The sequence below is a fragment of the Thalia democratica genome, chromosome 4 (assembly GCF_965202585.1).
Source record: "Thalia democratica chromosome 4, ktThaDemo2.hap1.1, whole genome shotgun sequence".
Lineage (NCBI taxonomy): Eukaryota > Metazoa > Chordata > Thaliacea > Salpida > Salpidae > Thalia > Thalia democratica.
Window position 1 is genome coordinate 30,965,963 of NC_139168.1, and position 144,179 is coordinate 31,110,141.

The following is a 144,179-nucleotide window of genomic DNA, read 5'->3' on the forward strand; positions in this document are numbered from 1 at the left end:
TGTTATCAAATAGCAAATTTGTTTTGTTGTGACTGTCTCAAAATTAAAGCAAAATAAAAATCGAATTTTAGACTTTGATAATTTAAAATCTTAAAGATTCCTTTTTTACAGTGCTTCAAAATCTCGTGGTACCTTGCTTGCGATATGCAATTTTATCTACTTGCACCGTTTCTTCTTTATCTTTTATATAAGTCAGTTCAACTAAAACTTAGCTTTAAACAAATATTTTCTGTATCTAAAATAGCTTCTTTCAGAAAAAAGTACATAGGAATTGCTGTATCAGGTACAATTTTGTGCGGTAGTATTGCTACTACTTGGTACTTGTCTCAATCTTCAGAGCAACAAGCAATGGTTGTGACTCAGGCGATTTTCTATAGCATGTAAGTTTAGTATATTTAGAATGTTTTTGTTTTACAGTTTTTTTACACTTAATACTTTCAACCTAATTTTTCCAGAATACAAAGAATAATTGCAATTTTTGTTGATTTCTCTGAATCTGGGTATACAACGTACAAAGAAAAGTTCTCAACAGACACTTACTTTAGTCCTTGGTGTAGAATATGCGTGTATATAGTGGGGCTTTTTGCCGGATATATTTTGCATGTCTACAAAGGAAAAGTAAAAATGCCAAAGGTAAATTTATTATTTACAATACTAAACACTTTAACTTCCAAACTAAACCTCATTTTGACGAGTCAGATTTTTCTGTTAGAATGTTAAAAACATGTTTCTGCAACTAGGTCCCTAATAAAACAATACGCAATAAAAGACCTATCGTATTATGGCTATTTAAACATGTTACATGAGTAAATATTCTTATTATCAGTTCAAAGGGCAAATATGATCAATATTAAAAGGCTAAAGAAAATTTTTAGCCTGTACAAACGTTTTATGCCTTTTCTTTAAAAAACATCAGAAAAATTTTTAATGTAGAATGTAAAATAAAAGTATTTCTAAAATATTATTTATTTTTTTTGTCAATACTTGTGTCTTACAATTACTATTCACTATAGTTATTAAAACAAAACGTTTAAAAGCACTAAAAACATTTAAAATTGAGACTGACTCAAAATGAACACTTAACAATTTTATAATTTTTACTTACTTTTAAGTAAATTACAACTTTTTTATACAGTTCTTAAGAATAACTAAAAAGCCTCGAATTTTGTTAAAAGTTCTTCTATTTATCAATAACTTTAAGTAAACCATAATAAGAAGTTTCATATAAATTCAACTTAATTTAGGGTTGCATATGATAACTTAAAACACTAAAGTTTATAAAGATATTTTCTTTATATCTTTTTACTACACAAAGCATATGTCTAATTTATTGCCGTTTCAATTAAACAAATTTAACATTTTTTTTAAAAGGTTGTTGCGTATGTTGGTTGGCTGACAGCAACAGGAGTTGCCTTGAGTTTGATATACGGACTGTATGGAGTGACAAGTGAACAAGAAATGACAACCGTGCAAGTAGCTGCATTTTACAATGCTGTAAGTAGACCACTGTGGGGAGTTTGTGTTGCTTGGGTCATCATTGCGTGTACTTCCGGTTATGGAGGTATAAAAACATAAAATTACTCCTTAATAATAGAACTAAAATATTTAGAAGGTATATGTGCTAAAATTTATTAGTTTTAGATATCGTTTAAAGCATCAACTATTCATTTTGTTTACAATGATTGTTTTGTTTACAATTTGCGCCGATTAAGTTCGGTTATAAAAAACAAATGCTCAATGAATCAACTTGCAGCTCGTTTGATATATTCAAAAACAAAATATTTAGACTTCAAAGGGATTTATTTACTTTACATTTCAGGTCCCGTTACGGTTTTCTTGAACTGGTCACTTTTTGTGCCTCTGAGCAGACTAGGATATTCAACATACTTGATTCATATTTATGTTATATACTGGCGTATAAGAGTTATTGAAAGAATGCTTCATTACTCTACTGATTCGCTTATCTACACTTTCATTGGTTTGCTTTCTTTAATATATGTTTATAAATAAACCTTATAATGCGCTAATGAAACTGTTTATAGTCTTTATATATTTAAGTATTCTTCAAATCATTTTTCTTACCTTTTTGTTAGTTTTTTAACTTTTTTTGATATAAAAATATATAATTAAAAACTTAGAAAAAATTTTTTGTGATAAACTTTTAAGAAATGACCAAGTGTTGGTTTAATATATAGTATTTTTAACCTTTTTATGTGAATAAAGATTTAAGAGTTTTTTTTTTATATTGAGTAAACTTTTAAAACTTATGTGTTTCTTATAAATAAGAGGTCAACCAAATTTTATGCATTCCATATAAAAGCAAATATACATATTTTTTAAATGAAGCAAGTTGAGGTATAAAATAAATAGTTGATTTTTGTATAAAATTTAACAGCTGAAAAAAAAATCACCAGCTTAAAATATACAGCAATTGTTTACATTACCAAAAATATATAAACTTTACAATGAAACAAAACTTATAAACATTTGTTTTTAATTAATATTCTAAAAACTATCATTCTGCTAATATGTTTTCTATCTGTACTAGTTTAACTTGACTAAAATTTTAGTGTGCCAAGTTGCTGTCATACTTTAAGACTTGTTAAAACTTTTTTAATTTTTGTAATAATGAAGTAGAGTGATGCAGTTTAGTATCAAAATTAGGAGCATTTTTGATCAACAACAATGTATTTGAATTAATTTGTTTTTAAAGGGGACGTTTTTATATCATTTGGATTCGCATTTCTTATCGCATTGATGATAGAATGGCCTTGTCAGGAAGTACTCAGGAAAATATTACCAAGTAAAAAACCACCTAAAATAAAAACTGAGAAAGAAAAAATTGAAGACTTCAGTTTGTCGTCTTTATCAAGTTACTCGGAAAAGAATGGTAAAATGTACATTGAAAGTTTGAACACAAAAGAAGGAAAGTACAACGAAGCTTTTGAAACTAAAAATGAAGTGTATTCTACTAAAATTTAAAAAACATTGTTTAATTTGATCAGTACTTATAAATTATAAAAAAAAAATTAAGCTTGCAATTTTTGCTAAGATAAACACTTTTAGTTCGAGCTACTACCAGAGTTCAATAAAATGATATAAACAGTGTATAATAAATAAAAGCAATAAATTTTTGTTTTAGTTGATTTCTGAAGTAAAGTTAAGTGTTTAAGTTAATTTTTTTCTATTACATCTGTTCTAAAAAAAACAATTAGTTATTTAAATTAAATGTGTAAAAGTTAATTTTATATGCTTTTTATGAAATTTATATTTATTTGAGCTAAAGTTTTTAAGTTGACCGGTTTATAAAGAACCCTATGTAAAAAATTTAAAACTATTGTAAGCTCTTTTAGATAATAGCTTTTAGTTTTACTTTTTTAATGAAAAAGCATAATGAATTAAATACCATAGAAAGAAATAAAAACAACTACGTAAAGAGTTTAATGAAGATATAAAATGAAATTTTTTATCTAATAATAAAGCTGTTAAAAGTATTTTAGATTTAATTCAAGTTTGAAAGTTTGAATTAGTTATTAAAATATTTTCTGCAATAAACTTGCATAATTCTAAGTTAAAAACTTTAAACCGATTTATTAAATAAATGTACTAAATAAAAGGTACAAACCGTAATTTAAGTTTGTTTTGTTTCTAAATTTTTGAAACTAATTGAATAATTTTCAGATCTTTCTTCCATGTTTTAACATTACAATAAGTAGAGATGTTTTTTAGCACAATGTTTAGTTTAAAGATTAAAATGTTTTGTATAGGCTGTAAGAAGTTCAAGAAAATTATAAACGTATATAAAGTTAAAATCAGGTAAATCCTAAAAAGTTAAAATAATAGTATATAATTTTACGGTTATAATTTTTGACAAGAAGACTTTCATTCTCACTAAAAGAAAAGTAAAAAAAATCAACTAACTATTTCAAGACTTTACATTGACCAATCTTTATTATGAAAAAGCAAAGTAGATAATTTGTAAAACAAAAGCAAATAATAAAAGCACTCTAGTAGTAACTTATAAATAAATAAACTAAAAGTAAAAGTTAAGACAGCTTTTTAGATCATCAATGTTACTATATATTAAAACAAACATCTTGGTTAAACAAAAGAAAACCTTTATTCGAGATTTTTACAACATATTTTTACAAAAGAAGTTATCAATAGTTATCAAGTTTTAAACTGTTTTTATATTAAAAGCTTTTTATCTAACACTTACTTAATAAATGTTTTCTGTTATGCTTGTTCTTAATTTTGAAAGTATCATTAATAATCTTGACATTTTTTTTTAAATTGTACTATTTAAAACAAATTTATATAACTCGTCAAAATTTTGTGAAACTAAGTTATAACATAGTATCGGTAAAGAAAATATTATTACATTTTAAAACAGATTTCTAAAAATATAAGTTAAAGAATTTGAAATTTAAAATTTGTTTCTATAGCCTTTTACAAAGTGTGGATTTGGTTTTAACCATCAGTTTTAACGCGCGGTTGTGTTCTTCCAAAGCTGTAACTGGTGCTGATGTACATTACAAAAAATTGAAGGCAACGTGCGAAAAATTTCAACGCTTGCTGTGCAAAGCAAGTGTTACAGAAGAAGAACTTTAACTAAAAATAAACGTCAAATAAAAATTAATGATATGTTTACTAAAAAAAAGTTTGAGATTTGTGTTAAGCGTAAGCTCTATATTTATTAAGTATCACTGCTACTAATTGCTAAGAAATTTCATTAGATTTCTTTTTTAGATGTTTAGTCATATAAAGGGCAAGAGTGCTGTATTATTTATTTGTGTTTAAAACTCTCATTATTTCAGTATACATTCATTAATTAACAAAGTTATAAATCTCTCAGAATTTTAATTTAATCTTTTATTGTTAACAAAATTTCTGATATATTGCGGTATAACTAAATTTTCATCAATCATTCATAGAACATAAATTTACAAAGTCTAAAAATTTAGGATGGTGAGTTAGCATTTAAAAACATATTTTAAATAAAATGTATACAATAAACCTAAATTGTGCAATATTGAAAAAAATCAAAATATTTATTTTTTGAATTTTTTTAGAATTCTAAAATGCGTAACAAAACGAGAGTGCGTAAAGATGCGAGAGGTTACTGTACTTAAACTTGTTTAAGTTGAAATTAGAGGTTGGCAAACTGCAGGGTACTGTACAAAGTTTCAATTTCAGTTAAATCTAATTGAATTATCTAAAACATAATTTTTCATCATCTTAGTTTTATTAGCCTGACTTTCAAATACATTTTTGTTAGTATTAACTTCAATTTAAACTAGGTCATCTGAGTACACATTTTAAAAATCATGAGTTGTTTGTAAGTGTCAGGATTAAGCAAACAAAAACAAAGTAGTTAATGTAGCTTATTTAAATAAAAACAATATGATTGATAAGAACAAAGTAAGTTTTTAAAGCTTATGTTTTACGACTTATCTGGTTAAAAACTAACATTAATTAAAACAAAACTAAAACTCGGATTTTTTTTTTTAATCTAAGTTTAATAAGTATGTAAAGGGTTAAAATAAAACTTTAAAATGAACTTTTTATATTTAGTAATAAAGCTGTTAAAAGTATTTTAGTTGTAATTCAACTTTGAAAGTTTAAATTAGTTGTCTTCATTTTCTTTAATAAATTTACACAATTTTAAGTTTAACCTTTTAAACAATAATATATTTTAATTATACTTTTATAGCGCATACAAATAAAGTTTCACACTTAAATGATGAACTAATTTGTCTGTTTTTGTCAATTTGTTATTCGAAATTTATATTAATTTTTAAGACATTTGGAAACTAATAAGATTGTTTAATTTAACTGTTTAACTTTAAATCCATTGAAAATTCACTTAAATTACCGCTGCTAAAATGTTAGCAGATAGTTTATACTCTATATATTATTCCACCTGTCATATCAGTTGATGAAAAGAGTTTTAACAATTAAGTTTAGTTATAAGTATTAGAAAATGTCATAAAAAACATTTGACCCAGCCTCTCAGTTACTTATCAAAGTTTGTTTTGGCAGCATATGACAACTTTATAAAAATAAAGTTTAGATAGAATATGATAATTCAATTGTACAACTGTTTAAAGCAAGAATTGTGCTAATCTTGAACGCAGCCTTCTTCTGTTTGATACTCGATTAAGCGAACGCAGACTAAGAATACGTGCAGAGTATTAACAATGCTTTGTATGGATGGCAGAATTGTGTTAACCTGTGTCTAAAAGCTTAAACCAAAACGAGGCGAGTTTTATCGCGTATCTCGATGTGACTGCGCAGCAGCGGACAGAAATTTTGTAGAAACAGCAAATGTTTTACAATTACAAAAGAATATTCTAACTTGCCCATAAGAAATTTTACAGCAACCGCGTAGTTTATTTGGAAACAAAATGAATTGACGTCTGTTCAGCTAAGGATAATAGATGTCTTGAAGCGGCTGCGTTCTTCACAATGATATCGGATGTAGACTCTGTAATGCAAACTGTGCTTCAAGTAACGAAGTTGTAAAAATCAGGTGTAAAAAAACTAAAAGTATATTATAAAGAGTAAAACGCAATCGTCCTCACAATAACTTTCGATGATTTCAAATCGATATTAACGCACCAGCATCAAATCGAGCTACCGGTATCCGGTGTCCGGTTTCACGAACGTTGTTCTTGAACAATTTAAAACAACAAAGTATACAGTTACATACTCAACGGGATTGAGAATTTATTTATTCTTTGTATAGTTTGTATTGAGAAAAAAAAATAAGCTGTACAAAGCTACAACTATTCTAAGATGTCGAGTATCGCGCACAAGAACATCATATATTCGAATAAAATTACAACTCCCGTCTTATAAAAAAAAAAACAGAAATAACACAAGCACATTTTATTCTGTATTATTTCTGCCAGAATATGAAAACTCCAAACCGGTCTCATAAATTTGAATTTTGTTGTAGAAAATTTTCTCAAAATACAATTTTACTCATTTTTTAGAAGTTATTGAATATAAACTAACTTGTCTTACAGCCTAAGCATCAGCATTTTATGGTAGTTTTTAATAATATTAAATTGATTAAAACTCAAAAAGTGCTATGAAGTATTTCAACATAAATGTTTTTTTTAAATATTGGGACAGTTATTGTTTAAGTTTTATTCTGCACTTAGACCAACTAAAATAAAAATCTTTGGGTTAGTTAAATTTAATAAACTTAAAGTTTTGTAGTGATTTTTAAATCAAAATCACACTTTCAACAGTTTAGAATAAAAATTAAATAAATTGAGTAACCTATAATACTACTATCTAGACATAAACTATAAAGCTCACTACATTTAAAACAAAAACAGAACGTATTAAGATAGTTTACTCTTAATTGTCAACGATACTTTTTTTAAGGATTAATAAAATCAAAAGGAAATTATAAAACGAGTTACAAAGTATTTTTATTGCATAAGTTCACCTTCCAACGTTTTCTTTTCAGTGAACAAAACTACTATCTAAATCAAAACGTAAAATAAATTTCTAACTGTTTAAATAGCACACAGCTTTCTAATTTCTTGAATTCCTTTTTTTTTAACTTTTTTAAAAAAACGATTAAAAAGTATTTTTTTAAACTTTGAACTCTCAATTTCATATTATTTAATTTAGTTATTAAGTAATTTTATAATGTTTATTATACGATAAAGCTGTTGAAACTAGACCATCTGAGTACACACACTGTTTAATTAAGGTCTGTTTGTTAAAAGCAAACAAAGATTTAGCATTTATAATGATAAAACTTTTAAAACAGATTGCAGTAAAACAGTTACATAGTTTGATGTAAAGCACAATGCTTAGTCGTTTTTTACCAGTTTTTATTTTGAAATTATTGTTGATAGAACTAGTAAATTGTCAGAGATTGCAAAGATTAAACTCACCGCAATTAAGAAAGCTTACAAAGAATGCAGTTAATGACACAGACGAACTTAAGGAGGCAAAGATAAGGCTTGCTGATAAAATTTCGACCTTGTTGGATTCTGTTCATTCATCGAAAACTTTTGTTAAAGATCCATTATTAAAGTAATCTTTTTGTTCACTTATAAAGAATATTATTATAGTAGTTTGAAGGTAAAAATTGTTCGACTTTTTATAATGTCCTATATAAAATAAATACTTTACTTAAAGTAAAATTTTTTAAGCTAGCTAGAATAGAACAGCACAAAACATTATTGGAACATTTTGAATTATATACTAAAAACAGAGCAGTTGAAAATTACGATCGTAGTGGTATTTCAATAGAAGATAAAATATGTCTTTACCATATTCAAACTTGGCTAAATTCACGAGAGGTGTATGCTTTACAAAGTAATAAGTTTAAAGTTTTGTTTAAAGATTTTTTTATTATGTTATCGACTTACTATCATAAAGTTGTTTTAAGTTATAGAAACATATACAAATACTTTCATTTACAAGTCAACGTTGTTCAAAACTATGTTTTTTTTGTTTAAAAGACTTTATAAAAACTAACATCATATTGTATACGTATTGAAAAAACTGCCTAACATGATTGCTACAGTTTCTTACATTTCGATTTTAAAGCACTTAGTTTTGACGAATAAAGTACAAAAAACTATTTTGTTTGTAACTGCTTAAGGTAATATTTCATTTATAACGACTCTAGTTTCATCCTAATAGATTCGAAAATAGAGATTTTAGTCAAAGTATTACGCAAATTGATTTAGAAAATTTAGGTTAAACATTTAGTTTTTATTTGTTTTAAAGTGAGAGATTCATGGGCTTCAAGACAAGGAGGGATGCTTGAAGGAAATGTAAGATTGACCGGACATTATTACGAATGTATCAATTCCATCAGTGCTAATTTCAGTGGAAAGTATTGCACTAATTATTACGGCTTTAAATATGTCGTTAGTTATTTTTGCTTTGTATACTACAAAAGAGGATATCAAAAAAAAGAAATTATTAGACATTTTTTACAATTATAAGTAAAATTGCTTTGCTTTTTTTTTCTATCCTATGTTAAACTGTACAAACAAATACTATCTAACCTTAATTAAAAAAACATATTTTATAATTATTAAAAAAAATTAAAGTAAAAGTCACAATTTTCATGAAAATACTTTGTAAGCCATAGATTATTTTAAAAACCCCTGGGTTATTAACTTAACCAAGTGTTAGAACTAAATTCTGATAATTTGTAAATATTACAATATTATGTTTGACAATACTTTTTAGATGTAAATTTGATGTTCTTAATTACTTATGTTATTTATAATCTTTTAATTTATTTATAAAAACAGTTTTACATCATTTATATTATGAGGAAAGTTTTAAATTTCTAAATATTTTTAATCCACTAACCACGATAAACGTACAAATTTTGATTTAAATACAAAAAAAAATAATTTCTAATTTTTTATAAAGTTCTACATAAAGCAAAATCAAATTACAGCCAATTCCCTATGGAATTCCAGTCGATATAACTTTTGCATCTTGTTTTCCAAGTTCATGTGATGCTTCTATTGTGAAAAATCTAACAGCAGAAGTCACTTCTGATGAAATATTTTCACCTGTAATTGAGACGGTGTGTCCTGATAAATATGAAGAATACACAAGCTTCGATATCGCATTTTTGTAAGTTGTTTTATATTAATGAAAGATAAAAAAATAAAAGTAGTTAAGTAAGATTAAAATAAATTTTGGTCACTCTATTTTTTAAACTAAATAAACAATTAATACTAAAATTTAGTATTTATTTACTAAATTTTTATATATTTAACTTTTATTTTTTATCATTTATTACTAAAGCGTTTAGAACCTTTTTTTTTTGCAGAGTTTGGTCTGGACTCTTTGTTGGACTAGCTATAATTGGAACCTGTTATGATCTTTATATAAGGAACAAAAACAAAAAGTCTCGTTAGTTTAGTTTTTGAAAGCTTGACTAACTATTTAAATTAGCGAGATAATTTATTACTAGTGATCTACCGAATCCAAAATTTTGGATTTGGCCGGATCCGAATCTGAATCTTATTTTCAAATTATCATTAGGCCAAATCCGGATCCGAATCTCAGTTTTGAATCCGGCCGAATCCGAGTATTTAAATAATTGGAATCCTAAAAATTTAAGCTGCTTCTAATGTAAATACAAAACAAGCTTATAAATAATCATTACGTATTATATTATTACTTATATAAATAATTATAAGCATTTATATATCATACATAATATTATATATAGTTTTATAAATAGTTACAGTTATAAATAATTATAAATATTATAACTTATATAATTACCTTGAAAGAATAAACTCTTAAAAGAATAAATTCATTTTTCTTCTCTAGAAGCTAAGATCTCTTTATTTGTTTTCTTAAAACCAAAAAATTTAATATTATTACTTATATCGTAAAAAAAAGTTTAAACAATACGTCTAACGTGTTAATAAAAAAATATATTTTATTTTAGAATAATTTATTTAAAAACCGAACAAAAAAACAAATGTGTTTCTAAAAAAAAATCAAGAAATTAATTTCAATACTTTAATGATCTATGCATTTAATCCATGCAAGCAACATGAACAATTAACTTGTGTTTTTTTATGCAAAATAAATTAATTATCAACTATATAAATGCATAAAGCAGGAAAAAAATCACAAACAAATTTAAAATATTTTACGTTTAACTTAAGAGTTAGTTTTTTATTGGGGCCATAGACTAATTAGAACATAGACTTTTGAAAGTGTTCATATTTATAAAACAAAGTGTAATTGAAAATAACATGGAGCCGTAATAATTTGAAATAAAATACCAACTATAGTAAAGCATACAGTTGTAATAAAAAAATATTAATTTCCACTTAGGATTACACTTTTTCTATAATAATAAAGAAATATAAACAAATATAAAACAAACTACAATTGCAAAAAATGTCTCTGTTATACTACAAAAGACTATTCTTCGTTTTTCAAGTTGTACAGGAGAAATGAAAGTTTTTTGCCAGTCTTTGGAAGTAAGCGATTACGCTTTTGCTCATAGAAATTACTAGCTTAAGAACATAACCTTTCAGAATACACAGAAGATGATGGTGCAGCAAGATATTTCCTTGCAAAGCTGGCAGGATAAGGGTATTTTGTCTTGTTCAAATTCCACCAGTTTAAGACTTTATCTTCTTTAGTTTCTGAAATCAAATTTTCTGTAGCAAAAACGAAACTTTATTTCTGCTTCATTTTCTTTATCAATAGAATCCTGATACTCATTCCCTGTGCAGCTGTGTTTGGTTCTGTTTTATACAAAGAATAGAAAGTTGAAAACTTCTTCGGATCAAAACTTACAGAGGGTTGTGGTTTTGGTTTCTCTAGCGGCAATTAGGATAATTGACACTTTGATCAGTCTCTAAACATGCTTTTAATATCATTTTTGAGGTAAGAAGTAAAAGAAGAAAGTCGATATCATTGATCAATAGTTGTTGTGACTAACAGTAATTTGTTGTCATTCAGGCTTAAGATGTTGCTATTGGTATAAAACCTCTCCTATATTTTTGGCAAACATTTGACACTTTTTCTAAATTTTTAAAAAGTTAAAAAACTTTGTCAGTGATCTTGCATGTTTGATCACGCTTGGGAGCAACGCATTGTTTTAACTACACTCCGTTGTTACAAAAAAAAAAAGGTTTCGAGCAGTAGAATAATGTGATTAATTAGTTGCATTTCTTAGCTGTAATAATCAAATCTTGATCGTTTTGTAGTTAGCCACATAGTACCGGACACTTCATTTTAGCATTTTCAGTCTATGTAGCACAAGATAAGTTGAGTTCCACCTTGTATTCACATCTTGAACAAGAAGCAAGACTTTTGTTTTGTTTGTGCGTGGTCAAAATCTATCTGGATTTTTTAGCAATTCGCGGTTTGAAAGAAAGGCTGAAATGGCAAATTAATTTTCTTACCTTTGCTAACAGCAGTTTTATACGATCGTCCTCAAACAAATGACTAGCTGAAGCGTATGGATAATACAGGGTACTAACGAGGTTTTTTACTATATTACTGCCTTTTTTATGTTTCTTACATTGTCTCTTTAAAAAGCGTGAACACAATCCAAGGCAGTATTCAGTTACTAAGCATATATCCTGAATGTAGTTACAAATATTTTGGCTAGTTTGCTTACCCTCCATTTCCCGGCAATGCAAAACACGTTGATTAAGCTCAAATTTTTTATTAAACCAATGCGCGATAAAAGAAGTATATGATATTATGATGTATTGTTAAGATATAGTTCATTATTATCATTCAAGAGAATGATATAACTTCAATTAATTTAAGATTTTACTTTCAAAACAATTTATCAATCAAAAAAGTTAAATATCAAATAAAATTTAAAATAAATTTAAATTAATTAAGACTTTATTATTAACAGATTTGTTTTTTTTATAAAGTTGTTTTGAAAATTGAATATTAAACTGTTTGAAGTTATAACATATATGTCATAAACTAAAATTACCAATTAAATAAATAATAATATATCAACATAAAAGCATATAGCAAAAAGTATGCAAGCATTTGCTTTAATGTTACATATTAAAGTTGCATTTTTTTCTTTGTATAAATGATTGGCCTTTGAATGAAAAATTAACAAAAAAAAAACAATCTTATTATAACTGAGATTTTTATTCCAAATTACAGGCTTTCCAAAAAAGACAAAAAGACATGATTTTTTTTAATTAGGAAAAAATTAAAATATATAAATCTTCTTACTCTATGTCACACGTCATTTAAGACATAATTAAATAAATAATCAATAACATCTAAATGGACACTGAAAACGACATTAAACAAACAAAAGATATTTTAAATAATTACATGGTCTTTGTAAACTAGACTTCCTTACTTTACACTTCATAAATTTATCAAAAACATATATGTCATAAGTTTTCAAGATAACCTTAATAGAGATGTTAAGAAAAAATCCTGGTTCTGCCCGAGCTATGCGGACAAGATTTCACTGAACTGAGCTGACCTGCGGAAAACCTTACTAAAACTAAATAAAATAAATTACCTACAAGTATATTTATTTCTTATATTCTCGTAGGAAAAAAGCCAAAATATTTTTTGAACCGAAATAAGCTCACGAACAAACAAACAAAAAGATAAAACATGTGATGAAACATAAGTAGGAGCGGTTATCCAAAAAGCTGAGATTAAATGCCTTAAATATGCACTTAATTTATTTGACATTCTAACTAAAATATTTTATCATAGTTTTTATATTGTGTGCAGAAGTCTAAATCAAAGTTGAGAAGGCTTTTATAAGTGTGAAAAGGCACTGTTTTATTCACTCAAGCGTGAAGTCAATAATTAGTTTTACACTTCATTTAAATTTTGACAAACAATTGAGTACAATTCAAAAAATTTGAAGTTGTCTACCGGATCTAAAATTTCGGATTCGGCCGTATCTGAGTCTAAAAATTAGATTTGGTAGATCACTATTTATTACTGTTTTTAAAGCTAATTTTGTTGTTTTTCTTTTTAAGCTTGGACTAAAGATAAGAACTTTTTTTTGTTTAATGTTTTTAGCTTCGTTTTATTTTTTTGAAATAAACTTTTTCTTTTATTAATAATCCAGAGAGCTACTTGTTGTGTTTTTCTGTTATCACAAACGGTGAAAAGATACTAAACACAAAACAAGCGCCGGGAAATATAGCAGCAATTAATGGAATTAGAACAATTAGTACCACATGGGTCATCCTTGGTCACACTGTTTCTCTCATTGAAAACTACGCAGGTTAAATAATCTATGAAATCTATGCTAATTCTTATGGTAAAACTTTTGCATCTGAAAAAATATCAGTATAAACAGAAAAACTAAAATTAAAGGTTATTTAAAGTTTCAGTTTCAGTTGTGTAAACAAGAATACTTAATTTTATTTACCTTGATTTCAGATAATGTAGCGACAATATTTCGTACTTATAGAGAAACTTTTGGTTTGATGTGTATTTTGAACGGAACATTCTCAGTTGACACGTTTTTTTGCATAGGAGGGTTACTAACTTCTTACTTGACCCTAAAGCATCTTGCAAAGACCAATGGAGAATCATTTAATATTCCTCTTATGTATTTACACCGATATTTAAGGTATATAGAAAAGGTTTAATAGATTTTTGTTTACAGATAAGGTTTTCCTTACGAACTTCTTTCAAACTAAAACTTTAAATTTAAAAGGATTGTGGTTGAAAATTTTAAATAGAATAGTAAAACAATAGCTATTTTTAAACAATGAATTTTAGGTAATTCTTAATAAAATAATCTTTTTTGGTTGTTTCATTATCTACACACTTCAAACTTTATTTGTAGACTCACGCCTGCTTTGGCCTACGTTTTAATTTTTTCATTTGGAATTTATAAACACATTGGAGACGGACCGATATGGTACGAGTCCACTGCATATTTTACCAAAGGATGCACTGAAACTTGGTGGACAAATTTGCTGTACATCAACAACATGTACCCTATAAACAACACTGTAATGTTTTTATGTTAACAGTAAAACAAAAAATATAAGTAAAATGGTGTTTTTAAATTAATATCTTTTATTTTTCAGTTCAGTATATTTAAAACATTTTATTCTTTAGCATTGCCGTGGACAATTAAAAACACTTACAGTTTAATCTCAAATAATTAAACGTTTAAAAAAATCTAGTCTTTTGTTGTGTTAACGGAATAACAAATACTACTTGTTTATTTAAGTAACTAATAAACACTTTGTTTTGTACTAAAACACTTCCGTTTGTAGTTTATGTTTGCAAATACTTATCCGTGTGTTTTGTTTTCGTTGCAAATTTAAGTTAAAACTTTAATTAAAAATTACTGTTTGAGTTCCATCTGCAGCATTTTACTTTTTGTGTTGCTTACCGACTTTAATTGTCAATTTAACAATTTAACAACTGTTATTTTTTAGTGTTTTGCACATACCTGGTACCTTGCTTGCGATATGCAGTTTTACCTGCTGGCACCGCTTCTTGTCTATCTTCTCTACAAGTTAGTTTGATAAAACTAAAATTAGCCTGAACAAATATTTTCTGTAACTAGAATAAATCCTTTTAGAAAAAAGTACGTAGGAATTGCTGTATCTGGTACAATTTTGTGCGGGAGCATTGCTACTACTTGGTACTTGTCTCAGTCTTCGGAGCAACAAGCGAGTGTTGTTAGTTTGGCGTATTTCCAAGGCGTGTAGGTTTTCATTTCGTATTTAGTTTAAGTTTTATGACTTTATGCAAAAAATTTATATTTTTGCAGAATACTCAGGGTAATTGCGATATTCGTTAACCTTGCCGATTCTGGGTACAGAAGCTATGAAGAAAAGTTTTCAAACGACATTTATACTAGTCCTTGGTGTAGAGTATGCGTTTATATAGTGGGACTTTTTGCCGGGTATATTTTGCATGTCAATAAAGGAAAAGTAAAAATGTCTAAGGTTGTTTGTTACTTCTATTAAGGCTAACTTGTTACTAACACTTTTTACAAAAGAAACAAATTTTAGTTTATGCCTTACAAAAAATTCATAAATAGTGTAGTTTCTAGTTAGATTTTTCTACAAAGGCAAATAACTTATTTATATTAAAGAGAAATGTTGATTAAAACAAACAATTAACATTTGACAGCGTGAAAGTTTAAGAGAAATAACTTTAAATCAAAAATGATTTTTCTAAAATAAATATAACTTTTTATTATACTGATTATCAATAAAAAACTAAAATTTCTTGAAGCTCATTATTGCTTACTTAAAACTAGAATAAACCGCTATAAGTTTTTTAGGTAGTTACAGCAAAATTATGTTTTATGTAAAGTAAGTAGGACATCAAGCATTTATTATACAAAACAAGTTTACACAAAAGCATTTGTATTTAGTGCAGTTGAAATTTTATTAATACTTAGAATAGCCTAAGGTTTAACAGTTTTTGATTTCTTTTTTCCTATCAAAGTTTACCTTTATAAATAGATTATTACTTTTTAACTCTGGTGTTATATTTACTTTATTAAAAATAGTACTTGATTCATACTATAAAGAAATAAGTAAAAATCTTAAAACTTAACTGTTTTTATTATTTTGTTCTAATTTAAAACATACGTAAACTTAATATCTTTTTACCCATACTAGAAAATTTTTAAAGGTTGTTGTGTATGTTGGTTGGCTGACAGCAACAGGAGTTGCATTGAGTTTGATATACGGACTGTATGGAGTGACAAGTGAACAAGAAATGACAACCGTCCAAGTAGCTGCATTTTACAATGCTGTAAGTAGACCACTTTGGGGAGTTTGTGTTGCTTGGGTCATCATTGCGTGTACTTCCGGTTATGGAGGTATTTTGTGATTATAATTTTAAAATCACACAACATAGTCTTTCAAGTCTATAGCAAAGTTTATTACTTTTAAAACTTTAATAATCAAATATGCTAAAGACTGTAATTTAAAGCTTAGTATAAAAGATTAGTTTATAAGCCATTCAAGAGCTTGATTACTTTTATCTTAGGGTCGTTTTAACAAAAAAGGTATATTTTTATATACTCTTTATGTTTATGTCTTAACTACGTGGTCTCTAAGTGCTTATAAACTGACTGTTTTACTTACGAGTAGCTTACAGTACTAAAGTAACTTATTACTAAGTTATGTTTAAGTTATAAATTAAACTCACTTAAATCAACGTAAAGTACTTTTTTATTAATATATCAATAACAAAATGCCTGAAAGAAAGCTGTTTAAATTATTACATAAACAAATTATATAATAAATATTAGCAACCGTAAAGTTCTATACTAACAGCTTTGACGAATTGTGCTAGCGATTTTATATTGATTGTCGAAATTAGAAGTTTAGCTTAGCTTGTTGAAACGTCGTGCAGTACATTTAACAACTAACGCGTATTTGAAAGACAAACGCCGGTATGTACGCATCGGAATTTAATTAACTTCTTCGAATAAACAATGTTGTTTTGGGAATTGGGAAAATTTTTTTGAGAAAGCTTATCATTAATTTTATTGTTACAAAAAGTTCCATATTTATTCACACGCTTTAAAAATATAAAATAAAATGTTGATTTCAGTACATCGTGTAAGTGTTAGTTTAAACTACACTGTTTTGTATTTTTATTTGCTTTTTAAAATGTTCACAAAAATGTTCAACTTCAGGTCCGGTAACAGTCTTTTTGAACTGGTCATTCTTTGTACCACTGAGCAGACTTGGATACTCAACATACTTGATTCACATTTACGTTCTTGAGTGGCAAACCAGCATAATTGAAAGAATGTTTCATTACTCTACCGATTTGCTTGTCTATAACTTCGTTGGTTAGCGATGCCTCATACGAATACAGAATGAGTTATACACATGCTTAAAAACAATAAAAACTAAGAAACCGTAGGCTTAAGTAATGGTAGAAATCAAAAAATAAATAAAGTATTCTAAGATTTACACAACTAAATGATGTAACTATAATTTGTTTATCAGTCTACTAAAATTACAATTTTTTTTTTTTTGAGTTTTACATCTTTTTAAGGAACTTTTATTCATCTTTAATAGACTAGTTAGTTTAATTTTACAACTTTACCGTTAAGAGTTTTTAAGTTTAAGTTTTTTTAACCTATATTTAAAAACGAACTATTCATAAATTAAAAAATTTAGGACAGTTACAGACCTCAAACACACAATAAAACAATGCTTATTTTTACGCCAATTTTTAATCTGAAGCTAAAAATATATTTCCAGACTGATAAATTGTACATATTGTATAATCTCTGTTGAAAACGGTTTTGTGTAATTTAAGAGACTTTGAATAAGTTCAAAACACTAAGAGTGAATATATTCTTTCACTATCATTATTTTCTTTAAAGATAGTTAAAATACTAAGGCGTAGCTTACAATCAGACATCAACCTTTTGATGAGTTAATGTACAGTAAATATGTCTTAAGAATCTTTCTAAATTAAAAAAAAAGTATTTAGAGATTATTTTTTTTTACTTTTTTGAAATACACTATGTACTTTGTTACGCAAATGCTTTCTTTTAAAACAAATGTTTTTCTTTTTAAGGCGGAAAAGTAAAGTTTGATTAAAAAATATAAATGTTATAATTTAAAACAAATACTGAATTATTCAAAAATTGTCTGATATTGTAAACTTTCAAAGGTACCGTTGTTATATCATTTGGACTCGGATTTTTGATCGCATTGATGATAGAGTGGCCGTGTCAAGAGGTACTCAGGAAAACATTGCCAGGTAAAAAACCGCCTAAAATAAAAAATGAGAAAGAAAAAGTTGAAGACTTCAGTTTGTCGTCTTTATCAAGTTACTCGGAAAAGAATGAGAAAATGTACATTGAAAGTTTGAACACAAAAGAAGGAAAATACAACGAAGCTTTTGAAACTAAAAATGAAGTGTATTCTACAAAAATTTAAACTTGTTTTGAAACGACTAGTATAAAAGGTTTCGAAATAAAACTTCATTTAATTAAACTTTTAGATTTATTAAGTATTTTAATTTTTCAAATACTATAAATTTAAGCAATAAACTCAAAAAAAAAGTTTCTATTATTTTACTTTCGAAAAACTTTTTTTTAATTTTTTTAAATAAGTTTTCGTCTTTTTTTATTTTTACTACAGAATTGATGATATACTGACAATTTCCATCCGCGATAATTTCCCACCCGCGCACAATTTCCAATTTTTTTTTAATTCGTTTTATTTCAAATATTTTTGTTTTACTTTTACTTATTATTTATTAATTTTTTACTATCACTGTTACCCTAACCCTTGGTCGGTAAGCGTGGTTCTTCGATTTGACCAGGTGGGATTTGATCGAGGGTTGGAAATAAGCGGTTCTCAGAATTAATATAACGTATTAATAGGCAGTCCAGAATTACAAAATTAACCTTAAATGTTACATTTGTCGATAGTGTTTATAGTAAAATATCAATATAATTATGTGATTAAAATACAGTTATTTAAGACTGAGGAGTATGTAAACTAAATGTAATTTATTTCATCAGTACTCTTACGACGTAAATAGTGTCACTACTGTTAAATTCGAAAAGTTAGTTGTTTAAATAAATAATTCTCAGAACTTCATTACATTGTTTTAAATAAAAATGGTTTTTGGTTGTTGGTTGATGAGAAAATTTCTGTTATAATATTACGGTTTGTAGTTAAGAGTTATAACTGTTGAATTTATATGGAATAGATAAAACATTACATATCTATACTACAGATAAAAGGTGTTTAAGTTTAACGGTTGTGACTTAAATAATCAAACCGAAAACAAAACCTAAAAATGAAGGAATCTTAAAATATTTATTTTATCAACGTAAAAATGCTAAGATGTTTAATTTTTAGAAAAAAGTTTCACTACTTTGTCAAAAGTTCTGTCACGTGGTTGCTGACTTCCGCGCAATAAAGTAGTCAAGTTTAAGCTTGTACACTACTAAAAAAATATTTTTAAATTTTAATAAATAGAACATTAAACTATGGACACATGAAATTGGTTTATTTTGTTCTGTTTTAAACTTACTTTTTGATTTATTAAGTTGAACTTTAAAAAATTGAAACTAAACTTATAAAAAGCATGTGTTTTTAGTATTTATATTTTATTTTTATACTTTAAGAAAAAAAAGTTGCTAATGCTGAAAATTAAATTTAGCTGAAATGGTTGTTTATCAATACTTGATATTTTTTAAATTTTGTTAAGTTTTCTAAAAGTTTTAAAATGTACCTGAACTACTTAAAAATAGATTTAACATATTTTTGCAAGATATCTAATTATAAAAAAATAAATATTTTCGAACTTTATTTTAACATCTACGAGCTACATCAGGGTTTCCCAAACTAATTTACGAAATCGCCCCCTTTTGAGAAGTTTGAAAAAAAAATCGCCCCCCAGTATTTTAAAAACTAAAGTAATTTTATTCTCGACTACGCACTTTTTAGCCAAAAAAGTTGTGTTCGAAATGTAATTTAGTCTGGTACTTCTTATGCATGCACTTTTGGGCTGCTGTAAAAGTAGTTTCAGGGCTTGGGAAAATAATTTACAGTTGTTTTTTTAATAAGCCCAGTAAAGTGTATTAAAATTCTTAATTAATAAATAGCCTATGTATTCTGTTATTAATTCTCTTTAAATATTTATTGTTTTGAAACTAATGAATCCTTAGATTAGTGGTAGACAACTTTTGTAGTCAGCAAGTCATATTTACTAAAAAACCTTTCTAGTTTTGAATTGCTAAAAAATGTACTTGCGGGCTGCGTAATTTAAAAATTAACATACAAGAAAATTAAAAAACTCGAGCAAAATAGTAATAAAATGATTAGTATTATTGTAATATAGGAAGTACTACTGTAAACTAAAAACCAGAATAAAGCGTTTTTCAAAATATTAATTATCAAAAAACTAAATTTTATATGTGTTGCATAAGTAGTTTTCAGTTCAAGTTATTTAGCGGGCCGAAATTTGACTGTATCTCGACCGTAAGTTACCAATTTAAAATCTTAACTGAAACCTGACATTATAATAATCTTTCATATAACGAATTCCGGAAATTTAGAAGTTATTTAATTATTTAAGCCGCACAATATACTTAAACTAATTTATAAATAAGGATATTTAAAAATTTCTATACATGAGATTAATAAAACTACAAAAGAATAAATAGTTTATCCGACACATTATGGAACAAATATTAAAACATCATTGCTGATCTAGTTTGAGGAAGATTGACCGACTGGTCGATTGTCTCACATGAAAACTGGTTTCATTAATAGCTTCTGTTAATGCAGTAAAATTATTAATTTTAATACTAAGAAATATTATAGGCAAGTTAGTTGTAAAGTTTAATTGTAATCTTTTTTAACTTTATGTTTTATGGTAGAATAACGTTAAATAGTGTTTTATTTGAAATAACCTTTGAAAAATTAAACCTTAAGTCTAACAATTTTATTTTCTAACTAAAGAAAACTAACTAAAAAACTAACTAAAGGTTTTACAGTTATTTCTGTGATAGGAAATAATTAATTAAAAAAACTTTTTATTAGGTTAAAAATTTGTTTTGTAACTGTATCAGTCTTTTTGATGGCTTATTTAATTCATTTCAGAAATGAATTTTTAGTCTAGCTATCAGCCTCTAATAATTTAACAGAGGAAAATAGTGAAAAATTTAAAGCTAGGATTAAACTGTTAAAATAAAAAACACATATTAACTTTCAAAATATTATAAACTAAGATAAAACAAAAAGTAGTTGTACTAATTGTTTTAATCTCATTAAAATATACATTTTTTTAGAATAATAACTCAGCTTAGAAAGTAAAACTAACTTTGAAATCTTTTAAGCTAAAAATTGAAGTCATTTCAAATAGAGAACTCAAATCTATACTCTTTTAAAGCCAAAATAATCTTTTTTGAAAAAAAAAAACTTTAATGGTTATCTTTTTTTTTATGCAGATTCAACAAATAATAAAAAAAAGTCTGTCAAATAAATATCTTTCAACTAAATGTTTAAATCACTATTTTATTAATTTTTTTTGTGTGATGTAAAACGACAAATATAAACTACAAAGTTAACCAGGTCAAAACAAAACTAGTACTAACTTTAAAATCATAAACCACTTAATTAATACAGTAGACTTCCGCTTGAGTTCACACTTTGAACAAAACCAAAAACTGCGAACTCAAGAAAACATGATAATTTTTTATACAAGTGGAAGATTTCAATATATTATAATGCATAATGTTATGAATAAACATAAAAACAACTAAAACATAAAATAAGCATTTATTTAAAAGAATAGATCTGTATAAGCTATAAAATATTATAAATATTTTTGTTTTATTAATAATTAGTTAGTAATAGACTTTATTTAAGTCAAATTTAAAAAATACTTTTTTTTGGTAAAAATTGCGAACTCAAGAGGAAGTCTACCATCATTTATATTCATTAGGCATTAAGCAAACCTGTTGTAGAATAAATAACGTAATAGATTTTTATTAAAAAAAAGCATACTTAAATACAATACAAATCAGGTTAAATAAGAAATATCCCAAAAAATCACAAATTACAAATATCTAGATAAGAACTTTTGCTAAAGATGTTGATAACTGAACTGTAAGGTTTCTCAACAACCTGCAAGGAAAAGCTATAAACAACAATCTAACTTCCTCCCAAATGATGGAAAACTTTTGCCTTAGTTTTTATTAAGTCAAAAAGCTTTTTTATCGTTCTTTCGAAAAATTTACTTTAAGTTCAAGGTCAGTTTGTAAGTCTGAGAAGGTTTCCTATAAGTAAACGTTTACTTCAAAAAGATCTGCTTTGAAGGGATCCATAATCGACTTCGTGACATTTAATCAAAAAATGTAATTAAACCGTTTATCAATGTCACCTTTAAACTGTTTCAGATGAGATGAAAGCACTTTTACATCACCTTCACTTATTTAAAGTTTTCAGTTTTCCAAACTTGCAAACTGATTATTTTTGAAATTTTTTCCGTACAGTTCAAGTTGGTTTCTAAAACTGGTTATCTTACTTATGACTTTCACAAGGTTCAAGTTTTTACCTTGTAAATTTTTGTTCAGATGGTAGAACTTACCATATAAGTCTGACATATAAGTATTTTTATTTCTTTTATTTTTCTTTTAACATGATTGTCTGCCAATACCTTATCCTTTTAAGAAAATAATCAATAACTGAATTAAAAACAGCCAAAAACCTTTCTAGACAGTTTCCTTTTTATAACCATCTCACTTCTTTAAGAATTCTCAAACATAAATAAGAAATATGTGAATACATGTTAATCAAAAGTTACTTTTTTTAAATTTAGTAGTGCAAGCTCAAAAACAAAACTTACAAAATGTATCTTAGTTTATTACAACTTTTTTATTCTATTGCAAAATTGACTTTAATTTAGTTTTTTTTTTTTGTCTAACTAAGTGACTTATCAAGAAACAATTGGAAATATCATAGGGTAATAGTTTATAATCGATAACATGGATTTTTACAAAGCAGTTATGATCACAAATGGCATATATGTCAGGTTATGAAATGGTGAGAGGATTTCCATTCGTCTATGACCTATGTAATTGTTAAATGAGAAAAGATATGAATGAAAATATGTAAATTACTTGAAAAGAGGAGTCCTAAACTTTTTGATTTTTCTCTAAATTTCACGTAAACGAAATGGACTTATTTTGTTTAAGTTTTACCTCAGGGTCAAATATTTGATAGCAGGCTAAAATAAGTAAAAAACCAAGCTAAAAAGTGAAAACTAAATGTCTGCAAAAAATTTATAATCGCCCCCTTTTCGCCCCCTTACTAGTTTTCGCCCACCCTTTCGCCCCTTTACTATTTATCGCCCCCCAACATACCAAAATCGCCCCCAGGGGGGCGATATCGCCCACTTTGGGAAACCCTGAGCTACATATTTATGTAACTTTTGCTAATCAAAAATTTGAGTGTAAGTTATACTATTCTAAAGTAATACTATTAAAGTTATTAAATAGGCAGTTTTAATATTGTAAAAAATAATTAGCGCAATTAAAAGTGTTTAATCTGAAACCAAGTTATTTCAAACTTAATCTAAAAGAGATACACCCTTATTTAAAACACAGTATGTTAAATTATAGCTTTTTTAACATTTTTTTATAACTTGTGGCTTATTTTAAGCATGAGCTAATTTAGTTTCTTCTTTTAGACTTTGACAACAAGCTTTATAACAACACTTTACTGAACATGAAGTAGTGAAAAACCTATGGAATAATATTGACAACTAAAACTAAAGCGCTTGTTTTATAGTTATGAGATATTTTCAATAGTATATATATCAAACTACAGTTGACTAACATTGGGTTGCTAAAAGTTTTTGAGAAATTTCTTCCAGGTTTTTGAAAGTACAAGTTTCTGATATAAAATTAACTGTCTTGAATAGTATAACAACATTGAAAAGATACTGTGAAGCTCAGGGTTTCCACAGATCAAGCTCAGAAAAATTTCCTGACTTTTTACTTAAACTTTCCTGACTTTCTTAATCAAGCTCTTGACTTAAGCCTATTGTAAAAAAACATAACCAAACACTATAAGTATATAAAGCTTTTAACCTTTTTTTTATAAACGTTTAAACAAACAGTCTTTTTTTTTGATAAATTCAATCATCTAACTTCCATTTCATTCATTGAACCACCAATGTATGACTTATGTAGTTGCAATAAACAGCTCTATCAGCAAAATAGTTGTATTTTCTAACTTATAAAAACAACTTGTTTGAAATAAGAATCTATATTTTGGCATTTCCTAACATAATTGGATCTAAATAAACAAAAAGACATATAAGTAACGTTAACAATTAAAACCTTAAAACAATAACGAACTTTTACAACTAAAACCTTAAAACTATTACGAATTTTTAAAGTTGAAATCTTAAATCAATAAAAAAAATTAATCAAACAAAGTTAAGTTATTTAAAAATTCTTAAAAAAAATCATTTTTATTTAACTACTCAAATGTAAAATTGTTTTTACTGTTCAAGTTAAATTATTAAATAAAAATTACCTTTTTAATAGAAAATACTTATTAAAAAAATGATTGTAAAAATATTTTAGCGTATTACATTTTACTTTCTTTAAAGAAGTTGTAACCTATAATTCAAGTATTCACACTTTTGTTATTAGTGTTGTTTATCTTCTTTTAAAAGTTAATTTAAAGTTATATATATTTTATAGTTCTTATGTTACTAAACAAGATTCATAATACATTATAAAACACAAAATTTAGTTAATTTTCGTTTAGTTTTAATTTCTCACATTTCGTTTAACTGAAAGGTTCCTTTGTACATCAGGTCCTTAGACCAAACTTTTTGAGCGCTACTTTTATCGTTTATTAAACAATAGATAAACACAGTTTTTTTTTACGATACATTTCATTCAATGTAATTTATTCTCTCCGTTTTTCTATTAGCACTTCAACCTCTTCATCTAATGAAGACATGGTTTTCTTTATCTGGTCTGCATTCTGCTTAATTTTCTTGGCAGTTAGAATCATTTGCCTCATTTTTTTAAAATCTTTCTTATCTGCTGCTCCTACACTTAGCGAAGGGAATCTTTTCTCTAAATATAACCACTGTTTGTGGGCTTCATTTCTTTTCGCACTCTTTTTGTTTATTTATATAGGCATTTAAAATTAATTAATTTTGTAAAATTTTAGGAAAATTTTACAACTTTAGTCTGACTTTAAAGGAATTTTTATTAAATTTTACCATTTGAAGGCTTCGGAAACAAGGAATTTTACAAATTTGAACTAAAAAGATCTAAGTTTTTTTTTTGACAAATTTCCTGCCTTTGCTTCAAAACCCCCATTTTTTCCTGACTTTTATCATTTTTTAAAGTTTTTCCTGACCTTGTGGCAACCCTGGAAGCTACTTAAATGTATTAAAAAAATAATGACAACAAATTTTTTTATCTATATGACAGATTTTTTATGTCAAGTAAAAATTTCATTACTCTACATTTAAAATTCCATATTTTTCAAGGTTTTATAATGATTTTTTTTTAGTTCCGGGTTTTTCCGGACATTTTTTGAATAATTTTTAAATTCCAACTTTTTAAGCCTAAATTGCAAATTTTCAATCCCAATTCTAGCAATCCTGTGACTATATGTGTTATTTTGCTCTTTTTGATCAGAATAATATAAGTTTAGTGGTTGTTTGAATCATTAGAAAATAACTTGATAAGAAAGCTTATAAAAATATTTCTTTTATATTTATCAAAACATACATATCCAATATATACAACGTAAACACTTATTAATGGAATACAAATATTGCTTCTTACATTCTACTTTAATTATTTCAAAGATAAAACCTAGTAGTCCAATTATCTATCACAATTAACTACTACAACTAAACTATTGCACGTATTAATACAAACAAATAATAAAACGCTTATGTAAAAGAAAAAAAAAACTTCATCTTGTTAGATTTTAAACTCTTTAAAGTGTTTTTAAGTAGTTTGAAAGTAAATAAAATTTAATAAGTGTTAATAGCTTTTTTTTTTACTTAACTGTACAGAATACTAAAATAATAAACAAAAATACAGGTTAAAAAAAGTGCGAGATTAGTTTATAAAACCGAATTTATGTCACTAAAAAATTAATCTTAACACATTTTTTATGAATGATAACAGAGAGTTATAAATTAGCAAAAATAAAAACACAACAAATTAAAGATAAGTATAATTGCACATTATTTAAAGGGGTAGGAGGCTAATATGCACGAAGGGTCAAATATGCACAAAGACGCTTTTCCACGGCGTCAATTTTGCACGAGGGGTCATTTTTGCACAAAGACACTTTTGCACGAAGGGTCAATTTTGCACGAGTTGAAAATATTTTAAATTTTTTTTACTATCACTGTTACCCCTAACCTTTACCCTCGGTTGGTAACTTTTTATCAATTTACCTTTTTATTTTTTTAAATCTTGTTTTTTTTTACTCTCGTGCAAAAGTGACCATCCATGCAAAAATGTCCCTTCGTGCATATTTGACCCGTTTCCTACTTAAAGAGTTTACAGTACTAAATAAAAAAGTTAAACACGAACATTTAAATACAAACATAGCTACAACAAAGTGTTAAAGCTTAACTATATCTTAAAGAAACCTAAGAATAGTTTATTTATTCATAGATAAAATAAGTTATAACTTATACTGATAAAAAAATACAAAAACTTTGATCTACACTTATTTATGTAAATTATTGTACATAAAGCCATAAAGTCCAATTTTTTTTACAAAACTTAATATTGTTCTTTATTTTAAAATTAAATTTTATGAATGAGGATCTGGACCGCCAGCAAAAATGAAGAATCCGGCTTGCGATTTATTTTTAGCTTAAAATCAAACAAATTGAGCTATTTTAATCAAATATTTTGAAATTAATGTGACTTATAGTACACATTTATACCTTTTAAGTGATAAATAAATTACATTTTTGTTTGAAACAGATTTTTAATTAATCTAGTAAAATTTTTGAAAACAACCTGGCCCGCAAACAAATTTTTAAACAATTTCAACCCATAGGAGACTTTTTTCGGTTAATTTTGCACAGAGACTAAATAAGTTACCTATCCCTACAATAAAACCAAAAAAAAATTATTAATTTTTGAGATATATTAAGTTTCATACAAAAAAACTAGATCAAAACGTATTAAGAAGTATTTTTTAGCAAACTATCTCAGAACCTTAAAAATTTTACCAAAATTCTGTCAGCTTCATTTTTTAGCAATTAATCTTAATTTTTGATATTTTTTTTTTGCATTACATGCAAGAAAATTCACTTAATAAATGACGGAAAATAAATATTTAATCTATTTAGAAAAGAAGATATTTCTTCTTAAAAGTAAATAATCATAAACTTTTACAATAATCTATTTTTTGTTGAATTAAAATTAGACTGAGAAAGTTTGAGAAATTGTAGAAGAAAATAGATACTTAATGAAACGTTTTTCACCTTTGTTTGGTCCTTACATTAGAAACCTATTAAACTCTAAAACTGAATATTTACTGTACTACCTCAAGGACTATGATGGCTTGAAAAACGTTAAAAAGCAAATGCTGGCTGAATTAAATATCTTTGTAATGCGATAAAGTCGTAAAAAAGAGTCCCTTACCCCTCATAAGACCTTAATTTATTGACCACTTAAACGCAAATAACGGCTGAAATTAACTTGGTCTAAGAAATACTATAAACACTTTGCAAAAACTTAAACCTGATACAAATAAAGCAACTGACTCAAAAACTAACAAAATTCAAAATCTGCAAAAAACATCACAGCAAGTAAGGAACGAGGGCCTTCCTGCTTTCGGGGTAGTTCTTGAACCTTCGCGCGTACCAGCAGTGCGAGCTGCTTGCCAGCATGACGTGCGCGAACACGTTGTACACGACCAGCACCCACCACCGGGGGCACATCGCGAAAAGGCCAGAGTACACCAGGACTTCCCCAAAGTAGTGAGGGCACGAGACGAGATCGAACATGAAGAAGTTGGCGGGCATGCCGTGGTCGTCGGACTTCAGTCCACCTTGACGGAAAACGTACAAGTTATTTGGTACTAATATTAATATCAAAAACAGTTTTAATAAGATTAAAATAACGATTTTTTTTTATCTCTACTTTTTACAAACTTACAGTGTTTTAACAGTTTTATTTTAGTCCTGCTGAGTAAATTATCAACAAAGCAACTAACTAGTATAACAACGATTGTGTTGATTTTAAAAGAAGAAACTATAAAAACTATACTATTTTTTAGATATTTTTATTTCAACTCAGTTTAAAACAGTGATTAAAGGAGTTATTAATATTTTCGTAAGAAATCTAGATGAACACTTAATTTTATAATAAGTTTTGAAAAAACTAAAACTATCAAGAAAAAATTCAAAACAAAATAAACTTCAAAAATAACTTAAAATTAATTCAGTTCATTATTATTAAAACAAAATACTTGTGCTTAATTATTAAAAAGAACTTATTGTTTAACTTAAGTAACAAAGTTTGGAACAATATTAATCAAGTTTTTTAATAAAAATTTACCTTTAACACGCATGTGGGCAAACGCTTTCAGAGTTTTGTGTTCCAAGTAGCAGCCTAGCAGGAAAATACTGAAACCAATCAAGCTTTTCAAGTTGATCACGTGACTTACACTGTCCAACCGAAATGCTCCATTTCCACACTTCAACACTGTTATTGGCTGTTAAGTTTTTTCTTAATATGAGGAAAGTATAACAGTTATGTTTAAGTTTAAGCTGAACTGAACAGAAAAAGTATTCGATGTCCTATTTAATCTATCAAAAATTTGTAATTGTAAGTATTATTGAAAACAAAAAAATACTATAAAAGCATTATACAACATCAATAAAAAGTTTTAAAGCAATACAGCTATATGTTTTCCAAAAGTATACTAATTGATATAAACATTAAAATAAATAACATCAAAGAACAAAATCTGTAAACATTATTTTTACAAACAAATATATGATGATAGTATAATATTAATTCCATACTATTTAATAATTCAATTACTAAATTAATACTATATATGTTAATAGCCATTGTCACTTATTAATTTTTTTTGTTGTGATCATCGTGTAATCGTGAATCAATTGTAAAGAAGCAAACTCAAGTCAAAATTAAATTTATTTGTAAGTATATGACTTTGTTATGTAAAAACTGGCAATAATTTTACAAAAACAGATATTAATTTTTAATAACTTTTTAATTAAAAAATTATAATAAAAGCTAAACTATTTAATCAAGTTCCTAGTTAGTTAGTAAATTATCAAATTGATTTTAACTTTACATAATTTTTGATAATTTTATTAAAAGTAAATAAATGCTAGTTTTGTATTAAAATTTTCATTTTTTAAATGTAAAACAAACCTAAAATATATTTAAATTAGTTGGCATTTACTATGTTATTCAACCTTCTACTTTTTATCTATTAAGTAATTGATTTAAACTTAGTTCCTTTTTACGCACAATTACAGTATAAAGATAACTACTACTCAAAAGAAAAGTTATTACATAAAAATTTTGTGAAAAAAAACTTTTCATAATAAAACTGTTTTACTTCAATAAAACACAGTAATTTCAAAACTGGATTTTATCTACTAAACTGATAAAATTTTATTTGTTATTACAAAAGCAACTAAATTCTAAAAACCAAATTAAAAGTTGAGTCAGTGACTAAAAATTATTGTAAAACTTGGAAAAGAAAAAAAAACATTTAAACTTGAATTTTATAGCCATTATAAACAAAAATTTAAACTATTGCTGCCAAACATCTTTAATGGCATTGTTAATATTTGATAAACATAAATCATTTCGTTGTACAACTTACTATACAAACAAAAAAAAAACATATATAGTCTTTTATGTGAACTTTTACTGGTGTTGATAAAAAGCATCAGCTTTTCAATTTATCATTTTAAACAATAAACTTTTTAATTTTTATCAGCTAATTATACTGCTAATAAATGCATAGTACTTATTATAAAAACAAATTCATATAAAAAAAAATTTGAAAACTCTTAGACTAAACACGTTAAATATGTGAAATAATAATATATAGTTCTTTATTGAGTATTTGCAAAAAGTTTATAATTAAAACAAAAATTACAACATATTGCATATGTAAAAAATAAGTTTTTAGATCATTAGATATTTATATGTTCCTTTAGACTGCTGTAAAGTTTATAAAAGTTAACAACAATGATATCACGTATTACACTTATTTTCAGTAAAACTACTCTTAACAACAAACTATATTTATTTTAACTTTTAGCTTTATACTATTTTGAGTAAAGCATACAGGACTTCATACATAAAAACTAATTCATATTTACTATCAAAAAACTCTGTGAAAATTTTCATATTAACAAAACTTTTTCAATGTAACGCGTGACTTAGTTTAAATGTAGGCAGACTTGACACAAGGATAATATATAATGTAAAGCGACCCGCTATCAGCCGAAATCCGCTGTACGAAACAATAGTAATGTACAGAATAAACAGCAGCAAAACCAATTACAAGCTCAAACTTATATGCAACAGATAAATATATACATAACTAACAACTAATAGGTAGTAGAGAACGCCCCACACATACTGATGCAAGGAAATAGTAGCTTTTTTTGAGAACACACTGACAAACAAACATTCGTATAATCTTCTGCAAGTATGTAACAAGTATAATATGAACGTTACTGCTAAAGTGGAATCTGATAAATTTCAACTATCTTATTGTTGGTTACTTATAAATGTAAAATATCTAGACATATAATGTTTACAAGAATATTACTAAAGTAACTGTAAACACTAACCACTAAAACTAGGAACGACAAGATTTAAAAAACTATAAAAAACCTTGTCTATAAAATTTTTAAACACTTTTTTTATGTTTGTAGTCATTTTATCGATTGTCAACTTTTTAACCAATATACTAATAAAAACAATGAAATTTTCAATTAAAACTAAATTTATGTATTTAAAACTTAAATTAAAGTATATTTATCAAAAAACATCTTAAAATAACAACCAGTGACATTGTCTTCCACCTCCACCGAGCAGGACTGACAATTGATAGTTTCAGTCAGCTTGCATATCAGCCAGTGCAATTTGTTGCCTGTGACATCATAACCACCATTTTTTGACGTCATCACGTATACCAGGTAGCTATTCCAAATGACTCCGCACAAGTAAAAGTGCTTGAAATAGCTGAAAAGTTTATTTTGATATATTATTAATTATTTAATGTTATTAGGTTGAAACATAAAAACTGCTGAAATTATTTTTATAAATATACTTATGACTTCTTCAAATGAGATACAAAAATGCTTAGATAATATTCAAAAGACTGGCTAAATCTAAAAACATATTGTGAAAGACTTTATTTTAATTTTTTTCAAATGCCTGTCACTCGATAGTAGAAAAAATACTGAATGTCACGTTATCTATAACGTATAGTTCAATATTTTGTACAAAGGTTGTTTAGTTTATGAACCATGTTTGTTTTGCATAAAAAGTTGCTAGACTTTTGTGATAATCAAGCAACAAAAAGAAAATGACGAAAACTTTAAGCAAAAAATCAACAAAGAACATCAAAAATATGTGAGTTAAAAGTTTAACTTTATAAATTTAAATTTTATACACAACAAAAGATGGAATTATCTAAATTTTGAAAACTAATAAAAAACTACTTAGTGCTACTTTTAAAAAGTACATTTAAAAAACATTACCTCTTGGGCAAATCAAATTTGCTGTTAAAAGTCTTCGATTTACCGTGATTGACCAAAAAATCCACTATATCAGAAGGCAAGGTGTTCCTAAGAGGTCCGTACCTTACTATGTATGACGCACACAAGAATGCAGAAAGCGCTATCCAGAATATGTTGATGTAACTGCACGTTATTTGAATGTAGGACAGTAACAAGCATACTGTTTCTATCATGTTTTAGTTAATTTTATCTGTAAAAAGTTATTCAGGCATTTTTAAGTATGCAAGTGCTTTAAGTAAAAGATAAAAATGAAAATTCAAAAGGTGCAGTATAAAGACATAGAAATAGCTTGAGTTAAGTGTTAGAAAATATTGTGCGTAAGTTGAAAAATGCTTTTAGTATTATAAAAATAATCATTTTATTATTAAATAATATGAAAAAGGTGTAACACGAAATGTAAAAGATGTATCAGTTAACCTTGGAATAAAATATAAGTGCTTTTTAAATATAAGTTGTATTTAAAGTATAAACATAAAACTTGAAATAAATTGTGCAACTAAGTATTTCACGACAATTGATAGTAAAAATAATTGATAGTAAAATGCAAAAAAGCTCAATCGTGTTATGCTGATAATAGAATTTTTTACGTAATAAAAAAATTGTACATAGTGGTTAATTTTGAAGATAAAAGATAACAAAATTAATTGAATCAGAAATATATAAAAGATAAAACTTACAACTGCTTAAGCAAACCGCAAATACCTAGCTTAATTTTAGTACTAAGAATTTTGTATAGATAAACTAAATGAACTTCAAATTGCTTGTTAATGTTGTACATGTTAAACTAACTATAAAAACTGTTTACTTTAAATAAAAGATACGAATACATAATACTTGAAAATACTTTATAGATAGAGACTTGACAATTAATTTTGTCTTTGGTTAGGAAAAGAATGGAAAAGAAAGCTTAAATAAGAAAGAAAATATCAACCAATTAACGTTAAAATAATTTTATGTTTTCATAGAGTATGTTTTTGTTTTATACCTTTATCTATATTCAACTAAAGTGCTGTCTAATTAGATGTATTAAAATTGTAATTCAACCAAATGGTTTTTAAATGAAGTAAAACTAAAAATTATACTACAAGTGAGATATAGCTATTACAATTAACATCGATTTTTCTACATAAAAAACCTACTGAAGAAATAAAGTTCAAAAAATTGAGATTTTAAATATCAAAAAAACTTTAAACTTCACTAAACAATATGAATAAAAAAGCACCAGGTGAACTTACAAGTTGAACATAATTAATGTAAGTATGTTTGATACAAAACATTTTTCTGCATATTTTTATATGTTATTTCATGTACTTGTACATAAAAAAGAGCATTTAATTAACAATTTAAATAGTTTAATGGTGTAAACAAGTTAACTTTAGTCAAATAAGTTAATAGCACCTATAACATATTTTACTTTTTTTTAGTCTAAGATTTAGAAATGCTTCATAAAAGTATAAAAAAGTATTAGCTCTTAGTAGTAAAACAAACAAAACTAATCACATAAACTGATTTCAAAGATACAAATAAGCAAATTGATTTTTAAAATACAAATTCATAAAAAAAAGTTGTCAAAATGAAGCTTTTAATCGGTCCAATTATTTTACTGGGAATACAATTATAAAACATGATTTAGTTTTATGCAATTATACCCTGAGCAATAGAAAACTAGTATTAAATGTATTATTTTTATACCAAAACAGTGGATACATATGAGAACATGTGCAAAATTATACATAGTTAAAGAGAGATAAAACACTAGCACTACTGAAGGAATTTTTGGTCTGAAAATATTTTATAACCTTGCTGTTCACAAAACATTGATGTACAAAAATACAGCTTACAATTCAGATCTTATCATTAATTTAACATGTTACTTTTTAAAACTACAGCAAATACTTATTGGTAAAAAAGGTTTCAATGATTTAAAAACTTATCAACGCTTCTTTCAATAAGCAAAAACTGATTAGACGAGAACTTGATTGAACTAGTACAAATCTCTTAAAAATAAATATACAGCAGTAGTTATAAAAAATCAAATCAAAAAGCAATATAACTTACAAGGCAGCATGATAGTTTTTTTTTATTTTTTTTTTATTACATACAAAAAATATTATACTTCAAAAAAAAAACAACATAGCTATTTTAAACTCAATTACTGCGCGAAGTGTTTTAAAAACATCGTCAGCAATGAGTAAAATAATAACTGAAAGAACCGGACTACTTGAGAAACTTAGACACAACAATATACTGCAAGTTCTTCAGAGTCACCCAACGAGAACACTGCTCTCTCCGAACCTCTTCATGCAAAGGTTCACGACCCCCATCAGCGTGCCCACGTTTTCCTCCAGCACGACCCTCATCCGGTCCGGCGCCTTCAGCCTGCCGTTTTCCACCCTCAGCGCCCCCGACAAGCCGCAACCGGCCTTCCGCGAGTCCCTGATGACGCGCATGGCGTTCCTGGGGAACTGGCAGTTGTGGAAGTACGGCAGGTAGGCGCGGGCGGGGGCGGCGAAGGCGGTGTCGGTGTGCGCGTGCAGCAGGGTGTCCCTGAAGCTCTTGTGCTTGGCCGGGAGGGGCAGCGAGGCGAGGTGGCCGAGGAGGAGGTACTCCATGTCGTCGAGCTGGTCCTCGTTGAACCTGGTGAGTGGTGGGTGTGAAACAAAAATATACTTTTTATTTTAAATTCAGTTAAATTTTTTCAGAATTTTGTTTTAGTTTTTATTTTATTTCAAGTTCGGCCTATTGTCTTCCTGCATGTTGTTGTAAAAAAAAATTACAGAATTTATTCAACTGATGATCTCGTTTGAGTAGTTTCAAGCGAGTAAAACATTTTTTTGTTAATAAAATTAAAAATTTATAATTGAAATAAAAATATATATTAAAAACGATTGCACAACGCATCAGGTTACAGGTGAGTTTAAAACATTAGTGAGCTAAAAAATCATGATGAAAACGATTTTATAGTGCATTTGTATTTCATCACACTATTATATGTTTGTTTTTTTAAACTCTGTTGAAGAGAACTAAATAACGTTTAACTAACAAGTTAAATTAAAACTTTTTGTAGGTTACCTGTTGTTTTACAGCACAGTTTATTTAACAAAAAAGATTTTAAAAAGTTATTAAGTTTTTGTTCAGAATAAATAAATATATTTTACTGATTTAAAACTATTTTTTAAACTTTTACTCATATAATAATGATACAAGTGCAAACTAAGTATTCTCTTTATTATCAGGTTTCAGTGTGAAAAAACTTCGAAAATAGTAAAACTGCACTATACAATCTTAATTTATTTTAGCGCAACAAATGAAGCAACTTCTTATAGTCAACACAAATAATTATATAAAATTTGTTCAGTAAATTCAAAATAATTTGTAATGAAATTTTATACTAAAATAAGTTAAAATATAAACACAACAATATGGAACCATTAAAATTATCAATTCAAGTCTAGCAACTAGTAAACATTTTTCCAACGTAAGGCTAAGAGTATTTTTTTAAACACGTCATAAAAAATACCAAACCTGGTAACGGAATTGGTGATTTCTTCGAGCCTCGGCACTTTCAAGTAGTGTCGATCCGAAGTGTAATGCTCCATCGAGAACCCGATGGCGCCACCAAGCGACCCGTCCACGGGGTTCTTCAACGGCTTGAACTTGTCGAACACGTTGCCTCCCATGTCGACCGGGAAGTTGGCTGCTAACAACTCGCTCCTGTTTGCAAATACAACATGGTAAATACAACGTTGAAATTAATCAAAATTAGTAAAAACATTTAACGTTACAAAATATAAATAGAGAAAAAACAAACCCTTTTGTTGAAGAACTAAAAAACTAGTATAAAAAACTATTAAAACAAGTATACTAATAGAATAAAAAATCTAAAAAAAAAGTTATATAAGTAAGACAGATTGGTAAAACTTTAAAAAGTATAAAACGAACGCCACGAACCTGCTCAGCACTCTCTCCACCAGGGGCGTCGTTTTGTAGAAGCCCAAAACCCTGTCCAGCTGGTGGCAGGCGATCTGGGAAGCGGTGAACTCCAAGGGGCCGTTCTTTGCGGAGAAAAACGCGGGAAAGACCTGCTGGTCGCCAACGGTCACCGACATCTCCCCGCCGACGGGATGGGTGCCGTGGGCGAGCCGGAAGTGGACCGAGTCGCGCACCCTGCTGGTCAGCAGAAGGTTCTCGCCGGCAGTGCTCGTCCAGTTCGCCTGACCCAGCACTCGCATCAGCTTCTGAGACTTTTTCCGCCTCGCCTCCCGCTGCTGGCCGACGGCGTCCGAGAAGCACTCGTCCACTTCCTCCTTCGACTTTTGGAACTCCATGTTGTTCTCGCTCTTCACGTCTTTTCTGATGTAGAGGTTGATGCCCGGGTGGTCGGTGGGTTTCGCCGAATCGGACTTTAGAATGGCGATGAGCCACCCCTGCTTTCTCAAGTGGGGTATCGTTATGAAAGCCCTGCACTTCTGATCGGCGAGACAGAAGTCAGCCGCTTCTTCCGCCGTCTGGAACGACTTTATGCAGCCCCATTCCGCCTTGCTTTCAGTGCAAAAATAGTCGTGTTTGCCTTGAATTATAATCAAAATCAATCATGAGTAAAAAATAATAATTTAAGACAACAAAAGCTTACCTGGAAAGTCCTTGTTTTCAACCATGCTGAACTGATCCAAGCTGGACGATATTGACACTGCTCCATCCGGCTTGAAGAACTCTGCGTTTTCGTTGGCGTCCTTTATGACGTCATAGTTGTCGTCTTGCGCTTCAATCTCGTGTATGACCAGCCCCTTCATCAGGTCGTTGTAGTTCGAGTCGAACAGCACCTCGCTGTTGTCAATGACGTCAGCATTGCCCATGACGTCATCTTTGGAGTTGTGATGCTGATACTCGCTGCTTTTGACCAGCTTGCCGACCAGGTCCAAAGCTCCTTCCACGTTCACGGACAGCGTGCTCAGGCCCTTGACCAGCTGGTTGTACCACGCTTGCGCCTCGTCGTTCATACTGTCCGGCTTCAGCAGGAGGTCGAAGAGGCTGCCCACCGACAGCTGAAACAAGTTCTTCATCGAGTTCAACCCGACGCACTTGCCGCTGACGCACGAAACGCCGGCAGATATCGAGTTGACCCTGCAGTCTTCTTGCGACGAACAATGAGGCTCTTCGCATTCGAAGTCGTCTCCCAGCTCCACTATCTTGACGTTGCCGAAGTGGTCCAGCTGAAAGTTCGAGGGCTTCCAGTCCCGCACCAGCACGCTTCCCAGCTTCGACTCCGACAAGAACTTGGCCAGGGTCAACAGCTGCTGGGTGAGGCTCAGTCTAATGCTCCACGGCAGCTTTTTGGCCTCCTGCAGGTCGAAGCTGGCGCCGTGCTCGCGCATGACCACCACCCCGGAAGACTTCATCCCGTCGAGCTTTTTGAGGGAGGCGGGTGATTTCGCCACGCAGACGCCCAGCACTTTGGCCACGTTCACGTGGGACAGGTGGATTTTGAGCAGCGCCCGCTTGATGAGCTTGACGTTTTTGAGGAGGAAGCATCTGCGGTTGAATTTGTTTTGTTACTTGACAAAAGTGAAAAACTGAAAAATAAAACTTTAGGACACCAAAGGAAAGTTTTAAATTTCAAAATTTTAAAAGTTTTGAAAAATATATAAAATATGGCAAAACTATTGTACAGGGTTGTCACTCGTTTTTTCAAAGTTTTTTCCAAGTTTTTAAAAGTACACATTTATTGGTCGATTTTTAGTTTAAAGTTTAGTTTAAGGTAAGAAACTGTTTTAAATAGTATAAAAACATTGAAAAGATACTGTAAAGCTACTTTACATGTGTTTTTTAATTTTAAAACAATTTGATGAAGACAAAAAAAATTTATGTATTGGATAGATTTTTTGTGTCAAATCGAAACTTTACTACTTAACATGTTATAATTGCTATAAGTTCCAGGTTTCTCCAGGTTTTTTCAGTGATTTTTGTTCAAAATTCCAGATTTTTTAGCCCAAATTATCAAATTACAGGTTTTTTCAGATTTTCAGGTTTTTTGGCAACCCTGTAATAAAATAGTATAAGTAGACCAGATAAAGATGGTACAGAAGTAATCCTAAATTTTGATGAGCGACTTTAGTTTTTTTAATAATTATACACATTTTATAAAATAATTTGAAAACCCAGTTTAAAAATGTGAATAGAAAAATTAAATTTGTACAAAAAAAATCAACTTACATAATTAATAAAGTTATATTAAAACCTACAGTTGAAATAAAATACAAAATTGTTACTATCCAAAGCTTAAAATAACTAATGCCTTAAAATAACTAATATTTAAAACCTATAATTTAGTTAAATTCAAAGTTTTTTAACATCTAAGTTATTGACTAATCTAAAGTATTACTAGTATCACTTTGTATCTAAAGTGAAACTACCAATATGTAGGCAAAAATACATACTAAAAAATTACAAGTTTTTTACATATGTCAGTTAGATCAACTAGTATCAACTTCAGTGAATAAAGAAAAAAAGAACATTGTAAAGATAGCAAAAGTTATTTAGATGAGTTAGATATTAAAAAAACAATTATCTCAAAATTATGTTTACATATATTTTTTTCGTGGTGGCAGACGTACAGGAGAGATATTCAAACACAAATCGTGATTTGTTTTACAATGTTCGCCAAATGAAGTTGAGCCAGACTTTGATCGACCTCACTATGTTTTGCTTAAAGAGTGTAGTAAAACAAAACCGAAAGCTATTTTGTACGGAAACGAACGGAGTTCAGATATATTAACTATTTTTCAACTGCTAATACTACACTAAACCAATTAAATGTTACAAGTGACAACAACTCCAAAAACGACTAGGAGTCAGTAACACGAAGGGAAACTTTTGCACAGAAGGACACTTTTACACGAAGAAAATTTTGCATTTTTGTACAAAGGGTCACTTTTACACGGGTTAATTTTTTTTTACCACTTTATATTTTTAACTTCCCCTGTTATCCTTAACCCTTACCAGTAACTTTTTTTTCTTACTTTTGTTTTTTTTAACTATCACTATTACTCTTAACCCTTGCTTACCCTGGTCGGTTACTTTTATTTTTCTTCTTCCTATTATTTTTTTTATACCTTATTTTTCACTGATAACCTAACCCTTTCCCTTGTTTGGTAATTTTTATTTTTTTTTTTATTACATTTTATATATGTTTTACTCCCATGCAAAATTGAACCTTTGTGCAAAAGTGTCTCCGTGCATACTTTACCCATCCCCTTAAAAAAAAAACTTTTTAAAAGTATAACTCATCATTATAGTGAGGAAAATACCTTTTCGACTGAATCAAAAACAACCACAGTCAGTAAACTAAAAAAAAGTGTTTGAAAGTATGAAAAAAACTTATTTTTTAAGAAATTTATTCGTAATTCAAACTCAAAACTAGAGTTTATATACATAAGTTATAATATAAATAAACTAGATAAGTTTAATGCTAAAATCTATGTAACACCTACTACTAAAACAGGGTGTGTATCAACGAAAAATCTTATTACCCTTGGTATTATTAAGTCTTTTGTGTTTAACAAACTGATTAGATAAGAAGGCTGAGTGAGCATAACTGGGACAACTTGGAAGCTCTGAAACTGTTGAAAAAATAGTATTTTTGTATTTTAAATTAGGTTGTCAAGATGCTTATAAAACAGAGAAGTGACGTTGGTTTAAACCAGTGGTCGTCACTGTGAGCACCTGTACACTGTGAGTGTACATAGAAGTTGTTTTACTGTGCAAGAAAAAATTAGTAAGGTAAAAAATATTTTTTAACTGAATTTCTTTTTTTATACAAGACAAAGCTAATTGTAACATAAATTAGCACGTTATTTATATACTTAAACAGTCATTTAATAAACAGATCAAAACTAATGACTCATTATTATAAGTAAAATGCTTATAAGTAAAAGTTTACATCTTTTACAGCTTAGTGTTGCCAGAGTTTATTTTTCAGCAACTTACTTAGCACAGCTTTTGAAAAGATTAAAAATCACTAGTTTAGACCACCAACCAAGAGGACAAAATAAATTGTCTAAAATACACTTAAAGGATGAAAAACTTTTATGCTTACTGAGGCTGGCTGAGATGGAAATAAAACTATATCTATATGTAATGGTGACATACAAACAACTGCGAACACTGCCATCATTATTTGGTAATTACAAGATTCTAGCAGATGAAACAAAAGTTTGAAAATATTTTTCACATACTTATAGTAGTAATGAATATTATGTGACAAAGGTGGAGAAAAAAAACGACGAAAAAACAGGTTTCTTATACATTGTACATATGATTATTAGTTTTTTAACAAAGGTGGTGCTATTGTAGACGGAAACGGGTCTAAATTGCACGAAGACAAAATTGCACGAGGGGACTAAATTTAATTAAAACAAAATTGCATGAAGACAAATTTGCACGAGGGCACAAAACTGCACGCAGACAATTTTTCACCAAGGGTCAATTTTGCATGAGTTACATTTTTCCACGAGAGTAAAAAATACAGAAAAACAGTAATATTAAAATAAACAGAAAAAAAACACCAAAAATTAATTAAACAAAAAATAAAAATAAAAGTTACTGACTGAGGGTAAGGGTTAGGGGTAACAGTGATAGTAAAATTAAAAACAAAAAAATTACTAATAAAAATTATATATAAAAAAATATTAAGTAAAAAAAAACTACCGACCGAGGGTTAGGAGTAACAGTTAAAGTAAAAAAAAAACATTAAAAATTAAAAGTTAAAAAATTAGAATTAAACAATTTAAAAATAAAAACAAACAAAAAAACTTACCGACCAAGGGTAAGGGTTAGGGGGAAACAGTAAATGTAAAAAAAAATAATAATAATAAAATTAACATAAATTTAAAAAACAAATAAAATTAAATTTAACCCGTGCAAAATTGTCTGCTCGTGCAAAAGTGACCCTTCGTGCAAATATACCTTCATGCAATTTTCTGCACTCGTGCAATTTTGTCCCCTTGTGCAATTTTGTACGCTCGTGCAATTTAAACAGCTACCCGTCGTAGACATAGCTAATTAACAATCATCAGTAAGTCTAATGAAAAAGCAACCCTTCAGACACAACATATAAAAAAAATACAAATACCTCTAACACTTATTTTATAAACACAATTCAAATACCTCTATAAAAACCACAAAAAAACAGAACTAGACTTTATTTAAAGTAAACGATTATTAAGTGAATTGCAGGCAACATAAATAGAAAAAAAACTATAGTACTTTTATACAGATAAGTAATTAAAGTACATTTAAATTTATTACATTTAATTTTTAAAGTTTTTTTTTAATTATACATAACAAAACATTTTAATACTTCAAGCTCAAAGTTCTACAACTTAAGTTTTGTGTATTGGTGTTGAGATTAAAAAAAAACATATATATATATATTTACACACTAGCCAAAAACTGTTTTTTTTTTTCAGCCACAAATAAATATTACGTTGAACATTTAAACATCTAACTTGCTTTAAAATACTTTAGATTGTAATACCATTTTTTATTTGAAAGTTTGTTCATGGTAAATACTTTATTCATTTAATTAACTTTTGTTTGCTGAGGACTAAACATAGAAAGAAAAATTAATTAAAACTAATAATTTAAATAAAAAATGTGTATTTTTTCATATCTTTTATATATTTAGGATGTATAAAAAGTAAAAAACAACTGGTTTTTTGGTGGATTAGTTATATGATCATTTACAAATTACATGAGCATACTTGAAAAGATATATAACAATAATAAAATTTTAACGTGTCTATCAGCTAAGGATCTTTTATAGGATAACATTTAAGAAACATTATTACTTCAAAAACAAATTAAATGATAACCTCTGTTTAGTCGATTGGTCGTAGGATGATTTAGATGAGCCGCAGCTTGCACCTATCAACTCGTCAATGTCAACCATGGAAGTTTCAAAGTTAACGTCTGGACCGTGCTTGTAGTTGGACAGCCGGCCGTGGTACAGGTAGCTGTTGTCGGTTCTTTTGATGATCGAAGGCGAAGGACTTGCCTGATGAAGTGTTACAAGTGTTTGTATATGTGATGAGAAAAATATGTTAGACATTTACTTTAAACTTGATTACTAAACCCAATATTTATATTTACTTAAAAGTACTTCTTTAACTTATTAATATATATATCAAATGTCCATTGTCACTTATTAGTTTGTTTACTTGTGATCATTGAAAAAGCATGAAACAATTTTAAAGTAATAAACTCTAAGTAAAAACTAAGCTTTTGATTAAATTGTACTTGTTTATATATACTAAAAGATTACCTACACTTTTAAACGTTTTTACTATTAAAAGATCAAAAAAAAACAATAAATAAAAACATCAAGATAATTGAAGGTGATAGCACAAGTTAAAAACAAACAAAATATGTGAAGTAAAACTTGATCTAGAACAAGTGATAAACAGTGGTTATCAAAACATAATGAAAAATAAGTATGTGACATATAAAGACAATTCGTAACAAACTTTAAAAAAGTTTATATTTCTGATCAAAAAACAAACAGGTAACATAACAAACCTTTTCAAAGTCATTGCAGGTAAGCAGTCCCTCCACGTAGCTGAGCATGTTGAGAGTGACGACGATTTCGTTGAAAATGTAAGTGAAATCGGCGCCGGTGTTGTCTGCAGAAGTCAACAAGTCGTTCTCCAACGAAGCAAGCAGCTTGGACACCATGAAGGTGGACGCGCTCGCACCCGGGTCGTTTCTCAACGATTTTGCCAGCTCCTCGTTTTTGCTTTTCAACTTCAAATGGGCGTCGGGGCTTGTTTGGGCGCTCTTTGGTGAGACTTGGAGCTTTTGGGCGCTTCTGCTCCTGAAAATGAGGTAGAAGAGGAGCAGCAAGGAAGCTGATAAAAGCAAGCCTTTTTTATTCATGGAATTTTTCAAGTCTGAAAGACAACACAAATGTATTTATAATACAGTATAGCTTTATTAAAAAAGGGCCATGAACACAATGCGCATAGTTACCATTCCTTGAACAAAAAAAAAGTGTTTGACTTAAACTTATTCAGAGTTTTTTATTTGAGTTGTAGTAGCCCAAATAGAGAGACTTAAATTGAAAATTAAGCAACAGTAACATGTAATCAACAAAAAAAATAAACAATTAAACTTTAAATATTTAGCATATACAAGTCACTTATTGTAATTAGTTAAAAAAAGATTTGCCTAAATCTGCTTTGGTTTTAATTAATAGCAAAATTCTAATAAGTTTTAGCTGATCTAAATAAGCATGAGTTTTTAAACCCTACACTAGCTTGAGTTAAACAAACTTTGACGCAATTATATTTAAGCCAGTGTGCAGTGCAAATTATACATTTTGTAATAAAAAGGTATGATTAAAAACTTAAAAATTTTGTCTTGTTTTTTTTTATATAGTTATTAACAAGTTTTTACAGGTAATGATACTGTAAAGACAACTAAAACATAAAGTTTATAAATTCTTTATAAATAAAAATGTCCAAGGTTATCTAGTGTGAGCAAACTTTTTATCATATTGAAAACCTATTGAACAATAAACACTTACACTATGTTTTTAAATTACAAAGAGCATGACAGTAAAAATATTCTTTTACACTTTGTTTTTATAAAGCATCTTTTTTATACTTAAGTAGACCTAGCCACAAGGGAGAAAGTGGTCCAATGAATAAAATCACTTTTAAAAATTATCAAAAATGAAACATTAGTACATTTTTTAATATAAACCCATTTCAATTCATCAATATTTCATTTTCATAAAACTAGCCAAGTTTCTCAAAAAAATGACTAAGTTTCCTTTTGTTTCCTTTTGTTATAATATAGCAATTTCCACAAACAATAACATACAAGTCCCAAAAAAAATTTTGACCTAATCAAAATAGCCTTGATTATAGATTTGTTTTAAAGTATTTTAAAGATGTCTTGTATTTTCATTTAGCCAAGGGTCATTTTTTTGGTCTTTTAATTTTATTAGAAAATCAAGATGAAAATCTGTAAAATAAAATTAAAACTATCTTAAATTGTATAAAAGATTCTTTTGATATCTTCTACATATAATTATTGAGCTAGAATAGATAAACTAAAGAATATTCCAAAAATTTTTTTTAACTTCAATAGTTATTTTTGATAGTTTTGTTTTTAACAGTTCCAAGTTCTTATTGTAACATGTTTATTAAGAACTGCAGACAATACAATTGCAACTACTAACAGGGTTGTCTCCAGTCTTCAAGGCTAGAAATCTAGTTTACTAACTAGCAGGCGCACCAGTGCGCTAGCAAGTGGTAATTGATTTTTTTAAGGACTTAAAAATTAAACAGAGCTTTACATTATTGAGTTGAAATAGTTATATTGATTTGAAACAGCTTTTTTGCTTTAAGTATTTAAGAAATTAGATGAGTTTAAATGTAGCCAGTTTTTTTAACTCTCTGCTCAACAATTACACAAAATAATTCTTAACTTAATGTTAAAATTAATTGCAGCAACTACACAAAAGTACCTGAAATACTATATAAAATATCTATTATTTTCACCTTTTTTATCTGATATTGTATACTTCCTATTGCATAACAACTTTGGTTAAAAAGTTAAGTTGGTTTAAAATTTTTATTTTGTTTTTTTAATTGCTTTATTATCAAAAACTATAAGGTTTTTATGGCACTTTTGAAGAATACTGAAGGTCAAATAGCTCACAATCCCTAAACAAACATTTTTTTTCAGCTGGAACAAATAAAATAGAAAAACTACAAAATAATTTCATGAATTTTGAATTCAAGAGCCATATTTTTTTAAGTTTTTTTTAATAATAAATTTTTAACAGTATTTATGATTTTTTTTCTGATAAAAAACCAATCTTTAAAATAAAAATTTGAAAAATTTAGTTTTTAAAAAAAAAATCTAATTTTTTGATAACTATTATTAGAAAATTTTTTAAATGGTTAAAAAGATTAGTTATTAATAAGTATTCCAAGTACGTATGTTTATTTTTTGGAAGTAACTTTTTGTTCAATGTTTAAAACAATTTCTAGTAACTTTTGAACTAAAAAAGCACAAACTCATGCATTTGAACTTGTGTAAATTTTAAAATGCTAAAAAAGAATCAATACCAGTATTAAAAACAATAAACTAATTCTATTCAATTCTGTAAAACAACTAGTTTGTTTTCTATTCAGCAAAATTATTAGTGCTTTGTGACCCCATTTTCAGCCCACTGTGCTTTGTCAGTCTACTAAGTGTTCAAAAATACATCAAATAAATTTAAGTCAATCTGCATTACCTTTAACATTTAATTGATTTTATTTTACAATATAAAGCAATTATATTAATAAATACTTTATATTAATTATGCTATTGTAAAATAAAAATAAAATTAAATACTTAATTTTTATTAATTTAAATTAAATAAACTTTTTTTTTTATACATATAGTTTGTCTAAAACAAACTTTTTTTTAGAATAAACATATAAAGCTTAAAACATTGATTTTTAGCCTAAAATTATGATTTTAAGACATCAAATATAATATAATTTCAGCTTGATATTGTTTTTTTAATTGCTTTAAAAGATTTTGATTTTTATGATCATGTACATACACATTTTTCTTGTTACCCTCTCTACAAGAGCAACCACAAAAAATGCAACAAATATATCAAAATTGAATTAGAGAAGAGAGTTATTAATGTCAGTATACATAAAATAATTAATCATGACATAAAACTGTAAGAGCACCATGTATTATAAAATAGTGTCTTTAAATTTATAGTATATGTGTACCTAGACCTTAAACTAAAAAGTTAGGGACAAGACCTTAAACGGTATCCAAGTAGTGTACGACTCGCTAAGCTAAAGGTTTTTTCGTATACTAGGTCATTGGACTTAATATTTTTGAGTGCTTTTTTTGTCTTTCAATAAAACAATAATTTTATTGCCATTATTGCATTGTAAATGTGCTTTTTTTTTATTAGTTTTTCATGAATGCATATCATATGGAGATGCTAGTGTAATAAATACCCTAAGCAAAAATTGTTTTGTAAAATATGACTAAGTAGAATCCAGAAGCTAGATCAAACTTTCAAACTAAAAGTAACTTATCCAAGCAGTTGTTTTAGGGCTTTGATTTTCCAAGCTATCATCCAAGACTTAAAATACAGTTTTTTTTTTTTTTAAATGTATTTTTTAATTAGCTGTCTATCTTTTTCGCTAGGTCTTAATTATTTTTAAGCAATGGCGTGTTTTTATCATTTTCCTCGGTCTTGTGCGACCCCTGCTTAACAGAAATTGTAAAATATAAGAAGTATAATAAACCATAAAAAGTTTAAGTTTTAGATAGTTATAAGAGACAATAGAATGGTAGAAATAAAATGTCAGATCTATCGATTAAGCACCTAGAAACTCTGGGGTTAATATAAACTTTAAGTATAGTTCTTTAAAACTTTGATGGAATATGTAAAATTTGTAGAAACATATCTAATTAATTTGATAATTTTATAAGTAATTAAAGTAAGTTGTTTTTTAAAAATTAAACATATAATTATGACAGTAAAAAATATAGTTTTTTTCATGTGGTTGTATTGTAGTATTAAAGCCTCAAGCACAGTTTTTAGAAATAGTTTACTTTTATTATCTAAGTTTTTTATACAAATAAAAACCCTTTTTTAAGCAAGTTAAGTTTTGTTTGAATGTTTAATACATACAAAAAAATTAGACTTAATTTTTAATTGAAACATTATTATGTCCTAATGTTATTGATCCAAGTTTTTGTCCCTTAGGCCCTAAGGCTCAGGGTATAACAACATCCGTAAATGATAGACTAGGCAGAAGGGGAAAGAGTGTTGCTGTAATTTTTCAATCTTTTTAAATTAAAGTTAAAACTAACATTTTATTCCTCTAATGGTTTTTAATCTGTATTTTTCTATTTGATTCTTAAAGGACTAATATCGAGATTTTTATGTGTCTACTTCCTTTTAAATTCTTTTTAATCTTTAAAACTGTTTCAAACGTGATCGACTTAGTCAGACACTTATTCCAAAATGTTATCTTTTTACAAAGTTACAAAAAGTTAAAATCGATCTTATTTCTAAAACAGAAGTATACTGACTGTTAATATACTGATAATTATACTAATTTATTTGTCTAGTTTTTAAAAGCTAAGCAAATGATTTTTTTCTCTTAGAAGGATAAAAAATTGTTTAGCAGCTTCGTATTGTTACGTCACTATAAACTAACTTGTTTTATGAACTCTTCTGAAAACATGTATTAAGTATCAAATTTTTTTTGACCAGTTGCTACATGTTAACTTTTTTTATTACTATTTCTAACAAGCTTAATATAATATATGTTTAGTTATTTTCACCGACACTTTGAATACTTTTTAGCAAGTATTATTGAGCTGATATGATTAAAATTTAAAGAGTATCTTCAAAAGATATATTTTATTGAACGACAAAAAAGCGCTCAAACAATTGGTCCTAGGATGAGGTGCACGAAAAAACCTTTCGGTTATCGAGCCGTGCACCGCTCGGATACCTTTTAACGTCTTGTCCAGGACAACGTCTTTTTTGTCGTAAACAGTTACTTGTTTAGCTTTGGTATGCGTTCAGGTCAACTCTAAACAAAATGTTCAAAAATGCAAAATTTCAGTTGGTTTAAACAAAAACAAGACAATTTAGCTATAGCAGAAGTAGTTAAAAATATATGATAATAAGTCGATGTTTTTGTTCAGTTCTTATAACTCTAATTTATTTCAGTATCTTTATCTATATATTATCTCAAATTATATACTTAAGCAGCTTAAGTATATAATTTGTGATAATAAGTTAAGCTAATTTAGCTTTGTATTAGTCTTACTTAAAAAAAAACTTTAACATTTTTAACTTTGATAAGAATTTGAAAAACTAGAAAATTTAAATTGAAATCGTACTTCATTACTACATCACTAAACTATGAGTTTTTATTTTATATATGTATTATTAGTAAAAATACTTAGGTTTAAATTTATGTAGAATTACTTTATATAAGACTATATCGAACAGATTAACTTACTAAGTTCATTTTTATATGTTTCTATATTTTATTTACTAAATAAAATTTTAAAGTTATGCTACATTATACTTTCAGAAACTCTGTACTTTTAAATACAAGTTTTGTTCCTTAAATACCTTTTACTAAAAAGAGACAGAAAAACAGTTTACAGGAGATTTGAAATTTACACTAGATAATGAAATAAATCACATAGAATTAGTATTTGTCGAATGAATTGAACAATAGAGTAATTATCGTAAGTATAAGTAAGTTGAAATACTCAAACCCGCCAAGGCCTTTTTATTTTTTCATCTGATCCGCAAAATAAAAACTTTGTTTACCACTAGATTAGATCCTACTAAATAAATTTAACTATATACTAAATAACCTAGATCATATTTATTTTCGCATAACACTAGAACAGAACTTATTAATTTCAGTGAAAAGTTTGAACTGTTCTGTTTCGAATTTCAACGTAAAATAGCAACTGTATTTTCAGTTAGTTATTCATTAATTAACCGTAGTTATTTTCAAATTTCTTTAAAAAATATGAAATAAAAAAATCAGTTACACCAGTTGAAACGAATAAGCTTGGTCAGGTCTGAACAGTAACTAAGGTGAAGTTTGAACGATATATAATTACTATATATATGTACGATACTGATATATACGACATATATCAAAAGGTCGTACAAGGTTGGTTAGTACTTTATATCATTATAAACTTTGTGAAACTTTGTCATGTTATTCTTATAACCTTGATGAAGTACAAGCAACAAGTTTAAACTCATTATTTCAAATATTTGAATAATAAGAGAGCTTCAAAAACGCTGTTTTAGTTCTTTTTGACGTTAACACTTACAATTTTTATTTCTTTAAACAAAAACCATCTTAAACGATTCGATTTACGATATTTTTATTTAGATTAAAGAATTCAACGAAATAATATGTTTTTAAATGAGACTTAAATAACTTTATTATTTTAATCAAAAAAGTCTTTAAATTTAAACGATACACTTCGTGATCTTTTTTCTTTTGGTGCTTCTTTCTTTAATTCATCTGTTAATGATATTGCATATATATAATTATTACCATTTTATTTTAGTTTAATTTTGTTCTGTAATACTTTTTCAACTGCTACAAACCTTCAGCTGCTAAAATAGAGATTCCAATTTCTACTCTTTTTTTTATCGGATTTCTTCTCCGTATTGGTATTTTTGGGAATACTCTCAGTATCTCTTCAGCCATCTGCATATAATTTAATAAAATATTGAAATTAAATTTAAGTTAAAGCCTTTTCTTATTTACTTAAAATATTACATTTTTTAACCTCAATGACATGAAATTCACAACTTTTCCCGTCTATTTGTTGCTCATGCTGAATGTAACCGTCTTCCCAATTATTCAACCATTCGATGCTTCCATAAGCTTGTTTAAAAACAGCGCTAAAAGTATATAAAGTTAATTTTACGTGTTTTTTGATAAGGTCAAAAAGTACTAAAACATGCGTTTTTTGAAGCTCTCTAATTATTCAATTATTAGAAACAATGATTTTAAATTTTTTGCTTGTACTTCATAAAGGTTATAAGAATAACATGACAAAGTTTCATAAATTTCATAATAAAATATAGTACTAATCAACCTTGTATAAGCTTACGTGTTTTTGATAAATATCATACATATCGAGTATTTATATATTGTTCAAACTTCATCTTAGTTAAACAGTAACCTTACAACATAATAAAAACATTGTAATATTTACTTTCCTCTGACTGTTTATGGTAGAAAATAAAAAAAATTAAAAGCAAGATAAATCATGTGAATTACTCAAATTACTAATGGTGAAAAGTTTTACTAATGGTCTACTAGACTTATTTTTATTTTAAGTTATAGACTTAATCATCAATAAGACAATTTATTAATTTAATATGTCCACGTTTTTATATCAAGTCGCTCTTTGGTAGCAAATTTTCTTTCTTAAGCTTGTAGTTGCATAAACTTTTAGTTTGTTGTCTTAAATGTATGTTTAATATGTTGTTTTATTATTTACTCTATTATATTTTATTATCCTAATCTGTTTGTTCCCTTAACGTATTTTAGTTTTTTTGTTATAATAAGTTTAATTTTTGTCTTAAGTAAATATCTTTCTTAAAATGTAAAAAAAAGCTAAAGTACACTTACATTAATTATATTCTAAGTTCCACTGTTCATAAACTAAAAATCAAAATACTATAAAGTGTGACGTAACTATTTAAAAAATCTTGTTACTTAACAAAGTTAAATTTTGTTACAAACGATGATAATTGCAAAGCGTTTGATGTTTTTCCTTATTTACTGCTTCTTTAAATTAAAACATGCAAAATAGTATTTGCCTTAAATTTTTATATAATACAAAATAGTTTTGATAAAACCATCAGTATTTTTTATTTATTATGATAAAGAAAGTAAGTTTACGTATATTATTTTTATTAAACACAAGGCGATTTCATTTAAACATATATCATTTTAATTGGTAAGCTTTTTAACAAACAGTTGTTTGAAGCAAAGCTTCTTCAAAAAACTTTTTCATTTTGGCTACTAATCTGGGAATTCTACTTCCCAGCATTCTTATATACCCAATGAGTTCCTTAAGGGCCCATGGAGCGCACATTTATACCTTCTTATTTTGGTACCTTAGAAAAACTAAGACCATTTTGACTAAAGGTATCAGCTCTTTTTTCAAGTTGGGCAGTTCCTTTAAGCTCCGTGTTCTTTATAAGATCGATATCTTTGTTTGCCACATTGAATGTGACGCTCTTTTTTGTTGCTAGTTTTGGTGGCTGGATCATTTTGACTTGATTCTTTGCAGTGATTTTTGAGCTTTACAGGTGGCAATTTTTTTTTGGTTTGATCAACAAACCAGCGTCATTTACTCTAAATGTGTTTAAGCGGTAATCTTTAACAAGTTTATTGTCATGTGAGTTTAGAACTGCACCTCTTTCATTTTCATTCGGTATTTTCCTTCGGCTTAACGATTATAATGCTTCAGCAAATTCTGTTTCATCATTGACTGTTTCAACATCTATGGCATTTTCTATCCCTGAGTCTTTTGAACTTTCAAGCTGGATTTGAACTATCTCCTTCTGCTGAAAACATGCTTAAAAACTTTATTTATTAAAAAATTAAAGTAGTTTTTTGTAACTTTGTTATGCTTAAAAAGTGTTGAAATATTTTTAAAAAATGTATAGAGTAAAGTCTTCTAGTTGAATAATACTTTATTAGTAATTGAAGATCTCGTCTAAATTTTTAAACGATTGAAGTATTGTTTTGGTAATAGAATTTAGAAGTTTGAAGTCACATAAAAAAGTCTTTTCATTAAATTACACAAAGTTTATGATTTATACATTTTTGCAAAAGTTGAAATACTTTCTCATTAATCTCATTAAGTTTCTTGGAGTTACTTCACACGCAGTCCTAATATTTACCATGATAAGTGAAATAAAAGATCTTGCAATGAATTTCAAAGCAATAAAAGCATAACTGAATAGTTTTGTAAAAGTAGCTTTTATCAATTGGAAAGCTGTTTCCATCAGTTTTTTCAAGCTGTTGGAAACTTTGTACCACGCTTTTCTTTAAAGCTTTTAACCATTTATACCAAATCATTAACAAATCTTCGAGCAACTGCATATGTCACAGAAACAAACAAACTGAAAAATTGACTTTATTAAGTTTTTATTTTGAAAGTTCAATTCATTTAACTAGTTTATTATTATTTATTGGTTATAAATTGTTACTTTGATTTATTTTTGCATAAAACGACTTAAAACTTTGTAATTAAACAAGCAAAAAATTACTAAGTATAACAAAGTTGTTTCAAATAAAGTTAACCACATAAAAAGTTTATCTTTAAATAAACAGCGGAAACTTACACTGTGAGAAACTTGGTAGCACAATTAAAATAACGTGATACTTTTTCAAATTATACCAACTTTTCGCAGCAAAGTCACGGATACAAGAACTAATGAAGATTTTTTTTTGTTGCAAGAATAAACCAAACAGATAGGAGGTCCTACCGGCGCAAGCATTTATTGGCTCCGGCCTTATTGCACGAGTTCAGGCCTAGCAAACTTTCTGTAAATGTCATTTCGACGAGTTTTTTTGGCTTGAAATCTACGATTGTATTGGCTAACTTTTTTACGTTACTTGAATAAGTTTTGCAAAACTTTTTTAAACAAACGTTTTTCGTTTTCAAGCTTTTTCCGACTTTATCTTATCTTGTTTCAAATTTACGCAATTATTTTCAGTGTGTCGTACATCTTAGATAAAGTTTATTTCTTTTACGCTCATATCTTATTAACAATAATTAAAACCATGCAGTTTATCTAAATAATCTTAGTTGTTCTAATTAAGAGCGCAGGATATCATCGCTATTTAAACGAAGAGTAAAGATCTGTTTTTATATGGAAACAAAATGCTTTTTAGAGATTTTTTCTTTTTAAACTTACGGATTAACTATACTAGCTTTTAATATTATACTGTTAACATTTTCTCAAAAAAAGTTTTCAACTACGACTTAATGTTATTTATTTACTTTTTTACAGAGTAGATGCTATAGATTGTAACAAATAGAAAACAAACGATTCGGAAAATCAAAACAATTGTTTTGTGTACACAAATACTTCGACTAACGGCGTTTTTTCTTTATAGAAAATGAACTAACATCGGGGTGGGCAACATACGGCACAAAAAATGAAAATAATCGGCCCAAAAATGTTTTGAAACTTTTTAGTAGAATCGAGTCCGCAAGCAAGTAAATCTAGCCCGCTAAACCAAACTTACACTAGAAATTCTGTGTTTTAAAAAGTGCAACTACCGGGAGATTTAAAACTTACACAAATATCGTATATAAAAAGTATTTTATATTGAATAATTGAGTGATTTTTGCGTATAAAATGTCATAGGATTACTCCAGACCGCCATGGACTAAATTTTCCACATCTGGTCCACTCCAATCTAAGGTGATTAAACAACTAAATATGATTAATAAAGCGCTTTGTTCGAGTTACATTATTCGTTATATTTACAGAATACTTTTATTAACACTTCTTACTTATTTACAAATAATAGTTATTGAGTACCACGAGTGACATACTTTTGCACGAGAGTCATTTTCGCGCAGTCAAACTTTGCGCAATTAAAATAAAATTAGCAGTGACCTGTTGCTCCGTTTCTACCTATATTTGAAATCCCTCACTCACACCCAAACTCTGTAAAGTCTAAGATTCCAAATTAGAGTCAAGACAGGAGGAGTCTGCGCCTCCCGAAAAGCCAGAACTTCAACACGACTCTGGTCCGCCCCCTAGTGAATCAACAATAAGAATATTTAGAACTAACCTTTCTATTCCGGCATTTACTGCAAGTGTTCTGCCAAAAGAGAGGCAAAGTAAATCTTACGCTTGGTTGGTTTTATTGCAACCGTGAAAAATTAATGTCCTTTAGAAATGACGACTCGTATAAAGTTAAAGCTCCGTTTAAATTTGACGAAAATAGTTTTATTAAAACTCTGTATCAGCAAACTAAAAATAGAGTGTAACGTTATAAGTCGGCGGATCAGATGTGAAAAAGCTTAGTCCTTAGCGGGCCATATTATTTCAATTTCATTTAATTTAAAAAAAAAATTATTTGAGTCATTTTATACAGATAATAATTCTATGTGAGATCTCCTTTTTACAAACCTAAAGTTAGTATCAAATATTCCGTAAACTGTATAACTTTTTTTTTGCCTATGTTTCAAAACCTGAAGTATGTAGTTTAAGTTAGAAAATTTTGTTCATCGGGCCAGCTGTGCTGCTGTTTTATCTTTCGCGAGCCGGATTCCACTAAAGTACTTTGAACATTGGCGGGCTCTACGTTGCCAACTACCCTTACTTTAGTACATTTTAAAGTTTGAATAACATTTTTATTAAGACTTTAATTGGAATAGATGGTAAACAGTTTATAAATTAAGCTTTTTTAAGTTTGTCAACAAATTATTCTACCTAAATTAACAAGACTAGTTTTTATTTATTAAGTATACAATCTTAATTGATAAACTTTAATTTTTTTTTTGTGTCGCTTACTGCATAAACTAGGGATCTGCTGGATCAAAGTATTCGAATCCTAATTTAAAAATATAATCTTGATCTTAATTTGAAAATAAAATATTTGAATTCGGCTGAATGAATTTGTACAACATTTATCTTCCAAAAAATAAGAACACTAATACGAAGTTAATAACACATTTTAAAATCAACAAACATGAACATTTTTTTAGAGTTAATACAAATGTTTATTTCTGTCGTTTAACAAAAACTTAAAATATTAAACTTCATTATCTTCTATGTGTTTCCAAATTTTTTGATAATTTTTGTAACATTATATAAGGAACAAAAGAAAGTTGTATAAAATATTAAGAAGTTCATATTAAGAAGAAAAAAAAAATCTACTTATTTATTAACCTGATATATACATGTAAACTATCAAACAGATTTTGTAATAATTATGTTTGTGGTAACTTCTACAAGTTTAATCCATTGAGCAAACACGATTTTAATTTGTACTTAAAAATTTTAACAGTGTTTAGTAATTGATTTACCAAAATTATTAGCTTTAATAATGCTAGGCTGATTTATAAAGTTATCATAAATGTATATAAGTTTTTAAATTAAAAATGTAATATGTAAAATTATTAATTAGTATTAAAAATGTTAGGACAAAAAGCTTTAAGATCTTAGTCTAGAATAGATTTTCATATGCGTATATTTCAATTTATAAAAAAATCATTCATAACTTAGAAACTTGTTATTCTACTTACAAAAAGTAATACCTAGTTTTGAACAGTAAAAAACTATTGAAGTAAATAAATAATCTTAGTTAATCTAACAGTTTTATACGTTTTTTTAAGTTATGACATAGATTATTAAGGTTAAGTATTAAATATAAAATAATTAAAATTGTTCGCAAAGTATTACCTATATAGACATAGATATGTTCTGTAAAACGTAAAATTTAGTTACTGCAATATAATTGAATATTGTAGTTTTATAAAATATTGATATTTTAATATTTTATGTTTTAATTTTTATTTTTTAACATAGAAGTAAACAAATACAACTGTAAACTCAAAAAAAATCAGAAATTTTTCTTTTTCAGTCAATAAGCATTCGTTCAACTATTTCTGTTTTTAACTTTGTTTTCTCACAGACCTCTCAACAAAACAGTGCGGATTTAGATTATTTAAGACTTAAGTGTATGAAGAAAGTTCAACTTGCATAATTTCTAAAGAGAACTCTGCAGATTAAATACGAAATGTTTGTAATTGAAATGGGTCAAAAAGAAAATTTTAGATACACCGTGCTTTATTTTCACATGCTTGTTAAAGTTATAAAACTTATTACTAACTATATTTATTTCTAGACACAACTGTCCGCTTTGTAATAATAAAACTACTTCCAATAAACTTAGCAGCTTCGATAAAGCTTGTCACACTTTACAAAAAAAATATTAGCAGCATTTTCAAGATGTTAATATACTAAAAATTGAAAGTAACTTTTAAAAACCGCTTCTAATTGATATTCAAGAAAAAAAGGTACGTCATGTACCTAGCTAAGAAAAATATATACAATGTACACCAAGAAAAAGTTTTACCAACACTGTACACCAACATTGACTTGATACTCAGTAGGGTGCACCTGTGGCCCCGACATTGGAATTTCGCTTAATCCATATTTTGTAAGTGGGTAATCACATAAATAGACATCACGAAAAAAAGATTAGCTTCCTACCTTTTACCACCGTCACGCTGTTTACATTTTTTCTGAAAACAACCCCTATGTAAATTTTATGGGACCTTAAAATTTCGACCTTCGAGTTTTTAGTTGAAACTTTTTTTACATGTAGCAATCATCAAAAAATACGTTCTACGCGTTTTAAAACGATTTGAAGAAAGTTTCATGGAGGCATTTTTGGTTTTCTGTATTTTTTTATAATTTTTCATTATTTTTAAGTTTTTTTGACGAAATCAAGAAATTACTCCGAGAAACTTTCTTCAAATTGTCTGAAAACGCGTAGAATGTGTTTTTGTGATGATTGCTACATGTACAAAATAAATCAGTTAAAAACTCGAAGGTCGAAGTTTTAAGGTTCTATACAATTTATATAGGGGTTGTTTTCAAAAAAATGTAAATAGCGTGACGGTGGTAAAAGGTTGGAAACTATTTTTTTGTGCTTTGTATTTATGTGATTTGCCACGCACAAAAAGTTAAACTTTGCTCTACTACCAAATTTACATTTTTGAGGGGCAACAGATGCACCCTAATACCCTGCTTAGTTGAAAATCGATAAAATTAAAGCACTACTAACTTTTTTTTGTATATAAAATATCTATTTTTAGATTAAATTTAAATGTTTAAAATCTACCCAATCAACAAATTTCGGACTTGGTCAGACACAAATTTAAATACGTTTTTAATTCAAGATCAAAAAAGACATTGTCCGGCCGGATCAGAATACTTAGAACTGGTAGATCACTGATTTTTATGATTACTTATAACAAAAAACTAACAGGTTTCCAAATTTTTGCAACTAGGTTTTTAAAAGTTCTTCCAGGTTTCTCAGAACATTTTCCAGGTTTTTGAGAGCATATATTTTTTTAAACATTTTAATGGTAAGTTAACTTTAAGTTAAAAAAAATGTTTTTTGATATATTTAAACTACTAAAACAATACAGTATTACGGTTATTTGTACTTTGTTTTATTCTATGGTGACATGTACTAAAATTCCAATCTTTCAAGCTTTTCTCATATAATTGTATAAAATATATAACATAAAAAGCCTTACAATTTTGTTAGAATTTATTATTGAGTTAAATCTATAAATTTATTTTTACTATTATTTATCAGCCTACTTAATTTTTTCTTAGCTAAAGTATATACTTTATTTTTCTGATATATTTTACTTTAAGTCATTAATTATTTTTTAAGTTATTGATTAAGTTTTGTGATAGTTTCAACTTGTTTTATTAGACTTAATTTTTCATAAAATAATGTATACGTAAATATTAGGATCTGGTATTAAAAGAATTACAAATATAAAATCGAAAAAAAAATTATTATAAGTTAGATTGAAATCACAACAGTAAAAATTTCTTGTAGTTTTTTATTTTAACCAAACTTTAAAGTCTTTTATTTTTAATTTCTTTAATACTAACTTGGAATTTTTTTTTATTCTAAAGAACATTCTTTTGCTTAACTTTTCACAATAATTTTCATCGAATTGGGATTTTACTTTTGTAGTTGAGCTCCTTTAAAATTTTTTTTTTTGCATTTTTTCACTTTGCAACCTTTTTTCTAAAAATAGTTTTTTTATTCATATTTTTTATTATTAACATACTTATTAAATTTAGTTTTAAAACGTTATTTTATATATTTTTTCAATTTTTTTTTTTAAAACACATGCTTAAATAAATATTTCAGAAAAATTACATATTTGCACGGTTTTGGTGTTTTTTTCCATGGTTTTATAGCAAAAGTAAATTATTTTTTAAATAATGTTTATTTTAAACAGCTTTAAATAATTAAGTTTTATAACGTTAAAATATTTTTTCCCAACTTATTATTATTTTTCAAATTTATGACCAATTTAAGTTTTACCTAAATTCTTAGCATTTGATTAAGAAACCCCTCAAATTACATAAACAAAAAAATTAGGTTAAACTTGTATGGGTCATATATTTAAAAAACAATAATAATTTGTGAAAAGTATAATAATGTTATAAAACTTAATTATATAAGTCTATTATATATAAAACTTATTATATAGATAATTTACTTTTGCTATATAACCATTTAAAATAAGCTAAAACCGTGCAATTTTCTTTTTTTTTTTGAAAAATTCATTTAAGCATATGTTAAAAAAAAATTTTAATAAAAAAAATTAATAACGTCCTAAAACTTAATTTAATAAGTATTTTAAAAATAAAAAAATTTGTAAAAAAAAATTATTATTGGAGAAAAACGTTGTAAAGTGAAAAAATGCAAAAAAAACATGAACATTTTAAAGGGGCCCCACTACAAAAGTAAAACCCAATTCGATGAAAATTATTGTGAAAAGCTAAGCAAAAGAACGTTCTTTAGAATGAAAAAAATTTCAAGTTAGCATTAAAGAAATTAAAAATAAAAGGTTTAAAGTTCGGTTAAAAAGTTAAATATACGAAAAACGCTATTCGAGCCAAGTTTACGCGGGTCCGATTGTACATGTTCCGGAATTCCCAGTTTTTTACTGAATTTCGACTTTCAACTTTAAAACTTTCAACAAATTGTTCTTAGTAACAACAAAATAATATAAACAAAAATAAAAAACAAGAAGTATTAACTAGTTATCCTAGTAACCACAGGGTGGTATAATGAAAAATAAAAAAATAAACACTAATCAAACAAATATAAATGTGAGATTGACCCTCATACTATTTATCTTCTATACAAGATTATACATTTATATTTTTAAGCTATGATTAAATAGAAAATTTTATCATAGCTTTGTTTATTTTAAGATTTTGTTTAGAATTAAAAATGGCCAACAACTTAATTAAATTTATTTTTGAAATTAAAGAAAAATTTCCAGAAGGTATTTCAAATAATGATTTTGAAAAATTATTGTTAAAAAATAATGAATCTTTTCTTTTTATAAAAAAAATAGTTAAAAATCTTGAAAATACACTTCATTTAGATTTTACTAAAGATTATTCATTTTTCCCTCACCAGGACTCAACAAATAGTTTACCTAGTACACATGGTGGTCATGTTTCAGGTCCATTAAAATTGGTTAAAAAAGGGATGGTACCAAATTTTCCAACCTCTTATAAAGTTTTTGAACCACTGAATATTCTGGGTAAGAGGGTTCTAGGTACATCAAATAGTCAAATAAATGTCCCAGGGCCAATTTTGGTTAAGAAAGGTTTGGTACCAAATTTAGTCAACTCTTCTAATGTCTTTGAGCCACTGAATGCTTTAGGTAGGAGCGGTCTAGGTCCATTTAAAATAAAAGTCTCAGGTCCAAATTAAGTAGGTACAAGATATTTGTTGATTCCTTATTTTTAAATCTGATTAAAATAGTGTGTGACCTGTATTTGCTGCACTCAAAAATGCTATTTTAAATAATTTGAGTTGCTAAAAAACCTGGAATACTGGAATTTTCAAACTATATCACTATAAAACCTGGAAATTCTCTTATGTTGAAAAACCAGAGAAGTAATTTAAAAAAAATTTAATTAAAAAAAAAATTCTTGCATACATAAGCAAGTAAAAAAAAAAATAGTAAAACAAAAAAAAAAAAAAAGTTGTTTAAGTAATTTTTTGTTTAAAAGTGTTTTTTTTTTCAAGACATACAGTTAAAATCTTTATTGAAATAGCTAGGTTTTATATTAGTCAACTTTATTTTATTTCTTTTTTAGATTATTTAGCATAAATTTGCAGATTACCCTTTTTAAAATAGTTTAAGACAAATTCTCCTGAGACTTTTTTATAAGAGTTTTTTATTTCTTATATTTATTTGTTTAAAATAAATACAAATGTTGATTTTTGTTAGTATTTTAGAATTTAAAAATATTTTTGTAGAGTTTCTAATAGTTTTAGTTAGATATTTGTTGGTTTAAAGTTGCAACAGCTGATTGTGAGTTCACATTGGTGGCAGTGACCACACAATTGGATTGTTGATGTATTTTTTGTTTCAGCGTCGGCATATACTTGCTTGGGAATTTAATCTTCATGATTTTCCCACACTTTGTGGTTTTAATGTTGAGTTTATAACCTTGTGAGTGTTTGCCAAATGACGTGTCACCAAGGGATTTTTATTTCAGTTAAATAGATAGTTTTTTTTGGTTAGTTTAATGTTAATTATAAAGGGGAAGGTAGAATTACAGGTGATGACAACTCACTTCAAAATACATTTATCATTGTAGAAGGAACAATGAGACAGATGTTTTTCTACCAAAATTCTATTTTGACTTTTAGTTTTGGGCTTAATTATTTTCCCACACTTAGTAGATTTTATTTTTGAAATTTTAACCAAGGATTATCTACAGAATAACGTTCCCAGATTATCTACAGAATAACTAAAAAAAGTAATAACTTGCACCATATTTTATACTTCAATGTTTTTCAGATTTATACTAATTAATTGTAGTATAAAACAAATGGATATGACTAAAACACCAAAGCAAGTCGAGGAATTCAGAGTACAGTCAGCATTTGTAATCACAATTTGGCAGGGAGCCTATAGAAGCAAATCTTTGACCATCTCTAATGGTCGCTCCTCCTTGTAGCAGCGAAACAACTTAAGTACAAAAGACTAAAAAAGGATGTTTGTCATCTAAAAGTTTAAGAATTATAACTTTGTTTATTTATGTTTTATTTTAAAAAACTTACTAAGTTGTAGTTCATCAAATATTTATAAAAAATTTTTAGTTATTTTTCTGAACAAATGAACAGTTGAGATTACTTAACAAAATTTTTCATTAATTTTGTAAATACAATTTTGTTTTAACATAATTTTAATCAAAACAATGGTCTTGATTAATTTTAATTTAATCAAAAAATTATATTTATTTGAAAAGACTATGCATGTTAATTATTTTCTAGAAGTTTTTCTCGTACACTTGATTAATAACTTGCAATGTTTAATAAAATTTTTTGTCTTCATTTTTAAACTTGTAAAGCAAGCTTTTCTTATGGTCATAGAGTAGTCTAACATTTATTTAATATAAAATAATAATGGTTATAATATGCAAAATTCAACTATAAACTACAGCGCATATTTATTTAACTAAAAAGATTTTCTGTATTTTTTTAATATGAATTACTTTTTTTTTAAGTTATTATGTTTGTGATTTTTGTTATATTTTTTCTTGAATTGGAGTACTACATTTTTTCCTTAATTTAAAGTTGTATGGTATTAACTCTATTAGAACCTATTGAGTTCACTAACTTTGATCGCTCATAAATCAAACGTTACTTTGAATTTTCTTAAGTTTTTAAAAACTTCTGGTAGCTAAGTTGAAACTCTTAAAATTTGATAAACTATTGGTGGATCCCCCACCCCTACTGTTTTAATTTAAAAAATATGATTCATATTTTTAAAGGGTCGCTTTTCAACCTTGTTACATTTTTATGTTAAACAAAACCGAATTGTATAATAGACTCATAGAATTAAAAAATATTATCAAATATTTTATAAATTTTCCAATAAACTAATTTAAGGGCATAGGGGGACTACATTTATTTTTCAAATTTTGTCTTTTTTGTTTATAATCAGATAATACACTTTTTACACTTTACCGCTTGTTGGATTAAAAATAGCTAAGAAGATATAAGGGACCAAAGTTAGATTCAGAGTAGTTTTTTATAAATTTTAAACAACTTGTTAGAAACAGACTTATAATTTTTTTTTTAATAATAAATAATATTTTTTTTTTAATAATTTCTATCATAAAATTTCTAATGCCATTTTGTTTTAAACAAAGAAAGTTAAAAATTTAAATTATGAGCTAAAATCACTGATAAAATTTTCAACTAGTAATAGGTTGACTTATTTTATGATTATTAGTGTTTTTTATTTTAATAATATTGTTATTTATATATTTTTACTATTTATTTATTTTTTTTTCAAAAAGGAAAAAGTTATTTACTATTTTCAGTGTTTTTTGTGGTTGTTTACATTATTATTTTGGTATAGTTAAACTCATATATTTATACATTTATTCAAGTTTGTAAAAAAAAGATAAAATGATATATTTGTTTTATACTATTTTTTAGTTTAAGCATTTTTTTTATGAAAACAGCTTTATTTTACTTTTTTTTAAGTATTGCAGCTTTATTTTTTTATATTATTTTTTTAATGTTATAGCTTTAATTTACTGTTGGATAATTTTTGGATAATTTAAAATAAGTTGATAGTAGAGTCGAAATTCTTAAACACACATAAAAAATAAAAACATCAAATATTTTTTTTTTCTTTTTTTTCTTTTTGAGAAAATTATTAAATGTTGGTTGTAAAGTTTAATAGTCTCATTTTTCATAGAGCTCTTCGTTTTAGAGTTTAAATTTCTTTTTAATTTTTAGCTCATTTTAGTTTTTATTAAGTTTGGGTATGCAACTCGATGACCGAGAGGTATTTTTGCTATCCAGGTCATTAAACCAATAAAATTATTGATCAAATTTTAACCAAGTTTGTTCTAAAATACATTTCATGATATTTTAAATTATATTGCTTTTAAAATGAAGGACGAGATAGGTTTTCAATGAATTTGTTTTATTTATGAGAAAATTGCCCTTAAAATTTTAAATTCTATATGGTTGTATCCGAATTATTTTACAAAAATTGTTATATCTCAAAAGTAATTAGGTATTAGTTTTGTAAAAACTATCTTATAGTATATAACTTAAGCTTTGAAATGTAAGGCTTATTTATTTATTTATTTAAAATGTTAGAACCCCTTATGCCGTTAACATTTAAAAAATTTAATAGTTTATATTTGCTAGTTACTGCTTTCAAAATTAATGTTATGAATTTTTCATGTTAACAAAAAACTAGCTTTTGAAAAAAGGAAGACAAAATTTTAACCTTTTACAATGTAAATCGTTCGATAACCATTGATCTTGGTGTCAAAATTCCAAAAAAAAAACCGGTTAGGACTATTTAAAAGTTAAATGCTTTTCTTTCTATCAAGCTGCAAGCTATAAATTAAAAATTTTAATCATTATACAATTATTACGGCCAAAATGAAACCTAAATTTTTCTTTTTATCAATATAACAAAATTAACTTTATATAAAGTTGTTTATGTAAAAAATATATAGTATAGTGTAAAAAGTGTAAATGTTAAGTATATTTCAAGTATTATAACGATTATAAAAATAATTAAAACAAATTTTACAAATTCTATAAAAAAAATACTAAAAATTTGTAGTTTTATGATAATTTATATGTTAAATAGTTAGCCTGGCTTGTACTTTTATATTCTTAAGTTGACTAGGCTATTTATTTCATAAACTATACAGTTTTAGTTATAGAAAACAAGTAAAATAATAATAAAAGTCTAAATTTTACACTGTACATTAAATTTTAAGATTTTTGTTTAAATTACTACCAACTTGATTTAATTAGCTTTATAATTAAAAATAAATTTAATCTTAATTCTTAAGTTCTTACTATAAAAAAATTTTTATTGATGAAAATCGATTTTATAACGTAAATACCAATAATTTTCTTCCAAATTTTGTACTATAACCGAAATTTTAATTTCTAAACGTCAGTTTATATCTTTAATAAAAATTTTAAGTCTATGTCATAACATTTGCTTTAAAAAAATATCGTTGATTTAAAATTTGTTTGTCAATTGCAATTTTACTTTAAAACTAAAATATAATTTTTACTCATCCTTATTATCTAATCAAACTATTAATATATAATTTTCTTTAGTTATTTATATAATTTTTTAATTTAAGTTAAACTTATTTTAAAAATTTAACCCTAAAAAAATAGTAAATATTTTTGTATCATAGTATGAACTTGATATAGGTGAAATATGCAAACTGAGTGTACTATCGGTTTGTATATTTAACCTTTCGAATTTATTTTTTTCTCGGTCTATAAGCGGTTTTCAGATTAGATTTTGCAATACTATGATAAAAATTGCAATATATAATAATTATTTTTTTGTCTCTGATTGTTCAGTTATAATTTACTATTTAAACATTTGAAGTTTTGTCACTAATTTGAATTTTTTGAGCTTGTTTTGTCCCTGATTTTAAATTTTAATCAACTAATGATAGTAGGGGACTTCCGGAATTTCTACAAAATGACTCTTCCTGGACAAAACGTTTGTTGAAAGTTGTTAAAAAGGTATTGTAGTGTAGGACTCCATAACTGCTGGAAAATTTTTTGTGTTACAAGTCCTGGGCTAAATACTTTGAGCGATTTTTTTTTGTTTAATAAACTGTTAAATTAACTTGTTAAAATAATTAAATTTCCGTTTTTGTATCTGGTAGATAATAATAAATATATAATATTTAGAGGCATGGGGGAAAGTCCAACTTTATTTTTTACAAGTTGATTGGTTATGCTTAACTGTAGGTGAGCACACTAAGATTGATAACTTATTTTCTATTTTTTTAAATATTTTTTTTCTGACTTATTATTTGTATTTTAATTTTACTATCACTGTTACCCCTAACCCTTACCCACGATAGGTATTTTTTTTTGGTTAATTATCAATTTTTATTTATTACAAGTTACCAACCAAAGTGTGCTCACCTAAAGTTAAACCGTCCAAAGTAAGTCCAAGGTATTTATCTCAAAAAACGTAGAAGACAGACCTTCAATAAAATAGTCTTTTTCTGCCGTTTCAGTTTACACCTCCCACAAGGAACCCACTGTTGCCTCCAACTCTGACCTTCTCAAAAACTATTTTGAATTTTCAAAATCAGATAGAAAATATCCTGTAGCTCAGTTAAAACCCCACAAAACAAGATCAAATTGCAAAAAAAGTGTTAATTTTTACTTAATTTAAGCCATATCTCAAAAATTATTTAATGTTTTGCAAAAAGAAAAAAAATGGCTTGTAGAAATCAAAAGAGAACCTACATATGTATTTTTATTTTTGACAAATATACATTACTGTTTTAGTTGTGGCCCTTACAATTTTTTTTAAGAATTTGAATAGTCCAAATTTGAATAGTTGTGCACCCTTCAAACCAAAAAAAAAAAAAAAAACTATTTCACTAAAAATCTATCCTCTCGTTCATTTTTTAACTAATCATCCTCAAATTTTTACAGAAAGTCTATTATTAAAATTTAAAAGGATTGAATGCATGAATTTTTTTTATTAAAAAAAAACTAAAAAAAAAATAAATAATTTGTTTTCTAATCTAATAAGTAATAAATAAAGAAGAAGGTAGATTTTTAGTAATTTATAAAAATTCCAAGAAAGTTGATACCAAACAATTTGCCGGTACATGTTCATAGGTTTGTATTGGTAACTTTTTACAAAAATTACAATATCTTAAAAGTTAAATAAGATTTTATTATTCTATAAAATCTGGCTTGTAGTTTGTACTTTAAGCTTTCATATAAGAGCCTATGTTATTTTTTGTAAAAAAAATAATGTTAGACTCCCCTTATGCCCTTAAGGCTATCGGGGAGGGGTCTAAACTTAAATAAATTTGTCTCCTATATGAAAGCTTTAAGTATAAATTCAAAACTAGTTTTTATACAAATTTTGTAACCATAGCATAAAACTTTACTTTTTAGATGTTGTAATTTTTTTAAAAAGTTTCCAATACAAAAGTGTTTTTTTTTTTTTGCTAGTTATATTGGAAATTTTGAAATCACTTAAAAAGTTATCTTCCACTTAATATTTTGAGATACTGACATCATGTTTTTTTTTTTTTTTTTTTTCACATTTTAAAAGACTTAGAATGTTGGAATTTTAAAATTTTAAAAATGCCTGCATCGAAAAGATGGAGGAAATAAAGAACAAAAGATTAAATATTTAAGGTCTAAAAAATGGTAATTCTTAACTCAGTAAATAGTTCTTTATTTTATAACATTAATGAAAAACAGTTTTTATTTAGAGGTTAAAGCATGCTAAGTCAAAAATAAGTTGTAATTTAATTAAGTTTTCAGGGTTGCCAAAAAACCTGTAATCCTGGAAATTAACAATTTAGTTAAATATAGAGTGTAAAAACCTAGAATTTGACTATAAATTGCTTAAAAACCTGGAATTTTAAACTATTTTTAACTGTAAAATAAAAGATTTCATTTAGATACAAATAATCTATCATAAGATAAGGTTTTTTTTATTATTGTTTAAAAGAAATATTAAAAAAGAAATAAAATAGTTACTTATAATATTAAAGACAGTTTTTTACCTTAGTTTTGTTTATACCAAAAATTAACCAAAAACTTGTTTTTAGAATACCTAGAAAAAAATTTACAAAAAAACCTTTGACAACCCTGAATTTTATTTGGTTTAAAGTTTAAAAAAATATTATTTTAAGGAAACTTAAATAATTAACTTTTATAAAGTATTTTAACATTTGGTTTTCAAAATACAATAAACTTAATATTTAAGAACTCAAAACTAAAGTTAGATAACAGTTATTACCATTTACCTATTAGTATTTTTCAAGTTTAAGTTACATGAGCTTATAGTCTGTTATAAATTTAATACTTTTTCTACTTTTTAGTGTACTATACTGCAGGGTTGCCAAACACTTTGGGTACTCTGGGAAACTTGGTACGTTTTTAACTTCTAGAAAATCTCAGTGAGATTCAGGATAACTTATACATTTTAATTAAATAAAATTATATAGTTTATACGTTCATAATTTCTAGACAAATTTGTTTGTTATAACTTAAAATCAAATTATACAGTAATCTTCCTTTATTATACCAACATATGTTTCTGTGTGTTAACGAATCAACACACTTCAACTGGGTTCTGTAAAAAAATAATTGCTGTAATTAAAGAATAGAAGCATAGAATAAAGTAGGTGTATACATGTTTTCATTAAAATAAAATATTTTCTACAGTTAATAGTTAATAATAGGTAAAATACTTAATATTAAATCCGACTGTTATAAAACTATATAATACTTGTGATTATTAAGTCTAAAATAAGTAAAGTAAGCTAAATTACACAACAAAACAACAAATCATAATATAAACAAACAACTCACGTTAATGGAAAGAAAACTGATTATTATTACATCTAATAATTACGTCACAATATAAATGAGGCTATTTCAACTATTTAATTAGTATTGCAAAGTATATTAATTTAGTTTTTATGTTTGTAATCTATTTTGAACAAAAATAAAACATTAACCATTAGTAAGTGTATCAATAAAATTTAATAAAACTTAAGAACGGTGAAGGCAATAAAAGTCACAGAAACTCTATGTAAGATGTGTATTATATATTGAATGTTTGTAATGATTGAATCAAAGTTATATACAATTAGGAAGCAGATTTAGTTCAACTGTAAAAATCAAAAATGAAAAAATTAAACTTGTAACTTATAATTAAAAATAAGTAAAGTAATTAAAAAATTGTTATAACTTATAAATACTTGTTTTTAGTTGAAAAACTAAAATTTGAGTGTAAACTAGTGTTGTCAAATCTTTGAAAACAGATCTTTCATAAGTTTAATGAACATCTTATGAAAAACGTACTTATACAACCATCTTTTTAAAACATGAGGTATATGTAGTTTGGGACATAGGCAAATAAATGTTTTAAGGATTCAAATAAAATATTCCAAATGACTCAGGGCAGTTTAAGGTCACTCAGGGCAGTTTTTTTGACTCAAAGAGTGGCAACCCTGATATTGATATTCAGAAGTAAAAAACTAAAGTGTTTTAAATTTTGAAGTTGCTAAAAAGCAAACTAGGCTCATCAAAAACTATTAAAAATGTCTATTATTTTATCTTAACTAACATATTGATTTACTAGAATACTAATCCTGCATGTACTTTAATACTGTCCATAGCATCAAGTTTTTACTCTACGCTGTAAACTACATAAAATAGACATAAAAACTGTAAAACATCAAATTCTATTCTATAAGAGTACTTAATAACTTTGATGACTAAATTACAATTTTTTTAACAAACAAATTGGTATTAATATTAGTTTCCTGAAGAGTATAAACAGTAGCTTAATATATTTGTTCTCTTACACTATCATATAAAAAGTTTTTGATAGTTTCCCTAGAATTTTGCAAATTTTCATGGTTTTTTATGAAATTTTAGTGGTAACCATGCATATAAAATTTTAACTTTACCCTAATAATTTTTATGTGCACATTAAACTATATTTAGTATATTAAATGCAATTTCTATCTATCTTAAGGATTATTGTGACAAAGAGGAAAAATAGAGTTCTTTTAACAAACTCAGTCTTTTTTTTTGCAGGCAGGTAACCCTGTTCTTTAAATACCAGACCTTGGAGAATTTTCTTTTTAAGTACCAGACCTGTTCTTTAAATACCAGACCTTGTAGAGGATAAAACTTATTATTTCAAAAGTATTACATTAGATTAAAAAAGTACAATATAAATGATGAAAAGTTAGACGAAAATAAGAGTGATTTACTTCTTCAACTCTATGCTCAATATGTTTTGAGAATCCCAGTTGTTTTATTAAAATGTTTGCTAATATATAAGTAGTATATTCTTAACAAACATTACAACTTTTTGGAGACCAAGGGATACTTTTTGTACAACTATTTTTATAAAAATTAATAGTTAAAAGAGTCTTGTATTTGGTTTGTTTTATAGGCATACTATTACAAATTAAAACACGTTTAGGTTACAAAAGCAGTTTATTTAGCCACTTATTTATTTTAACAAAGAAGACAGTTTAACAAGAAGTAGTTAGTTAAGTAGTAACTTTTCCTTAAATATTTTTTATTTAAAAAAATTGCAAGACTACCAACATTAAATTATTTCAAAAACTATTATTAACAAGTAGTTTTTCAGATTTTGTGTCTACTTTGTAAATGATTGTTGCTTGTCACTAAGGAAAAATGAAGTTCCCAGCTGTTACCCATGTAATTTTTGACATGGATGGGTTGCTTTTAAACACCGAAGACCTGTATTATATAGCTTTTCAAAACATTTGTACTCCCTATGGAAAAGTTTACAGCTATGAGTTAAAAAGTCAAATTATGGGAAAGAAGTTAGACTGCTGTGCTGAAACAATTATTAAAGAACTAGAATTACCAATAACAGTTAAGCAGTTCAAAAGCAAGCTAGACAACCAAATTGATATACTGTTTTCACAATCAAAAGTACTTCCTGGAGTAAAAAAACTCCTCAACCACCTAGTAAGTCATAAAATTCCAATTGGTTTGTGTACTAGCTCTACTGAAAAGGCGTACTTGATAAAAACTGTGCAGCATGAAGACCTTTTTTCTATCTTTAAGCCCAAGGTTTTTTGTGGCAGTGATAAAGAAATAAAAAATGGCAAACCGCATTCAGATGCCTACGAGATAACTAGAAGGCGGTTCAGACCAAATATTCCCCAAGCAGACAAGTGCTTGGTCTTTGAAGACTCAGTGAACGGCGTCATGTCAGCCATGTCTGCCAAAATGCAGTGCGTGATGGTCCCAGACCCTAGACTGAAGGCTGAGTACCTCAAAAAAGCAACTTGTGTTATTTCGTCTTTGGAAGATTTTGTACCTGAGGACTTTGGGTTGCCACCCTACCCAAAAGCTGCTAATTAAAATGAATTTTGCAATATTTAAAATTTTATCTGGTGCTTTTAAATTTCAAAAAATATAACATATTTGCTTATAAGTTTTTGCACATAAATATTTTATAATATATTTATTTTAACAGTTTTTTCTTCTTCACCTTACAGCTAATAAACTTATGTATAAATAATACTGTTATAAACTTATTTTGAGGGTAAAACATATTTCATTCTTGCTTTTTTATTTTGACTGCCTTAAGTTTTATTACATTTAAGTTAAAAATAATTTCAACATAAAGAAAAGTTCATGACTGTGCTTAAAGTGTTTTAACCTGCTGATATTGAAAACAACTTAAAAGTTTAACTGCCTGCTTTCAAATACCTGTGTCATTGTGCTCTTATCTCATTACTGTTTTATTATTTTGTTAATGAATTTTTTTATTCATACAAAGAAACTGCACTGTTATTATGCTCGTTGAAAATGTAATCTTTTTACATGTACACACATTAAAAGAATAACCAATTTTTTTTGTCATACAGTTTAAAGACACTTGTTCAAGATTTAGTAACTTAGCCAAACGAAACTATAATGACTGAAAAGAGAAAATTAGCAGACGTCATTGGTTTGTAGTTTTGTATAAGTTTTCTATACTATATTATAACTTATTTTGATAAAAGATTATTAACAGCTTAAATTTAAAAAATGTGTCAAATAGACTATACATCAGGGTTTTACTTGGTAAGTTGGTATAAAAAGTTAATGGGCAATAATGGGGACAATTTTTAACTAGTGAACAACTGATTTGTGCAAAAGTTTTGTCAAAATACTAAAAACAAATTTGATATATCTCCTGAAGTAAATTTTTGCGAAGTTTTTTAAAGCTAGAAGGAACAGTATTAATTTTCCATATTTATTTTTGAGATAACTTCTTGCTGTAACCAAAACAAGAACTAGTCTCAGCTACATAACCAGAGCAATGGCATATTTTTTGTGTTTGTTTAAAACAAAACTTCAGTATTTTATGTTTTTGTAGTAATGTTTTTAATAAAGTTCACAAGATAATTAACTCTAGGTTATTTATAGCTGTTTGGCTTGGAGAAATTAGTTTAGTTTAAATTTAATAACTCTCATAAACTTAATGGAAAAGTAAAACCGCTGCAGTGCTTAAAAAATATTCTAAGTTTACAAGTTGGTAAAAACTTTTTTAAATTGACATAAACGTTGAAATTATTTTTGAAATAATAGTTAGTACTAAATTCTATAACAAAAAAACTCTACCAGATTATATTTAAGATAAATTCTTAATTTTATAACATAGTTTAAAAGACTTAATAAAAAAAATTCCAAGTTCATTTTTGGTTAGGGTAGATGTTTGTTTTAGCTTTAAAAATGACAGTTTTAAGGATAAGTTTAGGAAACCCTGCTATGTGTGTTCTATTTTGAAACTTTATTCTAAAATTTATGATTTTTTTAGTATCTAGAACTAAATTAGTAGACTAATTAAATCTGATATCAATATATGCCAAGTTTTTCTTTGTATGATGAATTTTACTGTTCTAAATTTAAGTATAGATAGTTAGTTTTGACAGCTAAATTTTCAACTGATAAAGCTTAACAAATACTTTTCTTGTTTTCCTTTTGTTATTATAATAAAGTATTACTAAATTGAAAAAATCAAGGTGTTTTATATGTTGCTGTACATCAAAATAAAGGGAGTATAAAATAATTATTTTGTTACCAAAACATTTATTAAAGATAGTTTAAAAAAAACCAGCGGAAACAAGCCAGATGAAATCAACAGTGGGTCAGTTCAACTGGGCATCAGCGGCAGCCATGGGGGGCCACAGCAAGCTTTCAAGGCCCTCTGTTGACTTCAACCAGGCCTGGATGAAAAACTGCTCTGGGTTTGTTTTAATTAGTGTTTTGGTAGGCTATCCAATACTTTTTGTTTTATCCAAATTTAATTAATCTCTTTGTTTTTTGTTGATTTAACATTGTTTAATTGATTATACTAGTTATTAAAAATGCTTATAGCTTATATAAGCATCTAAAGAACAAACAAAAGTTGTTATTATATATTATATAGAAGTTTTAATCATTAGTGTTTAATAGATTTTTTTGTTTTGTTTTCATAATTTTTTTAGTTCAAATACTTTATTGTTAGTAGTTAGTAGGTGCTATACTGATGTGCTTAAGTTTTACTACATCATATAACTACTGGTTTTAAACAGTACGCACAAGAAACAATAAGTTTTAGAGAAGGTAATGTATACATAAGATACCTAAAAACCTTTACTGTGTAGCAACAAAAAAGTTGCGGGCGATTAAAATCAACCAATAAACTGCTGCGAGCACACCTTCTAAGTTTCAAAAAAGTATACGTTCACAAAACTGTAACAAATGATCTAACAATCTCAACAGCTTGTTCCCACCTTCAATGCAGCACAACAAGATGGTGTACTGCTTCGTTTGCGGCAATCCGACGCCCAACTCCACCCTCATATACAGTAGGCAGCCGGCCGACAAGCCCGCCACCCCCTTCTTCCCCTTCATGGAGTACCACGACCCGGCCCCCCTCGCCGAGCCCATGCGCAACTGGTCCGTCAAGTCCTGCTTCGTCTGTCAGGTTTTAAATTTTCTTTTTGCAGTTGGAATTTTGTTCTACTGCTTATAAGTACTAAGTTTAATCTTTTTAGTATGTTCCAAAAAGTAATAAATTTTTGCAGTTTTTAATGTTTTTTGAAATATTGTTTTTTTTTGTAACACAATTTAATTTTTCAAAGTCCAACCATTTGAATGTATTTTGTAAAGTAATAGCTTATTACAATGCTAGTTTTAAAAAATTATTTGAATTTTAGTAAATTTTGGCTAGTTTTGTTTTATTCAAAGCTAATTAAAGTTGGTTAATATTTCAGTTTACTTAACTTAATTGCTGTCTAAATAATGTAGTTAAGTGCTTTTTTTACTATTTGACTTTAATACTTTTTTTTAGGGCTTTTGATAGAATAAGTTTAATTAAATGCTACTGTACACATTTTTTTTAAGGCCATAGGGGGAGGGTAAGCCATGTTTTTTACAAGTTGATCTTTGTTTATAGAGTTTTTTCTAAGCTTCAAGATGCTTTTTATCGTTTTAAAAAATTTGGATTAACTTTTGAGATATGACCAGTCAAAGTTGACCCGCATTACAGGTTCCCTATGGGAAGGGAAAACTATAACGGCGAAAAAAACTATTTTATTTAAAATTTATCTCCTCCTACATTTTAAAGAAGTTTTCTTTAAACTTTCACAGTATAATCTTTATACAATAACAAAAAATGTTACTTTGGACTTTATTTAAAGATAAGATGATTTTGTATACACATCTATGTATATAAACTAATAAATTAGCCAGTTTTATTTAAAATGCCAAGCTTTGTTTAGGTTTTTAAGCAAAAAAGGATTTATTAGAAAGCTGTTTAAAAGAACACAGAACAGTGATTATAATTTTGATGTTGTTTTTTTTCATGTTAGAGTATGAATTTTTTTCAGTTAATAATTAAAAAAAGTTAATTATTATTAATACATATAAAGTATTACATAACTTAATAGATATTTTTTTTTTCATTATGTTAGTTAATAGTCTAAATGTTTTTATGTATATATACCAGTTACTACTTATAAAAAATAACACCTTATTTTAGTTTAATAATAGTTAAAAGAAACCGCATTTACAATTCAAAACTTTTACTAGATTTAAAACAGACAGCTTTAACAGTTTTCTTTTGTCCTAAACATAAAAACTTCACCATACATCGTTTGATGTAAATCAAAAATACCAATCACAGGCCTTCCTGGTGCAACAGTGGCGGTCTTTCGAAAGGAAGGACAGATACACCCCGATAAACAAGAGATTGTACTGGCTGAAGCGGCCCAGCGGGTGCGAAATCAGGCAGCCCGTATCGCAGGTTTGCTACGGATGTTTTTATCATAACTTTTGAAAGTAATTTTTGTATTTTTTTTTTGTTTTTTATAAAGAGCATGCATAAATTATATTTGGCTTTCGCTGCTTGTCTCTTTGCTTTTTACCAATTTTATAAATTTAAGTGTTGTTTTAACAAAATTTATTTGCAAGTAGTTTTAAAAGAAGAATCTAGCATAAATTATTTTATGCGTACATGTGTTGCTTGTTAAATTGTTTCATAGCTTAATTAACATACTCTTTATACTTTTTCTAACCAAGCTTAAACATTAACTTAACCCTTATCATTTAAATGTGTAGCTGAAGTAAATAAAAAGATTTAAGGCCATAGGGGGGGGGGGGGAGGGGGTTCCAACATTTTTTTTTACAAAAATTAACTTTGGCTTTTATATGAAAACTTTAAATACAAACTACAAGCTAGTTCTTATAGAATTCAAAAACATCATTTAACTTTTGAGATATTTAATTTTTTGTAAAAATTTTTCCATATAAACATACGGACCGCAATTTTTTTGGGGTCAATTTTCTCGGAAGTTTTATATTTCACTAAAAATCTATCTCCTCCTTCATTTTTCAAGCAATCTTCTTCAAGTTTTCAGGAAACGTTCCTTATAATAAAAGGAAAAAACGTTACTTTAGAATTTTATAAATTTTAAAAAATAAAATTTTTATCACAAAAATTAAAAAAAAAAGTGTTTTTTTTTCAAAAAAAAAAATATTTACCAAATTTTTTTTAATTCCAAAATAACGTTTTTTTGTTATTGTATAAAGATTAGACTGTGAAAGTTTGAAAAAGATTGCTTGAAAAATGTAGGAGGAGATAGATTTTAAATGAAATAGTCTTTTTTCGCTGTTTTAGTTTACCCTTCCCATAGGGAACCTATTATGCGGCCCGACTTTGACTTGTCATATCTCAAAAAATAATTTGAATTGTTTAAAACGATAGAAAGCATCTTGAAGCTTAGATAAAACTCTATAAAATAAGATCAATTTGTAAAAAAACAGGTTTACCCCCCCCCCCCCCTAAGGCCTTAATGCATACCAGGTAAAAATTGTAAACACAAACTTTACCTAAGTCAAAATATTCGATGAAATTATGTAACAAGTAATTAACTTAAACATTTTTGAGGAAATCTTGCAGGCAGACTACAAAATATAAAGATTTTAAAATTGCTACATACTTAAAAAAATTAAAGATTAAGTGAAATTCAATTTTTTAATATCTTTATATAAATATTAGCTTTTTTAAATTCACACAAAAAATATTAATAAATACTAACACAAAATACTAAAACAAACCTTATAAGACGTTTGTTTAAACTTACCACTTAAACAGCTATACAACAGTATACAACTGTACAACAATTGAGTTGTTTGCATTTCTTGAAATACAAGTACTGAGGTTAAAAAATTAGTTCTCTACTTATTTTCAGATCGAGTTGGAAGAAATGTTGAGCGAAAACATGAGAGAAAATCACTTCCACTCTTCAGCACAAAACGCGCTTCCAATCGGCAGGTCGCTTCTCAGCAACAACTCCCCGCGCAATGAGGTCGATCACACCCCTCCCAGAAGCAGCACCTCGAGCCCTCCTGCTGATATTAAAAACGGTGACGTCTCCCCACCGCCACCACGTGGTAACAAACTGGATGAACGTGATGCTGAAGTAAAAAAGGAGGCAAATAGTTCTGATTGTTCTATGGGTGAAAAAGAAGCGGATGCTGTTGGAAAAGAAAGCGATGAAGGTTTTTACATTTTAATAAATAAACTAATTGTTTTAACAGTAGGATTAAGGGCATAGGGGGGGGGAGTAAAACATATTTTTCACAATTTGATCTTATTTTATATAGTTTTTACTAAGCTACAAGATGCTTTTTACAGAATTTAGAAATTCAAAATAATTTTTGAGATACAGCCGGTCAAAGTCGGAGGCAACAATAGGTTCCTTATGGGAGGCGCAAACTAATCGCAACAAGTGTTGACAAAGTCAACAAACTACCTATCACTTGATACCTACTGAATAATTGGTCATTTACCGAGAACTTTTAGCTTAAGCTTAGTAGAAGTTCCAAAATGACCAGTATAAGGAATTGTAAGTGCTTGAACGCTAGGAATTGTTCTATTCTAATAAAATTTGTGACCAACCCGTTTGCAACAAGTGTGTCGCAAACTCCAGTGCTCTAACTTCCTTTTTGTATGGTACTTCGACTTATGAATGTCAAAACTTTTGCCAATGTATCCTTTCTTTTGTTAACTCCATCCAATATGCCGCCATGTACATGGATGTAGACGTTTGCGTCATTGCCTTTTTACTGGCTACTTTCTCTCTGCCACAGTTCTATGATCTACCATTACAAAATTTCATGAACAACTGAAATTCATCCAATACGTGTTTTTCATGGAAAAATTAATAGCGATACAATGTTCTTCCCTTAATTCTTTGTCTAGACTATAAGCTACATACCTCATCGCTTTGTTTACTTGATATTGTTAGGTACTTAAAACTTATTTAGAGTGCCTTACTAAACATTTTTCCAGTAATAAAAGTTTTATTGTTATATTAACGATTTGTAATGACATACTACTATTCTAAATGCAATTTTGCAAAAAAAAGTTATTTTGATTTTTCAAACTAGAAAACAACTTGAACTTATCTATTCTATTTTGCCTTTCTAACTTAAAGTTAAAAATTAGTAAAATATTTTATCATTTTATACAAAAGCAGCTGACGTAGAAGAAATCACTGGAAGCAAAGAAGAAACCGCTGCAAACGAACAAGTCGAGTCAGCTCCCGCCAAAACGAGCGCCACAGAAACAGCAAGCAAACCAGCTGAGAAACCATCGCTATCCAAGGTGGCAACCGCCAACTGCTACTCGTGCGGTGAGGCCAAGCAGATGAACCTGCAAGTTGTCAAGGTGCACGTGAGACCCTCGTACGAGCAGATGCGGTGCGGGGTGCCGTATTACCCGTCCTGCTTGCGGGAAAAGAAGCACGAAAACGCGACACTGGAGCACGGATCGATCACCTTCATCTGCATCGACTGCTTGCCCAAGTGAGTTTTGATGCTATTCTGATAATTTTTGTTGTAAGTTTCATGCTTTAATAGTAAACTGAATCTTTTCATCTTGTTTTCTAGTACTGTCATAGTTTATAAAGACACTTTTTTAGTAAATGGTAGTTTTAAATTTGTAACGTATGGTTTTCAAACATAGCAAGCTCTCAACGTTACTTCGTGTAGTATACAATTTAATCGCGGTTAATACAATAATTATACATCAGGCACCCGCCAGTGTGGCACGACATGCAGAAGAATTTCATGAGCAAGTTCGTCTCGTGCTCGGTGCTTCCCCGCATCCCGCTGGCCGAGACCGTGCCTTGCTACCTGTGCCCCGCCGAGGTGCGCACCCGTTTGAACGAGAACCTCGTGCACGTTGATGACGTCACAAGGGAGTTTTTGGCGGGGAGGGAGATGTCGATGGGCGCCGTTCCGCTCGACTTCACCTTCACCTACCTGTGCGACAGTTGCCTTTCTGACGTCACGGAGAAATTTGCGAGTGGAGAAAAGTGTGCGGAGGGAAATGAGATGTAAATTAGAAAGTTTGTGCAAATAGAATATTTGGCATTTTATGTAAACTGAACTGAAGAAACATTAGAGGATGCAAGCTTGTTTTATAAGTGACAAGTCGGTGCTAAAGTTTGTGAAAAAATTGTGCTAAAACTTTTAATGAAGTATTCGTTATTTATTTTTGGATAACGATTAAAAAAATAATGTTTGTTTTTCATTCTTAGTGTTTTTTTTTTAATTATTATTTTAGTAGTAAGTCTGTTTTAAATTTCATTGGCCTTAAAGTCATTTAAAATTACAATTGTTTTATTCAAACTGAAAATATTAATTGTGTGTTTTTAAGTTATATTTATTTATACTTATTATATTAATTTAAATTAAATAAATTTAATTTAGTCATAGTTTTTTGAAACACGTCCTGACAATCAACATTTTTGATTAGTTGTTTTAAGCAACCGTCCATTGCACTTCTAAGTGACCGTTTGTGTGTTTTACACGGCAGTCACAATAAATGCAGTTTCAACTGTTTGCAGTTTTTGATTATGTGTATTTTGCATTTAGTTTTTTAAGAAGTTTGTTAAATGAAGTGTAAAAATTATAAGTTATTTAATTATTTTCTATTAACTTGTTTACGCATTCTTACCTCGAAATTTTCTGCTTTTCAGTGTTATTTTCGTTCAAAGTATCACGAGCATATGTTTTGTGCAGATGGTGCGTTTGTTGAGATAAGAAATTTCGATTGTGTTTAACATATGCTTCAAGTTGATCATGAAATAAACATTTTTATTTTCTTTGGATTATCAGTATATTTTGTACAGTTTTAAATTTTTATCAAGTTATAAATGTGTTGTACTTGCAACAGTTTTTTTTTCTTTTTGGGAGTTTTTTTTTTACAAAAATTTTGTTTACGTGTGTGAATTTGTTATATAATAAAGCAATTAACTATGATTTTTAAACGCACACTTTTATGTAACTTTTTTTTTATCTGATAAATTGTCCTTTTTTTGCGCACATTTTTATAAAGCAGTGCGTTTTTTTAATAATCTAAATATGTAAATAAAAAAATAAGTTTAGCAAATTTATATACAAAACACACAAATGTAAGTTTTTATTTGTTGTGTTCAAAAAAGATTAGTTTAAACTTGTTTTGTAAATTTTTATACACGTCTAGAGATAATACTATGTACTATGAAGATGTTGTTGTACTTGGAATTACATCAACTTAATATTTTTTATTACATTTTTGTTTGTATTTCGGTGCCGTTTTACTTGCAAACTAATCACGTTTTATTGTTTTTTTTTCATAAAATTTGACATGTCAAATGCCGGGATTTTATTAATTTTGTACAAATTTTTGTGCTTTTATAAGAAACTTTTATTGTAAATTTCAAAAACAATTGTTGGTGCAAACTTATTTTTTATGTACATAATTTTTCAACGCTTGTTTTCGTCTGTGTACTATCGAAAACAAATGCATTTTTTATTTACTAAACAAGTTTAAACTAATTTAAAATACTTTGATTCACTGACACTTAGTCATTTGAAATTGTTTAAACTAAAACTTTGTTACAGTCAAGTTGAATGATCTAAAATGTATGTAAATTTATTTTATATTTTAGACTAAAGTTTTACAAATTTAATATTTCTTATCTTCTGTAAAGCGCTGACTGAGATTCAGTTCGTTCACATGCATTAATTGAATAAAGTTTTGAAAATAATTTTAATTTTATACTGAATTAATAAATTTAAAAATACAATTAAACTTCCCTTTTGTAGATTTTTTAAAGTATGAAACGATATTTAACAATCTTCTTATTAGTAACTATTTTTCAAGGTTAGTTGAATTTCATCAATTAGTAATATGCTCTTTAATTTTAGTTTAATACTAAAGTAAATCATAAATCTATGTAAAAATAGTACTATATTACTAAAAATGTATATTAAAAATTTGTTGTATATTTTAAATGCTAATTCTATGACTTGATATATTAATATAGTTTTTAATTAAACAGCTGGTCTTAGTCTTCCAATAAAAGGTGAAAAAACAGATGGAAATAATAAGTTAGTTAGCTTTTATATTTATATATAAAGCCTTAATGCATTACTGTTTTATTTATTGGTATTTAATAATATCTTAAAGAGATTAAAAACGCAATAATTCTAAGTGTTACATAATCAATTTGTATCTCAACCTGATAAAAAAGTAATATTCATACTGTACAAGGCATTAAAATTTCTAAAAAAAAGTTTAAACAGAAAAAACTTCGATGAAATTAAAAGTCATACTGACGCAGCTGCTAATGACAAAACTGAATCAAAACTGGTCGCTCCTGCACCTCAAACTACTATGACTAGTAAAACTAACCCTAAAACTGAAAAATTTATGCCATCTACTACTCTAAAAACTTCTATTAAAATTACAAGTACTAAAACTTTAGCTCCTAAATCTACACATCCAGTTACTACTCCTCCTAAAAACACTACAACTCCTAAACCCACAACCCCTAAATCCACAACCCCTAAATCAACAACCCCTAAATCAACAACTCCTAAATCAACAACCCCTAAATCAACAACTCCTAAATCAACAACTCCTAAACCCACTGCTCCTAAATCAACAACTCCTAAACCCACAACTCCTAAATCTACCACCCCTAAACCCACAACTCCTAAATCTACCACCCCTAAACCCACAACTCCTAAATCCACCACCCCTAAACCCAAAACTCCTAAAAACACTACAGTTCCTAAACCAACAACTCCTAAACCCACAACTCCTAAATCCACCACCCCTAAACCCACAACTCCTCAACCCACTACTCCTAAACCCAAAACTCCTAAAAACACTACAGTTCCTAAACCAACAACTCCTAAACCCACAACTCCTAAATCCACCACCCCTAAACCCACAACTCCTAAACCCACTACTCCTAAATCCACAACTCCTAAACCCACTACTCCTAAATCCAAAACTCCTAAAAACACTACAGTTCCTAAACCAACAACTCCTAAAAACACTACAGTTCCTAAACCAACAACTCCTAAACCCACAACTCCTAAACCCACAACCCCTAAACCCACAACTCCTAAACCTACACCTCCTAAATCAACAACTCATATTTCCACTGCTACTGAGACTTCAATTCCAAAAACTACTCACGCAATATCCACAATTGTAAAAACTACACTTCAAGATACTACTCATGTGAAAACAACTACTTATCGACCAATAACTTCTACACCAAGCAAAAAACCAGGTTTGTAATTGATTTTTTTTTTGATAAAGCAGTTGGTATAAAAACTTAAAAATTTAGATTTTTATCTATTTGTTTAAAACAGCTGTACTGAATCTGAAAACTAAATAAGTTTCTAGTCGAAAAATATTCTATTTTACTTTGCTTTTATCAATAAAAATGTGTGTTTTTCAAAGTGCACAAAAGCTGTACTAGTATATTTTTACCAAATAAAGTACTGTAAATTACTATTTACCAAGTATTTCAAATTGCAGCAATTTCTCCGGGCCTAGGCGTTTTCCTGGGAATATTCTCCGCATCAGCGCTCATCATCTTAATACTGGCGGCAATCAGGTGCAAGAACTACTTCTTCGACGCCATCAAGTTCCACCGGCTGCCTGAAACTCCATCGGTGAGAATATTTGTTGAAAGTTGCGCTTTGAAAGCTGTATTTTATAAATGTTTCGTTTCGCTGTGCAAACTTATAACGACACAGTTCTAAAGAGTTTTAAGTAGATTTTATTTGATGATAACTATGCAAAATGGGTTCCAAAAAGGTTCGTAGAACTGTGCAAATAAATTAGTACACAGTCAAGCTATGTTCAAAAAATTAAGAACCTATTGATATATTCTAACAAATATGTGTTTTGTTGGAATATTTTTTATATATGTTTTTTTTAATAAAAGTTTTCAACACTGATTTGTGAACAAACATATATCTGGGTTTTTATTCAGGTTTTAATAATTTTTTAGGCTAACAAAACATATTTTAATATTAACTATATTAACAGAATGAATTTGACGACACACAAATGGCTGAAGCCAGCGTAGTAAACAGCCATATTTACACACAAGATGTTCCTATGAGGTCCCGAAACTTTGTATGATTTCAAACACTATCCATCAAATTTTGAATCTTTCAGAACTTCCATATTTCAATTAATCATACTCGGTTTAGGATGCTAATATGTTTGTTAACAGTTGAATTGAAAATATACTTGATAATTTTTAAAGATCTTAACTTTTATATTTAATTATTTGTTATATCATTCTAACTATTATTTATCAATGCATTAATATAGCTAAGTCTGTATGTTACCTATCTTAATCTGTTTGTAAAACTTTTAGATTTTAATTATTGTTTTGGTGTTATATTGTGTGCTACGTTTAATCAACATATATATATATATATATATATATAATAAAAAGGTTTATTCAAAGATGCAAAACTCGAAGAACTCAAGTTTCGTGATTACTCACTCATCAGCTTCAAAACAAGTTTAAAATAAAGCACAAAACAAAATCACTAATGAAGGTAAAAAATTTTTTGCATAAATAGATTATGACGTAATTTTGAAACTATCAAAAATCGTGCAAAACGGCTTGTGCAAAAACTAATCTACCAACAGACAATAAACTAGCGAAAATTCATATAACTTCAGTGAGTAACTACATATTAGGACAGATAATTGGAAGAGATAAAGATAAAATTAAGATGCAAATTGAAATTTAGGTTATTTTAAGATGAAATTAAAACTTGTTAAACTTTAAACACTTATTCATTAGTGATTTTGTTTTGTGCTTTATTTTAAACTTGTTTTGAAGCTGATGAGTGAGTAATCACGAAACTTGAGTTCTTCGAGTTTTGCATCTTTGAATAAACCTTTTTATTAACAAAGCCCTCAAGGTGGGCTCAGTGTGAAAAATTTAATTTATTAAGTTAAATAACTTAATTCTATATATATATATATATATATATATAAATTAAGGGTAAAGAGATTTATAGTAAATAATTTGTTGCTGTGAATTCGTATATGCCAACACATGTGTTTGCCTTTTAATATTACATTATATTTTTGAGCCATTTTCGCTTGTTTTGTATTTATTCCACATAGAAAATTTTTGTAGGACTTTGTATTCAATCAAGTATGTTTTTTTATCTGGGTAACGTTTTTGTCAAACATTTTTAATTTATAATTAATTTAATATTTATTATTGTTTGTTTGTGCTTTTATACAAAAAAAAAAATATGTTGTGTAGGCACAAGAAATTTGTATATAAAAAAATTTCATATAAATACAAATTTTCTAGAAAAAGCTTGCTTTAAAAAAGATTAAGAAAAGTCATAAGCTTTGAATATCCATGACGTAGAACGTTATCTACTGCTGTTTGTAGCTTTTTGTGCTTTTAAGTGTTGGAAAACTTTTTAACTTTTAGAACAATTAGTACTAAGTACAACTGTTTCTGCATTTAATAAAGTTTTCAAGCTATTTTGAATTAATTAAGAATATTAATCACGTTGCCACTCACTTCGGTACTTTCAACCTTTTTTTTATTTACGGTTAGTTTTTATTTAAGACTTATTAAAGTTCTTACTCAAGTTAAGGTTAAAGTGATCAAAAAAAAGATTTTTTAGTTATGATAGTAATTTTAATTGCTAATTGGGGGTTACATATATAGCTAAAATTGTTTTATAGTGATTTTAAATTGTTTAATATTTGTTCTGATAATCTATATTGAATATATGACCACAAGAATATATTTCGAACTAAAATTACAACGAAGTTTTTATTAGTAGGTTTTTAAGCTCTTTCAAGACATAAAAATAATTTTAAAACCTAAGTTCTTTTAGATTCATCACAAAACTAAGACTTAAAAATATTTAGATTTTAGTTAAAAAACTCCAGCTTAAAGTAATATGTATGCAAAAATTGTAGAAAATATAAAATAAATATTAACATACATTTTTAAAACATTAACTTTAAAACAGTAAAATAACAAAAAAAAGAAAACAATTTCGATTTAAAATTATTTAAAACTTATTTTATTGCGAAACATTAAAACTTTTTTAAGTTTTACTTGGCTAATAGGAAAATACTGAAAAACCTTTTTTATTAAATTAACAAATTAATAGAGTTCTAAAAAGAGTTTATATGTTCGTAAAAACTGCTTTTTTTAACGATTAACTTTTATCGTTTTAGATAAATATGTGAAAAGTTTACAGCTTAAGAGTATAAGTTTCAAAAATAGATAAATAAATCAAGATAATTAAATAACAAACTAGTGTCTATGTTTCTAAATTTTAATCGTTTTAAAAAATAATACAGCATCACTTAAGTTTCACAATTCAACTATTACATAATTTTAATCGCAATACAAAAAATGCAAAAGTTTAAATCTAGATATATTTTCAATCTACATTGAACTTTTTTATAAGTAAAAAAGCAATAGGAGTTTAAAAACTTTTTATATTAAAATGTTGTTTATTTTGTAAAACATTAAAAGTTTTTTTAGACTAAAAAATTAATAGCATTATATTTAATTCTAACTTTTTGTTAAACTAACTATGAAAAAAAATACTGTAAAAAACAGTTGGTCACTGTGGTTTTGAGTTGATCATTATAGCTTGAAAACTTAACAAAAATTGCTTTTGTTGGAAAAATAAAAAGTCATACTTACATTTACTAAATTTAATATAACGTAACATATTTAAAAATAGTTGAAGAACTAAGTGATTACTATTTCAGCTTTAAATAGTAAACATTGTTATAATTATCTTACTGTAAAGTACAAAACTACACGTATATAACCTTTAATTTATATAAATCCTTCATTTAAACTTTCTTATTCAATATTATTCACTCAATCTTCAGTTAAACTTACATAAGAATGGACAATTTCTATTTTATCATGTTGGTCTTGCATTCAGCTTGTATGCATTTATGTATTCCTCTCGAGAAGATAGAACCGTGTAGTAAAAAATCCATTAAAAAACTACCTACTTTGAATGACCAATCAAAAACATGTGTAAAAAACAGCACGTCTGCGATTAACGTTGAAGGTTGTTGGAATGTAACAAAACACTACTCGATTGCAGAAAACAAACTGGGTAAAGGGTCACATGACAGGAGATCAAACAAAACTAGCAGGAAGATAGTTGTGTGTGTGTTCATGTCAGTTGTTTACATGATCACGTTGTTTGTTGTAACGTTCAAGGAGCTGTACTTGGGCGGTTTCACAAAAAACAGCTCTGCAAAACTAATAACAACAAGCAGACCGCCTAAAAAGGAGGAGTTTAAAGAGTCGTGCGCTGTCTGCCTTGAAAGTTACTCACCTGGAAAGCTGGTTTCTCAGCTTAAAGTGTGCAAGCACAAATTTCACTACGACTGCATTGTGACGTGGTCCGAAGTACAACCAACCTGTCCCTTATGTCGAGCTGATCTTGGTTGAAACTTTCTTATATTTCAAAACATTTTTAAGGAGAACATTAGTAGATTGTATTTTGCATGCAAAATATAATTTCAAAAAACCATTACGTAACCAGCTTTAAAACATAAGTTGAATAAACCTTTAAAAAAAATTAAAAATAATTTATTGTAAACAGATAAACATTATAAAAACATGATTTTTTTTTATAAAATCAACTGCTATTAGTTTGTTTAAAAATATGGGAAACTGGTTAGTAAGTATATCATATTTAATAGACTTCCACTTAAGGAATTAACCTACAACAAGTCGATGTTATAAATATTTTATAAAAAAAGCAAAAAGTCAGTATGTTTAGCATTTTGAAATATATTTACTAAAAAATCTTTTTTTTATGCAAGTTTTTATGATGTTTCAATTGCAACAGTCACGAATAAGATTATTTTTTTTGCATTAGATGTTCCAGTAAAGCTAGCTGTGAAGATTGATTTAAATTAAAAATTCAATTTTTAATAAATTTAAATAGATTTCTTTGTTTTTAATACTTTGTATTAACATGAAGTTGTAAGAGAATTTAATAGACATTTCTTAATAAATTTTAAGTAAATGAGTTTTAAACTTATAAGTTTTTTGAACTGTAACACTTGTTTAGTTTCTTTATAAATTAATAAAGTTTTTTTAAAATTAGTTACTGAAAATGTTGAGATATTTTTTGGCAAAAATATTTTTTTTACTAATTTCCAAAAATTGAGGAAAACTCAACATTTCTAAAAGTTAAGTCCGGAGTTTCAACCCTTTATAAAATCCATTTAATTTTTTGTTTCTAAAGAATTATAATGCAACTTTTATATTAACAGTTTTTGAAAGTTTTTCAAACTTTCTTTTTTCACAATTTTGTTTAGCTTTTTTGAGAAAAATCTATAATTACCATTTAGAAATTATATGAAGAAGTAAACACAGTAAACAAAGTGTTGTGTAAAATCAAGTTATAGTTTACAAAAAGCTATTTCACTTTTATACTAGCTTAAATAAAACTACTCTAAAAATAACTGAAATGAAAAATTTTATAAAAAAAAACTTAAGTAGCGCTTTCATGTTTGTTGTCGTTTTTGGCAGTTTATATAGTAGCTTTAATATGTTTTTTAAAGGTACAAAATCCTAATTATTATCGCTACAACTTTGCCACACGTGTTTATTAGTCGTATTTAAAACCTAAGAAGCCTGAGAAATATTGGAAAGATTATTGAGACAGGGAAAACTATTGAGACCAAAAAGATTATATGGCAACATAATTGTGTAGGGGAGATGAAGAAAGTAAGTCTAAGCAGCAAAATATTTTAAATAAAGTCTTTATATAGAAACTATACAAAACTGTTTGATATTTCTTAAATAAGCTTTTTTATCTCATTGCTTCAAAGTTATCAGAAAAACTTTTTTATATTTAACATGAATGTTTTTATCATAACAAAAACTGTTTTATATATTCAAAACTATTTATGCTTTGTTATAAAAACATTTTAAGATTGAGCTAGTTTAATATGTTGTACTTAATCTTTTTTTGATTTCATGTTTTGTTTACTACTCTAAAATCAAAAGTAAATTATTATGTATTAAAATACTAACAAAAGCCTATAAGCTTTTATATTTCATTAAGCTCTTAATTGTTTTTTACATATATGCATAAATATGTTTTTACTTTACCTAGCTTGTACAAAATTAAGCTTTTGTGAAAACAACGCTTACTTAGTAATTAACTTGGGACACGTTTAAAATCCATCAGCGATCAAAATCCACCCGCGTTCAAAATCCACCCGATCAAAATCAACCCAGTAAAATTCCAGAACCGATTACCGATCGAGGGTAAGGGTTAGAGGTTACAATGATAGTGAAAAATAAACAAAAAATAAAAATAAAAAATGAAAAAAATATATAAAATAAATTAATAAATAATAATAAAAATAAATAATTGGGTGGATTTTGAACGCAGGTGGATTTCGATAGTATACCATTAAGTTAATACAGCAAGTATGTTGTTTTGTATAAACTATTGTATTTTAGTTTTCTGTATTGTTGTTCAGCTTTTATAATAAAGTTTAAAAATATTTGTGTGTGCAATTTATAAGTATAATGATGATAGACGTAAAAGGTGCTTTTTGAAAAAAAATGTCAAGTTAAATTAAATACTTAATAAACTATCTAAAGTTAAATTTTACGAATGTATGCTCTAAAGTTGGAACAGGTCAAATATATACGATTTAGACCCGATCAACGGCCACCTGTTCTGGTCGGACTGGGGCAAGGACACCAAAATCGAAATGTCCAATTTGGACGGCAGCAACAGGTCCGCCCTCGTATCAACCAACATACCCTGGCCCAACGGTAAATTTGCCATAAGTTTTTTCATCAGCAGTTTGCAAAGTACTCAGTTTATTAACTACTTGTTTTAAATAAGTTGAGAGCTTTGCTAGTTGTTGTTTACAACGAGCTTTTTTGTATTTATCTTTATTATCAAGCTCTATTAGCAGTTAAAAGTCTTTAAATATTTAGTTTGTTTATAATTAAAAAGTATCTTGTTTTAATTGTTTAATTATATTTACCATATTCGCACGAAGGGTCGACTATGCACGAAGAGAAACTTTTGATAGACAATATTTTCGCAAAAAGACATTTTTGCATGAAGATACTTTTGCACAAAGGGCAATTTTTGCACAAGAATAAAAGAGAAATTATATAAATATAGAAAATACATAAAGAAAAAAAAAAGAAGAAAAAATAAGTTAGTTATTGAGAGTAATGGTTAGGGGTAACATTGATAGTAAAAAAAAAAAGGAAAACTACTAATAAAAAGAGCAAAAAAAAGTAGAAAAAGAAAAGAAAAAAAAAAACCGACCGAGGGAAAGAGTTAGGGATAACAATGATAGTAATAAAAAATAGCTTATAAAAAAAATAGCGATCAAAGGTAAGTGCTAGGGGTAATAGTGATAATAAAAACAAAACAAATATAAAATTTTTGCATAAACAACTTTTCTACAGACGGACTACATTTCAGTTTAAAATGAAAAATAAAAAATTGAAATCAATAAAAACAATTTAATTCAAAAAAATATTTAAACCTGTGCAAAAGTTACTCCTCGTGCAAAGTTGACGCCGTGCAAAATGTTTTGCGTGCAAAAGTGTCCCTTCGTGGATATTTGACACCTACCCGCTTAAAGTATGGGTAATGTATGGGCCGCAAAAACAAGTGGTTGACCCAACATTGTTTACAAAGTTTAGTTGAAAACCGGCCCGCTAGCATGTAAATCTTGCTTGCTAAACTAAATTTTCTGGTCTATTTTAAATGAAGAACAATGAAAAATATTTTACTTTTATTTACTTTTTGGTATTATTTAGTTTTGGTTTGAAACTTACACTATATAAACTAAAAAAGTCACATAGAATTATATTATTTTCGAAATAAAGTAGTTTTCATAAACTATATGAGATTGAAATTCTTCGGCCCGCCAATAACTAACTTTTTCCAAATCTTACCCGCCGACTAAAAAATTTGCCCATCCCTAGCCTTAATTAACTATAAAAACAAACATTTTTAAAATCAGTATTGTTAGCTGTGTAAAAACCTTATAAAAAAAATTAAGGTAAACTATGTTTTGTCAATGTACTAACTGAAGTCTTACAAACATTTTGATATATATTGAGAAAGTATGGTTAATTCTGTTTTACTGGTATTCTTAGATTATCTAAAGTACAAAAGTTTTAATTACTTTAGAAAATTTTATTCCAGCTGTGCTTTTTATTAATTCTGTTAGGAACAAAATATGAAAATTAATGACAATGCTCGCAAAAATTATGTTCTCAATTGTTTTTTTTAAATGACTTGCAATTTTATTTTCGACAATTTCTAAAGGTTTTTTATTGAGTTTTGTATTATACAACAAATTTATTTTTTTTACAAAGTTCAAACCAATATTTGTAATATACTAAGACTACCTGCAAGTTTTGGTCTTTAACTACCTATATTAGTCATAATACAATGTTCATTATTTTGGTTAATTAAACAAACTATATGTAATACATTCGTTTTAAATAACGGATTTGAATTTTGATATACCATTTGTAAGATCATAACTTTTTTCTGGTTCTGTTAGTTTTAATTTATCTAAGTTTTGTACAGTATAATAAATAAAATTATTTAATATTTTGTCTATTACTACTTATATGTTTTTTTATTTTTCTAAGCAGAAAAAATCATTTTAAACACAGAGTTTTTCGGCTAAATATCGCGTACTTAACTGGCAGTGCATACCTAAGAAATGCGTACTTAAGCGGCAAATTAAGAACAAAAAAAAATTGTGAACCCCCTTTGAAAAATGTCTAGACACGCCCTTGATTTAAAGTAACATCATTTGGTGAATAGTATAAAAACTGAGGTCCATGGTGTTTAATTAATGGTAGTTTCTTGAAAACATTTGGATTCTACACAACAGCTATAAAATAAATAGTTATAGTTACAAAACAGTTATAATTTATACTAAAATTTTTGCTAAAATATCGGTCAGTGCTTTACATTCGTCCTTATTCGTTTTACTAAAAACATCCTTTTCTTAACTTTAAATAAAACTAGGGTTGAAATAACATTTTAAATGTTTAAGTTACGGCTAAAAAAATTTGAGGACGGTGCTATATTACTGTTAAAAATGGCTTGCCTTGTCACTTATCTAAATAAACGAAACGACATATAAGCAACTTTTACAATAATAAGTAAACTTGAACATTGCATATACCTCTCTTACAACTTATTTTATAAATTTAAAAACTTTGAAAAAATTATAAAGAGGTAAAGTACACACATCAACTTGTTACATAAAATACTAAACTAGTTGCTTAATTATAAAGAACTCAATTATTTACTTAAAAAAAACACTTTGATTCTAAAATTAAACTGGATAAACTTTTGTACATATCAAGTTTCACTATGGAAGTGGCCTTGCTACAGAGCATTAATATTAAAAAGCTTACAAAAACTGCTTGTTCAAGTAGGCCTAGGGTACCTGTTCAATATGTAAATAGAAAAATTTTGCAGATTTATAAAGAGTATTTTGTTAATTTATACCAGCTGACGCATTGGAAATTAAATAATTTTGTAAATTTCTCGGAAAATTTTGCAATTTTTATCTGATTATAAAGGATTCTTAATTAATTTTTTACCATTTAAAGGCTTTGGAAGATTAGGAATTTTGTAAATTTAAACTGACAAAATCTGACTTATTTTTGTCAAATTTCCTGACTTACTTACAAAAACCCCCCATTTTTTCCTGACTTTTGTAATTTTTTAAAGTTTTACCTGACCTTGTGGCAACCCTGAAAGTGAGATTTAGTTATTTATTACATTAACATTTACTTATTGCGTATTCATTTGGCAACCTTTTTAAATTAAGATTACCTCAGGGTTGCCAAAGGTTTTTTTTTTTAACTTTTAACAGGTTTTTTATACAGTAATATTTTTGATTTAAAAGTTAAGAATAAGGTAAAAATTGTTTTGAGTAGTATAACAACATTGAAAAGGTATTGTAAAGCTACTTTAAATGTGTTAGTAAAAAATTCATTACTTTATAAAAAATTCCTTAAGATTCTTGGTTTCTTTTTTTCAAAATTTCTCAAATTCCTGGTTTTTTTAGCTAAATTTTCAAATTCTAGGTTTTTTTTTTGCAACCCTGTTATCTTAGCAATTTGGAACATTTTCACAATGAGTAAATTGGAAACAGAATAAGTTGTTTTAATTTGCATACTTTACTAACATAGTGCTTTCAAAGTTAAAAATGAAAACCCAGAAGGTACAAACTAAAAAAAGTTCCTACAGCAGGGTTCGTGCATTGATATATTATTTTGTTTATACCTATTACAAATTAAGCTACCCATTTCGTTTTTTTTTTCAATTAAGATAGTCAAAGCAAACTTGGCTTTATTATTCAGAAAAACGTAGCTGAACTATAATATAAGTAGAAAATAAATCCTTAAAATGTCAAAAAAAATTTCGTCATTAAATAAATAGTAAGAAAACTTTTATCAGACTTTTTCAAGGCAACAGTGAATTAACTAAATTATACAAGTATGATACTCAAAACAAAACTTAACATGATGAATATTTTACAAAAATTTATTGAACAATACAAGTAACCAAGTAGCACAAAAGAGGTATTTTTTGAAAGTTTAGCAAAAGTTCCAAAAATTGTAGCATTATAAAAAAACCGAGACATGATAAAAGTGTTGAAAAATAAATATTATTTCAAAAACTTATTAATTTAAAAATTGGCATGATTTACTGCAAAAGAAGCACGTACACCTCTCGTAAGCCGAAACAAAATAAAAAACAGAATGTGTATCAAAATACAAACAGGAAAACGAAAGGCAGGTCACATAATTTCACTTTTACACAACAAAAATTCAATATGAACTATAAAAACAAAATGGTTTCAGCACCAACGTCGTAGAAAGATCTCGCGGACGAAAATAAAAAATAAAACCACTCGATCGCTCCTCGTTACGTCATCACACCTCCGCTTCATGACGTCACAACTAGTTTACCGTGCTCGTGTCGTCTTCCTCGCTGATGACGTCATCGTTGGCGGGGTTTTGTGACGCGACTTCGGGCGATGCGGTCAGCAACCTAGAGGCTTCCTGTTGAAATTTTAGAAGTTTGAATAAAAGTTATTCGTAAAACTTTACAATTAAATACTTTCGTTTGCATAACAAAATATCAATGCTAGTTGCTGTTATCCAGTTTACTGAATCAAATTACACCAGAAAACTATAGAAAATCAACTGTCGATTTAAACCTCTATTTACCATAACTTCTACAACTCAGTAAGTTAAAAAATAAGTTAATAATTAAAAACACTACTTTTAGCAACACCATCAGAAATAAACTAGCACCAGTGTTAGCACAAATTTGCTCACTAAAATAGGTAATAAACTAGTTTTACATTGAAAACAATATAACTTATCTCATTAGCAAACTATGCATTTTCGCCATCAAGTCAGAATACTTGAGTTTTACAAAAACAAAATCTAAAAGCCACCTGATCCGCCGCGTCATCTGACGTCACAATGAGCATCTCGGAGGAATCGTCCTCCTCCACCGTCGTGTAATCTGATTGGTTTTTGGGGGTGGGAGGAGGGGCGAACGGGTGGTACTGCGAGTAGAAGCGGCCCCCTCTAGTGGTCGATCCCGCCACTTTTCTCATTCCCCTATTTTTAAGATAATGTATGAAAATCTCGAAAAATAAATATAATATATTTAAATAAATAAAGTTTTTATTTTGCTTTATGCACAACTTTGAAAAAATTAATTAGCTCTAAAAATACAGAACTGAAGAAGAAGGTTAATACACCTAAAGTTTAAAAATACGTTTGTTAATTGATAGTTTAAGTTCGACGATGTTAAAAATTGTTCACAAATGCATTTTATCAATTTGTCTATACACAAGATAAAACTTAAACTAAATTAATTATCCAATGTGGTATTTTCAAGACATTACAAGCCCTCGATTTTATTTACTAAGTTTAACTATTAAGACATAAATAAAATAATAGTTTTGAGTTGTTCTTAAAGAAAAAGTCCACTAAGATTTCATGAACAAAATAAACAGCTGTAAATAAAAAGCGTTTTCTTCTCTTTACACTAAAAACAGTGTTAAACTTCATTATTTTTCCAAAATTTTTCAGTTTTATGAAATACAACTAATCCAATTCAAACAGGGTTGTCACACCTTTAGTCAGAAAAAATATTTTAGTCCTGAGTGACCAACAACTGTTCTGAGTCATACTGTGATTTAAAAAACTTAAAAATATCTTGAGTGTGTGTGTGTGTCAAACATAATTTTAAATACTTTCTCCCACCTGCTGTACTTATTGCCGCTGGGGGCGCTGTTTCCGCTTCCGCTGCTCCGTTGAATCTCGCGCATCGTCATCGGCTCCCCGCAGTCGTACCTGCGTTACGTCACAATTAACAACTTACGTTAGAAACTTGCCAAAGTGAGCCATCAGGTGGTGGCTAGTTAGTAAAAAAGTATGCAACAAACAAAGGGCGATTGTATTTTTCACTACTGAAGCGATTCGGGTTCAATTCATCAAGCCAACCTGTTGCAGCACGTGTGGTTGTGGTAGGGGGGAGGGGGCTCGGACGGGTACACCGGGTCGTTCGCCTCCGAGTCGCACGACGACATCTGCTGGTTGTCCGTGTGGCAGGGCGTCGGAGGGGGCGCCCCCAACCTGCTGCTGTGCCTGTGAAATTAAAAAGGTTTAACCCGAGAATTATTTTTTTGCACTTTGTTGGCCTCTACAATGCTAATCCACGCAAAAATGAACTGCTTTCGAATAAAACACGGCTGAAATTTAAAATTTTCCAACCTGTGATTGGCTCGAAAACTTATCGCATCGCTGCACACGCAGTCATGGTGGCGGTTGTTGAAATTTGAACGGTCCGTGGCGGGGCTGGGAGGCGGATTGGATATCTGAAAATTGTACAATTATTATTTGTATTAAAGTGCCTTAATTAAAAATACTACACAAGCACTTTGATTAAAGGTAAATAAAAGCTTAGATTCTTCCTGCACACAAATTAAATTTTCATTCAGTAAACAACTTATTTTAACATTTATATAAAATAGTTAAATTAAACTTACTTGTGTTATGTATCGACTGAGGTGTTTTCCCCCTTGTGAAGACGCCACGGTCGAGGAGGAGTTTGAGCTCGTCCCTGGTATGCTCGGTCTTTCACCTTGCGGAATTCCCCCGATTCGTAAGTTAAAACTGCCGCCCTCTTTTCTCCTGGGAGTTCTAAAATATTATAAAAGTCATTTATACATAGTATTTTAAAGTCTCAATAAAAGATAAAAACATTTTTCGAATTGTTTTATCCAGAAAAGACTCTAAACTTGAACATCGCAAACAAAAACTCAACTCACCTGGCGTGGGTTTTGTGGTGCCTCCTGTGGTGCTGTGACGCGACGGTGGGCTGGAACTCCACGTTGAAGTTGACGTTGCATGGCACGTCGTGTTCGAACGACACCACCGGTCCGCTGTACACCGGCTGCTCGATCCGCAACTGTTCACAATGCTGGGTTTAAAACGATGGAGGTTTGTTTATGTTTTTTGAGTGTGAGTTTGAACACTGAGTTTTTTTTTGTTAGATGTCTTAGCACAAACTTTCCAACTTAAACACACGTTAAAGTAAGATAAGTTAAAGGTAAAACACCCTGGTTTTGTTTATAACAGTACATACTTTATATCAGTGCTTCTGAAATGGGGTTCCGCGGAACCCTAGGGTTCCGCGACGCCTCTCAGGGGTTCCGCGAAGCCTTTCTAAATTTAAAAATTTATGTAAAAATTATTTACATTTTATGTAAAATTAAAATTAGGGGTTCCGCGGAAAAGTTGAACTTTGGAAAAGGGTTCCGCCACTAGAAAAAAGGTTCAGAAGCACTGCTTTATATTTTTAAACATAACTTCAATTTCAACTTTATTTTTGTTTTAAATTTAACTGCGTTAGTTTATGTGAAACAATCACAAACAAACGCACCATACACTTTTTGAGTGCTATGCTAAATATGAGTATGAGGATCACAATGACAACCACAACCACTATTATCGTTATTGTCTTCATTTCATTTTCGGAACCTTGAAAAAGCAAAGTTTAATTAAATAAAAACTATTAATTCATTTACATAACTAATAGTTCATAATGTTGATGTGCGTTTATACATTGCTGTTTTACTGTTATGTTTTGAAATACAGTATTCTTTTAGTATTATAAGTAAGTAAAATTAAAAGTACATAAGTTACATAAAATTTAGTTAAAAGCAAATGTTTTTCCTACTTTAAATAAAGATTTTTTTCAAACAAGTTTCTTTTAAGATCGTAGGAAAACTAAATTTGTCAACTTTAATACATATAAAAAAAACACTATCAATTAAATACTAAAAACTGTGCTTATTGCTTAAAAATAAATAACTTTTTACACACGAATTCAACTTAAGTATACTACTTCATAAGTGAAAATTTTCTAACATTTGCCTATGCAACTTTTAAACAGTGTTTTCAACTAACCGTAGCAGCCGATACTGTCACAGGTGCAGGAGTTGTACTCGTGTGAAGGAATGCACTTTCCTTGGCAATTCTTCTCATCCGGTTTGCAACTTGGTTCTGTTTTGTGAATTACTATCACCGAATGTTTAAACTTTAAGACAAAACGATTATTACTTAAAAAGCAAGGGTAGGCGAGAAATGCACCAAAAAGTTAAAGCAAAGTTGGTATTACCAAACTAAATAAAAGTAAGTAACTTTATCATCAAATTTTAGAAATGATCTTAAAAAACTATTTGATACAAAAACCAGCTTTAAGTCCTTAACTTTCAATTGTATTGCAAATCAAGATATAAACCACTATTTAGTCACTCAAAACGCTTTAATGTTATTTCTTGTAAAAAACAAGTGCTATTTATTTTCAACAATTTGCTGCCATCTAGCGGTAAAAAATCAAACTAACGGCATTCCTGCTCGTCGTTGCCATTGACGCAGTCCTTGTTGCCGTCGCAAATGAGGTTGTTGGGAATGCACTGGATCTTCAGGTTCGGATCCCCGTAATACATCACCGCCTCCAACAAACTTCCCGAGTTTCCGTTCGGGGGTAGCCCCTTTAAACCAAATGGTGTTTTTTTAATGAGAAAATGTGAAAACCTCTAATTGGAATTTTAAACATGTTTGAATTAGTGAGAATATATTGCTTTTCCATTCATTTTTTGTTGTTGGTTGAAGATTATATTCGATATTTAGATTTTAATTTCTATCAAAGTTTTCAATCAAAAAACAAAGTACACCTTTTTAGTCTTTAGACATTTTTTAATCTTCAAACTATCAATTCAAAATGTTTTTCTTCAAACAAACCTGCTTCTTGTCGATCCGGCTGTGGTTGCAGTTGAACTTGTCCGACCCGCACTTGTTGCAGTCCTCCTCGTCCGACCCGTCCTCGCACTCCGACCGCCCGTCGCACCTCCACGACGACGGCACGCACGAAACGCCCCCGGTGACGCAAGCGAACTCGTCCTTCTTGCACGAGCTCCTCTGTACTGTTTCGAAAAACATCTTTCATAAAAACCTAGTTGCACCAAGCTTGCGGGTTTTGATGAAAACTAAATGCTTTTTGTTCCGATTGTATTGTTAGTCAGAAAGAAAATCTAATTTTTAATTGAAATGTTTCCAGCACGAGCATACAAACTAAAAAACAAAACAGAAGCCGACTGCAAGTTAAACAGTTCAGTGAAGCGAGTTAAGTTGATAATTTACCGAAAGCGAAACACTTTAAATACAAGTTGCTTGAAACTGACTGCATTTGTTGTTGTCGTGAAGTTGCAATCCCATCGGACATCCGCACTTCATCGTTTTGTCGCCTTTGGGCTGGCAAATGTGGCTGCAGCCCCCATTATCCGCCCAACACGGATGCTTCTCTGGATAATTTGTATGAGCTTTTGTTGACGTTAAATATTTTTGAACTTTGTTCTTAAATTATTTCGTTATTTCATACATGTTAGCTTGCAGTTTGTGCATTAAACCTAGAGTTAATAACCAACATTTTAGCTTGAAAATAAAAATATTTATACATTCAATATAAGTCTTATTCTTTATTACACAAATACTAAAAGAGAAAAACTAACTCTGACTTGTTTGGATGTTTTGACTCGAAGTGATGCTCCTGACTCCCTGCATTCCGCTCAGTATTCGGTGGTAGTTTGCATCCTTGATCATCTTGTCCGTACCGTGAACAGCCCCGCCGTCTCTCTATTAATTGTTTAACGTTGAAAATAACACTTCAAACCCACATAAAGTTTCAAATAGAGTTTGTAAATTTACGCCAAGTCTTGATGTGTACTTTTTTTTCAAACTTTAAATACAACTTAAGATCTCGAAAAAAGTGTGAAGCATTGTTTTGAAACAAATGTCTCTGAAATAAAACAACGGTGCTAGTTTTTACGACTAAAGTCACTAAAAATTGATAAAATATTCACCTGCAAGTCGATCCAGTATATGTTTTCTCCGAACACTGTCAGATCCAGCACCTGCTGGCTGTTTCGCAGCAAAGTGCTCCTGTCGCTTCCGTCCGTGCGGCTCGACTCCACAGCGTTCCTGGTGGCCCAGTAAACCCTTCAGAACAAGCGTTTGGAGTTTGAGTGTAAGTTTTTAAATGATTGGTTTATTGTTAATAACACGTTTTAATTTGTTGTAGTTAAACTACGTTACTGCTTTGAACAAATGTTGGCATTTAAATTCGTAAGTTATACAACTAAGACGTTACCTCTTTTATAAATGCATGGTTGTCTTAAACAACAAATAGAAAGTATATTATTTTACAACCCTTGAACAAATATTTGAAGCTTGAGTGTAAACTTCCTGGTTGATTCTAAACAGCAAGTTTTATTTGATTTTAAGTAAACTATGTTACTGTTGCTTGCGTTTTAATTTTGATTTGTAAGTCATACAGATGATATTTAATCAATTATGATTATAGATGGTTGTTTCAAATAATGAACAGAAGGTAAACTTTTGTCTATTAAACAAAAAAACAAGCTAAAGATTTTTTTAAAATATTAAGACTGTTTACAAACTTATACTAAAACATGTTATTTACAAAACTTTGTCAAGTTTCAAATTTAAATTTTTTTAACTATAAAGTTTCAACTTTAGTTATTTTAGACAAAAAACGTACTTGTTGCTAAAAAACTGACGATTTGTGGTTTTACGTAAAGCTACAATTGAAAATTAAGTAACTAGAAAGAAAATTGTGAATTATTATATTGTTGATGAAAAATTGAGTTTTTTTACTCAAATACTTTACATGACTCTATGTTTGTTATTACTTTCTTTAGAGTAAAACAACCTTATACTAACTATAAAAGCCTGAATAAAAAATATCTTTTTAACCTTGTGTACTTTCATTATTATAAACTCAACATTGTATCATATGCAACATGTAGCTAACTTTTAACTTCCAAAGTTTTAGAATATTCTTACAAAAAGTTTTATATAAAAACAACTGATTGTTCTTTAAAATCAAACAGTTTTTATTTTGGATATCTAAATTGAAAATACCTTTTTATTTTCAAATTTTCTAAAGAAAAACTTAAACGTATCAAGTATAGGCACAAGTACGTTCAGTGACTCACATAAGAACGAATAAAGTTGTGACAGATTTCATCTTACAAAAACAAAAATGTTTCACTTATCAATAAATTCAATCTGATCTAAAAAGCCCGTTGCTTAGATTTTAAATAAGTCAGGTCTTTCAAAATTTTCGCAATCTTTTTTTAAATCCAGATAAATATTGGTAACAGTCTTGTTCACTTTATAATCAAAACATTTTCTTTTTAAATTACTTAATGAGTACTATTTTTAAAAGTATTAGTTTATGTTACTTTACACTGACTTAAAATATTTAAGTTAATATTGAAACATAAGAAAAATTAATATTCAATTTATCAGAAAAACTGGAACTTAGTTCTTTTTAAACTCTAGATAATAAAAAACAAACTACTAATAAACCTTTTAAAAGGTTATTTATTCCAATAAAACATTAAAATACTACGAAATGATACTAATGTACTGGATACTACAATAACAAAAAAAAAATTCTTTGACATACCTAAAAAAACAACATTTTCAACTTGCCTTGCAACTCATATGCCTAATCACTAAAGCAAAATATTTAAAAAGTTAAAAAACCTGTTATCTTGTACGTCGACGGTGAGGGCTGTGAAGTTGTACTGGTAACCAATCACAAAGTTGGAAATGTCCAACCCGTCCAATGAGGACCTGAGAATTCTGTGCTTGCATCTGACCTGCTCGTCGGTGCAAACTGACGTGAAGTATATGAAGCTGTAAACAAAATTTTGAAACTCAAAAGGTTTTTAATACGTGAAGGTTATACTGATTGCACTTAATTTCCACTTCAACTGTTTACTCTATTTACTAACAGAATACTATCATTTGGAAGTCGCAATTTTACAAAAATCACTTTAAACAACAAAATTTCCGTGTGCTTTTGAAGAATAAGAATACTCAACGATGTTCTTTTTAAACAATCATATGTATAAATCATAACTTATAAGAATTGTAAGCTAAATCAAATACAAGATTATAATTACTACTTCTATGATACATATATATATGTGGTCAAACCAAGTCACACAAGTGATTTGCACTTAATTGTTCAACTTGCGTCGAGCGAACGCACTTACCCTTCTCTGGGGTGAACGCTGATCAATCTGGGTTTCAACGCGAGCACTGTGCCATCGGCTGTTTCCTGGCTCCCGCTCAGTATCCTGCCGACTTCGACCCCGTCGAACGTCAGCGCCACGATCTGCGTCGAGTTAAAAAATCATTGCAAGTAAGCTCATTAGGATTTGGTCTTTGCTTTTAAAAACAGTAAAAACCACTGAACAAAAACTTCGATGCAAAGTTACGAAGGTTTCAAAAAAAAAAAAAAACTTACACTGACAAATTGGTGTCTTATACTTTGTGTGTAGTTTTCAGCTACCTATTATGCTTACTTTCACTTATCAAACTATTTTAATATCTTTAACAGTTAGATAAAAAAAAGCGCAGGCTACTTTACTTGAATTTTCAACGTCTTAAAAACGTCAGTTTTATATATACAACAAACTATATTAACACAAATTTTGTATTATGCTTTTACAAAAAACTCAGTGCTTAACAAACACAAACTAACATGAGAACAATCTCATTAAACACAAAACTTTCAATGCAACTAACCGAATCGGTTTTGACGTCGGAGAAATAAATGTGTTTTGCGTGAACATCCAATGCCAGATACCTTGGTTCGTACTTTGAGTAAGCAGGCAAAAGAACTCTTACCTGCGTGTGTGAAGAAGTAAATTCTTAGTTTAATTAACTTGGTGGCAAAGTCGAAAAATAATGATAGAGATTTGTGAATGAAACTAAGTAGTTATAATTTTTTTTTTCAGTTAAAAGTTTGTTGGCTAATTAAAATGTTTTTATAAATTTATTGTAACATTACTAAAACGCCTTGAACTTTATAAAAATGGTTATACCCTACGTTACATTATCAAGTAAGAAATCTACAATATTTTTTTTAATATCTAAAGCAGGGTTTCCCAAAGTGGGCGATATCGCCCCCCTGGGGGCGATTTTAGTATTTTGGGGGGCGATAATTAGTAAGGGGGCGAAAGGGTGGGCGATAACTAGTAAGGGGGCGAAAAGGGGGCGATTTTAAAATTTTGGGTTGTCATAAAATTTTTACTTTTTATTTTGCTATTTTACTAAATTTAGCTTGCTATTAAATATTTGACCCTGTGGTAAAACTTAAACAAAAAAGTTTTTTGTGTTTATGTAAAATATAGAGAAAAAATCAAGTACTTATGACTGCTACTTTAAAGTTAATTACATATTTTCAATTATATATTTTCTTATTTAACACTTAAATAGATCATAGACGGTCGGAATTCTTTTCACTACTTTTTAACCTTACATATATGTAGTTTAGGATCATAAATGGTTTGTAAAAATCTATGTTTTCAATATTAACTATCACATCACCTCATGATATTTCCAATTGTTTTTTGAAAAGTCATTAAGTTAGACTAAGAAATAAAACTATACAGGGTTGCCAATTTACCTAGAAAAACCTTAAATTTGACAATTTAGGCAAAAAAAAATTTTTTATCTGGAATTTTTAACAATTTCAACATATTAAGTAGTAAAATTTCGATTTGACACAAAAAAGCTATCATATAGATAAAAATATGGATCCTTCGTTGCAGATCTGTTTGAAGTAAACGTCTCACAGGAAACCTTCTTCGACTTACAAACTGACCTTGAACTTAAAGTAATTTTTTCCAAAGAACGAAATGAAAGCTTTTGGACTCAACAAAAACTAAGGCAAAAGTATCCATTTATTTGAAAGGAATTTAGATTGTTGTGTATAGTTTTTCCTTCTAGCTATGTTGTTGAGAAAGCTTTTAGTTTAGTTATAAACATCTTGAGCAAAACATCTAATCTAGATATTTGTAAAGGAGGTGACTTGAGGCTTTACGTGATTGATTTAGCAAATTAGAAAAACTTGTATGCATTTATGAACCTCATCCTTTGCATTATATTAAAAGTCAGTAGCAGACATTATTTTATGAAAGTTTTTTTTTATTTATTTGATCTTTTAAAATACTTCTTGTTTAACCTGGTTTGTATTGTATTTAAGTAGTCTTTTAATACTAAAAATTTATTTTTAAGCTATTTATTCTATAATAGATTTGCATAATGCCTAAAAATATTATTTACGGTAGACTTCCTCTTGAGTTCGCACTTTTTACCCAAAAAAAGTGCAAACTTATACTTTCTTAAATTTAACTTAAATAAAGTCTATTACTAACTAAGTATTAATAAAACAAAAAATACACAATATTTAATAGCTTATATAGGTCTTTTTTTTTATGAATGTTTGTTTTATGTTTTAGTTAATTTCATGTTTATTTATAACATTTTTGCATATAACATATTTAAATTTATAATTTTGTAAAAAATATGGTAATAATTTTTGAGTTTAAACTTTTTTATTTTGTTCAAAGTACGAATTGAAGAGGAAGTCTACTGTATTTATAAAATGTTTTATGTTTTAAATATGTTAATAGCTTTGTTTTGACCTGGCTAATTTTGTAGTTTATATTTGTCGATTTATATTACACTAAATGTTTTTATAGCATAGTGATTAAAGTATTTGTTTGAAAGAAATTTATTTAACATATTTTTGTTATTACTTGTTTAATCTGTATAAATAAAAAAATCTTGATAACCATTAATTTTTTTATTTCAAAAATTATTTTTGGTTTCAAAAGAGTATAGATTTTATGTCTCTATTTGAAATGATTTCAAATTTTTTATTTAAAAGATTATTAAACTTAAATTTATTTTCTAACTTGATTTATTACTGTTAGAAAATCTATATATTAAATAATTTTAAACTTTTAATACAACTTTTTTTTTGTTTAATCTTATTTTTTAATATATTAGCAATTAGAATATGTTGTTAATTTTAATAGTTCAACACTAGCTTTTAGTTTTTCACTATTTTTTTCTGGTAAAATATTATAGGCTAATAACTAGAGAAAAATAAAACTAAACAGTTTTAAATAAGCAATCAAAAAGACTGCTACAGTTACAAAAGATGTTTTAAGACAATTAAAAGAATTTTTTAATTGATTACTTTTTGTTCACAGGAAAGAATTATCTGTAAAACATTTGATATTTTTGAATTTAAATGAAGAAAAAAAATATTAAAATTAAGGTTTAGTTTCCTAAAGGTTATTTTAAGTCAAATACTACTAAATGGTATTCTACTAGAAAACATATAGTTTAAAAAGTTTAGAATTAAAATTTTAATTTTACAACTAAATTGCTTATAACATATCTCAGCATTGAAATTAATGAATTTACTGCATTAAAAGACGCTATTGATAACCCAACTTTTCATGTGAGATAATCAACCAGTCGGTCAAAGTTCCTAAAACTGGATCAGCAATAATGTTTTAATATCTATATCATTATGTTTAAAAAAATCTGTTCATTTTTTTATAGTTTTTTAATCTCTGGTATCTAATTTTAGAATATGCCTATTTTTAAAATAATTTAAGTATTTTGTGCGGCTTAAATAAGTTACTTAGTATTCACTCTAAATGTCCGAAATTCGTTAAATGAGAGTTAGTTATAATGTCAGGTTTCAGTTAAGATTTCAGATGGGTAACTTACGGTCCAGATCTAATAAAATTTCGACCCGCCAAGTAACTCGAAACTACTTGTGCAAAATAAACAAAATTTAGTTTTCTGATGCTTATGATTTAAAATACCTTTTCAATTCGGTTTTCAGTTACTTTAGTAATTCCGAGATTACAATATTAGTAAATCATTTTATTAAAACTATGCTCGAGTTTTTTAGTTTTCTATATGTTATTTTATTAAATTATGCAGCCCGCAATTACATTTTTTTAACAAGTTGAAACAAGAAAATATTTTTTAGTAAATATGAATTGCTGACTACAAAAGTTGTCCACCACTACCCTAAAAGTTTCATTAGATTCAGAACAATTCATATTTAAACAGGATTGATTACTGATTACATAAGGCTTTTTAATATTTAAGTATTTTAATACATTTTAGTGGGCTTATAAGAAAACAACAGTACCTTATTTTCTCAAGCCCTGTAAAATACTTTGAACACAGCCCAAAAGTGCGTGTATAAGAAATACCAAACTAAATTACACTACGAACACAATTTTTTGGCTCAAAAGTTTGTACTTAAGTGAAAAACTACTTTTTAAAATCGTGGGGGGCGATTATTTTTCAATTTTCTGAAAAGGGGGCGATTTAGTAAATGAGTTTGGGAAACCCTGATCTAAAGTATCAAGATAACTTGGATTAAAATTGTCAAGTATTAAAAAAGTTATATTTTTCTAAAAGTATTAAAAATGTCTTTTTAACTTTAAAAATGAGCAATCAAAGTGACTAACGTCGGTGCCATTGCTGTTGGCGCTCACTATCTGGTTTTTTTCGCAGTCGATCCAATATATTTTCATGCCAATATCGTCATGCTGAATCGAGCAGGCATCCTGTTACGAATTCGAGTTTGTTTTCATAACTCAGTTACTTATTTATATTAAAGTCACTTTAGTACAAACAAACTTAACAATTGCGCAGACAGTAACACAATATTCGCACAAAAACAAATTCACACACTTCTCAATGTTTCTGATAAATTTAAGTTTTATAAAGTTCATACGACTTTGTTTTCAGGAAAAGCTAATAAGCACGACTTTACGGTTTTTCGTTCGATTGGCTTTACTTAAACTTTTGTGTAACCAAACTCTATGTGAGTATTCACAATAATAGGTTCTCACGTATAAGTGCTTTAAACAAAGGATAATTCGATGAGTTGCATAAAGTGTGGAAAAATTTTGACTGTGAATAAAAAATTCCATATAAATATAGTCATGTGATGATATTAAGTTTCGATGAATTCGATAACATTCATACGTAGATTGTGCAGTATTTTTAGTTTTTTTAAACATTAAAAGGTTTGAAATATAAATATCTATAACCTAAAACAAATAAACAATTTATTTAAATTGAAAGATGGTTTTATTTTATTACATTTTTGAATAAAATTTGTTCAAATATTTAAAACTAAGTTTGAACTCAAGTATTATATTTAAAATGTATAAATTACAGGTCGAAAATCTAAACAAAACACTCGTTTTCTATTGAATTTTAGCACTTTTAATGATATATATTAAAATTGTGTTGTTTCTGATGTATAATAAATACGCAAAAACTTGATTTTGTGTAACTTTTGCAAATAAAAAATCATCTTGCATTTTTAATTTTTCATAAAACTTATAAATTTAAGTGACGTCTTAACTCATACATTTATCTTTTACAAATATATCACTTTTGCAATAAGTTTCTACAACTTTACAGCGTGGAAAAGTAAAAAAAAAAACTTTGTACATTAATAGAATTTCAGTTGCAACTCAGTTTTATAACATTATTCTCACTAAAGATAAATTAAAAAGAGAAAAAAAACAACTTTAAAAAAAAATTGAAACTTAAATAAACTTATCAATCAAATCAAACTGTTACAAACTCAAAGTTAGCAAAACAGACTGTTGATATCTAAAAACTTTTACAATTTTTTTTTTAAATATTAAACAAGTCTTCATATTCACCTTGACACTGTGCAGGGGTAGCACAGCGTCCAAACTGGGCACCAACGTGTCCTTGCTGTTCTTCTCTGGCAATATGCTCTTGTCGCTTCTCCTGTCACCCGGAGTTTTGTCGCCCGGAGATTTGTCGTCTTTCTCGAACATGAGCCGGGTGAAGTGGTTGATCTGGCTCACAACCAGGAAGTTTCTCGGTTCTGAATTGTTGTCATATTTTTTCAGAAATTTAGCATCCTTTCACTTTTTAGTATAAATTCATTTTTATAATTTCCAAAGTTATCAAACATGAACTATACATTAAAAAGTACGTTCAGTCAAGATAAATTTTAACGTTTTACATTATGAACCTAAACAAATAAGATACAAGATACATCAGGGTTCTGAAAAGCTGGCTGTATCACCCCCTTTTTTTAATTTAGCTATCAGAAGGCTATAAATAATAATGTACATCAGCTAACAATAAAAAAGTTGTTTTTCAAAAAACAAATGTTTTAAATTCTACGAACCAGTGCAAGTTATGTTGTCCCTGTTCAGCGTGTAGTGCTGCGGACACTCGCACTTGTGGGAAATTCCCGAAGTCGAGGGCAGGTTGAAGCAGAAATGCTGGCATCCGCCGTTGTCGTGGTCGCAGGGGCTGCCCGCTGGGTGGTGCTGCCGAGTGCCATGGAAAATTATCAGGTCCTCCAAATCGATGTCCCTCTTGACGACTAAGGGTCTGTTGGAATTATTTGGTTTTAAAACTTTGTAGAAAAGTTTAAAGAAGTATTTTAAAAAATCATTGTAGCTGCACAGTTTAATTAATATCTATTTATTTATTAAAAGTACACATATACTTATAGACGTTTTAGTTATAATAAAATTTTAGAACTTAATTCTCGAAGTAGTTCTTTTTAAGAACAATGAAGTATCTCACATTTTATTATTTTTTTGTATCAATTTATATAACAAAAAGTAAATAATTTTTTACCGGAAATTCTTGCCATTCATATTTTGTTTATAATATCTACAACTTGTTTTGAAAATAAACATTTGGGTGTCATGTGAAAAATAAAAATAAACAACATATCTTATTTATAGCTTAAAATTTTATCACGTAGCTCAAATTAATATTTAACCGAGACAAAAAGATTATATTTAGCACAAAAGTTTAAATGTTATGTGTAATAAAACCTAAACTTTACACATAAAACATATTCTCAAGCTAAAAAATAAGTAGGCAAATTCAAATATGTCTTTTGTACCATGTCGCAAGTAATTAAGCATAAAATTAAAACGTGCAAAGCTGTTTTGAAACTTGTAACTTTCAACTTACGTTTAAACACTGATCAATACTTTTAAGTACATGGTAGTGCTTCATAATAAAGTTGTTTGAACTTATGTATACAGTCTTATTAGCATAACAATTTAAACTATTTTTCTAATTAATAAAGTTTATATTAATTTATGTGTGTTGAAAAAATGTTATGTTCTATTAATAAATAAAATACATTCTTAATACTTTTTTTTTTAATACAAGACGAATATAATTTTGTTTTTGATTAATGGGAGTTAAGATAATTGAGTCTGAAGTGCTTTAGATTATTTTTTATATCTACATTTTTCGAACACCAAGTAAAACATTTTAAATCTTACGAACTTCTACCTATGAATTGCTTATAGAAAAATAATTTATAAACAAAAATAATAAGTTATAGCAAAAAGCACTAGTTAAGTAGTTCACCAAACTTTAAAGCCTACAAAATGTCGTTATTTAGTTTGATTTTTTTTATACACAGTATACACTGTACTTTTGAAATGCATAAGTCGCGATTGAGTTTATAAACACTGAGAATTATAAGATCAACGCAACAATTAAACATCCATCCGATTGAACGTCTAAAAGAAACAGTTTGATTACAAGAAGCTCAATATTTACATTCCACGCAGGAACAAATGTCAACTAGTACCAACTTGGTGCTGTTGTTTTTGCTCAGCGGCTGCTTCTCAATGGTGTGCTTGTTCATGTTGAACCAGTACACGTGCGAGTCGTGGAGCGCCACCGAGAACACGTCGTTCGTGTGCGACCCCCTCACCACTATCCGCATGTGGGTGCCTGCAGAACTTACATGTTAACACTTGTTAAAATGAAAATGTAATTCACATAGAGAAGTGTATTAGATTCTAATAAATAAAGTACTTTTTCAAATTGTTGTTGCTATGTTCAAATGGACTTGCTCCGTTGTTTATATTAAACAACAGAAATTATTAACAATTGATACGTTTAAACACCTTCATTTTAGTACACCAAACTACATTGAATTTTTAGTAATGTTTGAAAACCTTTGTTAAAAAACACTTATGCTTCTTAGATATAAAAATAAAAAAGTTAAGCAGAAAAGAAACAACCTTGGTTGGTGCAACTCATCACCATGTTGGACTCGAAGTCCACCCAGTAGATCCGCCCGTCGTTGTAGTCCACCGTGAGCGAGTTGGCCCGCCCGACCAGCGTGGACGTGGACAGGTGGCCGACGTCTCCGCCGTCCAGCCTCGCCCGCATTATGGACGGGTTGCTGCTCCATTGCGACCAGAATATGTACCTGGAGTGTTTACGTGTTAAAAATATGAGCAAACACTTCCTTGCACGTGCTTCAGACTTGATGACTTATGCATTGCTCAGGGTGATGTTTATTTTATCGCGTTACATATGCGAACAACTTGGCACTATGGTATGCAAGTTCGAGTTTCATAATGCACTGTGCTTTTGAAAAATTTTACTGCTTTTTTGACACGTTTTTATAAAGTATGCAGTGACTTATTTAGTGGATTTATAAACAGTTTTTAATTTATTCAAACTAAAGTAGTAATTGAGGGTAGCATATATTATGCCGTTCAAGTTGTATTAGTTTGCAAAAAAGTGTTTCAAAATGTTTGTGTTTTTTTAATACAAGACACTTGTAAGAGTAATGATTAAGCTATTTAAACAACTAATGAAAGCTTTACCGATTAATATTTCTGTATGTCGTATAAAAACATATACTACACTATAAAAAAGTAAATATAATGACAAATCAACGTTGAAACTTTAATTTTATAAAAACTTGAACACTTAAGTTTGCATAAACAGTTGTTTAATTATAACATTTATGTGATAGTGTACTAAACACGATTGATTATAAAATTTACAAGCAAACATAAGTAGAATTTAAATGCGAATCTTAAAACCGGATTCTATCTAACTATTGATTGTTGCCAAACTGATGCGTTGCATTATTAGCTGATCATTATTCTTTGTTGTTTATAATTAATAGAACTTGAGTGATAGCTTATTTCTATTGCATGAACTTGCACAAGAATTTATGTAACAGTTTATAACTATCAGTAGATTAAAGTTTTATTATTTTACAAAAACTGACGCGTTTTAATGGAGAAGAAAAATTGACATGTTAAAAGTTTACATTTTTAAAAAACTATTTAATATTTTTCAAACCCTCTTATCGGGTCGACGGCCAGACACCTCGGACTCTCCACTCCGGACCACACCACTGCCCTCCGGACAAACGTGTCAATTTTCGCCACCTCAATCCTGTTTGTCCTACCGTCCGCCCAGTACACCTGGAACATTTATTTTGATGGTACATATTGACAGTTTTTGCAATATTAATTTTTTAATTTATTAAAATGTGTTTTTATTTCATCAGAAAGTTTATATACTATCAAAATAAAATTTTTGATTTTTTAAATATAAAAAGTAAAACTTTCACAAATCTAACTATATGCTTCAAAAGTGTAGTAAATTTTCAGGTTATATTTTGTATAGTAGAAGAAGTATAAAATAAAAAACGAGTCAACAAAAATGCATGAAGTTTTAAATTAACTTAATAACATTTAAAAGAATACATTAATGTGCTCTTACAATTATTTACAATACATATACATATATATAATATTAGTATATAAGATCAAGCTTCAGTTTTTGTTAAAACTTCAAACCTGTCTGCCGATCCAGTCGACGGCAAGCCCTTCCAACACGCCGATTCCAACTTGGACCAGGACTTGCTGGTCCCCGGTCCACATGTGCGACCCGTATATCGCCTACACCACAATATTCAATTGTTTATTACGTTTTACTAATGGAAACTTGAAGAAATAACAGCTTAATTTAATGGCTTGATTTTTTTTTCAAAAACTAATTTGTAAGATTTTGTCATTTTCAAGTCACAGCGACAGCGAAATATTCAACACAAAAACAAATCACAAGCAAATGTTGTCCAACCTTGTGGTGGGCGTGCGTCCAGTAAACGGTCCTGTCCCTGACGTGGAAGTCGAGTTGCGATGCGGACATCCACTTGGAATTGTTGAAGGGGAACCGCGTCCCGTGCGTGTCCAATGAGAAACCGTCGATGCCCACCACGAAATTCCCTGTTGAAATTGATAAAAGTTTTAATTTACATTTTTTTATTTGAAGTTTATCTGAAAAAGAAAATAACTTTAAAGTATTGTTTTAAGTGCAAAAACAACTTTGCCAATTTTTTGTAACACGAATCTTTTGACTAATCATTTAATTAATTTTCTGAAACATGTTTAGAAACTTTTTTGTTGAAAACTTCAAAAGGGTTTCCTTCGAAAATTCATATTAAGTCAATCATTAAGCTCAAACTAATGTTTGAACTTGATTGTAACATAATCTGTCTGGAAAATTGCTGTCTAAAACATAATCTTGCGAGATTATGTTTTTTGTTTCCGAGAAATTTGCATTTAGCAGTGGTATTTTGGCAACTGCAATAAAACTAAACTTTATTGTGTCACTAAACTTATTTTTTATATATTTTATATTTCAACTACAATTCTGACCTATAAAAATTATTACGATTTAACCGCAAGAAAGACATTCGTGCAAAAAAACAAGGAAATAAAAGTTTTTATTTTCGTAAATGCATCACATAACTTGAATATTTTGCTAGATAGATTATAAATGCTGTTTAACATTTAAACTATTTAACTTTTGACAAGCTACAGGCTTTAGATTATAACCAATTTTACGTAGCATTAACAAGCTGTTAAACTTTAATTCTCGTAAAAATACTTTTATATTTCTCATGTTTAAGATTAAACGTCTTACTTTGCATACTTTGTTTTTCAATCAACCTTTTACATAAATATTTTTTTTATAGCTACACAATTTTATGTTTATTACCTTTAATTAAGCTCATTTTTTCCTTCGATATTTTTTTAAGTAAAACTATAAAAAAATTCAGTCGATTTTCCACCAAACAGTGCTGAGTTTACACAATTATTGAGCATGTTTTTTTAAAACAATCAGTATAACAATCACAAAAGTACAATTAAACTTTTATACAAAAATGTCGCACCTCCGTTGTCCTTGTCCTCCTTGTCGTTGTACCTGGCGGGCAAGTTGAACTTGGACGCCGACTGCTTGGGAATGGTGTAGAACATGAAGGCTTCCGGCTGTATGCACGACTTCTTGTCCGAGGACAGCTCCAGCCCGTCCGGGCAGCCGCACACTGTTTGCTGTGTGAGAAAAATAAAATTAACTTGGTATTGTGGTAATTCAATTCGCAAGTTAAACTTGGGCAAAACAGTAAACAAGTTGATTTGTACGTTTACTCAAACAGCTTTGCACTGTTACCGAATAGCTGAACAAATGCTATCTTTTATTGAACTGAACATTTATAGATCTTGATGAAAAAGTTTCAAAGTGAATCATTTAAAATATTTCCATCTATTTTAACTTTATTTTCTTAGTAAGACTAACAATTTATTGAGTTATACTTTCCAAAATCAGAGTTTCAATCACTACACAAAAGCCTTTTTCTTTTCTTTTTTATTTCAGAACGCATTTTTTATACAACCGATTTAACAAGCTTTATTTTAAAATGCCAACTCCTAAACAAAACAATTTTCAACCGACCAGCACGTTGTAGAAGCAGAGGTGGGAGCACCCGCTGTTGTTGTGGCTGCACACCTGCTGCGTGGCAACTCCCGCGTACTCCATCAGGGTGGCGTGGATTCCCGATATTTCCTGCAGGTTGGAGGCGACCACCTCCTTTCGAGCCCTCAACTCGTCGGTTTTTCCGACGGTCGGCATCCTCTCGATTATCCAGCGGTGCGTGTCCGTCCAGTACAAATATCCGGACAGGTAGCTGTTGTGTATAAATGAAAATAAATTCACACTTTTTATTGAGAAAAAGAAAATCAACGGGTAAAAGTTTTTGGTTATTTAGATTTTATGAAGCTTTAAAAATCCGGCAACAGTTGTGAAGGTAGATCATGTTTTTAATACTGTCTTATAAACTGTAAAAACTATAAAAACTGTCATCATCTGAGTTTAGAATGTGAACGTTGACGTTTGATTTTAACCTATTAAATGTTATACGTGTAATAACTTATATTAGCTATTAAAAGTTTTACATTTATATATGTATATGTAAAAATAAATAAATATAACTTCGTTGCTTGTGCAACTTTTCAAAGCAGCATCAAAAACAAATAAAAATAAAACTCGAGATTCATCGCTTTCATTAAGCCTTATTAAAACTACCTGATATCACCGATTGCAGCGGAAGGATTTTTGCTCAACAGCTTCACTCTGCCCGTTCCGTCGTAGTTGATGACGTTGATGGTCAGATCGTAAACGTCCACCCAGAACAACCTTCTACCGGCCGTGTCTATTGCTATGCCTGGCGAATTTACTAAAATAAAATCGATTTTTAGCAGAGTTAAGTTTATTTTTTCAACTAGTAAAAGTTTTCCTAAGTTTCAAAAAGATATTTCTTCTGTATTAATTAATTATATATAAACTTACTAATTCATACCGTTTTTTCGTTTTTTTATATTATTATTCTACGTTATAAAACACTTCAACAGTCTTATTTATCTTTGCATGCATATTTTTTTTTTTCAGTAAAAAGTTTTATTTAATCCAAAAATTAAATGAAACAAAAGATAGTGTAAAATTTCATAGAATTTTACCTTTGTAACTTAATAAGACATTTCTAAACAAACATTATTAAATTTTACTTTTAAAAAACACTAAAAACAATATTAGAACTATATAATGTCATTCAAAATTGGTAATGCAGATTAGTACAAAACGAATTATATTCCAATCAAGACTTCGACTGATTCTTAGCTTAAATACCATAACACAAAGAGCGCTTTAAAAATACCGAACAAAACTGATTTTTTACCACACTGTGGTAAACTATCTCATACAAAAAACTTTTATATCATCACATTCGGATGCTGATTAGTTTTATTACTTTTCCCACACACACACACATCACGCCACGAACTTACACAATGAGGTGCTGTGTGAAAAACAGGCTCAACTGTTGCAAGCATCACCCGTCAAACCGAACACCTGTACAAAGGAAGCGCTGATGGTCGAAACGCAAATAGTTTTCTTACGGCCGAGCTCATTAGGAGATTATTTGTTGTGCCGGAGCGCAGACAGGAAACGATGTTTGAATGAACTTGTTGAAGACGCATCGCGTTATCTGCAACGGCAAACAAACAAGATTTCGGCATCAAGAGGTTCATTCATCACTTCAAGTGCGCGTTTAAACGAGTAACCGAAACTGTAATAAACTTGTTTAATTAGTTTTCCGCGCCTTCACAACAACTCGTTGTTCGCGAGTGTCGGTTTTGCTTACTAGATACATGACTTACTTTGCGTTTCACAACAAAGTAATTATTCCAGCAATCAGATTACAAACAGTCATTAATCAACCACACAAGTCAAGTTCACCGGAAATAAGATAAAACTTCAGTAGCACAGAACAGAGAATTCTTCAAATTTGTCAGCTGTAGCTCTCGTACAAGCTCAACGGTCTTAACAGTTTTTCGGCTGAAACTTTTTAACACTTTCAAATTTTTTGCACAAAACAAAAGTTTCCGCATATTTTTACGTTCAAAAAAAAAGAACAAACTAGGAACTTTTCATATTTATATATTTACTTTGAAGGTTCGTCTCAAGCTAATTGCATTCAAATATTGTGTGGTTGAATACACTTTGAAAATTGAAAGGTTAATGAACTTGCTTCACATTCGATGTTCAAACGCTGATTATGCTCGTGAATGGAATAAAAAAAATCTTTTTGTTCAAACAAAAAGAGCAAACCCTTTTGGAGCAAGAGTAAACTTAATTAAACAATTTAAACAAGATACTTTTTAATAATAAACAAACTGAATGTTTAAATATTTTTAACTCCTAATAAAGCTTGGTAATAAAGACATAAACGAAAAGGCTCGTTGTAAACAATAAACTGGCTCTTTTTTAAGAAATGAATTGAGCAAAATACTCAACTCATTTAAAACAAGTAGTTAATAAACTTGAGTACTTTGCAAATTGTTGATGAAAAAACTTATGGCAAATTTACCGTTGGGCCAGGGTATGTTCGTTGATACGAGTGCGGACCTGTTGCTGCCGTCCAAATTGGACATTTCGATTTTGGTGTCCTCGCCCCAGTCCGACCAGAACAGGTGGCCGTTGATCGGGTCCACTTTGATCGACCTGACGAGAAAAGTGTTTTAAATTAAATATTTAATTACTTGGACTAAAAGTGTTTGAATGAAAGTTTTTAATGTTTAAATGTTACACTGAAAATATAACTAGTTAATGCAATTAAAAATTATAACGTAACTAGAAAGCCAAAGTTTAAATAAAACTTTCATGAAGGCTTTATTTATTTTCAAATCGTGACAAAAAGAATAAAAAAACATTATTTAGAAAGTACCGACCTGGGCTGGTTAAGTCCTTCTACGAGCAACTTCTTCCATTTACCGTCGTTTTTGCTGACGTAAATGCTGTTGCTCTCAGTGTCGGTCCAGTACATGTTGCCGGATATCCAGTCCACCGATAATCCGTCACTCTGCTGGAACGCGCTTCGAACTACCGTCTCTCGGTCTGGGTAAAAATATGCGATTTTGTTATTATAATTGTTACGTTTAAGTCATGACGGAAATAACGACTGCAATAATTAATGCACAGAAGCATTACATACAAACTTTGTTTTACGTTTAAATACATGTGCTTTGTTTTCTTCTTTCAAATTTACTTTCAAAAGTCAAAAAATAAAAAAATTCTTCATAATTAATTTAGGTCAAAATTCATTTTATGTTCGGGTTTTCATTCATGAAACAAAATCTTTTTTAATGCTACAAGAAGCATAGTAAAATCTACTAACGATCTAAAACCGTTATATAACAGTGTAGTTTCTAAAAAAAATGCCAGTACTATTTCCATGTTACTAGTGGCTCAGACAAATTTACCCGTTGAAGCTGCTTAGCAACCATCATAATTGGACACGGCTCGTTAGCAACCGTGCTCGCTCGGGCGTGTCGGATCGTCACGTGACGCAAGCGAAACGCGGCTGGGAAATTCAAAAGCATCAAATTGATTTTGGAATTCGTTTTTGGACGCTCCGGGCATTTTCGCTTGTCGGTTTAGATTTGAGCGCCGATAAAAAGTAGATTTTTTTTCGCAACGCGGCTGTTGTTTAAAGTAAACTGTTTAGGCTCAACCTTATATAAGTGCGTCGAATTAGGCGTCTTATTAGCATTTAACAAGCGCGATAAGGCGACGAAATAATTCGAATTTGAAATAGCTTGCGGGAGTTAATGAGTTTGTAGCGAGTAGATGTTATGAAAAGTTTGAAAACTTGTTTTGAAATTGCAAACAACCTAATACATCGAAGTAAACTGTAAATAAATATTCAAGGCATTTAAATATTTCGTATAACCTAATTACCAAGTTAGTATAACCATAAAACTTCTTTGTCAAAAAAAACGTTTTGCGAATAAAGCGTTAACACTTTTTTTTTTTACTAAAAGCATTTTCTTTCCTAGCTAGTAAATATTATCTAAACATCGTAAGTACAAGTTTACGAGAAACAAACAATCTAAAAAGGCGCCATTTTCTAATGGTTTGTTTATCCATTGTACTTTTGAACCCATAAAAGTTAGACTTTGAAACGATTGAACAAACAAATTAATACATCAAATATTTTACAAGCACACTCAAAATACCAAGAGAAAGTTATAGAAAGTTATTTATAGAAAGTTAAGGAAGCAAATCGACTTAACTAGGTAAAATTTTAAACTTTGCAAACACAGTATTTCCTGATTGAAGTACATTTGTAGATGGTGTTTAAGGGTTTAAACATTATTATCTTTGTGGTATCTCTGGTATTTTCTCAAAGGCAAAATATTTGTAGAATTGTGATAGAATAGTAGTAGCTAAGTTACTAATTTGTCTTCATAACCTGACAGTAATTATCGAAAAAGTTGCAAATCAAAGTACTTCTGTTTCAGTTTTTTAATCAGTTTTCGGAAAATTAACCGAACTACTTTATTTAATTTTTACATAACTTCCATTTACTTTGTTCAAAAACTTTTTTCAGATTTGTTTATAACAACTGATGATCTCATATACCCCAATATAGGATTAAAACATTGTTTTGTTGATAACAAACTGTGAAAATAAATAATAGATATAGAACTACTTGAATACTTGCAAAAATTTTTAGGGATATGTTTAAGCGCTCATATAAAATGCTAATCCTATTAATACTTAAAATGCAGCTAATATTACTGAGTAAAAAAATACTTTTTCCGAAAACTACCAGTAGTAACTTTTATAGTAGCTAAGCAAACTTGATTTGTTTTTTTAAGCAAAATTAAAGCTTGGAAAAACTTTAGCTCCCAAAAAAAAAATTGGTTAGTAAAAGCATATTTCAAAGTAATTACGACTTCCAACCACTCAAATATATTTTTTCAATTTAACCTATTTATTAAAACAAACTTTTTCCGTCTACATCACTCCGCACTATTTCTCTCGTGTCGTCATCGACCCAGTAGACTTTTCCTTCCGTGACGTCATAATCGACTTTGATCGCGTTGCTTACTTCCGATTGAATTATGACGTCGGTCTGGTCTTCGGTGTCCATGGAAACCATGCGGATGTCGTTTCTCATCGCCACTATGACGACGTCTCGCGGGCCTGTGACGTAATAACAGTTCGTGTTGGTTTAAATGAATTATTAAAAAAAAATCTTTTTGCACTTTTTCAATCTGTAGTGACAAGTTTGTATATGCATTCAGTTTTTGAAATTCTCTTAATATTTTAGCTTTACTAACTTTTTTTTAAGCTCTTACTTTTCAAAACTACACTGTTTTTTAACGATTTTTAAAACGTATTATATTAAATTTTAACGAACTTTGTAATTTTAAGCATCACAATTTTAAGAATGTTCAATACTTACAATTGACAGTTAAAAAATTTAAATTCAAATTTGTGAAATACACTTACTAAAAACCAAAAAACTTTTGAGACTATACAAGTGGTTGAAAAGGTCAAAAAACTCGAAAACTCAAGAAAAATAATTAAATTGAGCCGAAGAAACTTTAAAAGTTTAAAGTCGGAAATTAGCAAGAAGAGAGAGGTGAGCCCCCTTCAGCGTTTCGGCGCTCGTTCGTTTGAACGGGGCTTCAACTTTTCATTATCTTCTTAACCTTTTCCTGTTTCGCGCATCGAGCACTTTTCAGCTCGCCCCTTGAAGTTTTTGTTCGCTGAAGTCATCAAGATTGAAAATGGTTGCGAGGTGAAAGAAAATTGAAAAGTCTTCAGGCTTTACTGCCGTGCAATTTTTGTTTTAACTTTAATTATTTTGTTTTCAGATTTTGCATGATCAAGATGATCAAGAAATAAATTACTTTATAAAATAAAAAGTAACAAACTTTCGTGGCAGGTTTTTCCGTCCGGTTTCAACCTGATGCCGGTCGGGCAGGAACACCTGAATCCCTGTTTCGATGGGGACAGCAGGCACAGGTGCGAGCACCCGCCGTTTCCATGGCGACACCCGACGTTTCCAGGCACTGAAATATGCAACTATCAGTATTAGAATGTAATACAATCAAAACATACTAAAAACGTAAAAGTTCTTTTTTTAATTGATATTAATACTTATAGATGTTATAAAAGTGATTGAAATATTTTACTTTTAAATCTTTATACACAATATTTTCTACTTTCTTATCAAAAAATTACTTTAAAGGCTCGCCTTCCAAAGCATCTAAATTATTTTTTTAGTATAATATTTAAAAACTTAATATAGAAAAATGCATATTAGTTTCAAGGTAGTTTTTCTAAAAAACAATGCATTGTTGTTCATTTGAAGTATATAACTCAATACTAGAAAACTATTTGTCAGTTTAAAGTTTGAATTAAATATACTATTAGTTATTTAAGCATTCTTGTTACAAAAAATTAGCAAAAAAAATTTAAAGTAATACGAAGAATTAAAAAGAGTGATAAATAAAAAGCAATAGCTGTGCCAAAAGTTGCAGACAATTCTCGCACGGGCTGTGAGAACCTTTGCACTGCGCAAAAATAAAGCCGCTCACAAAATAGAAGAATTTTCAGCGAAACGAACGAAAACAACGGCAAAGGAAACTTCAAAGCACCGAACGCCGCCGTGTCTTCGAAATCGACGCTCGAAAACGAGAGAATAGAAAAAACAACACGAGAGAGATTTTAGATCAAACGAGCCGCGCTCTTTCTGAAGATCAGCCGAATGAATACTTTTCTTTATGCTCGCTTTCTTATTCTGGCTTTGTGCTTGATTTACTTGATTTTCAAGCATTTATGTGCACTGAACAAAGCGTTTATATTTTAAACAAATACACGATTTATTTAAGATACAATAACCTATCTAAACAAATTTACTTACACTTATATATTATAGTAATAGCGTTCTGTAAAAAACTTTTTATAATAAATTCCCAAAACATAATGTATAGACAAGAAGCCTATAATGAAGATAACACTGCTGTATATTTTATTTTATTCTTAAGAATACCATTAAAAAAATTGGTGCTTTAAATTCATTTTAAAACTAAAAACTGAAATACATAAACAATCAGTTACTTTCATTTTATATATAAAAACATTAAAAACTTATAACCCAAACTACTCAACTACGCAAAAAAAACATTTAAGTTTTTGTACCAAACTATTTTTTCAAATGAAGTGTAACTAAATTAAATACAAAACATGTTTAGTTGAAAGAATATGTAGATTAATAGAACCAAAAAAAAACGATTTAATTAAAACTTGATAAATACATATACAAAATTATGCAAACAATCTTCAAAGACTTTGTAATTTTTTATGGTTTTATTTTCACACAGAATGAAAAATTCAAATGATAAAGTTCTTCGTACCACCCAAGTTGACAAAAAAAAATCTTTTGTCTTACGCTGTGAAAACCACCAGCGAAAATTTATTAAACACAACCAATCAAAACCTTGCTTTTGTCGCTCGGCAGAGTACACCTGCACGTCCATGGGGTCGTTCTGGGTGGTCCTGACCTTCTCCGGGTTGCCGGTGAGGTTCTTGTTGATGGCGTTGATCGAGTACGTGTTCCAGTTGGTCCAGTACAATCGGTCCTTGCTCACGCAAATGGCAAACGGGTGGCCCAGCAGCGAGTAGGTCTGATCCTTGGCGCCGTACAACTGTGACGTCATAATATTTATATTGCGAGAACATAAAAAATTCACACTGTTATTTTATTTAGAATAGTACTAAATAGAACGACTCCAAATGTTTACAACTAGTTTATACCGTGTTGTTCTTTACATTTAAAAGCAACAGTAAACCATGTAGTGTTAGTAATATTTCTGTTTTGTCATTTTAATAGCAAAAAATTATCTCCAGGAGTTAAAAACAAACAGCCTACCAAATTGTACTCGTAGGGCTCAAGTTTGTGGGGGTAGGGGTTCAAGTGGGTCCTGCCAACCCTGACGGTTCTGTTGTTCTCATCAACTGGAATGTTGGGTGAAATTTTGATGCCTAGAAGCTGTTTCACCTGCATGTCATCAATTACTTTCTCTCTGTTTGAAGCAGAATAACAGTAAACTTTTGAAAATTGTCATTCAAATAAGCACCTCATTTTCAAACAAACACAAATTTAGTAAATTACTTTGTAGCTAAAAGGTACATCTTCAATAGAAATTGTTCCAGTACAAGAAACTTTATTAAGAGTAAATTTTTAAAGCCTTCGAAAAAAAAAAACACACAAAAATATCTCACCTTTCAGTCCCGTCCAAGTTCATCCGGCTGATCCAGTGGTACTGGGCATCAACCCAGTACACTTTGCCTTCGTCGTAATCTACGGTAAGTCCGTTCGGCCAGTATATGTCTTTCTTGACCAGAACTTTTCTGTTGGACCCGTCCATTCCACACCTCTCTATTTTCGGCATGTAGCCCCAGTCAGTCCAGTACAAGTACCTGGTTGATTGAAAGTTATTTAAATTTAAATTTTCAAGGTACCATAATTCTTATTATCACATTTATACATGTTATACTTTATTTTTATTATTTATGTTAATAAACATAAAATAGCTAACTTGTTTTCGTTTGAAAACTTTAGTTTAGTTTATAAATTTCAGATCTAAGTAGTTGTTAGACTTATTTTCTAGATGTAAAAAATATAAAACTAACTTTCTAAATGGATCTACAGCTATTGCTCTTGGATAGTGAATATTTTTCCACACTAGAACTTTGCGGTAGTCACCATTTAAATTACTAACTTCAATGCGACGTGACATGCTATCAGTCCAATATAATTTTCTGCTAACCTGAATGTAAGTATTTGTAAATACCATTTTTGTTTATGCGTTGATTTGAAAAAAAACATATGGCAGGGTTGCCACTTGTCTTTTCAAAAATTTTTCCAGGTTTTTAAATGTACACATTTTGGGTCTATTTTCAGTTTAAAGTTAAGTTTAAGGTAAGAAACTGTGTTAAATAGCATTAAAACATTGAAAAGATACTGTATAGCTACTTTAAATATGTTTTTTAATAAAAAAGACTTTTGATGATTACAAAAACTTTTTATTTATATGATAGATTCTTTGAGTCAAATCTAAATTTTACTACTGAACATGTGAAAGTTGTTAAAATTCCAGGTTTTTTGGTGATTTTTGTTCAAAATTCCAGGTTTTTTTCAAAATTTCTCAAATTACAGCTTTTTCCAGGTAAAGTGGCAACCCTGATATGGATAAAACGTGTTTAAATATGTACTGTAGATGTGCAAAATCAATATTGTAAATATACAACAGCAAAAACGTGAGAATAGGTTCACAAATGCAAAGAGCCTTTTTTGCAAAAGCTTTAAATGTTCAAACTTTAACTTTTATAATTAAAGACTTTTTTCCTTAAAATGTTTTCTTAGAAATAAATAGATTGCTAATTGATTTTAAATTCGACTATTTGACCAAAATAAAGTGCAAAAGTGTTGGTTTATGCAAAGGTGATGCTATTCATTACTGTCAACTAACCCAAAAACATATGTGTAAACTACTTTAGGTACATTTAGTTGTATAATTTAGATGTTTAGCAAAACTTAAAAACGTATAATCATGTATTTGATATTTTAAAATACGTGTGAAACTTTTTAGAAATAAGCTGAACACAGTAATTTACATTATATTGCCATTTAATTTTTTATCAACGGTATTTAATAAAAATCTTGAATTAAACTCACCCAGTCAACAGCAATACCTTCAGCTTTTCCTATTTTTATGGGGAGTTCTTGTGGTTCTCTTGGTGCTTCAGAAGACATATTCACCAACATAATATTTGACTAGAAAATAAATTAAATTTTAATATGAGTTTTAAACCTGTTTAAAAACTTAACGCCTTCAGAATATCCAGGTATTTATTTTATTTTAATATTTTGTATTTAAGTTTTTATTAAAAAAAAAAAAAAAATTGTGACTACATTTTACCTTCAACTTAAAAAATAAAAAACAAAAAATATTTTAAAATTTTGTAACTTTTTCACTTTTTTCTTAATTATTAAATAAATAGCAGAAAATACTTTGTTTAACTCAATAAATAAAGATCAGAAAGCAATAATTGAATTTTGTTAATTGCTTGACTTGTTTTTATAAAAAAAAAAACTCTTTTTTTTAAACACTATATACTTTTTATAAATCTAAAGTTTTAGTCAAATAAACGCTTAAGAGGTTTACAGCTGAAACAAATAAGAACAACTTTTATTTGCAACAAAATATATTTTTATTCAAAAATTGACTATTAAAATATAATGTATTAACTATCAATAGAAAACAGTTAGTCACGAAACACATATACACATAAAAAGTAAAACTATAATATAATATAACTGCTGCACGTTACTCAACTTTACAATTTGATGTACTAATCAACTTCTAAACTTTACTACTTGTTCGATTTTACATCGTACAACTAAATACCTTGTCAAGGTTAGACACCCAGAAAATTAGCTGCTCATTGAACAAGAAATCCGCTGATGCAGCTTGCTGCAATCTGGAAGCAATAGCTCTTTCTTTTCCGTTGGGATTTGCTGATAATAGAAGAACATTCTTCTGGTTGGCTAGCAATAACACTGGGTCTTCCACTGGAAATTTTACGAAGATTATGACAATATTTTAGTTATCCTTTTTAACATTAACTTTTATTTTTTATTTTATTTTATTTAGATAAGTGGTTTTAAAAGTGCGCATTCACTGTAAATTTTAATTTAGATGAGTAACAGGTATTTCCAAAATAAACATGCAATGCATTTAAGTTTGTTTAAAAAAAAAATTATATAGTACTAAACTAGATTTAGTTTAAAACTTTAATATATAAGTAACTAAGCCACTTTAAGATTAGTTTTAAAATTAAAGAGTTTTTCTAAGTTTTTTATTGTGCACAGAATTTTTTTTTAGTAACAACCAACACAGATTTTGAAAATTTCTAAAGCTACTGATTTAGCAAACATGTTAAACTTTATTCAATTTTTTTCTTTAGTGTTTTTTTTTTGAATATATAACATAAACAAAGCTGATCAGCAACATTAAACCACATAAAAATCTTTTTAAATAATAAAACTTTGAGATAAGTTTAGTAATACAAATCTTTAAAACGTTAAGAAAAATTTAAATTTCACCCTAACTAGTTAGTCTAGAGTAGAGAACTGTAAAACTATTTTAACTACTACAAACTTTTTATACTGACTATATTTTAACTTACATTTTTCAAGAGAGCTTGCAAACTTTACCAATAGTAAAGATAATATTAACAAATACTTCATTGTTTCTTTCTGTTTACATGGTTTAACTAAAACAGTTTGATTATATACCTGTTATAAATTATTTGTGGTAAACTTTCAATTGAAGTGGTCAAAACATAAAAGTTTAAAACATAAATAACTCGAAGAATTAAAAAAAAATTTGCTACACAAAAGGTAAAAATATTATGTGATTTTATTAGTTTTTCATGGTAATTTACACTCAAATAACTTTTATACCATAACTTAATTTTATTAGAAAGTTTAATACCTTCAACATTATTTTTTTTAAATTCAATACACTTTATTTAATGTTTTAGAAATGTTCAAAATCCCTACTTTTAAACTTTATTACTGCTGTATATTATATAACAAAGAGAGTTTTAGATTCTTAACAATATGTATTGTAAATTTAGTTCAACTTTTTTAAGGCAAAAAATGAGTTCCCAGCTTCAGTGTTGCTTGAAAACTGTTATAAAGTTAAATTTCAGAATAGCAATAGTAATCTTTTGCTTCCCACACTTGTTAGTGGTTTTCCTAAATAATTTAATGCAAAAAAAACAATACTTCAAGTTTTTAACTAAAACTTAAAACTTTTTTTAACACCAATGTACCTAAAACTTATTTAATTGAGTAAATTTAAGTTGTTAATTTTGTAAAAGATTATTTAAGACCAAAAAAGTTGTTTACTGTGCTTTTAGTAATATAAATATTTACAACTTACAGTCCTACAAAAACATGCTACCATAAACATCTTTTTACAATATTATCTATTCTAAAAGTTAAAAGTTATAATTTAATACACTTCAACAGCATACTATAATAATAATACTTTAACAATATTTATCTAATTTAACTCTTGACATGTCAATTATTTACTTAACAAAGTTTATAGTTGGTAAATAAATTAGAAACCATCAAAAAAGTTTACAGAAATTAAGACTAATTATTGTTAGATAACTATTTACTTTTCTTTTTTTTTTAGTAGCATAAAGTTTTTATTAAACTAAACATCCAATAATTTTGTGATATTTTATTGTAGTACTTTCATATACTTATAGTATTTTATTTAGTTGGTTATTGAAAATCTTTTTCATAAATGGTGATGTGTGAAAATTGTCCAATATTGTGTTGAATATTAATATTAGTATGTAAAAATAGAAATAATTAGTTCTAAAAAATATTGTAGTTTATCTAAAAATAAAATAGCTAAGTCCATCTTTCTCCAAAACTCTTGGACATAACTTAAAAATTTTAACAAATGTAAAACAGTAAGATTATATTAACAATAAACTTTTTGTGTATCATTCAAACTTATAATAATTGTTTTTTTTTTGGGTTCCATTTTATTAAGCAACTGTAAGTGTTATTGTAAGGTAAACTTAAATGATACTGGATTATATTTTGAAAAAGAAATTATAAGTGCAGTTTTAAGATAAAGTTGAATTTTTTTTTAAATCAAAAATGCAAGAGTTAGAACCAAATAAACAAGTTTCATTATGAATGTACATTAGGGTGCTTATAAAAAACGCAATCTTTGATTTTTCAACTAAAAACTTATTTATATTAGGCATAAACCAAAAAAATATTTTCTGCAAAGTTTTAGCTGATTATAAAAAAATCTTATAGTTTACTTTTGATTTCTCAAAACAACCTCAATGTAAACTGATTGGGACCCATAAAATGAAACCTTTATCTGGCAATTGTCACATAAACATATTGTGCAGAATTGAAAACAATTTGAAGAAAGTATTACAATGGCAGTTCTTGTTTTTTTTTTGAAAAAATTTGAAATTTAAGAAAAATTACAAAAACTCAAGAAGAACCTCCATGAAACATTTTTTAAATTACATTTTAAATTTACACAACGTGTTTTTGTGATAATTACCACTACTAAAACTATTTTCAAATAAAAATTCTGAGATTGCAATTTTTGGGTCCCAGTCAGTGTACATTGGGTTTGTTTTGAGAAAACCAAAAACAGATTCTGTAATTATTTTAATAAATTAGTCTAGATTTTGCACCAGGTCTTTTTGTCATATGTGCTAGAATAAAAATAGGTTTTCCAACTGAAAACTTATAGGTAGTATTTCTTATAAGCACTCTACTGTACATTAAATAACATTTCTGCAAATTTTTTAAATTGAATAAATAAAGAATTTGTTTTTATTGGATGTCAAATAGTTTTAGCTTATATCTAGCTTTGATTTTGGGATCTTAGGAAAAAAGGGCGCAAGTAATCACCTAAAACAAATATCTGTAATTATATTCATTTAAAATTATTTTAAAGAAATACAATCAAACTATAGATACCTTGTTTATGAATTTTAAATGTTGTAAAACCTTTAATTTTTGACTTCAACAAAACATATTAGTTTACAACAAATTTATAAAAACATTCTAAGCTTTTTTTTTTTTTTTGCTAAAAAAATGAAGGGAACTAATTTTTTTTTAATATTTCTTGATTTGCTTATCATAACTTTTTAAAGTTTGTATGCAATAGTTATTCAAAACTAAAAACTATAACTCTGAATAGCTGACTTAATAATGTTTAAGTTTTAAGTTTTAAAAATTATATGTAAATAGTAAGTTCTTTACTAAAATTTACTATTCCCATTTATTCAATAACTTTGTTTTTTTAAACAATTTGAATATTTAAAATAACAATTTTATTTAATGAACACTAAATAACTTTAAATTTTTTTTGAAACCAGGATACTTTGAAAACTTTTTAAGAAATAAGCAGACTTCCAATGTATAAGTTTGTTCAAGTTAAAAATTAACATCTAAAAAGTCTATATGTTTGAAACACTTCTCTCTATGTCTTTTTTATGAATAATTAGTTGTTGACTAAAATAAAAACTAAAAAACTAGGAGTCAAAAAGGTTCTTACCCTAACACATAAGTAGTTCAAAAACATTCCTCAAAACAAGACTATAAGTTTCTTATCAAAAAGTTACAACAACAAACGCAAGTCTTTTCAAAAAATTATCTGTTGTTGACTTTACATATATACATGAATTTAAAATTAAAACGTGAATATTGTGTTTCATTAACTTTAATTAAAAACGAAGCTTGTCAACAAAAATCCTAAAATATCCTGGACAAGACGTTAAAAGGTATCCGTGGTGTGCGACTTGATAACCGAAAGGTTCTTTGAACACCAGGTCCTAGCATTAAAATTTATTAGCATTTTTTGGTCATTAAATAAATTATTGTTGTTGTATGTTTCAAATGGGTTAAAAACCAAAAGTACTCTAAAAAAAACTAGCTTTAGAGGGCTAGTTAGTATACTTGAAGATCAGTCTAAACTAGGGTTTTCCAAAGTAGTGATATCGCCCCCTGGGGGCGAATTTTAGTAAAGGGGCGAAAGGGGGGGGGGCGATAACTAGTAAGGGGGCGAATGGGTGCGAATTATAATTTTGGGTAGTCATAAAATTTTTACTTTCTAGTTTCTATCTTGTTATTTTAGTAGATTTAGCTTGCCATTAAATATTTGACCCTTAGGTAAAACTTTAACAAAAAAAGTCCTTTTTTTTACGTAAAGTATAGATTTCATTTCGAACATGTAGATAAGAATGTAGAGTTTTTCAGAAAACTTCGAGCTGAGAAAACAAAACAGTGTAAAATCACAAACATGTTCAAGAAATCTACACAAAGCATTGAAGATGGACAATTAGCTTTTTATTATCTTCTCTCATAGTTGCTAAACAAGGACTGCCTCACACCGTTGGGGAAAAAACGTTTACTCCTGTCTTAAAAGCAGTTTTTAGTTGCAAAAAATTTGAGCCTCCGTTTAAATGACTCATTAAACTTTGTGATAAAAGCTGTCAACGTAATAAAGAGGCATGCTTTACAAAGTTGTCTGTTTAAAAAGCTGTGCAATGACAATGATGAGGTTTTTGATAAATTGATAATTTATACAGAAGCGAAATGGATATCAAAAGGAAACTGTTTAGAAAGTTTTTGGCTGTTTTTAATTCAATTACTGATTTTTGTTCTCTGAAAATGATAAGGTATTGGCAGACAATCTTCTTAAAAGAAAAGTAGATATTGCTTACATGTTAGACTTATATGGTGAGATCAAAAATCTGACCAAAATTTTATAAGGTAAATTTTGTAAAAGTCAAAAGTAAGATAATCAATTTCAGAAACCAACTTGAACTGTATGGAAAAAAATTCTAAAATAATCAGTTTACACTATTTGCAAGTTTGGAAAACTTAAAACTTCAAATAAGTGAAGGTGAAGTAGAAACATTTTTATCTCATCTGGAACAGCTTAAAGGTGATATTGATAAACGGTTTACTGACGTTTTTCAATTAAACGTCCCGAAGTGGGTTATGGATCCCTTTGAAGCAGATCTTTTTGAAGTAAACGTTGACTTACAGGAAACTTTCTTAGACTTACAAACTGACCTTGAACTTAAAGTAAATTTTATCCAAAGAACGATATGAAAGCTTTTGAACTCAACAAAAACTCGGGCAAAAATATACAATCATTTGGGAGGAAGTTAGATTGTTGTTTATAGCTTTTCCTTCTAGCTATGTTGTTGAGAAAGCTTTCAGTTCAGTTATCAACATCTTGAGCAAAAGATATAATCTAGATATATGTAAAGGAGGTGACTTAAGGCTTTATTTGACTGATTTAGAACCAGGTATTGAAAAACTTGCAAGCAGTCATGAAGGTCATCCTTCACATTAGATTAGACTTCAGTTGAAGACATTACTTTCTGCAAGGTCTTCAATTTTATTTGATATAAAAAATTCTTATTTAAGCTGGTTTGTATTGTATTTAAATAGTCTTTTTATAGTAAAAATTTTATTAAGTTGTTTATTCTACAAAAGGTTTGCTTAAAAGCTTATATAAATAAATCTTTTTTAATGAATGTTTATTTTATGTTTTAGTGGATTTTAAGTTTATTCATAAAATTATTGCCTCATGACATATTGAAATCTGCCATTTTGTAAAAAAATGATAATGCATTTTTGAGTTCGCGCTTTTTGATTTTGTTCAAAGTGCAAATTCAAGCGGAAGTCTATTGTATTTATTGAGTGGTTTATGTTTTAACTTGGTTAATTTTCTATTTTATATTTGTCGTTTTAATTACACTAAAAGTTTTTTTAGCACAGTGAATAAAATATTTGTTTAAAAGATATTTATTTGACATATTTTTGTTATTACTTTTTTATATAAGTATAAGTAAAATAACTTTGTAAACCATTAAAGTTTTGATTTCAAAAAATATTTTTTGACTTTAAAAGAGTATAGATTTAAGGTCTCTATTTGTAATTACTTTAACTATTTCACTAAAAAGATTCTTAAAGTCAGTTGTATTTTCTAACTTGATTTATTATTGCTAGAAAATCTGTATATTAAAGAATTTTAAACAATTAGTACAACTGTTTTTTGTTTTATCTTAATTCAAAATATTTTGACAATTAAAATGTGTTGTTTTTTTTAATGTTTCAATCCTAGCTTTTAATTTTTCACTATTTTCCTTTGTTAAATTATTGTAGGTTGATGGCTAGAAAACAAATTCATTTTTGAACAGAATTAAATAAGCCATAAAAAAGACTGCAACAGTTACAAAACAGAAGTTTAATCTAATAGAAGAATTCTTAATTGATTACTTTCTGTTCACAAAATTAACTGTAAACCTTTAATTTTTATTTTTCAAATTTAAATAAAGAAAATAAAATATTGCTAGGATTAATGTTTAGTTTTCTAAAGACTATTGTAAGTCAAATACTGTTTCATGGTATTCTTCTACGAAACATATATTTTAAAAAGTTAAACATTAAATTTTTAATTTTACAACTATTTTGCTTATAATATATTTTAGCATTGAAATTAATATTGTTTCTGAATTAACTGAAGCTATTGATAAAACTTTTCATGTGAGATAATCAACCAGTTGGTCAAACTTCCTAAAACTAGATCAGCAATGATGTTTTAATATCTATTTCAGATGTGTAAAATAAGCTGTTCATTCTTTTGTAGTTTTTTAATCTATGGTAAATTAATTTTAGAATATGCCTATTTATAATATGATTTAAGTATATTGTGCGACTTGAATAAGTTACTTAGCATTCAAAGTGTCTTAAATTCTAAATGTCCGAAATTCTTTATATTAGAGATTATTATAATATCAGGTTTCAGTTAAGATTTTAGATGGGTAATATACGGTCCAGATCCAGTCAAATTTCGGCCCGCTAAGTAACTTGAAAACTATTTGTGCAAAACAAATAAAATTTAGCTTTTTGATACATAATACTTTGAAATACGCTTTCAATTTGGTTTTCAGTTCACAATAGCACTTCCTAGATCACAATAATAGTAAATCTATATTACAATTTTTCTCGGGTTTTTTAATTTTCTTATATGCTAGCTTTTTAAATTATGCAGCCCGCAAGTACACAAGTCGACACTAGAAAGAATTTTTTAGTAAAAACAACTTGCTAACTACAAAAATTGTCCACAACTAACCTAAAGGTTTCAATAGTTTCAAAACAATTCATATTTAAACAGAATCGATTATAGATTACAAAAGGCTTTTTAATGTTTAAGTTTTTTAATACACTTTACTGGGCTTATAAGAAAGTAACTGTAAACTATTTTTTCAAGCCCTGAAATTACTTTGAACACAGTCCAAAAGTGCGTGCATTAGAAATTCCAGACTAAATTACATTTCTATCGCTAACCGGAGTGTTCTACTTATACAATGTTAGGGGCCTGGTTTATAACGCAACGTGCGCTTTAACTTGTTTAATAAATGTACCCAAGCTAACGCTTAAAGTGTATTTGATAAGTAAACTAATATAACTTACGTACTATTTACTAAAGATTTAATGAATAAGTTACTTATACTAATGTTAAACATAATTCGAGTCTGTGGTAGTGATTATATTTACAATGAAATTGCGAAACTTCAAAATGATAAAATACTGTACAACATAAAACTAATAAATCGAATTATAAATTCTTTTAAAAGACTAGAATACATGAATCAAAGAAGCTGAAAACTACGTGTTCGTTTAAACAAAACTATAAAGCAATATAGAAGCGAACTAAACTCGCTTAAACAAGATTGAAACCATTCACAACTAAGTACAGCGAAAAGCCGCAATGACTTAAAATTAGCTGCTACGCAGCCAAAACTAAAAGCCAGTTTTAAGCGTAACTTTACTTTAAATACAAGACAGCTCTCTCGAAAAGGAGAAAATGCAAATAGCATTACAGTGCGAATACAACTTTTTTGGCTCAAAAGTGCGTACTAAAGAAAAAAAAAAACTTATAAAATCATGGGGGGAATTTTTTTTTCAAAATTCTGAAAAGGGGGCAATTTATCAAATGAGTTTGGGAAATCCTGCTCTAAAGCAGCGTTACCTAAACTCGATTTCATAAGCGCTCATTTTGAAGAAATTTAAAAAATACTAGCCCCCTAAACTAATTATCGACCCTTTGCTAGTTAACCACCCAAATAAGACTTTGGCACTTATAAGTAGTTCGGGTGTCGCTCAAATTAGGAGTAACCCTGATTTAAAGAATATTTAAACTGTAAAACAATCGAACATAACAAGTTTCAGATCAAACATCTTAATATGACGTCATAAACAAAATTTATTATACTTTAACAAACCAGTAGAATTTATTGCTAATAAATTACGAATAAAGTATGAATTACAAACAAAATAAAGTTGTTGTTCTGGAACTATTTCTTAACTGTTAGTTTAATTTATCGATTGCTTTAACACTTTATAACTAAATCTTTTTATGGCGAATGGTATTATAATTTTACACTTTTTTATAGAATCGGTTTAGGTTAATGATTATTATAAAACAGGGGTCGGCAAGCAGTTGGAGCTCGCGGGCCAAATTTCAAGTGTTCAAATTCTTCGCGGGCCACAGTTTTAGTTTTAGTGATATTTAAATATATTTTGACTTTAGTTTTGGTCACACCAGAGATAGTTTTACTTTTTTTTCACTTAATTACTTTAAGTGACTTTTAGCTACTTATAGAATGCCTATTTAATATATAAATATCTATTAGAATATAATTTACATTGTTTAATATACTTAAGTCTTAATAAAATATGCACTTTCTTAAACACTTAATATTTTGATTAAACACTTAATTTGATAAAATATTTTTATAATTTTATTTACAACCTAACTCTCTATAAAAACCCGAGCTTGAAAAACATTTATAGGTCACTTTTATATATTTTTTATATTTTGAACCACCTTTTCATATTTGAAAAATGTTAACTTTTAAAAATATTTTATGCGTATTAAATAGTTCGCATTCTTTAGAAAATTCATTAATTAGTTAGTTAAATAAAATTAATACTGTAGATAAGCTAAATAAAATTTTTTTAACATTATTAATGCTGGAATACTTTAATAAAACACGTTATTAGTAATTAATTAGTCTTTTACACGGTTGCCACTTTAAAAGCAAAAATGTCTGAATTATATTAAAAGTTTACTAAAAGTTGAAACAGCTAAAAATTTTCTGTTAATCAGGCTTAAACACATAACTAAAATATAATTATTATTAAAAAGCACAATATGTAAATAGACAAAAAATTACAATTAGTAAACTACACTAAAGTCATAAAAACTATTCTGAGAATTCGAAGATTTATTCAAAGTGTTTGAAATAAAAGTTTCAAATACACATGAGTTTTATAAAAATTTCTTAAACAGCTTTAACCTAGTCTGAATTAAAAAAAATAATTTAAAGTAGTCTGTTTGTTTGGCAAACCTGTTTAGAATAAAGTTCAAAAAATAAAGAAATAACGAAGTTTATTAACAGTGAATTAATTATATAAAAAAAGATTATTGTTCATCTTGAATGGACAATTAAGTTATTATAATTTTTAACAAATGTATAAAAATTTATTAAGCTGTTTATGAACTAGAAAAACTTATTTTTTATTAACCATTGTAGCAATTCTTTATGTGCAATAAAAACATTGCATTTATTTTATATATATATATATAAGAATACAATAATAAAGAAGTTTATTGAGCGACAAAAAGCGCTCAAAATATTTGATCCTAGGACATGGTGCACGAAGAACCTTTTGGTTATCAAGTCGCACACCACGAATACCTTTTAACGTCTTGTCCAGGAATAATTTAAAAAAAGAGCAAATGTGAATTATAAGACGAGCTATTAGAACTATAATACGTTAGTCTGGAGTTATTGTGAGAGACAAAAAAAAAAGGCTAAAGTCAGTTTAACAACGCTCATGATTATTCTTAGTAATTACAGACTGATCAGAAAAAAACTGTTTAGGGCAAGTTATAAAGTAACGAAGGTAATTACTAAAAAAAGATACCGTTTAGAGTTGAAAATTTATTTAAATAACTTGTGTTGGGGAACTTTAACTGTTTGTAGATGTTAAGCTCACTCTGACAAGCATAAGCAATTAAACACAAAGTAAAAGAAAATGTTATAAAATTTAATATATTAATTTAAATAAAATATCATACAGCTCTTACTGCATGTTTAAGTAGAATAAGGTTTCGTCTAAGAACAGCTTTGAGGATCTAGACTAGTCTTTTAAAACTATACATTGGTGGGACCAAAAGGAAATGGAGGTGTCACTTTGAAATATTGTTTAGAATAAATAAACTTTAAACTGATTTTGATGGAGGACTTTTTAAGCTTAAACAAATTGTAAAAAATGCAAAAAACTGTTACGTTTGTATATTCTATTTTTTATAAAAGCCCAAATGCATAAGTCATTTTATTTACTTATGATAATTTCAATACCGTTTCGCGAGATTTTTACAACTTAAGTACATCTTCGAAAACAGCCTTCAGTTTGTTTAATATTCAAGGCTATAAAAGTCCTTTTGATAAGTGAAAATTCTACTTTTTTATTAAACTATACTTTTTTAACATAAGTCAGCTGCTAGCACAACATTTTTATCAAACAATTGTATTACTTCTAAAAGGAACGGTATATACGAGCGACGTTTACAAGACAATTCAAATTCAGAGAACTAAAATTCCGACAATTCAAATTCTTAAAAGTTTTTTTTTTCTTTTTCGAAAAATCTTATACATTTTAAAATATTTTGAAATTACTAAAAAACAAAGAATTTAGAAAAATAAAACAGAAACAGTTAACAGTTGCTATAAAAACAGTTTGAATAGTTAGATTTCATTACGTTTCATTATTTTCTTATTGTTATGACTAAAGTTTAACTATTTTTTATAAAATATAAGTTGGTATTTACTTGGATGTAACTTTTCTAAACAGTGGTTATTATCTTTACTCTTTGCTAGAAAGTAATAAAAGTATAAGTGTAAGGAAAAAAGTTGTGCATTCTTCCTTTTAAATTAAAAGTTTGTTTACATTTAAAGCTCTTTGAAACTGTATGAAAAGAATGCGTTAAAAAATGACTGTAAAAAATGTCAAATTTTTAAATTTTAGCTCTAAAGCATATTTTTTTTAATTTAGATACAAAATTAACAAAAAAAAGCGTAACTTTAAAGATAAGTTTTATTAGTTGGTTGTTTTAAATCCGGCTTGAACCAAATAATTTTAAAGCAAAGAACCTTTACTTAAGCTTTTTGACACCAAAGAGATATCTAAATTGTACATGCACACTGGTCAGATATGTTATTTATTTTCACATTAAGAAACAAACATAACAACTGTTTAGTATACCCACTAAAACTGAGAGGGGTGCAATATGTAATGTTTTTAAGTAAAAGTCTTTCTGTTGGTATAAAAACACTAACTTCACTTACTAATACCTGAACTCATAAAAAACGTCGAGTGTTAATTTTTTTGAAAGTTGGCTATAGATAGGTAATAAAACGTAACATTAAAACCAAATATTTATTACACGGGCTGTTGCATGAAAATTTTCTTTTCAATGCATGATTTTATCGAGCTTTTGTACTGCATGATCAAATATACTTTTTCCCTACTATTTTTACTAATTGTTTACGTTTTTAAAAAAGTTTAACCAATTGACCTAATTGTTTAATCACTTCAATTGTTTTGATGTATTAATGCAATAAAGTTTCTAAAAATTAATTTTAAAATTATACGTTTTTTTTATATGTTGTAAACAAATGTTTATGAGACGACTAAAATAATTATTTATACCTTATTGAATGTTTAGTGTTATCTGTTGAAAAGACAAAGTTTTAAAATAAACATTTAGCTTAAGCTTTAAATGAAAAACTAAAAGCACTAAACGTTTTTTATCTAGTTAAAAAGTTTTTGTTTTATAACATGAATTTTTTGATACTGTGATTCAGAAACAGGTTTAAAAAGTTTTAAAATAATTTTTAAATAAAGTAAAAAAAATTATTAGTCTAGTATTTTTATTTTGTATGACTGTTATATTTCTCTGAAGATTATAATATGATATGAAAAATAAAACACCTTAATAAACATTTATTAAAAAAAACTTGAAATGTTACACCAAAAATAGTTTTTTAATTTCTAATAACAATGATAACATCTTATTTATAAACAATAAAGCGAAAATGGAGAATTTGAACTGAACACAAAAGTACCTGACACAATAACTTCTTGGGAGATAAGTGCATTCGCTGTTTCACAAAATGGTGGTCTTGGAGTAGCTGACATATCTAAAGTTTGTGTACTAGAATATCTTAACTACTTTAGTTAACTGTGAACAAAAAGTGAATAAGTAGTTAATGTAAGTGTATAAAGTGTTAAACATTTAAAACAGCTAAAAGAACACTTTAAATTTTTAATCAAAATACAGAAAACATTAATCAAATCAATGAGCATCGTTAAAAATTTAAGGTTACAGTATTTCGAAATTTCTTTGTCAACTTGAACATGCCACTGAAAGTAATCAGAGGTGAGATTATCATCGTGCAAGCAGTCGTCTTCAACTATTTCAAACGAGACTTGACAGTAAGAACACTTTTGTAAAAAAAAAAGATATCTTTTATTTTTGGTTTATAATAAACTTCTAAAGTTTTGCATTAATATAAAACTATAAAAATACTTTAAATAATTTTACAGAAAAATAAATCAAAGCATTTAAAAAGTATAAAAAACATTATGTACAAAACATATACCGCACAACTATAATTATTTTATCTTATTATTAATTTTTCCTAGGCTTCATTGAAACTAGTCGAAAGCGACGACTTCAAACTGGAAATGCCAGTGGACGATCTGGACGTTGCCGGTCCAGACCGCAGGATCACCATTCCCGCCGACAGCTCCATTTCCGTTTCCTTCCCAATCAGAATGACGACCATCGGTGACGTGGACATAAAAGTGGTGGCGCTGTCCAACCGTGCTTACGATTCACTCATCAGAACTGTGCACGTCAACGTTAGATTTGTATATCTTATAATTTGTAAAACTTTATATCTAGTTTCATTTAAAACACATAGTTTAAAAATAGTCAGCAGCAATTAATTATAATGCTTTTAATTTTGTTTTTTGACAGGACACTATATACTTATAATTTAATAAACTGTGTATACAGCTTGGCTCAAGTAAAAATATGCTTTCTAGTAACAACACCTTAACACTAACAGCCTGAAGGAATTGAACAGTGCTTTTCGGAGTCAGTTCTTTTTACGAATGAAGAAGGTGAAACACTTTCGGACGCATTCGAGATAATTTACCCTGAAAACGTTGTGCCAGGATCCGAAAGAGCGTCTCTGTTCATTTACGGTATGATTCGTTAAATACAGTTTTTCCACTAATTTTTATACAAATTATTTTAGTTAATAACAAAAATTAAACATATTTTATTTTTTAAACATTTTAATTAATTTGTAAAAACTGCTGAGTGTCTTAAAGTCTAAAAAATAACAGATAACCTTTTAAGAAATAGACCGATGAAACTTTTTAATTAAACGTGTTTTATTTTTGTTATAGTCATTTTAAAATAATGCTTATCAAAACAACTAATGCAGGTGATGTGATGGGAAGCACCGTGAACAATTTGGGCGATTTGTTGAAAGAACCGACCGGGTGTGGAGAGCAGAACATGGTTTCTTTCGCACCTGATGTTTTCATCACCTTGTACTTGGAGAAAACGAACTTTTTGACCAAAGTGCTCAAAGACAAAGCGTACAAACACTTTTTAAAAGGGTTTCAAAATCAACTCAAGTAAGTACTGTATGGATAATTAATTACCAAAAACAAATAGATACTAACACAACTATCTGACTTTTTCAATGTACATATGTTAACATTAAAATCTGTTTTATACTGAAAAATCATATGCAGCACTATTTTTGAAATACAGATACTGTTCAATAAACCAACTTAAGAAATTTTATAGAAAACATTTATGGTTTAAAATAATATCTATTAAGATAGCCTATGACTTGTACATTTGCATAGCAGTTTAAACAAGACTTTTAAAAACATTAGTTAATTTTTTTATGTAGCTTTTTTAGTTTCAATAGTTTCAATTAAATATAATTTTTATTCAAATTTCCTTAGTTTTATAACAAAAGAAAAAGAAATTTTTTTAAATGTTAGATATAGTATTATACGAATTTAACTTGGTTCACAACATTATAGAAAGCACTACTGCTAATTTAAATGATTTATTCCTAAAAACTACAAAAGTATGTAGAAATGAATTTTTCTTTTAAAGAAACTTTTATAGGTTCTAGTCCTCAAACTGCTGCTTGAACACCTATATTGAATTAATTACACTTGACTGCCTACTTACTAGAGTTTTGTGAGTAGAAAAAGTTTACTAAGTTCTTCAACATTGCATTTTATTTAACTGCGTGCGAAATTATTTTAATATATCAACTCTTTACCTTGTGTTTTATCTGTCTAAGTAGACATTTAAATATTAAACTAAACTTATCTCCGTTTAAGTATATACTAGAAGTCTAAAACTAAAGCAATTTTTTTATTAGTATGTATCTAATTCTTTTTTAACAATGCACTAAATATTTTTTTAAAGTGTTCTATTTTCAAGCTAGACCAAATTTAACTTTACTTTAACTTAACTACCTGTTTTTATAAAAAACTATAAAACCTTGAAGCTTCATACACTTTCTCAAAGCTCTAACAAACGTTTTAAACAAAGGTTTTTGAAACATTTGAAAAAACTATAATGTTTTTGTTCACAGCTTCTAGATAATACTTTAAATTTTTTTTTCATAAAAAACTGTTTAAGTTTTTTATTTTTTCAAGTGTTGAATTTAGAACTTTTATAAAATTGTTATTATCGAATAATTAGAAGTTATTTTAAATTTTTATCTTAGACTAATTTATAGTTAACATAAAATTTTTGAGTGAAAGACTAATTACTTTTGTACGGGAAATAGTTATTTTCTCTTACAATTTTATCTTCTATAGTTCCAGGCTTTTTTAGCCTGTTCGTTATTCTAAGCTTTAAAAACTCATAAAATCTGCTCAAAATTTAATAAACTGTTTTCAAACTTCCGCAGCTACCAGCGCAATGACGGATCGTTCAGCGCTTTCGGCAAAAGAGACGATCACGGGTCGCTGTGGCTGACCACTTTCGTAACGAAGGTCTTCTCGCACGCCCGGGGCCTGGACGCTGGGATCGAAGATCAAATTCAACAGCACGTGGACAGGGCTCGTAGTTACATTCTACGTCAGTATCAAGACGGAAAGTTTGTCGAAGAGGGCAAACTGTGGAACAAAAATTTGCAGGTAGGTTTTGTACTATAATAAGTTTCCATAAATCGTAGTTGTTTGGTTTAAAGTTTGTAATGTTATTGCCTTCTGCAAAGCTTAATAATGGTTATCTATTAGATTTAGATTTTTTTAAACAAGATACCGGCAGATCTGGATCTAAGCAGAAAAATGGTCGGATCCAGTCGGATTTTAATCTTAGATCTGATGGATCACTATTTAGAATTTTTGCACATTACACTAAACCATGATTAAATACACAGAGTTCTTTTTGCATTAAAAAAACGAGATACTAATAATTTTGTTACAGAAGTATTAATTATTGAACTTTATAAACTAATTACACTCATTTTATATAGCTTTAAAATCAAACTATGTACAAAAAACACTTTCAAACATTCTAAAAACATCTTAAGTGTAACAACAAATTTGATCAGTAATAATTTTTTTAAATAAATACATAGTTATAGATCAGAATAAATTGGTGTACATTATACAATAAATAAAACAAAACTGATCTGTATGAAACAAAACAATTCTTGGTATAACTAGATAAATGTCGTAGTTCAATCTTTTGTAATAGTTTAGTAACAGTGATGAATGGAAATTAGAAAATCTAGTAGCGTTTCTTTTATAATTAAAATATGACACTTTTAAATTTTGTTATACTTTGTAAAATAATGCAAAAAGCACTTTTGGTCAGAGATAAGCATCTTTTTCAGTCAGCGGGCTTAATTTTTTTTGAAATAAAAATTAAAAATAAATTAATATTAATAAAATCATATTTCATGGGTTAAACTTGTTACTGACCCTAATATACCTGGTGTATGTTTTAAACCTTGAACAAGTATTTTTTTTCTTAAATGCGTTCTTGTGGTTCAAGTTAAAAAAATGGCTGTAGTTCTTTTTAATTGGGATTCGACCGGATCCGGTTCCAATAAAAAACGGCCGAATTTAGCCTGATTCGGATCCGGTAGTTATTATAATAAATGGTTTTTACAGAAATAACAAGTCATTAGCTTAATTTATCAATACAGTATTTACCATTTTACAATAGTTGTTTAAGATGTTATTAAGTAAAGCTATTATGTTATATTTGCTCTATGTTATGTTTAATATTATTTAAAAAAGTAGTATGATATTTTTCAGGGTGGAGTTAACAGCGATTTGACAATGTCAGCTTATGTAGCGATTGCTTTTCTAGAAAGTTGGCCTGAGGTAAAGTTTGTTAAACAAAAACACAAATAATAATAATAAATGTTGATCTAATTTATTTTTAGCACCATAATCTAAGTTTAAATAGTTTAATATATAAATAACATTATATCGAAACATTTTAATCAATATTATTTTTGTAACAAATAAATTTTTACGAGTTTTACTTTAAAAACAGCCGTACGCTACATACTTTTTTTCTTTTTTTATGATCTTTTCGCAGTAATAATAGTTTTTATGATTTATATTTTTTAAAATTTAGATTAATAAACAGGACGAACCAAAAGATTTAAAGATATTTTCTAAGATAAGAACTAAACTGGAAAGAAACTTAGTTTCAGTTAGCGACAAACCCTATGAGCTTTCAATTTTGACTTACGCACTGCATTTGTTAGAAAGCGACTATATTGACGACGCTTTTGCAATGTTGGAAGCCATTAAAGTTAACGAAGGTACTTTCACTTCATATTTTTATTCAATTATGAATTAAGTTTTCGACTAAAACTAAAACTACAATTATACAAGGTGCGAACACTTACTGGGGCGAAAAAGACTCATCGTCTACAAAATACAAGGAGTCTTACAGATCTCACTACCACAAAGAGTCCAGCAAAAACGTGGAAACTACGTCATACGCGCTGCTGACGTACGTGTATCGCGGATTGAAAGTTGAAGCGCTGCCCATTTTGAAGTGGCTCGCGTCCAAGAGGAACGCTTTTGGAGGTTACAGCAACACCCAGGTAACTAAGTTACAATTTTCACGAATAAAATTAGAAAGAATAAACTTTTTTACGCTTACAATGAATATAATAAATAATTTTAAACATTTGACACGAAAAACAACAGAGTTTATCCATTAAGGATTTAAGGATTTATGCAGACTAGTTTTCTTTATAAATTCTATATTATCCAAACTGATGACAGATAACGGAGCTGCAAAACTTTCGATAAAATAAGTTTTGCATAGGTTTTAATTAAACTACAAGTATTGTTAGTATTATAGTCGAGCTTTTTATGAATAGTCCTGGACAAGACTTTAGATGGTATCCAAGTGGTTTACGACTCAATAGTCAAAAGGTTTTTCGTTTACCATGTCCTACGACCAAATATTTTGAGCAATTTTTTTCATCTTTAAATAAAAAATATACAGTGCACAAAATAACTTTTATTTTAGGACACAGTGATTGCAATTCAAGCGATGTCGGCCTTTGCAAGTGAAATATCATTCGGCGAACAAAATCTGAACGTTATGTTTACACAAGGAACATCTAACCGAAATATCAACCTCAACAAAAACAACTTCCAAGTTCTATCTCAATTTGATGTTAGTGACCTCAATTAGTTTGTTGAACTATAATGTTCAAAAATATTTTCTATGATAGAAAAAAAAGAAAAACTATATGATGGTGATAAAAGCATAAATACTACAAAAATTGTATTATGTTATTTATATAAAAAAAGCAAAAAAAAATTATGCGGGAGTTATTTTCAGTGTTGGAGTTTTTCTTTCATTTTAAAGAAAGCGACCAAAAGTAAATAAAAACAAATTATTTTAAAAGCTTGAAGCTGACACGGGTTACGTGATGGTGGAAGCAAGCGGTTCTGGTATGGGCGTGGCACAACTGTCTATCTGCTACAACCAAGTAGAATCCCCTTATGAGCAATCTCCTTTCCAATGTGACTTGAACAATTACGACCACAGCTTAGACCATGCCAGATTGGACCTTTGTTGCAGGTAGGCCATGTTAATTGTTATATTTTAGAATAAATTAATTAAATTGTAAAGAATTTTAAAAAGTTAAGCTTTAATTTTTTTTAAGTCGCACTTGATTTTCATATTAATGATTGTGGTTAGAAAAATATACTAATGCAGACAAGTATTATATGAGAAGTTGAGACATGAGTTGTATCTTTAGAAATTTATAAATAACTTTTTATTTTTAATAATTTAATTACTGTTAATGTTTAAACTAATTTCATGTTTTTTAAATTGTCCTTTTTTTAAATAAATATTTATTTTAATTCAAACCATGTAAACAAACAGTCTGAGCAACTCGTCAGACGAAGCAACTGGAATGCTGTTGTACAAATACCAGCTTCCGAGCGGCTTCAGTTACAAACCACTTGGTGAGTTTGAAGCGATGGTTATACAGATACCGGTTTGGGATGATAGCATGAAATTTCTCAGCATAGGCGGCGCAGAACCAAAGAAAATTGAAATGCAAAAAGACACTCTTAATGTTTATTTCGATGAGGTTTATTTCTTAATATTATATTATGTACTTATTATTTTAAATTTTGTGTCTGCTTTAAAATTCATTGTTTGTTTTTTTTCTAAAACTTTAGTCCAACTCAAGTTTTAGAATCATTTTTTTCAGTTGAGTGGTGAAGACAAAGTATGCAACCATATTCGATTAGAGAGAACTCAGAAGGTAGCATCGACACAGCCTGGATCTATAACAGTGATGGACTATTATAAACCAAGTAATAAAGTGATAGCATTAATAGACTTACTTTCTTTAAAATAAACTAAAAATCAAGCAAAAATATATTTAACAGTTTTTATCAAGTTTTGACACAAACATGTTGAGTCCAATAACACAGAGTTTTTTCAATACACAGAGTTAAATGTTTTAAGAAAAACTAGTGGCTTGTTTAGCTAAATAAAAAAAAGATATATATCTTGCTTACGGAAAGAACTAAAATTAATTAAGTATTTGTTGGTTTTTTTTACATTATTTTTACATGGTTTGCAACTAAAAACTTACTTTATCTTGAAATATTTGCAAAATATTTAAAAAAACTAAATTTTCAACATTAGTTACAAAAGAAAACACTGCTAGAGAAAATGTTTTATTAACAGAAAGGTCGTTCGTGATGCCCTACTCCTTACGAGCTCTGGAAACTTCAGATATTTGCCAAGTTTGTCCTGAATGTGGAGGTTGCGCAGGTAACAAATAAGACCAAATTATTTAAAAAAGTAAATAAGCTGCTTCTAATCATAAATGGTGCATTGACTACTTCAAACTCAAGTTTAAACAATTAATGTGTTTGTGTAAGCTGTTTTTAAAACAAATGCATGTTATAAGGCACATGTTATAGCATATTCTAACAAATTTTTAGTAATATTAGTATACAGTGTTTAAAATTTATACAAACATATACTTAAAGTTTAAAATAGTAAAACTTTATTTGTAGTTTTCACTTTGTATTCTAAATAAAACTTCCGTATAGCATACAAAAAAGCACCTGGATCACTGGACTACTGTCCTCTATTTTGCAAAAATGATATTGACGATCGGGTTGCTGACAGTTGCCAAGGAAAGTTCTTCTCCAGTTGTCCGGGTAAGTTAAACATCAATACCTCAGATCACCACAAACTATACTAAATTTCCTTACATTGCTATACATAACTAGCTTTAATGTTTTAATCTAGTTACTTATGTTTGAAATTTTAAGACATGGATGACACAATGTGGGACGCGCTCGGTCCTGAACACCAGCGTGGCAGGGCTTTGGGCGAAGAATGCCACCTTGTGGACGGTCCCGAAAATCGCGTCTACAGCGAGAAATTCCCAGGTATATTAGCTGTATTGAGTTTAGGTTTTAATAAAATTTATGGAACAAATCAAAATTTAAAAAAAGGTTAATTTTTTTTTTCTATTTTATCTTATATTTAATAACGTTTTACAAAAAAATGTCAAATAAAAAACTAAAATTTAAACTTGTTTATTCTAATTAATCACAGCCATGAACCTCGACTTGAAAGAAGAAAAGCCATATTTGAACTGCAGTCGATTAGCGTTCGAACTTGAAAACGTTCCACAATTTTCATTTTCTTTTATTGTCAAGATGAACTCGTTTGGAAAGAAAACAACAAAAGTTTTTAACTATGGTAATAATGACCACAAAAGTTACAGGTCCACATTTTACATGTACCACACTTCCAGGTATGTTCTGCGGTTGAAACTACTTTATGAGTCTTACAAAATTTATTTTGTATTAAAAAGTAATCGAGTCTCGACTGTAAAACGTTTTGCAATTTTTTTAGGCCGCGGTCAGGTTTCAGATTATACATGCATAGGAACGGAAGAAGACATGGAGTTTTGAGAATCAAACCTTCGTTAGTTTATGTTGACCAAAAAAAACATTTAATAAACTTTAGTACGTCTTTCTGCAATCAAAATTTTTCTACTGAGTATTTATAGACAGTAGGAACTTTTAACTTACAACTACTTTTTTATATTAATCTGATTAAAAAAGCTTCAAATTTTATAAATCTATCAACTCATAGTGTAGGTAAAAAAAGATAAAGACTTGTGACCTGCTAGTTTTATGATTCTTTTTTTACTTTTTCGATATTTTTCTTAAACTATATTTTATTGCATTAAAAATTTTGAACATATCTGATCGCATTTCTGGGAATTTTTAGGCTATTTGATAACAAGTTTGCACACGTTTTGATCACTTACGATGGCGAGCAAATGAAACTCTACGTGAATGGTCAGTCAACTGGTATCGCATACTCGGATACAAGAGCAGTGAGGTATCCTCGAGACGGTCCCAAGCAGTTTTTCTTCGGAAGAAACGCTAGATTTGGTGGAGTCAGAAGTAGACAAAGCAGAAATGGTGACATTTATTAAACATTTTGAATTATTTGTTTTAAAATTGTTAACTTTTCAAAAATGTAACTATTCGCCATTACTGTAAAGAAAAAGTTTTAGTTTAATTATGACTAGCTTTTTAAATTTCATTAAAAAAAAAGTTTTACTACTGAACTATTAAAAGTATAAATAGATTCACTCTACACTTCATATGAACTTAAGAAAATTAGTTAAAGTACAAAATAAATAACAAGTAATTTTTAATTAAATCAGTTAATTTAAAACTGAACGTTTAAGTAGACTATGAACAACTAAAACTCTTCATAAATTTTATAAGAAATATTGCAATTTGTATATACAGAATTTCCTGGAAGTTTCTCTTCCTTGTTGTTCTGGAAGAAGGCGCTCACTTCCAACGACGTGTCATCAGTTTATGACATCTACAAGGAGGAGCTCACTCAGGCGAATCGCGACAAAATGGTCCTTTACAATCCTCAAATGGCGCTTTTCCTGACGTCAGGGCGCAACTTGATGGCAGGTTGTTCACCGTTCCACAGCCTCCAGAACTTGGACACTTTCGTGAGAGTTAAAAAACTGTACAAGATCGCCGAAACCTGCCCTGCCCCTGTGCCATTTTAAAATGCGTTTTTGAGCAACTTAATTACTGTTGTTTTTATTCTATGTGTTTTTTTTACAATGTTTGATATTTAACGTGAAGATTTTATTCATTCTGTTAACTGTATATTTTTCGTTGCTGTACATATTCTAGTTAAACTTATAGAAATAAAGGTTATTATAATTACATCGTTTACTTTACTGCAAGTAATATTTGATGTTTAAAAAAAGTATAAACTTTAAAAGAAATTTTTAGTAAATTTTTTTAAAAGTGTTGATTTATGAAATAATAATAATAGAATAAATAGCAACTAAGATATTCTTAAAGTAAAGCGTATATACGTATATAGTGTCTTTTTGCATTTCAATTTTCTTTGGTTCTGCGCCGCCTATGCTGAGAAATTTCATGCTATCATCCCAAACCGGTATCTGTATAACCATCGCTTCAAACTCACCAAGTGGTTTGTAACTGAAGCCGCTCGGAAGCTGGTATTTGTACAACAGCATTCCAGTTGCTTCGTCTGACGAGTTGCTCAGACTGTTTGTTTACATGGTTTGAATTAAAATAAATATTTATTTAAAAAAAGGACAATTTAAAAAACATGAAATTAGTTTAAACATTAACAGTAATTAAATTATTAAAAATAAAAAGTTATTTATAAATTTCTAAAGATACAACTCATGTCTCAACTTCTCATATAATACTTGTCTGCATTAGTATATTTTTCTAACCACAATCATTAATATGAAAATCAAGTGCGACTTAAAAAAAATTAAAGCTTAACTTTTTAAAATTCTTTACAATTTAATTAATTTATTCTAAAATATAACAATTAACATGGCCTACCTGCAACAAAGGTCCAATCTGGCATGGTCTAAGCTGTGGTCGTAATTGTTCAAGTCACATTGGAAAGGAGATTGCTCATAAGGGGATTCTACTTGGTTGTAGCAGATAGACAGTTGTGCCACGCCCATACCAGAACCGCTTGCTTCCACCATCACGTAACCCGTGTCAGCTTCAAGCTTTTAAAATAATTTGTTTTTATTTACTTTTGGTCGCTTTCTTTAAAATGAAAGAAAAACTCCAACACTGAAAATAACTCACGCATAATTTTTTTTTGCTTTTTTTATATAAATAACATAATACAATTTTTGTAGTATTTATGCTTTTATCACCATCATATAGTTTTTCTTTTTTTTCTATCATAGAAAATATTTTTGAACATTATAGTTCAACAAACTAATTGAGGTCACTAACATCAAATTGAGATAGAACTTGGAAGTTGTTTTTGTTGAGGTTGATATTTCGGTTAGATGTTCCTTGTGTAAACATAACGTTCAGATTTTGTTCGCCGAATGATATTTCACTTGCAAAGGCCGACATCGCTTGAATTGCAATCACTGTGTCCTAAAATAAAAGTTATTTTGTGCACTGTATATTTTTTATTTAAAGATGAAAAAAATTGCTCAAAATATTTGGTCGTAGGACATGGTAAACGAAAAACCTTTTGACTATTGAGTCGTAAACCACTTGGATACCATCTAAAGTCTTGTCCAGGACTATTCATAAAAAGCTCGACTATAATACTAACAATACTTGTAGTTTAATTAAAACCTATGCAAAACTTATTTTATCGAAAGTTTTGCAGCTCCGTTATCTGTCATCAGTTTGGATAATATAGAATTTATAAAGAAAACTAGTCTGCATAAATCCTTAAATCCTTAATGGATAAACTCTGTTGTTTTTCGTGTCAAATGTTTAAAATTATTTATTATATTCATTGTAAGCGTAAAAAAGTTTATTCTTTCTAATTTTATTCGTGAAAATTGTAACTTAGTTACCTGGGTGTTGCTGTAACCTCCAAAAGCGTTCCTCTTGGACGCGAGCCACTTCAAAATGGGCAGCGCTTCAACTTTCAATCCGCGATACACGTACGTCAGCAGCGCGTATGACGTAGTTTCCACGTTTTTGCTGGACTCTTTGTGGTAGTGAGATCTGTAAGACTCCTTGTATTTTGTAGACGATGAGTCTTTTTCGCCCCAGTAAGTGTTCGCACCTTGTATAATTGTAGTTTTAGTTTTA

At 28.2% G+C, this 144,179-nt stretch overlaps 9 protein-coding genes and 1 pseudogene across 11 annotated transcripts in view; 6 read left to right on the plus strand and 4 right to left on the minus strand.

Moving 5' to 3' along the window:
• LOC145833240 (nose resistant to fluoxetine protein 6-like) overlaps nucleotides 1-4,611 on the plus strand; it is an 8,834-nt gene extending 4,223 nt beyond the window's left edge. Inside the window, exons 9-14 of the mRNA XM_082940433.1 lie at nucleotides 112-380; nucleotides 456-633; nucleotides 1,372-1,561; nucleotides 1,820-1,978; nucleotides 2,714-2,963; nucleotides 4,482-4,611. Of these exons, the coding sequence (XP_082796559.1) occupies nucleotides 112-380; nucleotides 456-633; nucleotides 1,372-1,561; nucleotides 1,820-1,978; nucleotides 2,714-2,963; nucleotides 4,482-4,611 (1,176 nt within the window). The remainder of the gene's footprint in view (nucleotides 1-111; nucleotides 381-455; nucleotides 634-1,371; nucleotides 1,562-1,819; nucleotides 1,979-2,713; nucleotides 2,964-4,481) is intronic.
• Nucleotides 4,612-7,987: 3,376 nt separating this feature from the next.
• On the plus strand, nucleotides 7,988-19,431 carry LOC145833241 (nose resistant to fluoxetine protein 6-like). The gene is made up of 15 exons (XM_082940434.1): nucleotides 7,988-8,061; nucleotides 8,243-8,346; nucleotides 8,764-8,906; nucleotides 9,452-9,633; nucleotides 9,833-9,915; nucleotides 13,613-13,771; nucleotides 13,930-14,122; nucleotides 14,342-14,510; nucleotides 14,946-15,025; nucleotides 15,092-15,217; nucleotides 15,284-15,461; nucleotides 16,159-16,348; nucleotides 17,174-17,332; nucleotides 18,169-18,418; nucleotides 19,371-19,431. Coding segments are annotated over exons 2-15 (1,974 nt in total). The 5' UTR covers nucleotides 7,988-8,061; nucleotides 8,243-8,345.
• An 8,016-nt stretch (nucleotides 19,432-27,447) lies between these two features.
• On the minus strand, nucleotides 27,448-32,017 carry LOC145834353 (polyprenal reductase-like). Its single transcript, XM_082941766.1, has 5 exons — nucleotides 31,795-32,017; nucleotides 31,095-31,273; nucleotides 30,632-30,777; nucleotides 28,592-28,748; nucleotides 27,448-28,082 (listed from the first exon to the last, which is right to left on the minus strand). Exons 1-5 carry the CDS (start codon nucleotides 32,004-32,006, stop codon nucleotides 27,832-27,834), a joined length of 945 nt encoding a protein of 314 aa, XP_082797892.1. The 5' UTR covers nucleotides 32,007-32,017; the 3' UTR covers nucleotides 27,448-27,831.
• Nucleotides 32,018-33,280: 1,263 nt separating this feature from the next.
• Nucleotides 33,281-42,769, minus strand: LOC145834027 (uncharacterized). Its single transcript, XM_082941336.1, has 6 exons — nucleotides 42,409-42,769; nucleotides 41,706-41,887; nucleotides 36,467-37,365; nucleotides 35,785-36,403; nucleotides 35,359-35,547; nucleotides 33,281-34,470 (listed from the first exon to the last, which is right to left on the minus strand). Exons 1-6 carry the CDS (start codon nucleotides 42,763-42,765, stop codon nucleotides 34,098-34,100), a joined length of 2,619 nt encoding a protein of 872 aa, XP_082797462.1. The 5' UTR covers nucleotides 42,766-42,769; the 3' UTR covers nucleotides 33,281-34,097.
• A 25,664-nt stretch (nucleotides 42,770-68,433) lies between these two features.
• On the plus strand, nucleotides 68,434-69,691 carry LOC145833780 (pseudouridine-5'-phosphatase pseudogene; annotated as a pseudogene).
• LOC145833779 (uncharacterized) lies at nucleotides 69,653-76,992 on the plus strand. Of its 2 annotated transcripts, none has more exons than XM_082940958.1 (7): nucleotides 69,653-69,774; nucleotides 70,927-71,056; nucleotides 71,574-71,778; nucleotides 72,979-73,098; nucleotides 74,546-74,855; nucleotides 75,833-76,163; nucleotides 76,391-76,992. In XM_082940958.1, the coding sequence occupies exons 1-7, from the start codon at nucleotides 69,741-69,743 to the stop codon at nucleotides 76,698-76,700; spliced, it is 1,440 nt and encodes a 479-aa protein (XP_082797084.1). In that variant the 5' UTR covers nucleotides 69,653-69,740; the 3' UTR covers nucleotides 76,701-76,992. The 2 variants fall into 2 exon arrangements, with proteins under 2 accessions (XP_082797084.1, XP_082797085.1); XM_082940959.1 differs by having other exon boundaries at nucleotides 75,836-76,163; nucleotides 76,391-76,990.
• Nucleotides 76,993-78,450: 1,458 nt separating this feature from the next.
• LOC145834001 (uncharacterized) lies at nucleotides 78,451-81,063 on the plus strand. Its single transcript, XM_082941302.1, has 5 exons — nucleotides 78,451-78,510; nucleotides 78,689-78,737; nucleotides 78,933-79,933; nucleotides 80,185-80,321; nucleotides 80,701-81,063. The coding sequence occupies exons 1-5, from the start codon at nucleotides 78,465-78,467 to the stop codon at nucleotides 80,794-80,796; spliced, it is 1,329 nt and encodes a 442-aa protein (XP_082797428.1). The 5' UTR covers nucleotides 78,451-78,464; the 3' UTR covers nucleotides 80,797-81,063.
• Nucleotides 81,064-90,251: 9,188 nt separating this feature from the next.
• On the minus strand, nucleotides 90,252-121,071 carry LOC145834805 (low-density lipoprotein receptor-related protein 5-like). 2 transcript variants are annotated; one of them, XM_082942317.1, is made up of 39 exons: nucleotides 120,968-121,071; nucleotides 120,187-120,350; nucleotides 119,454-119,552; nucleotides 118,409-118,545; nucleotides 117,998-118,195; nucleotides 117,645-117,798; nucleotides 117,213-117,420; nucleotides 115,645-115,782; nucleotides 114,710-114,907; nucleotides 112,648-112,813; nucleotides 112,287-112,420; nucleotides 110,447-110,585; nucleotides 109,817-110,048; nucleotides 109,257-109,416; nucleotides 108,161-108,306; nucleotides 107,878-107,979; nucleotides 107,375-107,499; nucleotides 106,294-106,484; nucleotides 105,859-106,000; nucleotides 104,415-104,623; nucleotides 103,915-104,105; nucleotides 102,700-102,798; nucleotides 98,936-99,037; nucleotides 98,401-98,522; nucleotides 97,886-98,038; nucleotides 96,175-96,310; nucleotides 95,830-95,947; nucleotides 95,497-95,616; nucleotides 95,057-95,238; nucleotides 94,659-94,806; nucleotides 94,220-94,315; nucleotides 93,693-93,790; nucleotides 93,079-93,218; nucleotides 92,797-92,950; nucleotides 92,522-92,625; nucleotides 92,252-92,395; nucleotides 92,012-92,101; nucleotides 91,192-91,360; nucleotides 90,252-90,790 (listed from the first exon to the last, which is right to left on the minus strand). In XM_082942317.1, the coding sequence occupies exons 1-39, from the start codon at nucleotides 121,026-121,028 to the stop codon at nucleotides 90,689-90,691; spliced, it is 5,571 nt and encodes a 1,856-aa protein (XP_082798443.1). In that variant the 5' UTR covers nucleotides 121,029-121,071; the 3' UTR covers nucleotides 90,252-90,688. The 2 variants fall into 2 exon arrangements, with proteins under 2 accessions (XP_082798443.1, XP_082798442.1); XM_082942316.1 differs by having other exon boundaries at nucleotides 95,824-95,947.
• Nucleotides 121,072-132,510: 11,439 nt separating this feature from the next.
• Nucleotides 132,511-142,283, plus strand: LOC145833975 (CD109 antigen-like). Its single transcript, XM_082941270.1, has 20 exons — nucleotides 132,511-132,636; nucleotides 132,813-132,926; nucleotides 133,137-133,355; nucleotides 133,565-133,703; nucleotides 133,949-134,144; nucleotides 135,452-135,680; nucleotides 136,812-136,880; nucleotides 137,152-137,329; nucleotides 137,403-137,617; nucleotides 138,052-138,201; nucleotides 138,437-138,612; nucleotides 138,922-139,132; nucleotides 139,256-139,361; nucleotides 139,741-139,827; nucleotides 140,112-140,222; nucleotides 140,337-140,456; nucleotides 140,626-140,827; nucleotides 140,929-141,000; nucleotides 141,310-141,506; nucleotides 141,843-142,283. The coding sequence occupies exons 2-20, from the start codon at nucleotides 132,849-132,851 to the stop codon at nucleotides 142,118-142,120; spliced, it is 3,033 nt and encodes a 1,010-aa protein (XP_082797396.1). The 5' UTR covers nucleotides 132,511-132,636; nucleotides 132,813-132,848; the 3' UTR covers nucleotides 142,121-142,283.
• Nucleotides 142,207-144,179, minus strand: part of LOC145833242 (CD109 antigen-like) — a 2,539-nt gene continuing 566 nt past the window's right edge. Inside the window, exons 3-7 of the mRNA XM_082940435.1 lie at nucleotides 143,939-144,153; nucleotides 143,355-143,504; nucleotides 142,944-143,119; nucleotides 142,439-142,634; nucleotides 142,207-142,218 (exon numbers count right to left, since the gene is read on the minus strand). Coding sequence (XP_082796561.1) covers nucleotides 142,207-142,218; nucleotides 142,439-142,634; nucleotides 142,944-143,119; nucleotides 143,355-143,504; nucleotides 143,939-144,153 — 749 coding nt within the window. The remainder of the gene's footprint in view (nucleotides 142,219-142,438; nucleotides 142,635-142,943; nucleotides 143,120-143,354; nucleotides 143,505-143,938; nucleotides 144,154-144,179) is intronic.

Excerpts from the sequence above, each read along its gene's own strand:
- LOC145833241 (XM_082940434.1), top strand. Across the intron at positions 14,123-14,341 it reads TATTTACACCGATATTTAAG|ACTCACGCCTGCTTTGGCCT; the intron begins GTATATAGAAAA and ends CTTTATTTGTAG. Across the intron at positions 18,419-19,370 it reads TTTGAAACTAAAAATGAAGT|AAAAAAGTTTCACTACTTTG; the intron begins GTATTCTACAAA and ends TTTAATTTTTAG.
- LOC145834353 (XM_082941766.1), bottom strand. The coding sequence starts at position 32,006 with ATGATAGAAACAGTATGCTTGTTACTGTCCTACATTCAAATAACGTGC. Across the intron at positions 30,778-31,094 it reads GGTGGAAGACAATGTCACTG|ATTCCACTTTAGCAGTAACG; the intron begins GTTGTTATTTTA and ends GAAATTTATCAG. Across the intron at positions 28,749-30,631 it reads TTCTCTACTACCTATTAGTT|CCAATAACAGTGTTGAAGTG; the intron begins GTTAGTTATGTA and ends AAAACTTAACAG.
- LOC145833975 (XM_082941270.1), top strand. The coding sequence starts at position 132,849 with ATGCCACTGAAAGTAATCAGAGGTGAGATTATCATCGTGCAAGCAGTC. Across the intron at positions 138,202-138,436 it reads AAGTTCTATCTCAATTTGAT|CTTGAAGCTGACACGGGTTA; the intron begins GTTAGTGACCTC and ends TTATTTTAAAAG. Across the intron at positions 139,133-139,255 it reads TTAATGTTTATTTCGATGAG|TTGAGTGGTGAAGACAAAGT; the intron begins GTTTATTTCTTA and ends CATTTTTTTCAG.
- LOC145834805 (XM_082942316.1), bottom strand. The coding sequence starts at position 121,028 with ATGAAGTATTTGTTAATATTATCTTTACTATTGGTAAAGTTTGCAAGC. Across the intron at positions 118,196-118,408 it reads GCTGTAGATCCATTTAGAAA|GTACTTGTACTGGACTGACT; the intron begins GTTAGTTTTATA and ends TCAATCAACCAG. Across the intron at positions 112,814-114,709 it reads GAGTGATGTAGACGGAAAAA|ACCGAGAGACGGTAGTTCGA; the intron begins GTTTGTTTTAAT and ends ATTTTTACCCAG.
- LOC145834027 (XM_082941336.1), bottom strand. The coding sequence starts at position 42,765 with ATGAATAAAAAAGGCTTGCTTTTATCAGCTTCCTTGCTGCTCCTCTTC. Across the intron at positions 36,404-36,466 it reads TGAAAACAAGGACTTTCCAG|GCAAACACGACTATTTTTGC; the intron begins GTAAGCTTTTGT and ends TTATAATTCAAG. Across the intron at positions 35,548-35,784 it reads GTGGAGAGAGTGCTGAGCAG|GAGCGAGTTGTTAGCAGCCA; the intron begins GTTCGTGGCGTT and ends ATTTGCAAACAG.
- LOC145834001 (XM_082941302.1), top strand. The coding sequence starts at position 78,465 with ATGAAACGATATTTAACAATCTTCTTATTAGTAACTATTTTTCAAG. Across the intron at positions 78,738-78,932 it reads AAAACAGATGGAAATAATAA|AAAAAACTTCGATGAAATTA; the intron begins GTTAGTTAGCTT and ends AAGTTTAAACAG. Across the intron at positions 79,934-80,184 it reads TACACCAAGCAAAAAACCAG|CAATTTCTCCGGGCCTAGGC; the intron begins GTTTGTAATTGA and ends TTCAAATTGCAG.
- LOC145833779 (XM_082940958.1), top strand. The coding sequence starts at position 69,741 with ATGACTGAAAAGAGAAAATTAGCAGACGTCATTG. Across the intron at positions 71,779-72,978 it reads AGTCCTGCTTCGTCTGTCAG|GCCTTCCTGGTGCAACAGTG; the intron begins GTTTTAAATTTT and ends TACCAATCACAG. Across the intron at positions 76,164-76,390 it reads TGCATCGACTGCTTGCCCAA|GCACCCGCCAGTGTGGCACG; the intron begins GTGAGTTTTGAT and ends ATTATACATCAG.